Below are 144,179 nucleotides of genomic sequence, written 5' to 3'. Positions count from 1 at the left end.
TCTGTGCAGTAGCAGTTGTGGGTCTCTGCTTCTTGACTGTCCTTCCTTCTCAGTCTTTGGGTCTCTGTCCAAATATTGCTTCTTCAGAGAGGTCTTCCCTGACCACTTGAGTAAAGTGACTGCCCCAGTCAATTCACACACTAACCTAGTGATTCCATAATTTTTTTTTTATTTGCGGTACGCGGGCCTCTCACTGTTGTGGCCTCTCCCGTTGCGGAGCACGGGCTCCGGACACGCAGGCTCAGCGGCCATGGCTCACGGGCCCAGCCGCTCCGCGGCATGTGGGATCTCCCCGGACCGGGGCACGAACTCGTGCCCCCTGCATCGACAGGTGGACTCTCAACCACTGCGCCACCGGGGAAGCCCCTGATTCCATAAATATTTAACGAGTGCCTGCTAAGTGCCAGGCATTGTTCCCTGTGTTGGAACAGTGACTCAGATGAGAATTCCTGCCCACATGGAGGTTGTGTTCCAGTGGAGAGAATCAGAGATCAGATGAAATGGTACATTTTTTGTGTTAACTTGGCTAGGTCATGGTAGCCAGTGTTTGGTCAAATGCGTCTGGATGTTGCTGTGAAGGTATTTTTTTTGATGTAATTAACATTTCAGTCAGTAGACTTTGCATAAAGAGGATTGTCCCCTGCTGTGTCAGTGGCCCTTGATCAGTCAGTTGACAGCCTTAAGAGACAAGACTGAGAGGTCTCCCGAGGAAGAAGGAATTCTGCTTCCTGCCTGCCGTAAGACTAGAGACTCCAACTTCTCCTCTTTCATGGGTCTCCAGCCTGCTGGCCTGCCTTGCAGACGTAAGACTTGCCAAACACCCAATCATGTGAGCTAATTCCTTAAAGTCACTCTCTCTCTCTTTCTATGTATATCTCCTATTGGTTCTGTTTCTGTGGAGAATACTGATTAATACGATAGACAAGATAAAGAAGTAAAGTAGATTACATATACAGCAGATAGTAATAAAGAACAATAAAAAAACAATGGAGAAGAACCCATAATCTTATTTATTATTCTTCACTGTCTCATGCTGTTCTGGTTATCTTTGCTGTGTAACAAAGCACCCCAAAGTTAGTGGCATTAAACAGCAATTATTTTATTGTGCTAACACATTCTGAGGGTGAGGAATTTGGAAAGGGCACCATGGGGATGAATATCTCTACTCCAGGATGTCTTGGTCTCAGCTGGCAGGACTCGAGGTGGAAAGAGCAGAGGCTGCAAGAACCATATCCTGGGTGGCTCCTTCACTGACCTGCCTGGGGCCTAGGCTGGGCTGGTTGAGGGATGGGCTCCACTGAGACTGTTGACCCCAGCACCTTCACGTGCCTCACCTGTGAGCTGGGTGTCTCACAGCACAGGGACTGGGTTCAGGGTGGGAGTATCCAAGGGGAGTGTTTGGGCAATGAGCATTCTGAGAACTCCAGGTGGAAGAGGCTTGGTTAACTGGGCGGTTAAGGGGGGTGGGGTAAGGAAATGTGTGAAGGTGGTCAAAGGCTACAATCTTCCAGTTATAAGATGAATGAAAAAAAAAAAAAGATGAATGAGTTCTGAGCCCCTAATGTACAGCATGGTGACTATAGTTAACAATACTCTATTGCATACTTGAAAGTTGCTAAGAGGGTACACCTTAAATTTTCTCACCACAGACACACACACACACACACATAGCACACAGAAGTTAACTATGTGAGAGAATAGATGCGCTAACTAACCTTACTGTGGCAATCATTTCACCATATATGCATATATGAAATCATCACGTTGTACACCTTAAATTTATACAATGTTATATGTCAAATATATCTCAATAAAGCTGAAGAAAAAATTAAGGTGATGTTTTCAAACCATCTCACACATTCAGCACCTAACAGTTCCTAGTACACAGAAGATAAACAACGAGCATTTATTGATTGCATAAACAGAAAAGCCCAAGCCAAACAAAAGAAATATCACACTTATTCTACTACCTAGAGATAATCACTATTAAAATAATGCTTCTGCTAATTTTTTTCAACGCAGGGACTGTATACACATATGTCCTTTTTACTCAACCATCACTTCTATAAGTACCCTTAACATTATAATATTTTTCACTTAATATTAAAACTTTCCCATGTCCATAAATATTCTTCTGCACCACAATATGTCTGTGTAGTTGCACATTTTCAGAGGTACTGGACTTTACGTATTCGATCTTGTAGTATTAGGCAATTGAATATTTCCCAGTATTTTGCTGTAAGTAAATACTGCAGTAAACCTATTTGTGTGTATGTCTTTACGCATTTTTGTTAATAATTCTTTTAAGGATAAATTCCTAGGAGTAAAATTGTGGGTCAAAAGGTATATACACTTTCAAGATCTTTCACATATATTCATTCATTATGATTTTCTCATTTCTGAGAAACCGAAACTGAACAGTCAACAAAATCTTTCTTGCATGTTTTAAATTAGATTTATTTTCTTTAGAACAATAAAGCATACTTTTTTTTTTGCCTATTCTAAATGTTGATCTTTATGGCTTTTGCTTTTTTGATTTCAATAAAATCAGTAGAGCTTCTGGAAAGCAATATTAGGAGGCTTTCTAAAAATATCCATCTTTGCAAAAATGTTCAGATTTGAAAATGAAATGTGTCCCTAGTAATTGAATCCCCCTGCAAACCAATTCATCACAGTTCTATGTAGCAAAGAAAATTGCAGGGTGAGAGGCGTGACTGTAGCACATTACTTGTGCTACATGACTGCAAACTTGCTTGAACAAAAACCTGGAGCCTAGATGTACACAAAGAGACGATTCTAGTTTTTTGTTTTATGATAGTGATATGACATTTCATCTTTTAGAAACGATTGTTCTGTGAGTTTTAAGCCTCTTAGTGACCATCTTGTCTCTTTCATTGTGACACACCTTTAGTTATGTTAATGATGGGTGTTATACTGATGCATAATCTAACTTTTATAGTCTCACTACAGTTGCGGAGTAAAGAAACAGGCTATCATATCACATAACGCAGGTGTAGCTGCATTTACAATTTATCATCTACGTATAATCAAGCTCTCCCTAAGCTTGTATTGTAAGTTGTGCATGCTTAAATGTTGCACATTCTATAAACCAGTTGGTTTCATGGTACCTCATATTTAGGTTAGCCAGTGTGATGGACAACTACCTCAACCTTATCAGGAAGATGGCCTGTAAAACATACATTTATCTGTTTGTGTCTCTATCTCCCTTAGAGCAAATGCTATCAGTGGAATAAAATACTAAAGCTTCTAATTTTTAGATTAAAACTAAAGTGATTTATAGTAATTTTCTCCCCCCCCACTTTGATTGAAATATAATCAGCATATAACATTGTATTACTTTAAACTGTACAACATAATGTTTTGATACTTGTATATATTGTTAAATGATTACCACGTTGAGTTTATTCAATATCCATTACCTCATACAGTTACAATTTTTTAATCTTACAATGAGAATTTTTAAGATCTACTCTTTTAGCACTTTTCAAATATACAATACAGTATTGCAGTCATGATACTGTACATTACATCCTCAGAACTTATGTATCTGGTAAGTGGGATTTTGTACTTTTTGACCACCTTCACCCCTCCCTTCTACAACTCTGGCAACTACCAGTTTAATCTCTGTTTCTATGAATTTGGTTTCTGTAGATTCCACATAGGTGAGATCATACAGTATTTTCTTTCTCTGATTTATTTCCCTTACGATAATGTCTTCAAGGTCCATCCATGTTGTCCCAAATGGCAACATTTCCTTCTTTTTGTGACTGATTAATATTCCATTGTATATATACACACATTTTCTTTATCTATGCACCTGTTGATGGACACTTAGGTTGCTTCCATGTCTTGGCTATTGCAAGTAATGCTGCAATGAATATGGGGTGCAGATATCTCTTCAAGATGGTCTTTTTGTTTCCTTCAGATATATATTCAGAAGTGGAATTGATGGGTTATACAGTAGTTCTATTTTTATTTTGAGGAATCTCCATAGTTTTCCAAGGTGGCTGCACCAATTTACATTCTTACTACCAGTGCACAAGGGTTCCAGTTTCCCTCAAGCCTTGCCAACACTTGTTATCTCTTGTCTTTTTGATGACAGCCATTCTAACAGGCATGAGGTGATACCTCACTGTGGTTTTGATTTGCATTTTCCTGAAGATTAGTGATGTTGAATATCTTTTCATGTACCTGTTGGCCTTGTATCTGTCTTCTATGAAAAACATCTATTTAGTTCCCCTGCCCATTTTAAAATCAGATTGTTTGTATTTTTACTATTCAGTTGTATGAGTTCTTTATATATTTTGGATATTAACGTCTTATCTGATGCATTATTTGCAAATATTTTCTCCCATTCTGTAGATGTCTTTTCATTTTGTTGATGGCTTCCTTTGATGTACAGAAGCTTTTTAGTTTTAGTTTGATGTAGTCCCACCTTTTATTTTGCTTTTGCTGCCTTTGTTTTTGATGTCAAATCCAACAAATAAATTGCCAAGATTGATGTTAAAGTTGTCATTGCCTATGTTTTCTTCTAGGAACTTTATGATTTCAGGTCTTATGTTCAAGTCTTTAATCCATTTTGAGTTGACTGTTGTCTATGGTGTAAGATAGGGGTCCAGTTTCATTCTTCTGCATGTGCTGTCCAGTTTTCCCAACACCATTTATTGAAGCCATTATCCTTTCCCTATTGCATATTCTCCTTTGTCATAAATTGATTGGCCATACATGCATGGGTTTATTTCTGGGCTCTCTATTCTGTTCCACTGATCAATGTGTCTGTTTTTATGCCAATATTTACTGCTTTGATTACTATAGCTTTGTAATATAGTTTGAAATTAGGGAGTGTGATGCCTCCAGCTTTGTTCTTCTTTCTCAAGATTGCTTTAGCTATTCAAGGTCTTTGTGGTTACATACAAATTTTAGGATTGTTTTTTCATTTCTGTGAAAAATGTGATGGAATTCTGATAGGAATTACATTGAATCTATAGATTGCTTTGGGTAGTATGGGCATTTTAACAGTATTAATTCTTCCAATCCACAAGCATGGAATATCTTTCCATTTATTTGTGTTTTCTTCAATTTCCTTCACCAAAGTCTTATAGTTTTCAGTTTACAAATCTTTAACTTCTTGGTTAAATTTATACCTTGGTATTTTATTCTTTTTTGGTGCAGTTGAAAATGGGATTGTTTTCTTAATTTCTCTTGCTGATTTTTCATTGTTAGTGTCTAGAAGTGCAACTGATTTTTATATATTAATTTTGTATCCTGCAATTTTATTGAATTTATTAGTTCTAACAGTTTTTTAAGGGAGTCTTTGGTGTTTTATATATATAGGTTCATGCCATCTGCAAATAGAAACAGTTTTACTTCTGCCTTTTTTTTTTTTTTTTTTTTGCGGTACGCCTTTTTTTTTTACCACTGCTGTGGCCTCTCCCGTTGCAGAGCACAGGCTCCGGATGCGCAGGCTCAGCGGCCATGGCCCACGGGCCCAGCCACTCCGCGGCATGTGGGATCCTCCCGGACCAGGGCATGAACCCGTGCCCTCTGCATCGGCAGGAGGACTCTCAACCACTGCGCCACCAGGGAAGCCCTACTTCTGCCTTTTCGATTTGGATGCTTTTTATTTCTTTTCCTTGCTTATTGCTCTGGCTAGGACTTCCAGTACTATGTTTAATAAAAGTGGTGAGAGTGGGGATCTTTGTTCCTTGTTCCTAATCTTAGAGGAAAAGTTTTCAGCTTTTCACCATTGAGTATGACGGTATCTGTGGGCTTATCGTATATGGCCTTTATTATGTTAGTATGCTCTTTCTATACCCAGAGTGTTGAGAGTTTTTATCATGAATGGATGTTGAATTTTGTCAAATGCTTTTTCTGCATCCATTGAGAGGAATTACAGTAATTTTCTTTGGCCATGTTATAGTAGCAGCAGATTACTATCCTGTAGCAGGGTTTATGTGCAATGACATTGTCACTATTACTGATGTTAGCTTCTAATGAACAGTACTGAGATCTTTGTTAGCAGTGGTTTCCTACTATATCTTTCTAAGTTCTCGCCCATTTAACATATCCTCTTCCTATGTCAATTAAGTGACCTCCAGAATCATGAGGAATTCTTTGAAATTAGTTTGAATCTTGGTCCAGCCACAGCTTTACATCCTTGAGTATATGATGATGGGCTCAAACATTGCTTCCTCATTAGGGATACTGGCACTTTCTCCCAGTTGCTTCTCTGGGCTCTAGGAAGAAGACGAACATTTGCACCTGAAGGGGAAACACATTGAGTTTAAAAAGATAACATAAGTAACCATTTAAGATCTTTTTAAAAAAAATTTAATAAACAAATTTTTACAGATGTTAAATTAGCTCATATAAGTTCATTTAACAGATTCAGTCCACATTTTGTTTTCACTGGACCCAGAAAATTTTTGTTATACCAAGGTATTTGTACTTTGTATTAGCTAGGATTTGGGGGGCTTACATTATTCAAGAATTATGCATTTGTAACAGGAGTCCTGGTTGTGTAAGGTCAACAGGGTTCCAGAGATGTCTCAGCCCTGAAAGATAACACTGGACACTTAAGACTGTCTGTATTATTTTCTGCCATTTTTATGAGGTCCAGAAGATCCTTGATAAAGGAGTTTACCCCTGTCATTGGTGGTCTCTATCCATCACTCAGAGTTGAGATGTTGCAACTTAGGGGAAAAGTTATCAGTTTTTTACCATTGAGTATGAGGATGAAGAATTCCTGCCACCTGTGAAGAATTCCAGATATTTCCATAGTCCCCACACAAAGTCTCCGGTCCACATCAGAGTTGTCTGATTCTATTTAGAGTTTGCAGAAATTGTAAAAAATATCCCCAAGATATGTTTATTCTTAATTAAAATCCCAGGAAGAGGAGTGGCCAAGATGGTGGAGTAGGAAGACCCTGAGCTCATCTCCTCCCATGGCCACACCAAGGTTATGACTATTTACAGAGCAACTACTGATAAATAAAACCAGAAGATTAGCAGAAGAGATCTCTAACCAAAGACATAAAGAAGAAACCACAATGAGACAGGTAGGAGGGGCGGAGATGTGGTTTAGTCAAGATCCATACTCCCCCAAAGGTGACCCACAACAGAAGGATAATTACAATTGCAGAAGTTCTCCCCAGGGAGTGAGGGGTCTAAGCCCCACATCGGGTTCCACAGTCCAGGGGTCCTGCACCTGGAAGATAAGCCCTCAGAACATTCAGCTTTGAAGGCCAGTGGGGTTTATTTTCAGGAGACCTGGGGGCTGTGGGAAATAGAGACTCCACTCTTAAAGGGCGCACACAAAATCTCACGTGCTCTGAGATCCAGGGCAGAAGCAGTAATCTGAAGGGAGCCTGGGTCAGCCCCACCTGCTGATCCTGGAGAATCTCCTGGAGAGGCAGGAGGCAACTGCAGCTCACCCTGGGGACATAGACACTGGCGGCATCTATCCTGGGAAGCTGGTTCTACCATGTGGACACCGATGTCGGCAAGCACCACTTTGGAATCCTCCCTCTAGCTTACTGGCACCAAAACCTGGCCCCATACATCAGCCTTTCTGCACTAGTACTGGGAGGCCTCAGGCCAAGATACTAGCTGGGCAGAGACATAGCCCCACCCGCCAGCAGGCCTGCTGTCCTAAGCCCCCCTGAGCCCACAACTGCCCCGGGATCCAGCCCTGTCCACCAGAGACTCAGGACCTGGCTCCACCCACCAGTGAGCTGGCACCAGTCCTGGGATCCCCTGGGCCTCAGCCCTGTCCAGCAGGCTGATACCAGCACTGAGACACTTTGGACCCCTCAGCCAGCTGCCCCAGGATCCAACCCCACTCACCAACAGGCCAACACCAGATTTGGGACATCCCAGACACCACAGCCAGCTGTTTTCAGGAACTGGGCCCACCCACCAATAGTCCACCACTAGATCCGGGATCCCTGGCCTCACAACCACCCACCCCAGAACCCAGCATTAGCCCTGGGAACCCTAGGACCACACAACCCACAGCCGCATGCTCTGGCCCCAGAAACCAGCCTCTGCACAAGGCAGGACCTGGCAACCAACCAGACTGGGGGCCAGTCATGCCTACCAGACCACCCACAGTAGTCAGCCTGCAACAACAGAAAGACCCACATAGCTCACATAGGGGGCGCTCCTAGAGTATATGGCTTTGGTGACCAGAGGGTAGTGCACTGTTGAGATGCATAGAATGTCTCCTACAAAAGAGGAGACTGCCACTTCTCCAGGGTTGGGAAAAGTCAGCAACCTACCAGATACGTAGAAATTAAAAAGATCAAATTAAGATGCCAGATGAACATGCCAGAGAAACATGTTATAAACAAAGAAACAAGATAAAACCCCAGAAGAAGAACTAAGTGAAGTGGAGTAAGCAGTCTACCTGATAAAGACTTCAAGGTAATGATCATAAAGATGTTCAAAGAATTTGGGAGAAGAATGGATGAACAGAGTGAGAAGTTGGAAGCTTTTAACAATGAGTTGGAAAATATAAAGAAGAACCAAACAGAGATGAAGAATACAATCACTGAGATGAAAACTCCACGGGAAGGAATCAACAGTAGAATAGATGATACAGAGGAACGGATCAGCAAGCTGAAAAACAGAGTAGTGGAAATCACTGATGCTGAACAGAAAAAAAAATAAAAAAGAATAAAAAGAAATGAGGACAGTTTAAGAGACCTTTGGGACAATATCAAGCTCAGTAACATTCACATTATAGGGGTCCCAGAAGGAGAGGAGAGAGGGGGGTGGGCAGAGAACATTTTTGGAGATATAATAGCTGAAAACTTCCCTAACCTGGGAAAAGAAAAGACCTCCAGGTCCAGAAAGCAGAGAGAGTCCCAAACAGGATGAACCCAAAGAGGAACACACCAGAGCACACTGTAATTAAAATGGCAAAAATTAAAGAGACAATATTAAGAGCAGCAAGGGGAAAGCAACAAGTTACATACAAGGGAACTCCCATAAAGCTATCCTCTGACTTTTCAGCAGAAACTTTGGAGGTGAGAAGGGAGTGGCGCAATATATTTAAAGTGATGAAAGGCAAAAACCTATAACCAAGAATACGCTACCTGGCAAGGCTTTCATTCAGATTTGAAGGAGCGATCGAAAGTTTTACGGACAAGCAAATCTAAGAGAGTTCAGCTCCACAAAACCAGCTTTACAAGAAATGTTAGAGGGACTTCTCTATGCATAAAAGAAAGGGCCATGACTAGTAACATGAAAATTACAAGGCAAATATACAGTAAAGGTAGTAAATCGTCCACGCCCGAAGCTAGTAGGGAAGGTTAAAGACAAAAGTAGTAAAATCATCTATATCCACAAGAAGTAGTTAATGGATTCACAAAACAAAAAGATGTAAAATATGATGTCAAAAGCAGTAAATTTGGGAGGGGGTGAATAAAATGCAGGACTGTTACAATGAGTCTGAACTTAAGAGATCAGCAACTTGAAATACATAGATGATAGATGATAGATAGATAGATAGATAGATGATAGAGGTATATATTGCTAGGTACAGTGTGGGGAATATAGTCGATAGCTATGTTAATATCTTTGTATGGTGACGTATCATAACTAAACTTATCATGGTGATCATTTTGACATGTACAGAAATATCAAATCACTATGTTGTATAACAGGGACGAACATAGTGTTGTAGGTCAGTTTTACTTCAAAAACAAGCAAACAAACTCATAGAAAAAGCGATCAGATTTGTGATTACCAGAGGTGGGGGGTAGGGGTAGGAGGAATTGGATGAAGGTGGTCAAAAGGTACAAACTTCCAGTTTTAAGATAAATAAGCACAAGGGGTGTAATACACGACATGGTAAATATAATTAACACTGCCGTATTGTTATATATGAAAGTTAAGAGAGTAAATGCTGAGTTCTCATCACAAGGAAAAATATTTTTTATTTCTTTAATTTTATATGTATATGAGATGATGGTGTTCAGTAAACTTACTGTCGTAATCATTGCATGATGTATGTTAAGTCAAATCACTATGTTGTACACTTTAAACTTATACAGTGCTCTATGTCGATTATATCTTTTTTTGTGTGTGTGGTACGCGGGCCTCTCACTGTTGTGGCCTCTCCCGTTGCAGAGCACAGGCTCCGGACGCGCAGGCTCAGCGGCCATGGCTCACGGGCCCAGCCACTCCGCGGCATGTGGGATCTTCCCGGACCGGGGCACGAACCCGTGTCCCCTGCATCAACAGGCGGACTCTCAACCACTGCGCCACCAGGGAAGCCCTATGTCGATTACATCTTAACAAAACGGGAAGAAAAAAAATCCCAGGAAGTCCAGAAATGCATTGATAGCATAAGTAAACTGAAATAGAAATACTTCACTATGTCAGCTCATCAATGACGTCTTACATTTCTTTTTTCCTGCGTATTAAATGGAAAAAAGAAAACCCAGGGGTTTCTCTTAGAATATTTCCATCGAGTTGTTGTTTTCATCTTGGTGCCTGGGTTTTTTCTTCCTTGGCAGTCTTCAGCATTCTCTTGGAAGTGAAGGTACACCATAAGTCAGTTGCCAAAGCTTTATTTTTATGCCTGTTTTCTTTTGCACAGTGTAATGTATCACCAAAAAAGCTATAATTTTGACTTTAATTAAGGTGGACCTCATTGAAACCTTTTATTACGTCTTTGGTATAAGTCTGGACTCTTAGTTTGCTATTGTGCATTTATTTATTTATTTATTTTTGTGGTACGCAGACCTCTCACCGTTGCGGCGTCTCCCATTGCGGAGCACAGGCTCCGGACGTGCAGGCTCAGTGGCCATGGCCCACGGGCCCAGCTGCTCTGCGGCATGTGGGATCTTCCCGGACCGGGGCACGAACCCGTGTCCCCTGCATGGGCAGGCGGACTCTCAACCACTGCGCCACCAGGGAAGCCCCGCTATTGTGCATTTAGATTTGTTTGTATAAGCCGAAATGTGCATATTCTTTACTGATTCTCTTTTGAGATTGGTTTGTATTTTAAGTTTTATGCTTTTGACCTAAAAGTAGCATTTCACTTTCACTTTTCTTTTACTTTTGAAAAGATTTTATTGAAGTATAGTTGATTTACAGTGTTGTGTTAATTTCTACTGTACAGTGATTCCATCGTAGATATATATACATTCTTTTTCATATTCTTTTCCATTATGGTTTATCACAAGATATTGAATATAGTTCCCTGTGCTATACAGTAGGACTTTGTTGTTTATCCATTCAACATATAATAGTTTGCATCGCCTAATCCCAAACTCTCAATCCATCCTTCCCCCACCCGCCCCACCCCTTGGCAACCACAAGTCTGTTCTCTACGTCTGTGAGTCTATTTCTGTTTCGTAGATAAGTTCATTTGTGTCATATATTAGATTCCACATATAAGTGATATCATATGGTGTTTGTCTTTCTCTTTCTGACCTACTTCACTTAGTATGATAATCTCTAAGTCCATCCATGTTGCTGCAAAGGGCATTATTTCATTTTTTATGGCCGAGTATTATTCCATTGTGTATATATATGCACACACCACATCTTCTTTATCCATTCATCTGTTATCCATTCAAATGTCATCTGACATTTAGGTTGCTTCCATGTCTTGACTATTGTAAATAGTGCTGCAATTAACATTGAAATGAATATATCTTTTCAAATTATAGTTTTCTCCGTATATATTGCATTTCTTTTACTTTTCATGTCCATCTTGACACCGGAGGACTCACTTTTCTTTACTATTGTAGTCTCATCTCCTTGTTAAGGGCTAGCACATTCTTCTTGCTTGGGCACGTTGCAGAGGTCTTGGTCCAACCTCCCCTTCTGGCCAAGAGGGCAATAGTTAGGATTAAGTCACAACATAACACAGCCGGTAAAGTGCTGGTCTGAATAAGGGAACAATGCAACCATATGCTTCAGGACCTAGCCAACATGTGCTGGCAGAAGTGGAAAAAGAACACAAGGAACTGAATTCTCAGATGCTGGATGAAGGGGTGTGGAATATAAAGTTGGACAAAGGAGAGCCTATCAATTTGGGAGTACTCTCCTGCCATATAGGATCTAACAAGCTGGGCAATATATATTTTTTAATCTGACACCAAAAGCAAAAATAGATAAGTGGGTTTGCATCAAAATGAAAATCTTCTTCACAGCAAAATAAACAATCAACAAAATGAAAAGGCAACCTACAGAATAGGAGAAAATATTTGCAAACCACACATCTGATAAGGGGTTAATATCCAAAATATATAAGAAACTCATGTAACAATAGCAAAACCAGATAACTATATTGATAAATGGGCAAAGGACCTGAATAGACATTTCTCAAAAGAAGATACACAGATGGCCAACAGGTACATGAAAAGGTGCTCAACTTCACTAATCATCAGGGAAGTGCACATCAAAACCACAATGAGAAGAGACCTTCAAGATGGTGGAGAAGTAAGACATGGAGATCACCTTCTTCCCCATAAATACATCAGAAAAACATCGACATGTGGAACAACTCCTACAGAACACCTACTGAACGATGGCAGAAGACCTCAGACCTCCCAAAAAGCAAGAAACTCCCCACATACCTGGGTAGGGCAAAAGAAAAAAGAAAAAACAGAGACCAAAGAATAGGGACGGGACCTGCACCAGTGGGAGGGAGCCATGAAGAAGGAAAGGTTTCCACACACTAGGAAGCCCCTTCGCGGGTGGAGACTGCGGGTGGCGGAGGGGGAAGCTTCGGAGCCGCAGAGGAGAGCACAGCCACAGGGGTGTGGAGGACAAAGCGGAGAGATTCCCGCACAGAGGATCAGTGCCGACCGGCACTCACCAGCCCAAGAGACTTGTCTGCTCACCTGCCGGGGTGGGCGGGGGCTAGGAGCTGAGGCTCGGGCTTCGGAGGTCGGATGCCAGGGAGAGGACTGGGGTTGGCTGCGTGAACACAGCCTGAAGGGGCTAGTGCGCCACGGCTGGCTGAGAGGGAGACCGGGAAAAACTCTGGACCTGCCTAAGAGGCAAGAGACCATTGTTTCGCAGTGCACGAGGAGAGGGGATTCAGAGCACCGCCTAAAGGAGCTCCAGAGACAGGCGCGAGCCACGGCTATCAGCATGGACACCAGAGACGGGCATGAGACGCTAAGGCTGTTGCTGAGCCACCAAGAAGCCTGTGTGCGAGCACAGCTCACTCTCCACACCTCCCTTCCCGGGAACCTGTGCGGCCCGCCACTGCCAGGGTCCCGTGATCCAGGGACAACTTCCCCGGGAGAACAAACGGCGTGCCTCAGGCTGGTGCAACGTCATGCTGGCCTCTGCCGCCGCAGGCTCGCCCCACATCCATGCCCCTCCCTCCCCACGGCCTGAGTGAGCCAGAGTCCCCAAATCAGCTGCTCCTTTAACCCCGTCCTGTCTGAGCGGGGAACAGACACCCTCAGGCAACCTACATGCCGAGGTTCAGTCTAAAGCTGAACCCCAAGAGCTGTGCGAACAAAGAAGAGAAAGGGAAATCTCTCCCAGCAGCATCAACAGCAGCAGACTAAATCTCCACAATCAACTTGATGTACCCTGCATCTGTGGAATACCTGAATAGACAACGAATCATCCCAAATTGAGGCAGTGGACTTTGAGAGCAACTGTAGACTTGGGGTTTGCTTTCTGCATCTAATTTGTTTCTGGTTTTATGTTTATCTTAGATTAGTATTTACAGTTTATTATCATTGGTAGATTTGTTTATTGTTTTGGTTGCTCTCTTCCTCTTCTTTTTATATATATATATATATACATATATATTTTTTCCTTTTTCTCTTTTTGTGAGTGTGTATGTGTATGCTTCTTTGTGTGATTTTTTCTGTATAGCTTTGCTTTTACCATTTGTCCTAGAGTCCTGTCTGTCCTTTTTTTTTTTAGTATAATTTTTAGCGCTTGTTATCATTGGTGGATTTGGTTTTTGGTTTGGTTGCTCTCTTCTTTCTTTCTTTTTTAAATTACTTTTTAATTTTTTATGATTATTTTTTACTTTAATAACTTTATTTTATTTTGTTTGTTTGTTTGTTTCTTTCTCCCTTTTCTTCTGAACCATGTGGCTGACAGGGTCTTGGTGCTCCAGCCTGGTGTCCGGCCTGAGCCTTTGAGGTGGGAGAGCCGAGTTCAGAACATTGGTCCAACAGAGACCTCCCGGCTCCACGTAATATCAAACAGTGAAAGCTCGCCCAGAGATCTCCATCTCAACACCAAGACCCAGCTTCACTCAATGACCATCAATCTACAGTGCTGGACACCCTATGCCAAACAACTAGCAAGACAGGAACACTACCCCACCCATTATCAGAGAGTCTGCCTAAAATAATAATAAGGTCACAGACACCGCAAAACACACTGCCGGATGTGGTCCTGCCCACCAGAAAGACAAGATCCAGCCTCATCCACCAGAACACAGGCACTAGTCCCCTCCACCAGGAAGCCTACACAACCCACTGAACCAACCTTAGCCACTGGGGGCAGACACCAAAACAATGGGAACTACAACCCTGCAGCCTGTGAAAAGGAGACCCCAAATAAGTAAGTAAAGAAAAATGAAAAGACAGAGAAACACACAGCAGATGGGGGAGCAAGGTAAAAACCCACCAGACCAAACAAATGAAGAGGAAATAGGCAGTCTACCTGAAAAACAGTTCAGAGTAATGAGAGTAAAGATGATCCCAAATCTTGGAAATACAATGGAAAAAATACAAGAAATGTTAAAAAAGGACCTAGAAGAACTAAAGAGTAAACAAACAATGATGAACAACACAATAAAGAAATTAAAAATTCTCTAGAAGGGATCAATAGCAGAATAACTGAGGCAGAAGGACGGATAAATGAGCTGGAAGATAAAATAGTGGAAATAACAATGCAGAGAAGAATAAAGAAAAAAGAATGAAAAGAATTGAGGACAGTCTCAGAGACCTCTGGGACAACATTACACCCACCAACATTCGAATTATAGGGGTCCCAGAATAAGAAGAGAGAAAGAAAGGGGCTGAGAAAATATTTGAAGAGATTATAATTCAAAAATTCCCTAATATGGGAAAGGAAATAGTTAATCAAGTCCAGGAAGCGCAGAGAGTCCCATACAGGATAAATCCAAGGAGAAACATATCAAGATACATATTAATCAAACTATCAAAAATTAAATACAAAGAAAAAATGTTAAAAGCAGCAAGGGAAGAACAACAAATAACATACAAGGGTATCCCCATAAGGTTAACAGCTGATCTTTCAGCAGCAACTCTGCAAGCCAGAAGGGATTGGCAGGACATATTTAAAGTGATGAAGGAGAAACACCTACAACCAAGATTACTCTACCCAGCAAGGATCTCATTCAGATTTGATGGAGAAATTAAAACCTTTACAGACAAGCAAAAGCTAAGAGAATTCAGCACCACCAAACCAGCTTTACAACAAATGCTAAAGCAACTTCTCTAGGCAGGAAACACAAGAGAAGGAAAAGACCTACAATAACAAACCCAAAACAATTAAGAAAATGGGAATAGGACATACATATGGATAATTACCTTAAATGTAAATGGATTAAACGGTGCAACCAAAAGACACAGACTGGGTGAATGGATACAAAACCAAGACCCGTATACAAGAGACCCACTGTCTACAAGAGACCCACTTCAGACCTAGGGACACATACAGACTGAAAGTGAGGGGATGGAAAAAGATATCCCATGCAAATGGAAATCAGAAGAAAGCTGGAGTAGCAATTCTCATATCACACAAAATAGACTTTAAAATAAAGACTATTACAAGAGACAAAGAAGGACACTACATAATGATCAAGAGATCAATCTAAGAAGAAGATATAACAACTGTAAATATTTATGCACCCAACATAGGAGCACCTCAATTCATAAGGCAAATGCTAACAGCCATAAAAGGGGAAATTGACAATAACACAATCATAGTAGGGGACTTTAACACCCCACTTTCACCAATGGACAGATCATCCAAAATGAAAATAAATAAGGAAACATGAGCTTTAAATGATACATTAAACAAGATGGACTTAATTGATATTTATGGGACATTCCATCCAAAAACAACAGAATACACTTTCTTCTCAAGTCCTCATGGAACATTCTCCAGGATAGATCATATCTTGGGTCACAAATCAAGCCTTGGGAAATTTAAAAAAGCCTTGAAATCGTACCAAGTATCTTTTCTGACCACAATGCTATGAGGCTAGATATCAATTACAGGAAGAAATCTGTAAAAAATACAAACACATGGAGGCTAAACAATACACTACTTAATAACCAAGAGGTCACTGAAGAAATCAAAGAGGAAATCAAAAAATACCTACATACAAATGACAATGAAAACACTACGACCCAAAACCTATGGGATGCAGCAAAAGCAGTTCTAAGAGGGAAGTTTATAGCAATACAATCCTACCTCAAGGAACAAGAAACATCTCAAATAAACAACCTAACCTTACACCTAAAGGAATGAGAGAAAGAAGAACAAAAAAACCCCCCAAAGTTACCAGAAGGAAAGAAATCATAAAGATCAGATCAGAAATAAATGAAAAAGAAATGAAGGAAACAATAGCAAAGATCAATAAAACTAAAAGCTGGTTCTTTGAGAAGATAAACAAAATTGATAAACCATTAGCCAGACTCATCAAGAAAAAAAGGGAGGAGACTCAAAGCAATAGAATTAGAAATGAAAAAGAAGTAACAACTGACACTGCAGAAATACAAAGGATCATGAGAGATTACTACAAGCAACTCTATTCCAATAAAATGGACAACCTGGAAGAAATGGACAAATTCTTAGAAAAGCACAACCTTCCGAGACTGAACCAGGAAGAAACAGAAAATATAAACAAACTGATCACAAGCAATGAAATTGAAAAATCAGTGATTAAAAATTAAAAATCTTCCAACAAACAAAAGCCCAGGACCAGATGGCTTCACAGGCAAATTCTATCAGACATTTAGAGAAGAGCTAACACCTATCCTTCTCAAACTCTTCCAAATTATAGCAGAGGGAGGAACACTCCTAAACTCATTCTACAAGGCCACCATCACCCTGATACCAAAACCAGACAAAGATGTCACAAAAAAAGAAAACTACAGGCCAATATCACTGATGAACACAGATGCAAAAATCCTCAACAAAATACTAGAGAACAGAATCCAACAGCACATTAAAAGGATCATACACCATGATCAAGTGGCGTTTATACCAGGAATTCAAGGATTCTTCAACATATGCACATCAATCAATGTGATACACCATATTAACAAACTGAAGGATAAAAACCATATGATAATCTCAATAGATGCAGAGAAAGCTTTTGACGAAATTTAACACCCATTTATGATAAAAACTCTCCAGAAAGTAGGCATAGAGGGACCCTACCTCAACATAATAAAGACCATATATGACAAACCCACAGCCAACATCATTCTCAATGGTGAAAAACTGAAAGCATGTCCTCTAAGATCAGGAAGAAGACAAGGTTGCCCACTCTCACCACTATTATTCAACATAGTTTTGGAGGTCCTAGCCATGGCAATCAGAGAAGAAAAAGAAATAAACAGATTCCAATTTGGAAAAGAAGAACCAAAGCTGTCACTGTTTGCAGATGACATGATACTATACATAGAGAATCCTAAAGATACTACCAGAAAACTACTAGAGCTAATCAATGAATTTGGTAAAGTAGCAGGATACAAAATAATGCACAGAAATCTCTTGCATTCCTATACACTAAAGATGAAAACTCTGAAAGAGAAATTAAGGAAACATTCCCATTTACCACTGTAACAAAAAGAATAAAATACCTAGGAATAAACCTACCTAAGGAGACAAAAGACCTGTATGAAGAAAACTATAAGACACTGATGAAAGAAATTAAAGATGATACAAACAGATGGAGAGATATACCATGTTCTTGGATTGGAAGGATCAACATTGTGAAAATGACTATACTACCCAAAGCAATCTACAGATTCAATGCAATCCCTATCAAACTACCACTGGCATTTTTCACAGAAGTAGAACAAAAAATTTCACAATTTGTATGGAAACACAAAAGACACCGAATAGCCAAAGCAATCTTGAGAACAAAAAATGGAGCTGGAGGAATCAGGCTCCCTGACTTCAGAATATGCTACAAAGCTACAGTAATCAAGACACTATGGTACTGGCACAAAAACAGACATATAGGTCAATGGAACACGATAGAAAGCCCAGAGATAAACCCACGCACACATGGTCACCTTATCTTTGATAAAGGAGGCAAGAATATACAGTGGAGAAAAGAGAGCCTCTTCAATAAGTGGTGCTGGGAAAACTGGACAGGTACATGTAAAAGTATGAAATTAGAACACTCCCTAACACCATACACAAAAATAAGCTCAAAATGGTTTAAAGACCTAAATGTAAGGCCAGACACTATCAAACTCTTAGAGGAAAACATAGGCTGAACACTCTATGACATAAATCACAGCAAGATCCTTTTTGACCCACCTCCTGGAGAGATGGAAATAAAAACAAAAATAAACAAATGGGACCTAATGAAACTTCAAAGCTTTTGCACAGCAGAGGAAACCATAAACAAGACCAAAAGTCAACCCTCAGAATGGGAGAAAATATTTGCAAATGAAGCAACTGACAAAGGATTAATTTCCAAAATTTACAAGCAGCTCATGCAGCTCAATAACAAAAAAACAAACAACCCAATCCAAAAATGGGCAGAAGACCTAAGACATTTCTCCGAAGAAGATATACAGATTGCCAAGAAACACATGAAAGAATGCTCAACATCACTAATCATTAGAGAAATGCAAATCAAAACTACAGTGAGGTATCACCTCACACCAGTCAGAATGGCCATCATCAAAAAATCTACAAACAATAAATGCTGGAGAAGGTGTGGAGAAAAGGGGACCCTCTTGCACTATTGGTAGGAATGTAAATTGATACAGCCACTACGGAGAACAGTATGGAAGTTCCTTAAAAAACTAAAAATAGAACTACTATATGACCTAACAATCCCACTACTGGGCATGTACCGTGAGAAAATCATAATTGAAAAAGAGGCATATACCACAATGTTCATTGCAGCTCTATTTACAATAGCCAGGACATGGAAGCAACCTAAGTGTCCATCGACGATGAATGGATAAAGAAGATGTGGCACATATATACAGTGGAATATTACTCAGCCATAAAAAGAAATGAAATTGAGTTATCTGTAGTGAGGTGGATGGACCTAGAGTCTGTCATACAGAGTGAAGTAAGTCAGAAAGAGAAAGACAAATGCTGTATGCTAACGCATATATATGGAATCTAAAAAAAAACCAAAAAGGTTCTGAAGAACCTAGGGGCAGCACAGGAATAAAGACACAGATGTAGAGAATGGACTTTAGGACATGGAGAGGGGGAAGGGTAAGCTGGGATGAAGTGAGAGAGTGGCATGGACATATATACACTACCAAACATAAAATTGATAGCTAGTGGGAAGCTGCTGTATAGCACAGGGAGATCAGCTCGGTGCTTTGTGACCACCTAGAGGGGTGGGATAGGGAGGGTGGGAGGGAGGGAGATGCAAGAGGGAAGAGATATGGGAACATATGTATATGTATAGCTGATTCACTTTGTTATAAAGCAGAAACTAACACACCATTGTAAAGCAATTATACTCCAATAAAGATGTTAAAAAAAATACCACAGTGGCTTGGTAGAATGGATTTTATCATAAAGACAAAAGATAAGAAATGCTGGAGAGGGTGTGGAGAAAAGGGAGCCCTCTTGCACTCTTGGTGGGAATGTAAATTAGTGCAGCCACTGTGGAGAACAGTATGGTGGTTCCTCAAAAAGTTTAAACTAGAACTACCATATGATCCAGCACTCTCACTTGTGAATGTATATCTAAGGGAGATGAGATCAGTATCTTGAAGAGATATCTGTACTCCTATGTTCATTGCAGCAGTATTCACAATAGCCAAGGTATGGAAACAACTTAAATGCCTGTCCATGGATGAATAATAAAGAAAATGTGGTGTATAGATACAACGGAGTATTATTCAGCCATGAACAAGAAGGAAATACAGCCATTGTGACAACATGGATGAACCTGAAAGACATTATGCTAAATGCAAGAAACCAGACACAGAAAGACAAATACTGCATGCTCTCAATTACATGTGGAATCTAAAATTGTCAAACTCATAGAAATGGACAGTAGATGGGACTTCCCTGGCAGTCTAGTGGTTAAGACTCCACGCTTCCACTGCAGAGGGTGCAGGTTTGATCCCTGTTCGGGGAACTGAGATCCCGTATGCCACTAGGCACGGCCAAAAATTTAAAAAAATAAATAAAGAAATGGAGAGTAGAATGGGGCTGGGAGAAGGGGATATGGGGAGATGTTGGTCAAAGGGTACAAAGTTTCAGTTACACAAGATAAATAATTTCTGGAGACCTAATGTACAACAATGTGACTATAGTTAACAATATTCTATTGTATGGCTGAAACTTGCTAAAAGGATAGATCTTAAGTGTTCTCAAACCACGCAGATAAGAAAAGGCAACTATGTGAGGTGGATATGTTAAAGGATATGTTAATTTACTTGATTGTGGTGAATATTTTGCAATGTGTACGTGCACTATATCAAACCATCCAGTTGTATCTCTTAAATATACAAAATGTTTCATTGTCCATTAAAACTCAATAAAATTCTCAAAAACGAAGTGATTGAGGCTTCTGCCTTGCCTTCTCTTATAGACTACTGCACTGGGGGGAAGCCAACTGTCTTGTCATAAGGACAGTCAAACCATTTGGAGAAGTCCATGCGGCAAGGAACTGAGGCCTCCTGAGAACAACCAGAATGAACTTTCCCATCCATGCCTCTTGGAACTGGATCATTCAGCCCAAGTCCAGCCTTCTGTGATGGAGCATGGGCAGGGCCTGATGGCCCAAGCAAGCGATATAAGCAGGTAGCTCAGACCTCCATAACCTGCACCCTTTTTGCACCCGCAACTCTCCATCAGCTCACACTTATGGCCCTGTTTGGAAGGGCATCCCTGATGATACACTGATGGAGGAGGAAAAAGCACAAGCTTGGTTCTTGGTTGGTGTGTGAGGGTACTAGGCAAAAATACACAGTGACACTACGGCTGCCCCCAGGATCGGCCTTAAAGACAAGAATGAGGCGCATTCCTTCTAATGGGTGGCTTCGGTGGTGTACCTGGTCATCCACTGGTCTAGATGGAGAATATATGTCATCCATCTACTGTCTCTACACACGGACTCTTCAGCAGTGACAAGTGGCTTGGTCAGTTGATCAGAGGTCTGGAAGGAGAAACATGGGAAAATCATCATTAAAGGAGGTCTGAGGTAGGGGCATGTGGATGGACCTGTGACAGTAGGCACAAAGCATGAAGATGTCTCTACCCATGTCAATACTCCCCAGAAAGCCTCCACCTTGAAAGGAAGAGGCTCTGACTGACTACATCTTTTCAACCGTTCACTTTCTATCTTATTTTAAATTCATTGATTTCTAATGTATGCCCCAGACACTTTCCTTTTTTTTTTTTTTGCGGTATGTGGGCCTCTCACTGTTGTGGCCTCTCCCGTTGCGGAGCACAGGCTCTGGACGCGCAGGCTCAGTGGCCATGGCTCACGGGTCCAGCCGCTCCGCGGCATGTGGGATCTTCCCGGACCGGGGCACGAACCCGTGTTCGCTGCATCGGCAGGCGGACCCTCAACCACTGCACCACCAGGGAAGCCCCACTTTCCATTTTGACTTAAGACAGCAATGACCAAAATAGCTTCTATTTTCGTGGCACATGCATGCGTATTTGCCTCATTTTATCCAGGGGACATTCCTGGGAACTAGGAATGACAGAAAGGAGTTATTATTCCCTTTACAGGTGGAGAAAACTGATGTCAGAGATAATAAGTGCCCTGCTGAGGGTCACTAAGCCAGCGAGTGAGGAGGTTTCTTGTTTCTAGACTGGTGTTCTGTCGGTGGCTCCTTGGGCTGTGGAGGGAAAGCAGAGCTGAGTCAACCAGCAGGGGGCGCCTGAGTCTTGTTGTCTGAGTCTGGCCACTGACCGTCCAGAGCAGGCTTCTGCCATCAGCCTGCGTGAGTGCCTGACATGTGACTGGTGAGTGGGCTCAGTTCCAGAATGCCCTTCCACTCACTGACCCTCCACCTACGGGTCACATTTTAGAGTTGCCCCACTGTGTGTGCTCACTCTCCAGGTGCCACTGTAGACCTGATGATGCTGCATGGTTCTGCCCAGTCCCCAGCAAGAAATGGACAGACGTTCGCAGCTGTAAATGGAGGCCACGTATTTCAAGTCTTAGTGCTGATAATAACCTTTCCCTTCCTGCCATCCTACAAATGTGGAGCTTGTTATGGAGGTTTATCTTTGCGGCATGAATATTGATTTTTTTTTTCAATTCTTTTTTTTTTTTTTTTTGTGGTACGCGGGCCTCTCACTGCTGTGGCCTCTCCCGTTGCGGAGCACAGGCTCCGGACGCGCAGGCTCAGCGGCCATGGCTCACGGGCCCAGCCGCTCCGCGGCATGCGGGATCTTCCCAGACCGGGGCACGAACCCGTGTCCCCTGCATCGGCAGGCGGACTCTCAACCACTGCGCCACCGGGGAAGGGGAAGCCCTCAATTCTTTCTTTTTAATGTAAGCTTTCTCTAACAGAACTCAGTTTTGCTGTGTTTCTTTCTTCTGCTTTCTCATTTATTATGGTCCCCTCTTCAGCAACGGGAGAACCTGTGAATTACAAATTCATTTAATCACGACAGATTTGTATTGAGTACTTCCTGTGTGCCTGGTACCGCGCCTAGGACACTGAACAAGAAATCCCCGCCCTCATGGAGCCTCCACTCTAGGGAGGGAGACAGATAGTAAACAAAATAAATAAGGAAAATATATGATTTGTCACATGGTGTTAAGTGCCAGGAAGAAACATCAAGCAGAGAAGGGGCAGGGGGATAGGGGAAGAGGTAGCCTGGCGGACGTCTGTGCTGTAAATGAAGAGGTCAGACACAGGCTCACAGAGCGGGTGACCTCTGAGCCAAGACCCAAAGACAGCGAGGGGGCTGGCTCTGCAGATACTTGGGAGAAAGCTATTCCAGGGGATAGATAACATAAAGGGCCCACCGCAGGAGAAGTGTGGCTTCACTGGAGTGAATAGGGAGAGACAGGTCAGAGAAGTAAAGGGAGGGGGAAGGGCCTCGTAGTTCTCGGGCGTGCTCTTGGAGTTGACTGCCAAGGAGAAGTGCAGGCAAGGAGAAACGGTCCAGAGGAGTGTATGTGATGATCACTTCCTGTAAAATATTTTAACTTCCAATCCTTCTCAATAGCCTCTCTCTGGAATTTGGAGGAAGGGACCAAACCTTAGCTGTGGAATCCTAAAGCCCAGGCTCCCGTGTGGCTGTGAGGTGGGCGGTACATTTTTCTTACTGAAATAGCCATGATATCTGGCTCTTGGGGCCTGATGGAGGTTCAACCATGATAAACCTTGAGCTCCCTTGGGGGCAGCCATCAGGATCTTGTTGGAAGACATCACCTCAGTGCTGCTGGGAAGCAGTCGCAGGAGGGCAGGCTTGGTACCACCATCCAGACTCCGTGCATGGGCATATCAGGAGTTGAGATGGGGTTCCACAGGTGTTGCTGAGCTCCTACAATATGCCGGGCATGCACAGGGGTTGGGATACGGCCAACGTCCTGGCTGCATGGATCTTAAAGTCTAGAGGGAGAGAGAGACGTGCATAAACAAACGAATGTGCACCCTTCTGTCAGCTACTGACCAAATGGCACAAGGAAATATGGAGTAGAGTTTGGGGTTAGAGGATGGCAATGAGGGGACCTGGGGAGGTCTCCCTGCTCTCTGGTCCAGAGCGCAGAACCCTGAATGAAGGGAGGGACAGACCACACCAAGATCGAGGAGAAGTGTGCCATTGGCACAGAGGGAAAAGCGAGGGTAAGAGCCTTGAGGTGGAAAGGAGCTGGGTGGCTTGCAGTCGGGGCAGGAGGGAGGTACCGCTAGTGACTCTCGGGAGGCCGGATGCTGAAGGGGGAAGCAGGGGCTGCGCCAGGATAAGGCATGTGGGCATCTTTTCTGTGGTGGCGGCTCTGTTGGACAGTTTGGGGAAGGGAAGTGGTGTTGTGATAGGATTCCCATTTTTAGGGCATGGTTTGGGCTTTGCTATGGAAGCAAGGGATACCAGTTAGGAGGAGAGAGAGGATGGTAGCTTGAAGAAGGTGACGATGGTGAGAATGGCCAGCCATGGTCACATGTGGCTGTGTTGTGAAAGTAGAACCCACAGCATTTGCTGAGGGACTGGATACGAGGCTCAGGAAGGAGAGGAAGCAAAGGATGATTCTTAGATTTGGGGGTGAGTTGGGGTGCAACCCTGGAATAGGAGTGGAGCAGGGTGTGTGTGTGTGTGTGTGGTGTGTTGAGCCCAGTTTAAGTCTCAGATCCTTTCAGACAGCCTGGTGGAGAAGAAGAGGGTTTGGTCACAGGACTCTGGATTCAGGGAAGTGATCCCACCTGGAGAAAATGCATTGGCTTCCTCAGTAATAAGGGTAGTTGTGTTTGTGGAATTCTGGGGCCTTCTTGAGTGACCTCTCCCAGGGTTGTGATGCTCACGGTATTGATGGAAGGAGTGAGAGCTAAAGTTCACCGTGTGTTTCTAAGTGCCAGGTGCTAGGCTGAGTGCTTGTGTACATCATCTCATTTAAGCCTCACGCTTCCTTAATATCCCACTTTTACAGATGGAGGAGACTGAGGCACGGGGAGGTGGTGAGTCACGATTCATTTTCAGAGAAGGACATCACTGCGGGGTGTTGCACGTTCTGCTCTCCAGTGCCAGCTTAGGTTGCCTCCACACCCCCGTCTGTGACTGAGGGACCCCGCCATCCTCAGCCTTTGCACTGTGCACATTCAACAGCCGAGTGCTGTGAAAAGATACGGTGCACGTGAACTCTGGGGACAGGTGTTCAAGTCCTGCCTCTGGGATTTACTGGAAGCTTTGTTTGGGGAGAATTAACGTATAGGGTTCAGAGAATGTCTTCCAGGCAAAGTTTCTTCATGCCTGCTCTCTCTTTGCTTTGCTCTCCGTTCCTTCTCCTGTCACAAGCCAGCTTCTGCCATCCTAACCCCCTCCAGACAACTTTCATTTCCTGGTCGTGCCAGCTGATTACTTCTAATTGTCTTTGACTGCTTCCAGCTGGGTCTCCTAGCTGGCATTCTGTGGGAGCGCATAGACAGTCTCCCAGCCATATGGAAGGAGGAGATGGTGAAAGAGACGGGAAGGAGGCAGCTGGTACAAGTCAACTGAGAAAGCTTTTCACGGCTTTCCAGCCCACTGTAATTGGTAATGTTTTTTAAAGGGTTAATGCATCCGAATTAGAGAATGGCCCATCTTTGACAAGACAAACAATTATATTTGTTGATTACCCATAGGCAACGAACAATATAACTGCAAACGCTTTTAGAAAGTTATTAGAAGTGTCTTCCACCAGGACAGAGGGGATCTTGCTGTCTGGAGCAATGAAGCTCCACTCATTTGAGAATCCGTGAACGATTGCTTTCTTTTTATTTCTAAATTTATTTTTTGGCTGCATTGGGTCTTCATTGCTGTGCGTGGGCTGTCTCTGGTTGTGGCGAGCGGGGGCTACCTTTCATTGTGGTGCGTGGACTTCTTATCGCAGCGGCTTCTCTTGTTGAGGAGCATGGGCTCTAGGTGCATGGGCTTCAGTAGTTGCAGCGCGTGGGCTTCAGTAGTTGCGGTGCGTGGGCTCGGTAATTGCAGCGTGTGGACTTTAGGGCGAGCAGGCTTCAGTAGTTGTGGCTCACGGGCTCTAGAGCACAGGCTCAGTAGTTGTGGCACATGGGCTTAGTTGCTCCATGGCATGTGGGATCTTCCTGGACCAGGGAACAAACCTGTGACCTCTGCATTGGCAGGCAGATTCTTAACCACTGCACCACTAGGGAAGTCCCACGATTGCTTTCATTTATGCAAATATATATTGAATGATGACCGTGTCTCAGGGCACTGTGCTAGGTTCTCTAGGGCAAATAGAATCTCTTGTTCTCAAAAAGTCTAAAAGAGAAGAAAGATATTCACAGGAAGTAATACAGAACTTAAGAAGAATGAGTGATATAGAGTAAGAGAGAAGGACGAGCGATCAGCCTATTGCAGCTCACTGTTGTTAAACTACAGTGCCCACATGCTCTGGAACCCACACGCCACAACTACAGAGCCCACACGCCCTGGAGCCTGTGCACCACAATTAGAGAATGGAAAACACGCACACCTCAACTAGAGAGAAGCCCACGCATCACAACAAAGAGCCAGCGCTGCAATGAAAGATCCTGCATGCCTCGACAAAGATCCCGCGTGCCACAAGGAAGATCCTGCGTGCCGCAACTAAAAGACCCTATGCAGCCAAAAGAAAAAAGGTGCAGAGGGGAGGAAGCCCCATCCCGGATAAAGACAGCTGAAATGTAGTGCTCAGGGACATCCCACAGCAAGAGAAGACATATAGTTTGGAATAATTAGTAGAGAATCTTCAATGCTGGACTGGGACTTTCAACAAGATGTTTCCTACGTATCTAACATGAGGGCAGTCCATTGTTTCGTGTACTAATTTGTCCTACATAAAGGAATTTCTGGGCTTATTCCTTATTAAACAAGGCCATTTCAGAGGACAGGACCTATAGTTCAAAAACCAGTTACTAAGCCCAGGAAGGGTAAGATTTGAACTTCTCTTTGGCATCCATCCCAGCTGATGGAATTAGCAGTGAACTTGAATCAAACCCAGGCATCAGGCTTGAAAAAGAATTAATGGGCCTGGATTTTCTCTCTTCTTCACTCCTTTCCTGACCTCCACCCCGAGAGGATAATTAAAAGGAAAGAAAATCTCTATTTCATTGTAAATATCTTCCACCATTTTTGTGCCTGAATTGGCTAGCTTTTTTTTTTTTTTTTAGGCCATAAAGGTAATTTGATGAACTGTCTCTGACATTTGCCTTATTCTATAATAAAGTAATTTCTAAATTTTCATACAGAGCGAATTATCCTAAAATTTAAAGAAATTCATACTCTATTAACACATAGGCTACTAACTGGGGAAACTCTAAAACCTTTTCAGAAAGAAGATGCAGAATGGTTTTGATCCCAAAGTGAGCTCCATATTCCTCGTCCATCAGATCGTTGTTGAACATTCACTCAGTGCTGGTCATATAGCCCCCTTCTTCCGCCAGGTTACTGTCCTAAAATTTGATCATTGAATCGGAGACATTATAGCGATTTGATTGGCCTTGTGGAAATTATGGGGGTGGGGTGGGAGTAATGAAGTCCCTTAAGCACAGCAAGAAAAACATTTGAAAGTGTATTTTTAATATTGAGAAGAGGGAACAATGAGGAGACTGATGGAAAACAACCCCAGTCATAACACGTGAGTAGTCGATCATAGCATATTTAAAATTAGATCTACTTAAAACAGGCGTTCCTCTGGGTCACTTTTCACATGGGTCAGAAAGCCCCCAAGACACTGGATTAACGACTGCTGTGCACCACCTCCTCTTCCCGCCCCGCCCCTATCTCAGAGCACTGACGTGGATCATACCATAATTGTTTACAGCGGAGTCAGTAGTGAAAGGAACTTGAGGACCGAATCCTGCCTTTGAACTCTGATGCTGTAATGTCAGGGGTTAAGTATGCTTGAAACGCTGGTGCCTTTTATCTGGCTGCTCAACAGGTAGCATTTTGTAAATGCCTCCCCCTTCCTCCCCCCTCCCTGCCACGAGATTCCTCATTTTTGGTTTGAGAAGACGCTGGGGATCCTGGAGAAGATCAGAGTGGTCAGGGCAGCTGCACTTGTTTACGAGGGATGAGCAGAGTCAGGGCGCGCACAGAACAAAAGCCTCCAGGAGCAGGGAGCGCTGGTCCATCGCATCCTGCAATCACCGGCATCATTTCAATGGAAAGCAGAGAAGGTGTAAACGTACGAGCAGAGGCAGCAAATGCCCTGGTTCCTACGTTGCTGCTGCTACTAGTATTGTTGCGGCTGCTCCTCCTCCAACACAGCGTTCCCGTCTGGTGTGAGCCCGGGCAGACGCCCCGCCACCTCTCCATCCTTCCACCCATCCATCTATCCACCCATCCAGGGTCCAGAGGGTCCTACTATGTGCCACGCCCGGGGCTGCACACCGGGCACCTAACCCACAGTCCACCGGGTTCGAGAGAGCCTCCCTCCCTTCCTCCTGCCCGGGGTGGGTGCGGTTGGTAGTGGGGGATTTCTTCGCCGAAAGGTCCAGAAAGCCCGAGCCCCGAATCTAGGCGAGAGGCGCAGCCGGAGGCGGCCCGACTTGGGCGGCCCGGGAGCGCGCGTCTCCGAGGCAGCGCGAGGTCCCCCTGTCCGGCGCTCAGGTGGCTCCGCCGCCCACTCCGCTGCTCCCCTCCCAGGGCCCTCCCCTCTCCGGCGAGGGTCGAGTTTGGCTGTTGCGCGCGGGGAAGGAGGGGCTACGAGGGATTTGAAAGTGTACAGGCTGCAGAGTGGAGCTCGCATCTGTTCCCGCCGCCCGCGCCCGGATTAAATTTCTGCAAATTCAAACTGAATGGGGCTTTCTTCTGCTGCCTTCCAGAGGGCGCCTGCAGCCCGCCGCGCGCTGCTCTCGGGCGGCCGCAGCTAGGAGCCAGCGAGCCGGACACAAGCCCGTGCGGGCCAGCCCGCGGCGGCTAGGGCGGAGGCTGCCGAGGCGCCCGGGCTCCGGGACCAGGCACCCCGGCTCCGGGACCGGGCACCGGACCGCGCCACCCGCCCCCCCCGCCCGCCCCTCCGCAGCCGGCTTGTTCCCCGCGCACCCGAGCGGGGCGACTGTCACTAGCCGCCCGGACGGGACGCCGGGCAGGGTCTCGGGGTCCCGAAAGGGGCCCGGGCGACCCCCTGAAGAAGAACTTCTTGTGGGCGGGTCCCCGGTACCCTGTGGCCTGGGCGACCGCTATTGTCTGCGCGCGGCGCTCGGCGGCGGCCCGGGGCGCGGGAGCCGCGGGCCGGGCGGGGCCGGGCCCGGGGTGGCGGCGGGAGGAGCCGGGGGAGTCGCGTGGGCCGGACTAGGAGGAGGAGCCGCGCCCGTGGGAGCAGAGCCGGAGCGGCGCGGGCAGCGGGCAAGCGTGATGCCGGCGGCGGCGGGGGACGGGCTCCTGGGCGAGCCGGCGGCGCCCGGGGGCGGCGGCGGCGCCGAGGACGCGGCCAGGCCGGCGGCGGCCTGCGAGGGAAGTTTCCTGCCGGCCTGGGTGAGCGGCGTGCCCCGCGAGCGGCTCCGCGACTTCCAGCACCACAAGCGCGTGGGCAACTACCTCATAGGCAGCAGGAAGCTGGGCGAGGGCTCCTTCGCCAAGGTGCGCGAGGGGCTGCACGTGCTGACCGGAGAGAAGGTGAGCCGCCCGGGGCGCCGGCCCCTGGCCTTCGGGTTGGGGGATCGGGGAGGCAGGGGCGGCGGGGACCCTGCGGAGAGCCCTGCGCTGCGAGTCTGGCTGCGGAGCCCCGGACGGGCGCCTCCCGCTCCGTCGGCTTTTCCTCTCGGGTTGAAAGTGGGGTCGAGCCAGACGCGCGCGCAGACCCTCGCAGCCGGGATACCGGCCTTTCCCGAGGGGCGATCTGGGGTCACTTTCCCTGGGGGGCGACTGGTTTCTCCGCGAAGCCGCCCGCAGCCTTTTTTTGCTCCTCGAAGGGCGCCGCCTGGCGGACACCAGCGCGGGGGTGGGGAGGGCTGGGGTCTGGGGGACTCTGATCTCCGGGCCGGTAGGGGCGGCAGATCAGTGGAGAGGCTGGAGCCAGGAATGGAGTGCGTGGGCCCTTACGCTGAGGGTGGGAGAGCCGATTAGCCAGCCCTTGGGGGAACTTAGAGTCTGATCCGCACCCTGGGCTCTGGGTAGGAGGTGGGAGAAGGACGAGAGCCCAGGGACGTACCCGCTTGTGGGCTGCGGCAGCTAGGGGAAGTTTTGCGTGCTCACAGGAGGGTTTTCACGCGCCGCTCCTCCCTCCACCCACCCTTCCCACCCCTGCATCCCCATATCACCCCCTCCTTCCCTCCTCACTCCAGCCGCTGGGGTGGGAGCTGCAGTAAGGATCCTGCTCTGGCAGATACAGAACTACACACCGCTCTCCCCAGATTTCAGAGGTTGGGAGACGCCTTCTTATCTTCCTAGAAGAGGGGAAAGCAAAGGAGGAACCCCAGACACCTGCAAGGGTACCCCCTCCAGCCTTGTGAGACGTTAGCAGTGTGTGAACCCTTGCCAGGCAAGCCTCAGCTAGACCGAAGTTGTAACTTAGATCTGTGAGAAGAAACCCGTAATATGATGACTTACTTCTGAGGTGAGGCTCCAGCCGGGAGGCTGCCCCAGCCTGGGACTTACCCTAAGCTTGGAGCTGCTTCAGGCTGGGGTTGCCCCAAGCTCATGATCCTCTGAGACTCAAGGCTCCCCCCAGGCTGGGGCTTGCTCAGCACAGGTGGGGTAGTAGCCCCTTTTTGTGGCCCATTCACCAGGGAGGCATCAGCAGTGTGGGTGGGAGTGGGAAGCTCCAGGCCTCCTACCTGCCCTTCCACCCTCTGCCCTGGGATCCTCTGTCCGGCCTGGAAGTTCCTGGGAGTGCACTGCCGTGTGACCTCTGATTACTGGGCGAGCTGCCCTGCCCGCCAGTCCCAAGCCTCACCTGTCTGTAATCTCCCTCCTCGGTTCCCCAGTGTGTCCTGGAGCCCCTTGCATTTGAGCGCAGGTCTCCATCACCCTTGTCACTTGTCCTTTTCCTACAGCCGCTCTGGGTGGGGTGCCCTTTGTTTTGGGTAAGTGGGGTTAGAGTGAGCAGTTCTCAAAGTGCCTCTTGCTTGCATTTCCATGCATAATGGGAGTGTTCAGGATGAACTCACTGAATTGAGTAACTCTTCAAAGGAGAAGAAGAAGAAAAACAAAAACAAAACCAAAAAACTCCAAACCTCATTCTAGTCCAAAGGGAGCGCGGCACCGTTTACTCCTGGGTTCGCAGTGGGCTGGGAACTTACACATCCCGTCATGGCACAGGGATGCCCGAGGCCCCAGCTAGCTAACTACAGTGCGCTCAATTCTCCGTGCCCGGCACACGGGGGTAGAACTTTATTTTGATTCGAAATGTATAGGATTCAGTCTAGTTGTGTGTGTTTCCTCTTGAAACTTAGCAAAAAGAGACGGGGCGTTATGCTGACAGCAGAATGGGCAACGTTAGAGGCACGCTTGCTTCCCCTGCCCTGCGGCTCAGCTGCTTCGGGCTGCCTTCCCCTTTCCGGTCCGTGCTGTGGGTCCGGCTCCTCTCCGCTGCATTTTTGCTTCTTAACATCAGGCTGTTCGTTTTGGCTGCACTGCCCGCGGATGCACTCAGAGCTCAGTCCCTAGCCCGATGCTTGGGTTCTGGAGCTCAGTGCTGGGCCCGAAGGCTCACTGAAATGTGGGGAATTCCTGCCCGGATGGGGTCCGGTGAGGATTCCCCCTCACCCTTAGGTGCTAACGCCCGTTTATCTCATCTTGTCTTTCTTAAATGATGCATCTCACTTCCTCTCCACAAGGGGAGGAACAACTAATTGGATGTAAAATTATTGTGCTGGACTAATTGATTGGATCTAGTTAAGGAATGTGGTTCTTAGAGTGGAGAAGGAGGTTGAGAGATTTTTCCGATGTGCCCTACTTCAGCCCTGAGAATCAGTGCTGAGGGAATGCAGGCGTCGTGAGAAATCTGGGTTTTAGTTCACTTAATGGCCAGCTTGAAAGAAACAATGGGTGTCATTCATAGCTTTTTATCTCCCAGATCCAACACCTTAATGCTTAACTAAAAGATTTGGTTTTTGGCAGATCGTAGAGATTAAAATGTTTGTGTGTGTGTGTGTGTGTGTGTGTGTGTGTGTGTACATGATTCTGCCTGGGAAGTATTGCTGAGTTCATGAGTCCCCAGCCCCACTCATGTGCTGGATAATGTCTTACTAAGGCCAAAACAAAGGTGAAGTCAACCTCACACTATTTGCAGCCTCCAGGTCTCTTTACAAGGTGACCTATTAAGAGGGTTTTCACCCAGAGAGGGGTTACTCCTGTGAGCCAAACAAGGGGAGACCTCGAGGTGACAGGACCCAGAGGAAGGGAGGAGACGAAGTGTCCCCAGAGTGGGTGATGTGAGTGTTCCAGAAGGGCCCCTCCCTTCAATAATTCCCCCTTTGCAGAGGTGCATACTTTCTGGAGAAAGCACTTCACTTTTCTCTATTCCTTTTTTTTGGAAAGGACACAGACCACCGCGGGAGGGGAATTAAGTCATGAAGGCTGTCCTAAGAAATAAATGTATCCCCCCCACGCCATCCCCTGAGTGGAAGGATCCAGGGCAGCCCGTCCTGAGGAATCAGTTCACGAAAAATCTGCAAAGGGGGATGGAGAAAGGGAAGAAGGGGAGGTACCCCCACGCCTGCAGTTGCAGTCTCAAACTGTGCACGTTGTGTTGGGTGATTTATGCCAACAGCCAGAGTGTTGCTGGCTTAGGGTGTGTGTGTGTGTGTGTGTGTTGTGTTTTGACTTGGCGCTCGTTTCCAAAAAGCTTTGGGTGCCATCCTACATGGCTCGCTGAGAATTACCGTCTGAGTCCGTCTGACAAACGGAGCCGCTTTTTCCTGACTTTCAATCAGGCTTCAATCCTATCTTATCAAGAGGCTCCTTTTCCCACCACTGCCTGCGGGACAGTATTTTTTTTTTTTTTTTGGCCAGCCTCTCTCCGAAGTTGTTTGAAAGTCATTTGAATCTAGTGCCCTTTTACCACTGGAAAAGAAAGGATGGCTTTGGGCAAGACCTAATTTTGTCCTCCTGTAGCTTTGAGTTGCTGCCATCCTCCGTTAACGCGGCTTTGAAAATAAATCATTCACTCGATCATGTGAAACTCTTAACCCGCACGTTCTCAGTCTGTCTTTGACTAAGTTGATGATTAGACAAGGGAAAATGATCACAAAATCAGACTTTGAAAAAAAGGATTCTCAGTGGCTTTGAGACAAAGAGCAAAGTTGCTGTGCAGGAGTATTAAGTGATAACTTTGAAATGTGCAGGAAGAGGTGTGCTTGCGGCCTCGGTATCGGTCCCCAATACCTATGAAATGCACAGTCTCTGGTACATGATAGGTTATTCATTTTAAAGATGAAAAAATATAGTTGCAGAGGCTTAGAGAGAAGAGCATAGGGGTATCTCAAGTATAGAGCAGGTTCCACAGGTAGGCAAAGCTGCAACAAGGGAAAAATAGTTGAGGCCACAGTTACTTTTTTGTGTGATTAAGTCTCTCTGAGAGACAAAGTTAGGTACAGAAAATGATTGGTTGAGATGTTTACCTTGTTCTAACCCTTGGTTAAAAAAACAAACAAACCTGTTTATCACTTTCATTGGAGCTATTTTGGGGCTAAAAATAAGGGTTGCTTGCTTAGTAAGTTGCCAATAATTATGCTTCAAGCATGACAGCACCAGATACCTGGAGTGAAGGAGTTACTAAAAATACAATTTACTATGTTTTTTGGATCAGGAAATATGACTAATTTTAGAGGTGGCCTTTTGGCAGATCTGTTTTTAGCAAGTATTTCGGAAACAAACAGGTGCTAAATCCTGTATTTTTTTTTTTTTTTAAGTGCTAGAAATTTAGGGGTAATAGCTCTGAGGCTCAAGAAATGCCTAGGGAACTGGAAATTCCTATTAGTCCCCAGCAGGGATTTCTTGGCAAGCGAAAGGCATTGGGGAAAAGCACCTGCTCAGTGTGTTGCTTGTGATAAAGCAGTGCCTATAGTTTCCGAGATTGCATGCTGCAGTTCACAGGCACAATCTTTTTGAACTTCCTGCCCTGCCTCATCTTTTTGAAGTCCTTGTGAATGATGGAAATTGGCACTTTGGGCTCACTTCTCAGTGTTCATTGATACGCAGGTCCCATGGACTTCAAAGGGCGCTTTGAGTCAGCACAACAGTGCTGAATAGTGCCCACGAAGAGGACACAGCCTGACATTTTCTCTGCGGGTGTGGAGTCACCGGCACAGGCTGGGCTCAACGACAGCGGTCCGCACGCTGGTGGCTGTTCCAGTGCCGCGTGGCAGTCATCCATCCCAGGGGTTAACTTTTCCAGGAGGTGTGGGGAGTGGCAGCCGTGTCTGCCCAGAGAGAGGAGCAGACTGGGTGTCCTGTGGGAAGGTGGTTTGGACACCAAGTATCGTTTACCTCGGGATGTACGCCCCATCTCGATTATTCATGGTAACCCAGCGACCTGCTCTCTTGGTTAATTGAAACCCGTAGATAATCCCCAAGCCTTACTTTTAGCAAACTGGTGAAACCTCTTCCTCTGCTCAGCCTGGGCCCTGGCCACTTTCAAGTGCTGACCTGAATTGAATTTCATGCTCTCTGATGAAATGGTGCTGGCTGGTAGGACGACCAGCAGGAAAGGCGTGAACCACGGGACCTGAATGGTACCCGAGGAGGTAGATAATTTTACAAAGGTAGACAGAGCTATTGCCTCTCCTGTCTCCTGAACGCCAGCTCAGCGGTATAGCGCCTTGTGGCATGTTCAGGGTCTTCCATGCATTTTCTCATTAGTTGCTAGAAGCAGCCCTGGGCAGGTGAGAACCAACTCGCTGGTGTCCTTACCTTTGTTGACTACGTGGAGGTATGCCCTGAGTAGATTTTTCCTCTGACCTTCTCTTCTCTATTGCTAGGGCTGCCCTAACAAATGACCACGAACTGGGCGGCTTAAAACAACAGAAATGTATTCTTTTAGCCTTCTGGAAGCCAGCGGTCCAAAATCAAGGTGTTGGCAGAACCTCTGAAAGCTCTAGGGGAGGATCTTTCCACGCCTTTTGCAGCTTCTGGTGTTTGCTGACCATCCCCGGCATCCCTTGGCTTGTGGATGCAACACCCCAATCTCTGCCTCTGCCTTCATATGCCCTTCTTTCCCCTGTGTGTCTTCTCTGTCTCCAAATCTCCCTCTCCTTATAAGGAAGGAGGGGAATGTGGTCTTACGGTGTATACTCGGGACCAGCACCTGTGAGGGGAGGAGAGGCGAGGAGAGGGGCAAGGCAGCATGGGGCAGAGGCAGAAGTTGGGCCCCGATGCAGTCCCAGCTGAAGCCCTCTGCCCATGCCATGCTGCACTCCGGAGGTGAGAGGTCCAAGCTGGGGCTCTGCATCTTTATAGCTACTGAGGTATCCAGGTTGGGGCGAGGGGACTGAGCCTTTGTAACTTTGGACCCTGGACCCGTCATTGGGTGAGGGCTGCCCTGGGAAGGGGCGTGGCTTTGGACACTTGCTGAGGGTAGTTCCCGGGGTGAGCTCGCAGCAGAGGTCAGCAGCTGGGGAGGAAGTTCTTAGTCCAGAAAGGGAAGTGGTGCAGCGCGGCCAGGTGTCCACTGCTTACTGGGAGAGACAGGCCGGAGTCCAGGGTCTTGATCTGAGTCTAGGCCGGATCCGTAAACAAAGTGGGCAGCTTCCCGCCCTACCTTGCCCACCTGGTTATGATGCTTCTCCACCTGAAATGAGGGAACAGCCACAGTCTACTTCCTAACAGGGAGCATCCTGGGAATACTCTGGCCTCACGTTTCTTTTCACGTAGGATGCTCAGGGCTCACTGTTGGGTTTGTGGGTACCTTTGGGGTACTTTCATGTGTTCTATGTGTTTTCTCTTGAGGACTTTATGTCCACAGAGTCAGGCTAACTTGTCGACCAGCGTGTCTAATCAGAGACAGTGGGAGAGATCGTCCCTCCCCCATCACTCCTGAGCTGTGGGAAATTGGATTGTTGCCAAACAGAGTCATGATTCGGGACATTCGGGTGACAGGAAGGATTGCTCGGGAGGGAGCCATCTCTTAACACCCTCTTACCACGTCTACCTCCAGCGAACCGGCTCTTCCCTACAGCTATGCAGTTTCTAATTACTGGATTCTTTCTGGTTTTTAATCACGTGTGTGTGTGTTTTAAGATTCGTTTGGCTAAAGTCTGCAATAGGAAATACAGACACGTGGTCTTAAATGGAAAGGTTTCAAGAGGGGATGCAGTGAGAGGTAATTCTGCCTTTACCTGTGTGCCTCAGTGACGGGTTCCTCTCCCCAGAGGCAACCCCACTTCTAGTTTCCTGTGTATCCTTCCAAACATACTCTATCTGCATACAAGTGTACATACATTTGATACTCCATATGCATGCATTTGTAAAGGTATAGATATAGGGAAATATATTTTTACACTATACATGCTGTTCAGTATGTTGCTTTTTTCACTTAACAATATATCTTGAACATCCTTCCCCCAAATTACTACAGAATTGCCTTACTCTTTTCAATTACTGCATAGTATTCATCGTATGGAGGTACCATGTTTACTTAGTCATTCCTTGATAAGTATGCCAATGGACATTACTTAAGGAATTAAGCACAATTAAAGAATGGACATTTAGGTTGTATACAATTTTTTCTTATTCCCCAATAGTGCAGCAGTAAATATCTGTGCCTTTGTGTCATCTTGTAAATGTTTCAGGTATATCTGAGGGATAAATTCCTAGTCTTAGGCGAAAGGGTATGACTCTTTTTTTTTTGGCCACACTGTGCAGCTTGTGGGATCTTAGTTCCCCAACCAGGGATCGAACCTGGGTTCCTGCAGTGAAAGCTCTGAGTCCTAACCACTGGACTACGGGGGAATTCCCAAGGGTATGACTTTTAACTGTTGACGAATATTGCCAAATTGCCTGCCGAAGAGGTTGTCCTAGTTTATACTTCCATCAACCTGGTATGTGAGTTTCTTTCCACATCTTTATCAATATAAGGTACTCTCAAACTTTCTGATCTTTGCCTATCTAGTAGATTAAACATGGTATCTTTTTTATGTGTAGTTTATCATATTTGTAAGTGAATTGAACATATTTCATATGTCCAAAAACAATTTGGATTTCATTTCTGTTAATTGTTCATGTCCATTCTCCATCTTCCCTTGGGTTTTTGGTCTTCTTCTTATTGATTTATAGGCACTTTTTATATTTTAAGGCCATCAGTCCTCTTCCAGTGATATATTTTGAAGCCTCCTCCACCTTGCTTGCTCCCTGCTTATTCTTTGTCTTTGTTTCTTGGTCATCCTCACCATTGCAGAGGTTATTTCCCTGGATTCTACTAACTAGTGAGGGGCCATAAGGAGCTTTGCGGTTCCATGGACCCCTACAAATTGTATGTGTATAATTATATTTCTGGGGCAAGGATCCATGACTTCACCAGATTCTACAAGGAATTATTTACCCCCAAAATGTTAAGAGCCACTGCTTCGTTGCCCATCTGTGTCAGCAATGCTGTCTGAATGGAGGTTTGTATGTTGGGATCAGGATTTGGATCACCTTGGCGTGTTAGCACCTGTACTAACTGGGCTGAAGTTGCAGGTTACACTCGGGCTAGGCAGGTGATTCTATGACTGTGACCTTGGCTTGGCATGCCTAATTTCTGCCTTCCTGTCCCCCACCATGCCTGGGTCACAGAGAAAGGGCATGATAGAGTGTGGACAGATTTTTGGAAGACGTTGACTCTTGCTAGGACATGTTTGAATCGTGTCCCATTATTTCTTCATGGGAAAGGTGATAGATACAGTTGATGGTGGGTGGTTGAGAAGAAAGAGAAAGAGGGAGCATCGAGGGAAATGAAAACCTTTTAAGGAGCAATAGCTGCCTCTTAACTTGGACATAAAATGCACCGAGTCAAGTGTAAGCACGTGTGTAAAAATATTCCTGGAACCCTTTGGGGCTATTTTGTCCACGCTCAAAGCATTCCGGCGGGTGGTACTGGTGGAGTGAACTGGGCCTGTTTGGAGTCCTGGAGGGCAGCATGGCCTCGCTCTGATGACCCTCTCTATTGCTCCTGTCCCTTGTCACTCTCTGCCCCCTCACCCTGCTTTGTCTTTCCTCAAAGTGCTTCTCACCACCTGTATTAGTTTGCTAGGGCTGCTGTAACAAAGTACCACACACTGGGTGGCTTAAAGAGCAGAGACTTATTGCCACACAGTTTTGGAGGCCAGAGCCCAAAATCAAGGTGTTGGCAGGGTTGGTTCCTCCTGAGAGCTGTGAGGGCAGGATCTGCTCTAGGCCTCTCTCCTTGGTTTGGGGATATTTGGGGATAGCTTTCTTCTCTCTGTGTATTTTCACATTGTTTTCCTCTGTGTGTGTCTGTCTCTGTGTCCACATTTCCCCTTTTTATGAGCGCATCAGTCGTACTAGGGTCCATCCTAATGACCTCACTTGATGACCTCTGTCAAGATCATTATTGCCGAATAAGGTGAAATTCTGAGGTACTGGGGGTTAGTCTGAATGTTTGTGTCCCCTCAAAGTTCATAGGTTAAAACCTAATCCCCAATGTGACGGTATTAGGAGGTAGGGCCTTTTGGAGGTGATTAGGCCATGTGGACAGAGCCCTTATGAATGGGATTCCTGGTCTTAAAAAAGAGACCCTAGAAAGCTCTTTTGCCTGTTCTTCCATGTGAGGCTATAGCAAGAAGATGCTGTCTAGGAACCAGGAAGAGTGATCTCACCAGACGCCACATCTGCCTTGGTCTTGGACTTCCCAGCCTGCAGAACTGTGAGAAATAAATGTCTGTTATTTATAAGCTATTTGGCCTATGGTATTTGTTATAGCAGCCTGAACAGACTAAGAAAGGACTTAAACAGATGAATTGGGGGGGGCTTCATTCAATTCATACCATCACCTGACCCCATGGTATGTATTTCTGTGTTCATATGTTTATTATTTTTCTCCCCATTAGACCGTAAGCCCCATGAGGAAAGGATCACTGCTTTATGCTTGGTGGCTAGAATAGTACCTGGTACAGAGACGGTGCTCAGTCAATATTTTCTGAATGGATCAAAGAATGCTTTGATCTCCCCAGGCCATGAGGACGGTTGGGCGGAATGGTTTTGTTTTGTTTTTTTGGTTGTGCCACAGAGCTTACGGGATCTTAGTTCCTCGACCGGGGATCGAATCCGGGCTCCATCAGTGAAAGCATGGAGTCCCAACCACTGGGCCACCAGGGAATTCCTTGGCCGGGAACGGTTTGACAGCCCTGTCTCTCTCACTTCCTTGCAGCTCCTGGGTGCGCCTGTGTGAGCAGTGAGGAGATCGGACAGCTTGTTCAGCTGGCGCTCTTTGGGAAAAATCCCAGACCCAGGACAGCTGTGCCTTCTGCAGGGACTTGTTAAGGAAGTCACCTAGGTATCAGAGGGACCAGCCAGAGACAGAAAGATATCCTGCAGTGTCATGGGACTGTTAATGGACCCTCAGCTCTTTCCTGAGAAAACGTACCAACACTGCAGCAGATGGGCGACGTTGCTATTTGCAAACATACATTCCTTTGGATGTTTCCCATGGAGATATATGGAGTTTTGGATTCTGTCTCTTTAACTAAAGATTTTTTTATAAGTTTATCAGTCTCTTAGCCAAATTGCTGCCGAAACGTTTAGCAAACCTGCTTGCTTGTCTTGCCTGTTCTCTGAGCCATTTGATTCGTTCTCATCCCTTTCCTTGCGTTATCTCTGTCGTGGTTTTTTTTTTTTGAAATATAGTTGACTTACAATGTTGTGTTAGTTTCTGCTGTATAGCAAAGTGATTCAGTTTTATATATGTGTGTGTGTGTGTCTGTATATATATATGTATATATATATATATATTCCTTTTTTATATTCTTTTCCATTATGGTTTATCATAGGATATGGAATATAGTTCTCTGTGCTGCACAGTAGAACCTTGCTGTTTATCCAGCCTATATATAAAAGCTTACATCTGCTCATCCCAAACTCCCCCAACCTCCTCCCCCTTGGCAACCATCAGTCTGTTCTCTATGTCCATGATTCTGTTTCTGTTTCATAGATAGGTTCATTTGTGTCATACTTTAGATTCTACATATAAGCGATATCGTATGGTGTTTGTCTTTCTCTTTCTGACTCACTTCACTTAGTATGATAATCTCTAGTTGTATCCATGTTGCTGCAAAGGGCATGATTTCATCCTTTTTTATGGCTGAGTAGTATTCCATTATACATATGTACCACATCTTCTTTTTCTTTTTCGGCTGTGCTTTGCGGCTTGCAGGATCTTAGTTCCCTGACCAGGGATTGAACCCGGGGCCACAGCAGTGAAAAAGCCAAGTCCTAACCACTGGACTGCCAGGGAGTTCCGTGTACCACATTTTCTTTATCCATTCATGTGTCAATGGACATTTAGATTGTTTCCTTGTCTTGGCTATTGTGAATAGTGCTGCTATGAACATAGGGGTGCATGTATCTTTTTGAATTATAGTTTTGTCTGGATATATGCCCAGGAGTGGGATTGCTGGATCATATGGTAGCTCTATTTTTAGTTTTCTGAGGAACCTCCATACTGTTCTCCATAGTGGCTGTATCAATTTACATTCCCACCAGCAGTGTGGGAGGGTTCCCTTTTCTCCACACCCTCTCCAGCAAGTGTTATTTGTGGACTTTTTCATTATGGCCATTCTGGCCGGTGTGAGGTGGTGCCTCCGTAGTGTTGATTTGCATTTCTCTAATAACTAGAGATGTTGTATCTCTGTCATTTTAATCTCCTACTGAGTTTCTGTTGTCTTACATCCTGCCCCATGGCTTTTTGGTAAGGGGTCTGGCCATCCTTCTGACCCTGTTCAGATACTCTTTTTTTTTTCGGTACGCAGGCCTCTCACTGCTGGGGCCTCTCCCGTTGCGGAGCACAGGCTCCGGACGCGCAGGCCCAGCGGCCATGGCTCACGGACCCAGCCGCTCCGCGGCATGCGGGATCTTCCCGGACCGGGGCACGAACCCGCGTCCCCTGCATCGGCAGGCGGACTCTCAACCACTGCGCCACCAGGGAAGCCCTGTTCACATACTCCTGTTCCACGAATCTCTTCTCTTGGTCACGACTTGCTCTTCGCCAGAGCTCTGTGCACAGGAAGGGTGAACAGCAGTGAGGGATGCCCCCTCACATGGTGCTGGCGGACAAAGCAAGCGGAAAATGCAGCAGCCACCCACGAGGAGGCTTGCTCTCTCTGTTTCAGATGATGGGATGAAGTTCTGAATCCCAATGATTCTCTTGTCTACCTGGAGCAGAGCAGGGTGTTCGTGACCTTCTGAGTCACCAAAAACCTACAGGAGAGGATTGCGTGCTTGCTCTTTGCTTTGACCACGAGGATGTAATACTGATAACAATAGTAATAATTAACATTTACGGATCGCATACCATCTGCTAGGCCATGTCCTAGATGCTTTGCTGCAGAATAGAATTTATTCCTTACAGTGGCTTTTGTAGTAGGCAGTGTTGTCCCAGTTTTGTAGCTTAGGTTAACCAGCCGTCCGGGGTGCCCAAGAGTCTCTAAAGTCCTGCATTTGGGGAAACTCCTAAGATAACAGCAAAACCAGAGGAACCCAAGAAGACATCTCATCAGTATTTGGAATCCTACTGAGGGTTTTCAAATGAAAGTATTAAAGAGCAGTTAATCAGGTCATGAATAAGTGATGAACGTACCAAACCCCAAAGCCCAAAGCCCTGGGCGTAACTGAGATGCTTGTTGTGGACGAAGACCTCCACTCGTGGTCCTGGGTGGTGAGGGGGGCTTTTCCCACCCCTGGGCTCCAATATGTTAGGTTCACCGTGCACTCCAAGTCTCCAGTGTGGGCAGAGGTCCTGGTCTGCCATCTTTTACAAGTTCACAATGAGATGAAGAGATTGAACCTGCTCTGTGTGTGTGTGTGTGTGTGTGTGTGTGTGTGTGTGTGTGTGTGTGTATTATTAAATAAAAATCATAATACCGAGCTAAATATAAACACACGCAACTTTTCAAAGATTTTTTTGATGTGAACCATTTTGAAAGTCTTTATTGAATTTGTTACAATATTGCTTCTGTTTTATATTTTGTTTTCTTGGCCATGAGGCATGTGGGATCTTAGCTCCCCAACCAGGGATCGAGCCCACACCCCCTGCATTGGAAGGTGAAGTCTTAACCACTGGACCACCAAGGAAGTCCCCACACATAATTTTTTGGTAGCAGATTTTCTTTTTTTTTTTAATGACAAGGTATTTCACTCTTTAATTAATTAATTTATTTTTGCTGTGTTGGGTCTTCGTTGCTGTGCGAGGGCTTTCTCTAGTTGTGGCGACCGGGGGCCACTCTTCATCACGGTGCACGGGCCTCTCACTGTCGCGGCCTCTCGTTGCGGAGCGCAGGCTCCAGACGCGCAGGCTCAGTAGTGTGGCTCATGTGCCCAGTTGCTCCACTGCACATGGGCTCTTCCCAGGGCTCGAACCCGTGTCCCCTGCATTGGCAGGCAGATTCCCAACCGCTGCGCTACCAGGGAAGACCCGCTAGCAGATTTTCTTAATGAAGGAAGCGATGGGTACTAGGAGTTACCTTGAGCAGCTCTGATTAGCATTCAGTCTTAGTTTTAATACCTTTCTTTTGCGCTGGAGGGAGAAAAATCTGTATGAGGGGAGAGAGGATTTTGAATAAAGGTAAGCTGCAAATGCACGTCTTATGTAGCTCACTGAACAGTCCCTGAGAGTCTCCTTGTTAGACCACCCTCCTTCAAGAATGAACAGATTATTTATTAAAAAACAATGCAGAACACCCAGTACCTTTGCCTAGTTTATTTATGCAGACGGTTGGAGCTAGACTAGCTTTTCTAAGCCTTTGCTCTGTCCCCATTTGGGCTAAGAAGGGACGCTGGAGCCAAACAGAAGGAAGTGCCCAAGTGAAAATGAAGCTGCAAGGAAAGTGACTGTAAAGTCTGGGATCAGAATATTCTAGCTTGTTACCTGAGCCCTACTTTAGTGAAACCAAATGGATAGAGATAAGTGTTATCACTTATGTAATCTGGTCTTTCGGTGGAATTACTGCTTTGATGTAGAAGTCGAGGTTTTTAAGTGTATTCTTTATTCCAGGTTAAAAATTTAATTAGAGAAACTAGTTGATGACTCAGTTCTCAGTTGAACATTTACATTTATAATACTAATAAAAAAACTTGTTTTGAAAATACTTCTTCAGGTTTGTAAAGTGTCAGTTCCCCGGGATGACACTTTTTTTTTTTTTTTTTTTGCGGTATGCGGGCCTCTCACTGTTGTGGCCTCTCCCGTTGCGGAGCACAGGCTCCGGACGCACAGGCTCAGCGGCCATGGCTCACGGGCCCAGCCGCTCCGCGGCACGTGGGATCTTCCCGGACCGGGGCACGAACCCGTGTCCCCTGCATCGGCAGGCGGACTCTCAACCACTGCGCCACCAGGGAAACCCCGGGATGACATTTTATTCTATTAAAAACTAACATTTGTGAGCAGTGGCTGTAATTTCAAGCCCAATTTGACATAATGAAACTTGAATTTCCCTCTGGAGGGAGGGTGCTTTATGGCTGTGGTACTCCCACCCAATTCAGTACCCTGAGATGCTTCTTCCTAGATCAAAAATGAGCTTTTTGTCGTAGAAGCCATTAAATTAAAGCACCTGAGAGCACATAGACTAACAAATGGTTTCTTTCCAATAATCAGACTTGGAATAATGTGCTACAGATTTCAGCAGGGCATATTTTTAAAAATATATATGTAAATCATCTAGTATAAATCCGTGTTTTTCCTATGATCAGCTATATTTTTAAAATAAATTTTTAAAGTATTTTGGACCAAGTACTTCGTGTTTTAGAATTTTTTCAGCTAGTCTAGTCACTGGCACATTCTAGAATATTTGTGGGTTTTAATTTATCAAAAAAAATCCTGGGGTAATATTTGTTAATTGCCATGTATTTTGTTCTTGCATAGCCCCTTACTTATACTTTTTTCATTATTTTCTTTAACATCTTTATTGGAGTATAATTGCTTTACAATGGTGTGTTAGTTTCTGCTTTATAACAAAGTGAATCAGTTATACATATACATATGTTCCCATATCTCTTCCCTCTTGCGTCTCCCTCCCTCCCACCCTCCCTATCCCACCCCTCCAGGTGGTCACAAAGCACGGAGCTGATCTCCCTGTGCTATGCGGCTGCTTCCCACTAGCTATCTATTTTACGTTTGGTAGTGTATATATGTCCATGCCACTCTCTCACTTCCTCCCAGCTTACTCTTCCCTCTCCCCGTGTCCTCAAGTCCATTCTCTACGTCTGCATCTTTATTCCTATCCTGCCCCTAGGTTCTTCATAACCTTTTTTTTTTTTTTTTTAGATTCCATATATATGTGTTAGCAGACGGTATTTGTCTTTCTCTTTCTGACTTACTTCACTCTGTATGACAGACTCTAGGTCCATCCACCTCACTACAAATAACTCAATTTCATTTCTTTTTATGGCTGAAAAATATTCCATTGTATTTATGTGCCACGTCTTCTTTATCCATTCATCGTCGATGGACACTTAGGTTGCTTCCATGTCCTGGCTATTGTAAATAGAGCTGCAATGAACATTGTGGTACATGACTCTTTTTGAGTTATGGTTTGCTCAGGGTATATGCCCAGTAGTGGGATTGCTGGGTCGTATGGTAGTTCTATTTGTAATTTTTTAAGGAACCTCCATACTGTTCTCCATAGTGGCTGTATCAATTTACATTCCCACCAACAGTGCAAGAGTGTTCCCTTTTCTCCACACCTTCTCCAGCACTTATTGTTTGTAGATTTTTTGATGATGGCCATTATGACCGGTGTGGAATGATATCTCACTGTAGTTTTGATTTGCATTTCTCTAATGATTAATGATGTTGAGCATTCTTTCATGTGTCTGTTGGCATCTTCTTTGGAGAAATGTCTATTTAGGTCTTCTGCCCATTTTTGGATTGGGTTGTTTGTTTCTTTGTTATTGAGCTGCATGAGCGGCTTGTAAATTTTGGAGATTAATCCTTTGTCAGTTGCTTCATTTGCAAATATTTTCTCCCATTCTGAGGGTTGTCTTTTGGTCTTGTTTATGGTTTCCTTTGCTGTGCAAAAGCTTTGAAGTTTCATTAGGTCCCATTTGTTTATTTTTGTTTTTATTTCCGTTTCTCCAGGAGGTGGGTCAAAAAGGATCTTCCTGTGATTTATGTCATAGAGTGTTCTGCCTATGTTTTCCTCTAAGAGTTTGATAGTGTCTGGCCTTACATTTAGGTCTTTAAACCATTTTGAGCTTATTTTTGTGTATGGTGTTAGGGAGTGTTCTAATTTCATACTTTTACATGTACCTGTCCAGTTTTCCCAGCACCACTTATTGAAGAGGCTGTCTTTTCTCCACTGTATATTCTTGCCTCCTTTATCAAAGATAAGGTGACCATATGTGCGTGGGTTTGTCTCTGGGCTTTCTATCCTGTTCCATTGATCTATATTTCTGTTTTTGTGCCGGTACCATAGTGTCTTGATTACTGTAGCTTTGTAGCATATTCTGAAGTCAGGGAGCCTGATTCCTCCAACTCCATTTTTTGTTCTCAAGATTGCTTTGGCTATTCGGTATCTTTTGTGTTTCATTACAAGTTGTGAAATTTTTTGTTCTACTTCTGTGAAAAATGCCAGTGGTAGTTTGATAGGGATTGCATTGAATCTGTAGATTCCTTTGGGTAGTATAGTCATTTTCACAGTGTTGATTCTTCCAATCCAAGGACATGGTATATCTCTCCATCTATTTGTATCATCTTTAATTTCTTTCCTCAGTGTCTTATAATTTTCTGCATACAGGTCTTTTGTCTCCTTAGGTAGGTTTATTCCTAGATATTTTATTATTTTTGTTGCAATGGTAAACGGGAGTGTTTTTTTAATTTCACTTTCAGATTTTTCATCACTAGTGTATAAGAATGCCAGAGATTTCTCTGCATAAATTTTGTATCCTGCTACTTTACCAAATTCATTGATTAGCTCTAGTAGTTTTCTGGTAGCATCTTTAGGATTCTTTATGTATAGTATCATGTCATCTGCAAACAGTGACAGCTTTACTTCTTCTTTTCGGATTTGGATTCCTTTTATTTCTTTTTCTTCTCTGATTGCTGTGGCTAAAACTTCCAAAACTATGTTGAGTAAGAGTGGTGAGAGTGGGCAACCTTGTCTTGTTCCTGATCTTAGTGGGAATGGTTTCAGTTTTTCACCATTGAGGACGATGTTGGCTGTGGGTTTGTCATATATGCCCTTTATTATGTTGAGGAAAGTTCCCTCTATGCCTACTTTCTGCAGGGTTTTTATCATAAATGGGTGTTGAATTTTGTCGAAAGCTTTCTCTGCATCTATTGAGATGATCATATGGTTTTTTGCCTTCAATTTGTTAATATGGTGTATCACGTTGATTGATTTGCGTATATTGAAGAATCCTTGCATTCCTGGAATAAACCCCACTTGATCATGGTGTATGATCCTTTTAATGTGCTGTTGGATTCTGTTCTCTAGCATTTTGTTGAGGATTTTTGCATCTATGTTCATCAGTGATATTGGCCTGTAGTTATCTTTCTTTGTGACTTCTTTGTCTGGTTTTGGTATCAGGGTGATGGTGGCCTCGTCGAATGAGTTTGGGAGTGTTCCTCCCTCTGCTATATTTTGGAAGAGTTTGAGAAGGATAGGTGTTAGCTCTTCTCTAAATGTCTGATAGAATTTGCCTGTGAAGCCATCTGGTCCTGGGCTTTTGTTTGTTGGAAGATTTGTTTTTTGTAAATTAATTAATTAATTAATTTATGGCTGTGTTGTGTCTTCGTTTCTGTGTGAGGGCTTTCTGTAGTTGTGGCACGAGGGGATCACTCTTCATTGCGGTGCGCGGGCCTCTCACTATCACTGCCTTTCTCGTGGCGGAGCACAGGCTCCAGACGCGCAGGCTCAGTAATTGTGGCTGACGGGCCCAGTTGCTCCGCGGCATGTGGGATCTTCCCAGGCCAGGGCTCGAACCCGTGTCCCATGCATTGGCAGGCAGATTCGCAACCACTGCGCCACCAGGGAAGCCCTGTTGGAAGATTTTTAATCACAGTTTCAATTTCAGGGCTTGTGATTGGTCTGTTCATATTTCCATTTCTTCCTGGTTCAGTCTCAGAAGGTGGTGCATTTCTAAGAATTTGTCCATTTCTTCCAGGTTGTCCATTTTATTGGCATAGAGTTGCTTGTAGTAACCTCTCATGATCCTTTGTATTTCTGCAGTGTCGGTTGTTACTTCTCCTTTCTCATTTCTAAATCTATTGATTTGAGTCTTCTCCCTTGAGTCTGACTAATTGTTTATCAATTTTGTTTATCTTCTCAAAGAATCAGCTTTTAGTTTTATTGACCTTTGCTATTGTTTCCTTCATTTCTTTTTCATTTATTTCTGATCTGATCTTTATGATTTCTTTCCTTCTGCTAACTTTGGGGTTTTTTTGTTCTTCTTTCTCTAGTTGCTTTAGGTGCAAGGTTAGGTTGTTTATTTGAGATGCTTCCTGTTTTTTAAGGTAGGATTGTATTGCTATAAACTTCTCTCTTAGAACTGCTTTTGCTGCATCCCATAGTTTTTGGGTCGTCGTGTCTCCATTGTCATTTATTTCTAGGTTTTTTTTTGATTTCCTCTTTGATTTCTTCAGTGATCACTTCGTTATTAAGTAGTGTATTGTTTAGCCTCCATGTGTTTGTATTTTTTACAGATCTTTTCCTGTAATTGGTATCTAGTCTCATAGCGTTGTGGTCAGAAAAGATACTTGCTGCAATTTCAATTTTCTTAAATTTACCAAGTCTAGATTTGTGACCCAAGATATAATCTATCCTGGAGAATGTTCCATGAGCACTTGAGAAAAATGTGTACTGTTTTGTTTTTGGATGGAATGTCCTATAAATATCAATTAAGTCCATCTTGTTTAATGTATCATTTAAAGCTTGTGTTTCCTTACTTATTTTCATTTTGGATGATCTGTCCATTGGTAAAATGGGTTGTTAAAGTCCCCTACTATGATTGTGTTACTGTCAATTTCCCCTTTTATGGCTGTTAGTATTTGCCTTATGTATTGAGGTGCTCCTATGTTGGGTGCATAAATATTTACAATTGTTATATCTTCTACTTGGATCAATCCCTTGATCATTATGTAGTGTCCTTCTTTGTCTCTTTTAATAGTCTTTATTTTAAAGTCTATTTTCTCTGATATGAGAATTGCTACTCCAGCTTTCTTCTGATTTCCGTTTGCATGGGATATCTTTTTCCATCCCATCACTTTCAGTCTGTATGTGTCCCTAGGTCTGAAGTGGGTCTCTTGTAGACAGCATATATACGGGTCTTGTTTTTGTATCCATTCACCCAGTCTGTGTCTTTTGGTTGCAGCATTTAATCCATTTACATTTAAGGTAATTATCGATACATATGTTCCTATTCCCATTTTCTTAATTGTTTTGTTTGTTATTGTAGATCTTTTCCTTCTCTTGTGTTTCCTGCCTAGAGAAGTTGCTTTAGCATTTGTTGTAAAGCTGGTTTAGTGGTGCTGAACTCTCTCAGCTTTTGTTTGTCTGTAAAGGTTTTATTTTCTCCATCAAATCTGAATGAGATCCTTGCTGGGTAGAGTAATCTTGGTTGTAGGTTTTTCTCCTTCATCACTTTAAATATGTCCTGCCAATCCCTTCTGGCTTGCAGAGTTTCTGCTGAAAGATCAGCTGTTAACCTTATGGGGATTCCCTTGTGTGTTATTTGTTGTTTTTCCCTTGCTGCTTTTATTATGCTTTCTTTGTATTTAATTTTTGACAGTTTGATTAATATGTGTCTTGGCGTGTTTCTCCTTGGATTTATCCTGTATGGGACTCTCTGCGCTTCCTGGACTTGATTAACTATTTCCTTTCGCATATTAGGGAAGGTTTCAATTATAATCTCTTCAAATATTTTCTCAGCCCCTTTCTTTTTCTCTTCCTCTTCTCAGACCCCTATAATTCAAATGTTGGTGCGTTTAATGTTGTCCCAGAGGTCTCTGAGACTGTCCTCAGTTCTTTTCATTCTTTTTTCTTTATTCTGCTCCGCAATAGTTATTTCCACTATTTTATCTTTCAGGTCACTTATCTGTTCTTCTGCCTCAGTTATTCTGCTATTGATCCCTTCTAGAGTATTTTTAATTTCATTTATTGTGTTGTTCATCGTTGCTTGTTTCCTCTTTAGTTCTTCTAGGTCCTTGTTAAATGTTCCTTGCATTTTCTCTATTCTATTTCCAAGATTTTGGATCATATTTACTATCATTATTCTGAATTCTTTTTCAGGTAGACTGCCTATTTCCTCTTCATTTGTTAGGTCTGGTGGGTTTTTACCTTGCTCTTTCATGTGCTGTGTGCTTTTCTGTCATCTCATTTTGCTTATTTTACTGTGTTTGGGGGTCTCCTTTTTGCAGGCTGCAGGGTCGTAGTTCCCGTTGTTTTTGGTGTCTGTCCCCAGTGGCTAAGGTTGGTTCAGTGGGTTGTGTAGGCTTCCTGGTGGAGGGCACTAGTGCCTGTGTTCTGGTGGATGAGGCTGGATCTTGTCTTTCTGGTGGGCAGGTCCACGTCTGGCGGTGTGTTTTGGGGTGTCTGTGGCCTTATTATGATTTTAGGCAGCCTCTCTGCTAATGGATGGGGCTGTGTTCCTGTCTTGCTAGTTGTTTGGCATAGGGTGTCTAGCACTGTAGCTTGCTGGTCGTTGAGTGAAGCTGGGTCTTGGTGTTGAGACGGAGATCTCTGGGAGATTTTCACCGTTTGATATTACATGGAACTGGGAAGTCCCTTGTGGACCAGTGTCCTGAACTTGGCCCTCCCACCTCAGTGGCACAGCACTGACTCCTGGCTGCAGCACCAAGAGCCTTTCATGCACACGGCTCAGAATAAAAGGGAGAAAAAGTAGAAAGAAAGAAAGAGGAAAAAATAAAATAAAGTAAAATAAAATAAGTTATTAAAATAAAAAATAATTATTAAGAAAAAAATTGTAAAAAGTAAAACAAAAACAAACAAACAAAAAAAAACGGATGGACAGAACCCTAGGACAAATGGTGAAAGCAAAGCTATACAGACAAACTCTCACACAGAAGTATACACGTACACACTCACAAAAAGAGGAAAAGGGGAAAAAATATTCTATCTTGCTCTCAAAGTCCACCTCATCAATTTGGGATGATTCGTTGTCTATTCAGGTATTCCGGAGATGCAGGATACATCAAGTTGTTTGTGGAGATTTAATCTGCTGCTCCTGAGGCTGCCGGGAGAGATTTCCCTTTCTCTTCTTTGTTCTCACAGCTCCCAGTGTTCAGCTTTGGATTTGGCCTCGCCTCTGCTTGTAGGTCGCTGGAGGGAGTCTGTTCTTCGCTCAGACAGGACGGGGTTAAAGGAGCCGGTGATTCGGGGGCTCTGGCTCACTCAGGCCGGGGGGGGGGGGGAGGGGCACCGATGCGGGGCGAGCCTGCGGCGGCAGAGGCCGCTGTCACATTACACCAGCCTGAGGTGCGCCATGCGTTTCTCCCGGGGAAGTTGTCCCTGGATCACGGGACCCTGGCAGTGGCGGGCAGCACAGGCTCCCGGGAGGAGAGGTGTGGAGAGTGACCTATGCTCGCACACAGGCTTCTTGGTGGCGGCAGCACCAGCCTTAGCGTCTCATGCCCGTCTCTGGGGTCCGCGCTGTTAGCTGCAGCTCGCGCCCGTCTCTGGAGCTCCTTTAAGCGGCGCTCTGAATCCCCTCTCTTTGCGCACCAGGAAACAGAGAGCGAAGAAAAAGTCTCTTGCCTCTTCGGCAGGTCCAGACTTTTCCCGGACTCCCTCCCGGCCAGCCGTGGTGCACTAAACCCTTCAGGCTGTGTTCACGCCGCCAACCCCAGTCCTCTCCCTGCGCTCCCACCGAAGCCCGAGCCTCAGCTCCCAGCCCCGCCCGCCCTGGTGGGTGAGCACACAAGCCTCTCGGGCTGGTGAGTGCCGGTCGGCCCCGATCCTCCATGCGGGAATCTCTCCGCTTTGCCCGCCGCACACCTGTGGCTGCGCTCTCCTCCGCGGCGCCGAAGCTCCCCACCTCGGCCACCCGCAGTCTCCGCCCGTGAGGGGCCTTCCTAGTGTGTGGAAACATTTTCTTCTTTACAGCGCCCTCCCACTGGTGCATGTCTCGTCCGTATTCTTTTGTCTCTGTTTTTTCTTTTTTCTTTTGTCCTACCCAGGTACGTGGGGAGTTTCTTGCCTTTTGGGAGGTCTGAGGTCTTCTGCCAGCGTTCAGTGGGGGTTCTGTAGGAGTTGTTCCACGTGTAGATGTATTTCTGATGTATCTGTGGGGTGGAAGGTGATCTCCGCGTCCTACTCTTCCGCCATCTTCTCCTGTCTCGTATTTTCATTCTTTTTTTATTTTTATTTTTTTTGCGGTACGCGGGCCTCTCACTGTTGTGGCCTCTCCCGTTGTGGAGCACAGGCTCCAGACGCGCAGGCTCAGCGGCCATGGCTCACGGGCTTAGCCGCTCCACTGCACATGGGATCTTCCCGAACCGGGGCGTGAACCCGTGTCCGCTGCATTGGCAGGCGGACTCTCAACCACTGCGCCACCAGGGAAGCCCTATTTTCATTATTAACGCTACCACACTTGACATGTTTCATTATATACTCCCCTTCTGTTTTAGATACCTTAAAAAATATATCCTTTTTTAATCTGATTAATGAAACATAATTTTCCCCACTCGTTCCTTGTGGAAAATAAACACAAACACGAAGAAGAAATTAAAAATCACCTGTAATTATACAACCCAGCAATAATCAGTGGGTTTAGGTGTTGGGCTGGTTACATGTGATCCAGATATATATATATATATATATATATATATATATATCTATATATATATACACACACACACACACACACACACATATACATATGTGAGTATGTATATACTTTTAAAAAGCATATTTTGATAATTAGTAGAGTTTATCGTAATTTGTGTACTTGATTGAAAATGTGTTTCCTCTTATTAACAACTGGTAATGATTTTCCCCATTTTTCTTCTGTTTGTCTTGTTGATTTCCACTAACTCTTTACATATTAAGAATATTAGCTTTTTCATATGTTATGTTGCAGATATTTTCTCCCAATTGATATTTGGATTTGATTCATTTTATGGCTCCTTTTTTGGGGAGGGGGTACATAAGATTTTATATTTTGTATAGTTAAACCAATTAGTCTTTTTCCTTTAGTTTTCTCTTATTTTTTATGCTTAAGTAAACTAGAGAATTTGTTGTTGATTTTGCTTTATACATTATCAGTGAGTCTTGCCAGTGTTTCATTGTCATCTGCAGAAAAATCTTTGTGTTGAGTAGGGATTTTTGACTGAATTTTCTAGCCTGTTGCATGATTTAACTTAATGGGGTCATGTACTAAAGCACAGGCTTAGGAGCTGAAAGCCTTGGGTTCCTATGTCCTTTCTGCTGCTACCTAGTATCTGTGTGATCTTGTGCAAGGTATTTAAATCCTCTAAACTTCAGTTTTTGTATTTGTAAAATAATGATAATATCTCACGGGAATTCAATAGAAAATTGATTAAATATATATGTGTGTGTATAAAATACACATGTATGTAATATATATATATATATATATACTGTGTATTTGATGTGTATGTATGTGTATATATGGGTAAAGCACATAGTTAGCCTGAAAATGTGTTCAATATTGTGTTAGTGAACAAATGGCAGTTGGTTATCTTCCTCTGTTTTATTTTCACATTTATATTTAATCCTTAAAGATTTGTAATTAGGCTCTTTCAGATAGCGAGTTAACAGACACCCACTCAGTTCATCATGGAAGATGGAGTTTATTTTAATGATAAAGGGAAGGTGAGGAAGAAAGACTAGGGCTACATCTCTCACCTCTGCAGTCAGCACCTCCCTGAGGTCTGGAAGGCCTGCAGGACTCCCCAGGGCCCTGGATGTCTGCATTCCAAACATTCCGCTTCCCTTCCCTGCCTCTGCCTGGAGCTTCCCAGGCTCCTAGGGAATATTCTTCCATCCGGCCCACCCTCTCTGCCTTTTGTCTTCTCTGTCTCCTGGTTTTCCCTTTCTTCTCTTTCTAAGTATTATTTGGTTCCCTGACATTTTTTGAATTGGTGACATAGTGCTTGGAAGGTCTGATCCTTGAATCCATACTGCCCTGACCTTCTTGTCACCTTTTTGGCACTGAGCATCCTTTAACAGTAAAAAATCATTTTAACAGTAGAAGAAAGAGTCAATTTATAGGTGATTCCCCACGAGTTACCAGATTGGTATGGTTTAGAAAAATGTATTAGACAACTTAGTTCTCCATGTGTTTGATTTTGTAGCCAACTCTTTCCTCAACACTCAGTAAAACATTTTACTGTCTTTAGGGGTTCTGATTTCTTCTCCATTTGTGGTTTTGGGGATATGGCACTACATTTGTTAACTGGCCCTTTGCTAGAAGTCCCCATTATTTCCAGTGTGATCTAAGATCTCCTTAGAGTCCAGGATTGGATTGAGAATTTTTTATTGGATTATTATTGCCAAAATATCTGTGTTTCCATTTCCTATAGTGCCTCCCAAACTTAGCCCCCCTTCAAAGGCAACTTTATTCTTGTATTTTTTCAGCTACACTTGACTGCCAGCCATCCTATGATGTGAGAATAGACTATTGATTGTTTCCTGTTGCCTGTGGGACAGGAATGCTTCTTGAATTAGAGCTAATTTTGGAGTTTAAAGTACTCAGTGTCAACTTTTGAAGATAGCCTGTTTAAGATTGCTTTGTTACACAAGGGAAGTTCATTCAAGGCTGAGGGGAAGGGAAAGGAAGAAAGAGAAGCGAAAAGAGAAAGCAGCTGATGACTTCTTCTCCTTTTTCTGAATCATTCCCTCTACACTCATGGAGCACTCTTTCCATTTTCATATTGTCCTTTTTAAAGATTTATTTCTTAATCTAAAGCCATTTGCTAGGTGTACTGTGAGATCAGAACGTTCATGGCTGGAGAAGTTTCCCAGTTGTGGATGGTTTTTAAAGAAAGCATTACCTTTACTTGGCCGTTGGAGATGATCATGTGTTTTTTCATTCAAACATTTATTGATTTCTTTCATTATGCACAGCTGCTGGCAACTTGTATGGGCTTTTGTACAAATTAGAAAAGACATGTATGTCTAGACAGACTGGTTAGAAAAAGGTGTTGCCCTGGGCAGACTGTTTAGAAAAAGGAGTCTCCTTTGCTAGACCAGTTGGAAAAAGATGCCCCCCACGAGTGGCTGCAGCACCATGGTACCTGGCACCTCCAGGGCACATGGGTTGGCAAGTCAAGTGGAGTCTGGGTTTCTGTCCCAAACGGCCCCTCCAATGGGTGTTTGTGTGTGTGTGTGTGTGTGTGTGTGTGTGTAAGGCACCAGATGCACTGTGAATAGGCAGAAGAATCAGATCTGCCCTCAGGAAACCTGGGTTCTAGAATCAGAACCAAGCCATGAACCACAAACACAGAGCTCATGGTATTACAGTGAAAATGTTTCCTCAAACCCTACTGTATAGCACAGGGAACTATATTCAATATCTTGTGATAAACCATAATGGAAAACAATATGAAAAAGAATATATGTATAACTGAATCACTTTTCTGTACAGCAGAAATTAACACAACCTTGTAAATCAACTATACTTCAATAAGATAAAAAAAAAAAATTTCCTCAGAGAGTGACAGATGAAGAGTCCTAGGGTTTTAGGAAAACTCCAGTAAAATTCTGCAGAATCAGTCCTGGTTCCTCTCTGGAAACATCCACTGTGTTGCTTTGCTCTATAAGAGAAAGCCAAGCAAGATGAAGCATCTGGGTGAGAAATAAATTCAGTTGTGTTTGTGTTACTCACTGTCCGGAAGACATAAGACATACTCCGGCATATGTAATGTTAAGATCTTGGGGAAATGCCCTTCACTGGAGCCTCAAGGCCTGTGACCCACCCCATCTCCTGAGTCATCATTCAAGCCGATGGAGAGGCCCAGGGCTCAGACTTCCTGTGTGTTAAGAGCTGCAGCAGCTGTTCAGCTGGGGTCCCATAGACCCTGCTCTATGAGTCTGAACAGAAAAATTCCCCCAAAGCACTGATTGCACCTCAGGCCCCTCGGCACAATACCTCCCTTGGATGGGTAAATAGTGTGACCGCTTAATAAAGGGTCAGCGACAATTACATGCAAGTGGAGGGAATGAGAAGCCAGAGTCTTTGAACAGAGTTGGTTTCTGTTGTTGTTTTTTCTGGGAAAGGAACGTGATCGTTTTGGGTTTCTCCGTGTATAATCTGAGAGGATCATCCGTCTCACTGTGACAGAGGAAAATTTCAACATTAGGAAAGTATCTTTTGATTGATCACAAACAGCTGGGTGGGCCATGCCTCACTGGTGCCCGGGCATCAGCAACCTTTTCAGTATAGTTGCTCAGTGTGGCTTCTGCCCCGAAAGGGTGTGTAAGCGGGTGCTTGGTGTTTGCAGTGGTTGTGAGCCACCGTCATCTTGAGCATCCCCATAGAGAGACCCGAGTCTTGCACATCTTGGGGTTTTTGTTATGGGCTGAACTGTATCCCCCAACTCCCACCCCCTGCCCCCAAATCCCATGTTGGAGTCCTCACCGCTAGGACCTCAGAATGTGGCTGTCTTTGGAGATAGGGACTTGCAAGAGGTAATTACAGTAAAACGAGGTTGTACGGGTGGGCTCTGATCCAGTAGGACTGGTGTCTTCCTAAGAAGAGGGGATCTGAGAAACTCTGCCCTGTGTTGCTCAGCTCTCTGCCTTCCGTGGAAGCCTGCCCATCTGTGGGGCTCCCAGCTCATGTCTGGGTCCAGTATTTCTGAGCCTTGACGTTCACCCACGTGCCCCTTGGTGAATCCCCACCTGGCAGAACCATCTTATGGTTCGTGATTACTATCAAGACCAGCTTTATATTTTGGGGTTTTATTAGGGCAAAAGTCAGTGTATTGAATATGCGTTTTGCCAGCTGTCTTTCCTTCCAGACTCTGGAGGCCTCTCCTCTGTCTCTGGGTCGCCCCTTGGAGAGGCCCAGCGTTGAACTTTGCTGTGGATTGGGGTGGGCCAGGGCAGGGGTGGGGAGGAGGCTGACTAACGTTGGCCCAGCCCTGAGGGAAGTAAGGAGTTCGGCAAGTTTAGGCGAAAGGCAGTTGCTGCTGGTAAAGAGATGGATTTGAAAGTAAAGACTTTGATATCCGCAAAGCATCCCATCGGTATGCTTAAATAGTTCGCTGGGAGCCTCTGGAGGACCACCGTTTGTGAACTTACTCTCCTTTGTGGCTTAATGTCACTAACATTGATGATGGATGTTACAGGGGAAACAGTTTCAGTGATTATAAGTTATCACCGTCTTCCACTGCTCTGATAGGTATATGAGTATAATGGGGGGAAAGCTGAGTCCCGTACTTAGTGCTACAGACGACATGGCTTTAGGGCTGGCGGTGATTTGCCGATGAGCTAACCCTGCTCAGATCTTCTGTTTCCACATTCTGTATCCGTTTCCCGGGCCCGCCGAAACAAAGTACCACGAACAAGGTGGCCTAAAACAACAGAAATTCATTGTCTGACAGTTCTGGAGACGAGAAGGTCCGAAATCAAGGTGTCGGCAGGGCGAGGCTCCCTGTGACACCCGTAGGGGAGTTTTTCCTTGCCCCTCTTCCAACTTCCGGTTTGCCAGCAAGCTTTGTGTTTCTTTTTCTTTTTTTTTTCTTCTTGCGGTACGCGGGCCTCTCAGTGCTGTGGCCTCTCCCGTTGCGGAGCACAGGCTCCGGACACACAGGCTCAGCGGCCATGGCTCACGGGCCCAGCCGCTCCGCGGCATGTGGGATCTTCCCGGACCGGGACACGAACCCGTGTCCCCCGCATCGGCAGGCGGACTCCCAACCACTGCGCCACCAGGGAAGCCCTCTTTGTGTTTCTTGGTTTGTAGCCCTCTGTTTTCGCAAGGCATTCTCCTTGTGTCCCTTCTCTTCCCATGGGGACACGAGCCACCTTGGATAAGGGACCCTTCCTACCCCTGTAGGACCTCCTCTTGCCTTAACTAATTACTTCTGCAATGGCCCTGTTTCCGAAGAAGGGCCCACTCCGAGGTCCTGAGAGTTAGGATTTCAGTGTATCATTTTGAGGGGATACATTTCCACCCCAAACACATCTGTCTCCATCTGTGCCCCCCGATCGCCTTTTTGCCTTCCCTGCTTCTTCTGCTCAGAGGCTTGGTGTCCTCTCCTCCAGCTGCCTCAGCCCCTCCCGGGTTATTTACAGCTCCTGTGAGTTCCACTTCCGCGTTGCATTTTGATTTTATCACCCACTGACCAGTCTCTTGGCTGCATTCAGGTTTAGTCCTTGTTCATCCGCCCCACCCTCAGATCCTCAGGGCCAGAATCCATCCTAACCATCTAGAAACCAACTCTATGCCACGGCCCTGCTTAAAACAAAAACAAAAACAAAACCACCCTCAATTGGTTGGTTTTCTTATTCTCTACAGAGCAGATTCCAAATTCCCTCCCCTGCGTCCCGGGTTCCCAGTGTTCAGTCCCCGAGCTGTGTTCTGGTTTCTCTCCCATCAGCGTTTGTGTTCACCCAGGCCAGATGGGTTCTCTGTCCTTGGAGTATCCTTCTCGGGGGCCTGTGGCATGCCTCTGCTCCCTGCTGGTGCCACCCGAAGGCCCACCCTTCCAGCCCCGTTGAGATGCCCCTTCTTCCACGGAGCCTGCCCTGATCTGCCCGACCAGAAGCAGTTTCTCCTGCTTCTGTGTCTTCCTGCCCCTGTCACCTCTCACACTCCATGTGACGTCTTGGTCATGAGGGAGCATGTGTTAGCTTCCTCATCAATTCGTAGGACTGTTTAGGTAGAACCAGGTTTTAGTCACTCAAAATAAATACTCTTCTGTGCTTCTCCTGATGTTTCGCACATGGTGGGACTTGGCAGCTCGGGAGAACCGAGGTCTTCCTGTGGAGGCTCTGGCTGTACTTCTGAGGCTTTGTCACCGTCCAAGGGTTTCCTTCGGGCAACATGACTGCCGAGCCCTGTGTGAGACCTCAGTTAATCAGTACTGTGGAAGAAAGCTTTTATCCAAAGTCGGCCGCTGGTTTATTGTGGTTTATTTTTAACTTCCTGATGGACTGGATATGGAGTGGTTGGAAAGGATTTTTCCAGAGGTTTCAGGATGAACTGGGTGCCAGTAACCCTAGCGTCCTGGATGCATTTCCTGGGACTGTCTAACAAAGAACCACAACCTGGGTGGCTTAGAACAACAGAAACGCTTTTCTTACAGTCCTGGAGGCCAGAAGTCCAAAATGAAGCTGTCAACAGGGCCAGGCTCCTTCTGAAGGCTCTAGAAAGCATCTGTCCAGGCCTCCCCTCTAGCTCTGGTAGTTCCTTGGCTTGTGGCAGCATAACTCTGACCTTCACATGGCCTTCTCCCCATGTGCGACTGTGTCCAAACTTCCCCTTTTTATATGGATGCCAGTCATTGGATCAGGGCCTACCCTAGTGACCTCATCTTAACTAATTACATCTGCAGTGACCTTATGTCAAAGAAGGTCACATTCTGAGGTACTGGGGGCTAAGACTTCAACTTGACTGTTTTGGGGCACAGTTCAACCCATGACACCCCGTAGAGCCTGGGGTGTGTCTGCTAGGTTGACTTGGGTGAGGCAATGAAGTCTGCCAGGGCAGAGGGATGCTCCCTCAGGGGTGAAGGAGGTGAAGAGAAGGATCTGACCATTCCCATCCACCCTGTTCCCCTCTAGTCCCTGGGAAATAACTCTGGTCCATACACCTGGCTGTGGATACACTGTAAGCACTTCTCCCACGGGCAGGAATTGGTAGGCCCTCTTGGAGAGAGTTTTCGAGGTCTTCGAGTTAAGGTCCCAGCATCAGTCACATCTGTGTTTAGCTAATGTTTAAGCTTGTCACTTGTCCTTTTCGGTTCACACTGTCCCACCTGTACGATTTCTTTCTCTGTTCACCAAGTGCTGTGCTCCTGCGGGTGATTGAGCTACTGCCCGTTTGCTAAGTCAGTTCGTGTAGGATGTCTTATTAAGCAGTGGGAAGATGTAGAGATTTGGGAATTAGGCTTTTTAAGTGACTAATGTGGATAGGAAAATAAGTTGTTTTTGTTTTTCTTGGTTACATCGAATTACCTGATTTAGCTGTTTACAATAATCAAATAATCCACTGGGTAGTCTAGCTCGGGCTCCAACTCAGATCCAATGGCCCCTCTCCATGGCAAGACGAGCTTAGCTGTGGGTTGAGAGTCAAATTCAGGCTGTACCAGATCCCAGCTGGGTGACCTGTGAGCAAGTTTCTTAATCTGTGTAAAACAAGAGTTTCCCCTCTGGTAAAAAGGGGAAAAAGGGACTTCCCTGGTGGTCCATGGGTTAAGAGTCTGCGCTTCCATTGCAGCGGGCACGGGTTCCATCCCAGGTTTGGGGAACTAAGATCCCGCGTGCCATGCGGTGTGGCCAAAAAAAAAAAAAAGGGAAAATAATAGGATCTATGGGAGTTACATGAGTCAATGCATGTAAAACGTCTTGCAGAGCCTTGCTTGGCAAGTACTTAATAAACAGGACTAGTCCCAGTCTGAGCTTTCTGTGGCTTGGTGACTGTGGTCTACGCGCGTACTTTTTAATTTGTTTTCACACTATGCAGTTGACAAAGAAATGGCAGTTGCCCAAATAGCTCGTTGATTTTATGCTTACAGACAGCTCAGCTAGACAAGTTAGATCGCTAAATGGACCCCTAGCCACTTTGAATATTTGCATAGCTTCAGTTATTCAGACAGTTGCCTACATTGATTGATTGATCGAGTTATCTGGACCACAGAGACCCAATCCTAATTACAACATGATTTTTTTTTTTTTTTTTTTTTTGCGGTACGCGGGCCTCTCACTGTTGTGGCCTCTCCCGTTGCGGAGCACGGGCTCCGGACGCGCAGGCTCAGCGGCCATGGCTCACGGGCCCAGCCGCTCTGCGGCGTGTGGGATCTTCCCGGACCGGGGCACGAACCCGTGTCCCCTGCATCGGCAGGCGGACTCTCAAACACTGCGCCACCAGGGAAGCCCTACAAAATGAATTTTTAATACTATTCGCACTATGAATCTTTTCTTTATGTAATGATAAAAATATGTTGAATATAATGAGATTATCACTACTGATCCACTTTAAAAACTATGATAATGATCAAAGTATTTTTTTTTTCTTTTTGAAGGGGGAGAGGTGGGGTTTGCAACCAGTAAATTTTGTCTCCTATGAAAGACACTATTAAAATCTTTCCATCCTGATTTTGACATAGCAAAGCTCCATTAATTTCGATGGAAGAAATAGATAACTGGTACTTGGCCGAAATTCACAGTATGGGACCCAGTAGTGTAGGAAATCATCAACTGGGTAATAACTCCCATCACAGGTATACCTCCACCAAAACTTAAAAAAAAAAAATCTCAGAATTTAAAATGTATTTTCATGGTTAGTGATCCCTTTCTTTTAAGTGGGAAACATCCTTTTGAAGTCTGTGATAGTCTGTTCTCTTGAAATGATTCTTTTATTGGACTTGACTATATAAATATTTATGTTGCTGTGTGTGTATATTTCATGTTGTTTCATCAGTTACTTTTTTGCCATGAGAATAACAAAAAATGTTTCCTAGGTACTGACGATCCAGTTGAGTTGAGAAATAATTTTAATTCTTGGCCAAACAGATTAGTTTATTTAATTTTTTTTTTTTTGCGGTACGCGGGCCTCTCACTGTTGTGGCGTCTCCCACTGCGGAGCACAGGCTCCGGACGCGCAGGCTCAGCGGCCATGGCTCACGGGCCTAGCCACTCCGTGACATGTGGGATCTTCCCAGACCGGGGCACGAACCCGTGTCCCCTGCATCGGCAGGCGGACCCCCAAACACTGCACCACCAGGGAAGCTCTGAGTGGTGTCTTTAAAAGAAGAGGAGGTTAGGACACAGGCATGTACAGAGGGAGGACCACGTGAAGACTCAGGTAGAAGACAGCTATCCACAAGCCAAGGAGAGAGGCCTCACAAGAAACCAACCCTGTTGACACCTTGATCTCGGATTTCTAGCCTCTAGGACTGTGAGAAAATAAATTTCTGTTGTTGAAGCCGCCTGATCTGATGTCATTTGTTACGGCAGCCCTTGCAAGCGAATACACTGGGAGACGTTAATTAAAATGATTGAAAGAACAACCTGTATTAAAACGAAAAAAGAATCAAGTACTGGAGCATTCTGGTTTCGCCCAGGCCCTCTCCACGCAGCCTACTGCACCCTGTGCACAAGTGCCTGCGAACACTCGTACACTGCCTGCCGAACCCCTTTGTTATCAGCTTGTGAATTCCTGGCCCTTCCTAAAAGCCATTATCTGCTGTCAGTGGAAGCGGAGCTTTCAGGATTCCCAGCAAATGGAAGAGAGACCGGGAGGATTTATGGTGTCATTGCAGGAACACAAATTCTCCTTTCACACAGACTGACACCATAAATGGATGCGTATAAATCAGAGCAAGAGTGGGAAAAAGACCTAGTTTTCGCGTTCTGAAGAGCACAGGCACTGGGGCTAGGCCTGATGTTTAACGCGTGGTTTACGCGGAGAGGAAGGAAGCTTTGTGTGCGTGTGGCGCGGGGAAGCCATTGCAGACACTGATTGAGGACCTCGTGTGAAAGGGCAGCAGCCGTCCCGGGCGCTGGAGGTGGGAGGGCTGATAAAGATTCCTGTGCTCGGTGGGTGCACAACTATTCTTTTGACTTTCTTTTTCTGGAACCACCGCATTTCTCCCTCCCCCGGGCCTTTGCCCTGCCTCATTTTCTGGGGGCTGGTGAACTCTTTTCCACCTAGAGCAGTACGTCCCTCTTCTTGAAGGCTTCCATGAGACGCCCCCCTTCTGCCCCTGCAGTCCACCCTTCCTTCCTTCCTTCCTCCTTTCCTCCCTCCCTCTTTTCTTTCCTTCCTTCCATCCTTCCTTCCTCCCTCCCATCTTTCCTTCCTCCCTCCCTTCCTCCCATCCTTCCTTCTTTCCTTCCATCCTTTTTCCTTCCATCTTTCCCTCCATCCTTCCTTCCTCCCTTCCTCCCTTCCTCCCTTCCTCCCTTCCTCCCTCCCCTCCTTCCTTCCCCTCCGCATTAGCACGGTGTGATTAGAGCAGTAATATCCTTATCCCACTGTGTTGTCACCATTGTTTGCTCAGTTTTAACTCAACTAATGAACAGTCGCTATGTGCCGAGCACTTTATGCGGCGTATCCCGGCCACCACCATCACCCCCAGTTTACCGATCGACAATCTGAGGTTTACTGAGGTTAAGTTTCTTGCCTGCGACTTCTCAGTTCTGGAGATTGACCTTGGTTTGGCTCCAAAAGGTGTGATTTTATTCTCACTACAAATCTGTGTGATTGGCGTTCTCCTACACAATGTGCAGATGAAGACCAAGAAGCACCTCTTCATTCCTTTCTTCATTCGCCAGGCTTTTTTGTTGAGTTCTCTGTCTCAGGCAGACAGCGTGCTGGGTCCTGTGCTCAGAGGGTGAGTGACTTGGTCCAAGTCATGGAGCCAGGACTGCCTGTTTAACCCTGGCCACTCTCCACGTCTGCCTGTGGAACACTGGAAGTGTGCCCGGTCTGAACTGAGATGTGTCGTGAGTGTAAAATCCACATCAGACGTCAGAGACTTAGTATGAAAAAGAAAGCGTAAAACAGATTGTTAAGAATTATTCACAATATGGAAACAGATTAAATATCTGTTGGATGGGTGGACAAAGAAAGTGTGGCATCTATATAATAGAATATTATGTAATCATGAGAAAGAAGAAACTCCTGCCACTTGTGACAATATGGATAAACCTGGAGCACATTATGCTAAGTAAAATAAACCAAACACAGAAAAACAAATACTGCATGATCTCACTTATAGGGAATCTTGAAAAATCAAACCCATGGAAGCAAAGAGTAGAAAGGTGATTACCAAAGGAGGGCGTCACAGACAGCTGTTGCTTAAAGAATAAGGAGCTTCGCTTTTGCAAGATGAAAAGAGTTCTGGAGATGGGTGGTGGTGCACAACAATAGGAATGTACTTGAGGCCCCTGAATGGTATACTTAATACTGCTCGATTTAAACTACATTGAGGAATCACCTCACACTGGTCAGAATGGCCATCATCAAGAAATCTACAAACAATAAATGACGGAGAGGGTGTGGAGAAAAGGGAAGCCTCTTGCACTGTTGGTGGGAATGTAGATTGATACAACCACTATGGAGAACAGTATGGAGGTTCCTTAAAAACTAAAAAGAGAATTACCATACGACCCAGCAATCCCACTACTGGGCATATACCCTGAGAAAACCATAATTCAAAAAGAGTCATGTACCATAATGTTCATTGCAGCTCTATTTACAGTAGCCAGGACATGGAAGCAACCTAAGTGTCCATCGACAGATGAATGGATAAAGAAGATGTGGCACACATATACAATGGAATATTACTCAGCCATAAAAAGAAACAAAATTGAGTTATTTGTAGTGAGGTGGATGGACCTAGAGTCTGTCATACAGAGTGAAGTAAGTCAGAAAGAGAAAAACAAATACTGTATGCTAACACATATATATGGGATCTAAAAAAAAAAAAAGTTTCTGAAGAACCTAAGGGCAGGACAGGAATAAAGACGCAGATGTAGAGAATGGACTTGAGGACATGGGGAGGGGGAAGGGTAAACTGGGACAAAGTGAGAGAGTGGCATGGACATATACACACTACCAAATGTAAAATAGCTAGCTAGTGGGAAGCAGCCGCATAGCACAGGGAGATCAGCTCTGTGCTTTGTGACCACCTGGAGGGGTGGGATAGGGAGGGTGGGAGGGAGACTTAAGAGGGAGGAGCTATGGGGATATATGTATACATATAGCTGATTCACTTTGTTGTACAGAAGAAACTAACACAACATTGTAAAGCAACTATACTCCAATAAAGATGTTAAAAAAATAATGCTTGATTTTATATTAGGTGTCTTTTCTCAACATAAAAATAAATCATATAGAACAAACAAAAACTTCATGACTATACGTCTCACTATGACTATTATGTGAAACCCTTTAAGGAAGGAAAATGTCATTTGGCTGACAGCAGTCGGGCTAAATGAAAGTTGATAGAATGTAAGCTAGTCAAAATTTTGCTTAAAAAAAAATATGCAGAGGGGGAGGTAAGGGGGCGTGGTGGTTTGTGCTGGATCATGAAGGATTTTTAATTTCTCCTCAAGGGATCAAGTTTCTTTTAAAAGTTTCTGAGCACAGAAGATGATCATAACCATCCTTAGAAAGAAACCTCTGATGCCTCAGTGTGTAGAGAAGGAAGAAGGTGGAGACCTGAGGGAGCCCCAGGAAGCCCTTAGGAGGCTGGGCCGGCAGCAGTGGGGGTGGCGAGGAAGGAAACTTCCAGAAGAGACTTGGTGACTGGTTGCCACGGGAATTGGGGGCTGGGGGGAGAAGGGGAGGGAGTCAAGTGCTCAGCCAATAGGTGGGGATGATGATGGCCTCAGTGAGGGGAGCACAGAGAGCGATTCATTCAGAGGAGGAGCATGGCGGGTATGATCTTGGAGAGGCTGTAATGGGAGGGTTGGATGCCGGCTCTCCGTGTGGGTGTCCCGCGGGCAGCCGGGAGTTGCTGTTTCCAGCCAGTTGACATTGATGGCTGGCGAGGGGTAGTCAAGCCTAACCATCCCATTATCTTTTGGATTCCACGGATCGATTTGCTTCTAGATGATGTAATTTGTGGCTTCCTCCATATTGGCCCCGAGTTACATTCTGGGTCATTCAAAAGTGGGGCGGAGTTAGAACTGGAGCAGGAAGAGGCTCCTGGGGGGATCGGAGTTGAAGAGTATTTGAGACAAATGGACATTCAGTTTTTTAACCAATATATTTATCGATTTAATATATTTGGTACTTTCGGAGCCAGGCACTGTAGGGAATACCAAGATGAATTACCCATGGTCTCAAAAAACTTGTAATCTGTTACTGAGCTGGGGCCTTTTGAACCTTTTCCAAAACCAGGGAGGAATGATTCTAGCACTACCTGTTTTAATTCATCATTTAATTCTCATCTCCCCATAGGATTCATGAGCTGTGGTGAATTCCAACTGGGCAGGGAATTGGGGGTTACTTTTATCCTTGTGGATAATAAATACATTCTGACGACAAATGAGGCATGCATATTCTAACTAAGTAGGCGGGCTTTTGATAAGAATTCCAACAACTGCACACCTGCTGCCCTTTGGGGGCAGCCTGGCCGGTCTACATAGCTCTCTCAAAATTCTGTGCTTTGCGTTTTTCCTCCTTGCAGGAACCAGTTTCTGGTTTCCCACCCACGGGATGTTTCTAGGGTGTCAGGATGTGATTTGCTTTCTGAATCGGAGCTGGAGTCAGGGCGCAGGGAACCCCGGTGATGGTGGCTTCAGAACTTCCCAGGGTGGGTGTGGGAGGGTCTCCCAGCCCTGCACCGCGAGCTGGGTTCTGCTCACATCTGCCCAGCACTGAGTTCTGCTCTCGTCACCGAGATCAGCCCTAATGAGCTCTGTTGTTTAAACCGGGGAAAGAAACTTTCCCCCCTCATTTCCACAGAGACAGCCGGCGGGGAGCCAGGGGTCAGAGCTGTTGTGCTCTGTGACATAAATAGCAGTAATTAATGGGCCCCATAAAAGAGCTATTTGTGTGTGCTGTCCAGCATCATTTCTCTGTGAATTGGAGCTACCCTGAAATTAATTATAAAGCCAGCAGAGGATATTTTCTGCTTTCTGTTAAGTAAGTATCCTCCGCACAGGCACACTCTCTACTCCAATCCATTTACACATACACTGTTTCTACGGGAAAAAGGCGTGAAACCAATTTATTTTCAAATCTTCCCACTGGGTCACGCTAATCACCACAGTTTTCAGCCCTTTTACACCGAATTCAGCCTTGGGCTAGAGCCTCAGAGTCCTCAGTCCCTTGCTGTTTTCTTCATGGCTTTTGGGATGTCCCCTCCAGCTCACCCCTGCTCAACTCACTTCAGCCAGCATGGTCACCTAGATATTATTGTTGTAATGAGATCTACAGAGCAAGCCATCCTATCATCACTGATAACTTTCATGAAGATTCTGTATTAGTCTGCTCAGCCTGCCCTAACAAAATACCACAGCTAGGTAGCTTAAACAACAAATTTATTGTCTCACAGTTCTGGAGGCTGGAAGTCCAAGATCAAGGTGTCAGCAGGTTAGATTTCTCTTGAGGCCTCTCTCCTTGGCTTCCAGATGGCCAACTTCTTGCAGCGTCCTCGCATGGCTTTTTCTGTCTGTGAGTGGATCCCTGGTGTCTCTTCCTCTTCTTATAAGGACACCAGTCTTATTGGATCAGGGCCCCACCCTTATGTCCTCATTTAACCTTAATTACCTCTGTAAAGAGCCATCTCCAAGTAGTCACATTGCAGGTTAGGCCTTTTAACATATGAATTTGAGGGGAGACACAATTTGGTCCATAACAGGTTCTGATATAGTTAATAGAATCTTTTTCTTCCAACTGCACTTGCATTCATTCATTCATTCAAGAAATATTTATTGAATGTTGTCTATGAGCCAGAGATGATTCTGGATGCTGAAAACATGCCAGCAAAGGAGACAAAGAACTGTTTCTTCCCTTCTAGAGCTGCCATGGGTCAGGCAGATTCCACACTCAGTCAGTGAGTTCTATAGGATTTAAGAGGTGATGAACACCATGGGGACAAATAGACTGGATTGAGGGGAGGGTGAGTGCCAGGTGTGGCTGTAAATAGGTGGTCAGGGGAGCCTCTCTGAGCGGTGACGTCTCGGCAAGTCTTGGAGGTGAGGGAGAGAGTGTATGGCCAGGGCGGGAATACACCTGTCACATTCGTGGACCTATGGGAAGGCCTGCAAGTGAGCAGAGGGAATGAGAGGAGATGGGAGGGAGATGGGTGTCCAGGCGCTGTCAGGACTTTGGCTCTTTCTCTGGGAGAAATGGGGATTCTGGGTGCTTTTGGGTGGTCCTTGCCTTGGGGGAACTTTCCTGCCCCTCTAGATTAGCTGTTCTAGAGAAGGTGACAGATGGTTCAGACAAGTTTAGGAGGGAGAAAGGGCACATGGCAGGGGCACAGGCCAGAATAAGATGTTGGGGTAGGAGGGACTTAGCGGGCATGAGGGGGAAGAGTGAGGCTGCTTCTGTGGTGGACACCAGGTCCCCAGACGGCACTCTTCACCGCTGGTCATGGGTGTCCTCCAGCACCCCTTCTCCTTGGTGACTTCTCCCAGCTCTCAGCCAGACCCTCAGGAGGTAAGAAACTGCTTTCTGCAGCAGGATGGCTGGGCAGCTCCAGTCCACACGTGGTGAGCAGGGGACCACAATCCACCGCCTTTAGCTTAGCAGGGTTTCTGAATTTCTCTGTCTGCTCTGGCTCTCCCAGAGAGGGTCACCAAGGATACTGTTTGTTCCATGTCATCTAATCTGTTTTCTAGCGTGGGCATTTAGGGTACATCGTCTGGCTTCTATCCGGGGATCCACAAAGCTCACATGTAAGTGGGAAGGACCGGAGCCATCCATCCATCTTCCCTCTCCCCCACCCTCCCTTTCTCCCTTCCTCTCTCCTTAACCTGCACAATTGTTGGCTGTGTCATTGGTCCAGTACACGTTCCTTGAGCTTCTTCTCTGTTCCCGACACTGCTCGGCACAGGTCGTGGAAGGGTGAGCACTGTTTGAAGTGGCAACGGGGACTGGGGTTCTGGAAGAGTATTCTACGAAAAGGATGAGGCTTGAAGAAGGGTGATCAGCGGGGCTGATCCCCAAATCTGGGAGAATTTGATGCTGTGAAGGAGGAATGTCCTATTGGAGCCCAGTGGGAAACCAGAATAGAGTAAGGGGATTATGAGTGTTGCCATGGGGGCGGGGCTGGAGGGCGTGGGTGCAGTGCTAATTAGGCTGGTTAGGGAAGCCTCTGACGAGGTGACATCTCTCAAAAGGGGAAGGGAGTGTTTCCACGTCACAATCACGCACAAGCTGAAACCACGTCCACAGGTGGCATCACGTTTTATAACCTTAATGGTTGAAGGGAAGACTTTTGGTCTGCCTGTGTTGTAGCTTAGGAAGGGGAGGGCTCGAGCTGCCAGCTTACCCAAGGCAGGCGTAGAGATGACCCCCAGCTCACCATCCTGACCCACTGTAGCAGACTGCTGGGACCTTTTGTTCTTTTTTTTTTTTCTTTCTCTCACGTACTTGTCCTAAATGAGCCAAGCACGGTGTGGAAGCCAGGAACACAAAAGTGGAGAGGCTGGGCAAGTCCTGCCTTCCTGGAAATGACAGTGGAGGGTGTCCCACACCGTTAAGAGTGTGTGTGATGGGTGTGACAGCTGGGGAACTGCAGGGTGGCCCGAGCCAGTCTGGGATGGAGAAGCAAACTGTAATCTGAGGTTGGAGAGAGGAGTGGGAGTTGGGAGTTGGCCTGACCCAGACAGCCCTGTGTGGGAGGGAATTTCAGGCAGTGGTGGGCGGAGTTGGGAGACATCTGGGCAGGAGAGGATGGTGGTGCAGCAGGCAGCAGATGGAATGGGGGAAGAGAGGGGGTGGGGAGGTCTTAGCAGGTGGAGGTGACTGGCCCTGGTGATTAGTTAGGTGGGGGACTAGCGGTGCGCTGGGTGGAGGAAGATGCACAGCTGGGGTGCAAGGACACCTGTGGAGGGAGGTCCTTCAGGCTGAGCTGGGGAGCCCCAGGGAGGACCAGGGGGAAGTGATGGGTTTGGAGAGCCAGTGGACCACCCAAATGGGAGGTGTCCACGGGGCCGTCAGAGCTCGGGGAAGAGGCGTAAGCAAGATGGAGGTGTTGGGACTGGTCAGCATATGGACGGTCATGGGAGTCCTGGAAGTGGAGGAGACGGACTGCACATCCCTAATGTGAGGAAGGATGGGGCCTGGGGCAGTACCTTGGGAAGACTGGGCTGGGAGGAAAAGCAGGAGACAAGGAGGGAGAGTGACCTTGTGGACTGGGTGGTCAAGAGGCACCGGGGACCCTGACGAGGGGGAGTGATGGGGATGGAAGCTGGGTGGCAGGGGCTTCCTGGCTTCTCTTCCTGCACAAAACATGCAAATCCTAACAGTGGACACTTACCGAGGGCTTCCAGAAATGTTCCCGGTGCGCACCATCCTTCCTGGGTTTCCTCATTTATATCCCCAACATCTCCATGAGATAGGTACTATTATCCCCCATCCGTTTTTTTGGTTTGTTTTTTTTTTTGCAGTACGCGGGCCTCTCACTGTTGTGGCCTCTCCCGTCGCGGAGCACAGGCTCCAGACGCGCAGGCTCAGCGGCCATGGCTCATGGGCCCAGCCTCTCCGCGGCATGTGGGATCTTCCCGGACCGAGGCATGAACCTGTGTCCGCTGCACCGGCAGGCGGACTCTTAACCACTGCGCCACCAGGGAAGGGAAGCCGCCCCCCCCCCCCCCTCCGTTTTTTATAACAGTGAGGAAACTAAGGTCCAAGCTACTGGGTGGCAGAGGCAGGCTTTGAAGTCAAGGCATCCACCCTCGGAATCTGTATGTCTGGCTGCTGTGCCGTTCCACCCTCTGAACTGCTGGGGTGTGGAAAACTGGGAGAGGGCAGGAAAGGAACTATCAGATCTGACCCCAGTCCTTGGAGAATGGACGTTAGCCCTTGGTTCCTACAGTTACACTCTTCTGCATAGTAGAATTGTACGATGCTCGGGTGGCCATAACAAAAGACCACAGACTGGATGGCTTAAGTGACAGACGTTTATTTTCTCACAGTTGTGGAGGCAGGAAGTCCAAGATCAAGGTGCCAGTAGGGTTACTTCCTAGTGAGGCTTCTGTCCTTGGTTTGTAGATGGCCTTCCTCTTGCTGTGTCCTCACATGGCCTTTCCTCTGTGCATGTGTGGAGAGAGAGATCTCTGGTATCTCTTCCTTTTCTCATATGGACACCAATCCTATTAGATTAGGTCCCCACCCTTATGACCTCATTTAACCTTTTTACCTCCTAAAAGCCCTATCTCCAAATATAGTTACATTAGGGATTAAGGCTTCAACATGTGAATTTGGGGGTGGGGTGTGTGGGCGGAGACAGTTCAGCCCATGACAGATGGTCATTTTAAACCACTATAAAAAATCTGAATTATGGCCGCAAATGGGCCTGAAGATCCGTATCTCTCTCATGGTGTACTCTTGGCATGTAGAACAGTGTCACGTATATTTTAGGTGGTTAATAAATGTTTGCTGAAGACGAAAAGATTCAGTTGAGTTTAACATACAGTATTTATTAAGAAACCAAGATGTTCTGGAAAGGAAGCTCTTTTTGGCTAATTTCCATGTAAAAAGAAAATCCTGCTGATGACAGCCTTCTATTCCCTGTGCATTCTGATTATTTAAAACATCATGGTATAAACTTGCTTTAATTAAAGAAAGGCTGAACTTACACAGCATGCATTGTACGATGGGTAAAACATATATGTATATTTCTGTGATATTAAAGAGTAGTTTCTTTGATCGGTGTTTCCCTCCCTCTCCGTTGTATGGAAGATGCATCCGTTTTGCATCTGCATTTTCATTTTGGAGATCGGCTACGTGAACAACCCCTCGATGTGTTTCAGAGGAATGAATTTTAAAGGCAGTGAACGGTGATCCAGGATGAAGGGCTGAATTTTAAATCCTGTTAACTCTGATCCTACATAGACAGTCTCAACTAAGTCAATATTTAAAGAAGATGAGAGACTAGACTGATATTAAACCTCCTCCTTGGGATTTAAAAGCAACTCTATTCCAGAGAGTTCAAAACACTGAAATGAGGTTCAGGCTTCTTTTTCTTTTTTGAAATATGCCAAAGCGACAGGTCAAGGAAGTGCACATTTTCTTCTTGGCTGAATTAAGCTTAAACGCTTTTCACCCTCTACAGGTTGCCTCAGTGAAAGTAAAATGATAATAAGAATGTCAATTTCAGGCGCTCTTACTATGTGCCGGACATTGTACTGAGTGCTTTACGTACGTTATCTTAGGTACCAATTGGTTTGTGGGAGTGTGTGCCGTGACTGCAGCCATGTGATTTTGTGCATCCCGCATTCTAAGTACAATTCTATGTTGGAATTTTTCTCCTAATACGTCACAGGGGCCATTAAGCATGAATACCTTTCTGCAGCTGGCGCCTCTCCTGGAGAATTGGGATTCACACGCTTCGGTCCCTCCTCCTTCCCGTGTGGGAGGGAGTCGTGCTTCCCATCCCTGCAGAGCGCTCTGCCACCTCTTCCTTTCCTTCCTCAGGATCCTTCCTTGCAGTCACTCCTTCTTTCCTGTATCTTCTATTTCACTACCCCATAGCTGCCCTCTCCTCATCTTAGATCTACTCACTTTTTTTTTTCTTGGCCTTGGAGGGTTTCCTTTTCTTTCGTATGAGCTTAGTTATTTAAAAGTTTGCTGATTTTATCCATCATTGATAGGTATTTTTTTGGCGGGAGCCGCGGGGGGGTGGGGTGGGGTGGGAGTTGCCATACTGTGAGAAGTGCAACTTCTTTTCTTTGGTGACGTTTGGTCTTCGTTGCTGCGCGCGGGCTTTCTCCAGTTGCGTCGAGCCGGGGCTACTATTCATTGAGGGGCACGGGCTTCTCACTGCGGTGGCTTCTCTTGCTGCGGAGCACGGGCTCTAGGTGCGCAGGCTTCAGTAGCTGTGGCACGCGGGCTCAGTAGCTGTGGCTCACGGGCTCTAGAGCACAGGCTCAGTAGTTGCGGTACACGGGCTTAGTTGCTCCGCGGCATGTGGGAACTTCCCGGACCAGGGCTCGAACCCGTGTCCCCTGCATTGGCAGGTGGATTCTTAACCATTACACCACCAGGGAAGTCACAGAAGTGCAACTTCTTAATAAGAAGTTGATGAGTGATCAGTTTCAGCTGTGGTATACTGGCGCTGTGTTAATCTCTCTCTACTAAGTTCCTAGCACCTTAAGACTGCTACTTACTCGGAAATATGGGGACAATCTTTGAAAACGGCTTCCTCTGTAAAATTTCAGGAGGCTTTGCAACTTGGATCCATCGAAGGGTTGGAGTCTTCGTTTTATTGACCTTTCACAGCAAAACTTCCTGTCCCAATGTGCTCAGGATGCAACTCAGAAACTCCCCTGACACCCTCCCCTCCCCTCCCTCCCACACTTGAGGACCGGCTTGGGAGTTCCAGTGTGGCCCTGGGACTTGGGGCCTCAGTCAGTCTGTGCAGATTTAATTTTACTCTTTAAAACTCCCCTGACTAAAGCAGTTTATCTTTTCAGCTAGAGACCCATCATCACACTGGGCTCCCCCCGGGTAGAATTAGTGCCTGTAAATCTCTGATTACTGTCAGATTAAATTAGATGCCTCCCTTTGCTGATCATTGATCACTGCCTTTTCCTTAACTTCCAATTTAGTTTTTCCCTTTTCAGTTGTTACAGATGACGTTGATTAAATGGTTTTGTGTAATCAAGAACGGATTCCATTTTCAGTATTATCAATGCAGAGCTTATAAGTTTAAGGTCGCTTACAAGTAAGGGTGTTTAAAAATAGAGAGGGAGCTTTATAGAAAACCTTCTCCAGGTGAGGCTGCCTAAGGGTGCAGGGTTTTCACCGAGGGACTCTCAGAAACAGTAGAACTTGGGAACCAAGATGGCACATGATGGTGGAACAGACACCTGGTGTGTTAGTTTCCCGCCGTAATGCGTTATCACAAAACAACAGAAATTCATTCTCTCACAGTTCTGGAGGCCAGAAGTCCACAGTCGATTTCATTGGGCCAAAATCAAGGTGTCGACAGGGCTAGTGCTCCCTCTGACGGCTCTAGGGGGATCCGTCCTTTGCCTCTCCCGGCTTCTGGTGGCTGCACCATTCCTTGGCTTGTGGCTCATCCCTGCCACCTCTGCCCCATTCGCCACTTCTCTGTGTATTCGTGTGACATCTCCCACTGCCTCTATTTTATAAGGACACTTGTGATGACATTTAGGGCCCACCCAGATAATCTAGGTGAATCTCATCTCAACATCCTTCACTTTTTCCAAATAAGGTCACTTTCACCTGGTCCACAGATGGGGCCTTAACGTCTCTGGGTGGCCATTGTATAACCTACTCCAGGCAATTAAAGAGCTAAATAAATTATCCTAATAATAATTGTGTGCTCTGTTAAGAAAGGCAGATCGTTTTACTGCTGGGTTTTCAGACTACTTATTCAGAGTACCTTTGAGGATTTCACTGCCAAAGAGTGTAATTTTTAGAACATTGCAACGTAGACTCGAGCAAAGACAGAATCTGATTGTACTTTCCAGCATTCCTCTTTCTCTCCACCTCCACAAGACGATGGATACATATTTGTATGTATATATATGTATACGGATGTGTTATACATATATACACACAAAGGAGTACAGTTTTTAAAGCTTTTAGTTTCATATATACTGGACTCGTAGGCCAAACTACAGCCCGCTTCTGTGGGCTGACAGCACCAACCTCTCATGGCCCAGGGCTAGTACAGGCCCCCAGCTTGTCTGGTCCAATGGCTGATTGTCCCGTCTTAGTCATATCTTTGGTTTAAGGGCCTGAAAATCTCCATGAATATGGGTGAAGGTGGTCCAAAGATACACACTTCCGGTTATAAGTCCTGAGGATGTAATGCACAGCCTGGTGACTGCTGTACTGTATTGTATATTTGACAATATACAATATATTGTACAATATATTGTAGCCTGGTGACTACAATACTGTATTGTATATTTGAATGTTGCTAATACTGAAGATCTTGATGGTTGTCGTTACACACACACACAAATTTGTAACTGGTGATGGATGTTAACTAAACTTACTGTGGTGACCATTTCCCAATATATACATATACCAAATCCTTATGTTGTACAAACTAATACACTGTTATAGGTCAATTATATCGCAAGTTAAAAAAAGCTTAAAAAAAGACTGTTCCCCAGAAGAGATACTAGATTAAGCTGTTACAGCTATTTTTGCTTCAATGGTTAAAAAAAAAGGTTCACTGATTTGCTCAGTTAGTGACCTGTCGTTCACTCATTGTTTATAAAGTGCTGTGTGTGGTGAGGGGGGAGCAGCCCCTGTTTTAAGGGAGGGGTGGGAGCTTTAAATGGTATCGCAGACAGTGGGTGTGGTGAGAGCGTAAGGAAGGAGGGCTGAAGAGACTTCCTGGAAGGGAGGTGGGCCTGGAGTTAGCGTCTGCAGGACCAGGCAGATTTGAAGGGGTGAAGTGGGCTTGTGAGTGCAGGCTTGGAGAGTAGCAGAACGTGTGGTCTGGGCAGTGAGGAGACCCGCCCCGGGGAGCTGGGAGCCGGGGCTGGACAGTGGCGGGGCTGATGGGGAGGGAGCTTCAGGGCTGGGCTGAGGCTGTGGACCTTGCTCTGTGGGCAGCAGGGAGCCGCCGAAGAGCTTTAAGCGAGAAATCAGAGTTCCAGACCCACTGATTTCGAGTATGAATTCGAGGGGCCAGGATGAGCATCGAGAAAAAGAGGTAGCACGCTGATGTCATAGTCCAGGCTAGTGGTGGATAGACTTTTATTTCATTTTATTACAAACTTCTGTCAAGAAAATAACGTTTGAGCCCCTTGCTGCAAACATGTATCTATCTATCTATCTGTCATCTATCAATCATTTGCTGATTGATCTATATCACACCTCTGCACATTGAGTGCATTATGAAGCCGTTAAAAAATATAATTACAAAAAAGGAAATAAATAGAAATGGAAGGCCCACTGTTTTTGTCCTGCAGCCCAGTGGCTTGGTAGCCTTATATGAGAACATCCCTTGGGTTGCTGGAGTCTCACGTAGAGACAATGCGTCTGGGTGCTGCGAAACAAGGTCCTAAATGAACCCGACCTGGCATGGGAACAGAGAGGAAGGGAAAGTGAGGAAGGCAGTTAGCAGAAGTCATTGACGTGATGTCCCTGGCTGGTCACGTTAGAGAGGAGCGAAGACATAGTAAGAAAAGAAGAGGGCCAAACGGTGGTGTGTTTGAAGGCCAGGTGAGTGGATTGGTGACAGCCGTTGAAGGAAGGGAGAGTGGGGAAGGGTGCAGACTTGGGCAGAAGGGACAATCTTCCCTTCTCCTCCCTCATGCCATCGTTACTTCCATTCTCCTGTCCCTCCCTCCCCCCTTCCCTCCCTTTATAAAAAGCTGGAGGGTCCACACATGTGACATGTTGATTGTGGGGGAAGTGACCCAGGAGGGGCATCCAGTGGGCAGTTGAGATACCTCTCTGGACTTGGGGCCAAGAGGTAACCTGTACAGTGATTCACAGGGCAAGAGGTAACCATTGGACAGAGGTGGCCTGGCCTGAGGTCCTGGTACAGGGCAGAGAAAGGGTTGGGAGGAAGGGCAGGGGTGCCACATCACTGCGCGTTGCATCCCCCAGCTCCCTAAACACGCCCTAGAACTGAAGATGGGGCAGATTTGGTCGTTTCAGAAATGGAGTCATGGGGGACCCAACTTGGAGGGATGGTGGCGAGGCCGGAGAGGGAGCGGGGAGGGGCCCTTTGCTGGAGGAGAACTTGGTGTTTCACCCTGCGGAGAACCAAGTTCAACGCTGACTCTTCACGGAGGCTTCCGGACCACCGTTTGAGTTTGCTTGAGTAAATTTCATTCTCTTCCTTCATAATTGAATCTTTCGATCTTCGCTGATGTTACATCTTTCTTTTCTCCCTTGATGCTATTTCAGATAAAGTTTTTCTCCTGGTGCAGACGAGCAGCTATGTATTTTCCTAGAGTTTTGTGAATAGTCAGGGAATAAACTTTGCCTGCAGTGTCTGACAACAGCCATATTCTTGGTGTCTCCTTAGGTGGCCATAAAAGTCATCGACAAGAAGAGAGCCAAAAAAGACACCTATGTCACCAAAAACCTTCGGCGAGAGGGGCAGATCCAGCAGATGATCCGCCACCCTAACATCACCCAGCTCCTTGATATCTTAGAGACAGAAAACAGCTACTACCTGGTCATGGAGCTGTGTCCTGGGGGCAACCTGATGCACAAGATATATGAGAAGAAGCGGCTGGAGGAATCCGAAGCCCGCAGATACATCAGGCAGCTCATCTCTGCGGTGGAGCACCTGCACCGGGCCGGGGTGGTCCACAGGTAAGGGCCGCGCCATGATGCTGATCGCCAGTTCTGTGCTGAGTGGACGGCACTGCGCTCCAGCGTGCTCCAAGCAAGGTTGAATCCTTGCAGCCTGTTTTACAATTCTTCTGAAGTTTTGTTTCATGGACTTGTTTTGTGAGTCGGGTTAATGCTAACATGAGGTTAAAAGAATAATGTTTGAAGTCAGAGTTGCCTGGGTTTGCATCCTGGCTCTCTCCTTTAATTGTTGTGTGCCTCTGGGCTAGTTAGTTAACCTCTCTGAACCTCAGTTTCTTCTTCTGTAAAAGGGAATATTCGTGATACTTATCTCATGGTTGGTATAAGGGGAAATGAGTTAATATACAGAAAGAGGGACTTCCCTGGTGGTCCAGCGGTTAAAACTCCACTCTCCCAATGGAGGGGGCCTGGGTTCGATCCCTGGTCGGGGAAATAGATCCTGCATGCCGCACGGCATGGCCAAAAAAAAAAAAAAAAATTAAAGAAAAACTATATATATACGGAAAGAGCTTGGGACAGCGTTTGGTACACAGTAAGGGGCACGTTTAGTGTTGGCGGCTCTCATTATTATTATTTGCAAAGTAATGAGAACAGTTGCTCAGGTGCCTGAAAGAAGCATCAATGTTAAGATGGCGTGAGATTGTTTTTCAGCGAGCGACGGTGCTTTCATCGTATTTGCTTTACATATGGTAGTCGCTTAATAGCTGTTTCATTCAATGGCACTGAATCACCGCGTGAAGTGTGAACTTGCCCTTGAAAGTTAGGCATGTTCTCCATAAGCCAAACCAACGTTGCAGATAATTATGAAAATCAACCTTTTTTTTTTAAACAGCCTGTTCCTTCCTGAGGAGGAGCTTTGCAAGCAAACCGAGTGGAAACAGGATTCTTAGCCGTGTTGCCGTTGGTGGTGGGTGCTGACTTTAGCGCTAGACTAAATGAGGTCAATGCGATACAATAAAATAAGAAAATGAAAGCGCTCTCTTTCCCTCCCAGGAAAGCGTTGACTTCACCGATAAATGCGTACTTCTTCCTTCACGGAGTCATAATTCACAGCTACTCCGGGTTGTTGAGAAAACTTAGGGCTCACGTTTGATTCTCATTTACAAAAGCAAGAGCAAGGAATTATATATATGTGCACACACATACGTTTAAAAGTTTTTGTATTGAGATACAACTCACATACCATAAAAGCCACCATTTTAAAGTGTACAAGTCAGTCATTTTCAGTATATTCACAGAGTTGTGCAACTATCACCACTGTCTAATTTTACAATATTTCCATCGCCCCGAACGAGAAACCCTGTACCCATTGGCAGTCGCCCCCCCCCCCCATTCCCAGCCCTCCCAGCAGCCCCCGGTAATAAGCACCAATCTGCTTTCTGTCTCTATGAACTTGCCTATTCTGGACGTTTCATATAAATGGAAACAATATATGGTCTTTTATAAGTGGCTTCTTTCACTTAACTTAACCAATGGGACTGGCACCGGGGGATGCTCTACCTTGGGTGCCTGAATCTGGGACACTGTGGGGAGGTCCCGGGCTCAGGGGCAGAGGGGTGGCACTGGGGGGAGGGAGCCAGCCTTGGCCAGACCCCATTCAGGCACATCCTTTTCTCACTAAGGTAAGAAAACCTCTCCTTGTACATATTTTTAGTCACACACATTGTCACGAAATCACGATTCATTAGAACTCTTGGAGTTTCGATCAGCAAGGAAGGGAACATTCAGAAATTTTAAGTGAATAACGCTATTTTTGGCTCTTTCCAACAATACCCTTGTGTAACCTGCCGTGTCAGAGCTCTGCCGTTATTAGGAAAATGATGGTCGTAAGTGCTTCTGCTTCTGTCTTTGGTGACTAAGATGACAAAGGCAGAAACCTCAGGAATGAATCAGCTTGGGTTACCCACTCAGCTGGTCACGGCAGAAGACAGAACCCGGGGAAGAGCTTTCCAAGAGACTCAAGGTGTTATTACAAGGGTTTCGTGCTGTCAGAAATCAGATGTGCACCGAGCTTGGAGCTTTGAGGACAACAAAGGGAAAGCCAGCAAAGGCTGTGCATCGCTCGCTGGTCCCTCCCACAGGAAATTCTCAACAACCATTTTAAAGTAATTTTAACAAAATCCAATCCCTCTCAGTGCAATTACTGTCAGAATGTCAAAGGAATGAATTTAATAATGTTTTGATAGCAAAGACGGTGTGCTTTTTCTGTCTCCAATATCCAGCGTTCTACTTCCCCCCTCCCTGGAAATATATTCATCAGCCAATAGTGGCAAAGGCTCAGATCTTTTAAAGTTAGGGAAGATTGGAAATACAGGTGTTGTTTCGGAGCAGTTCTTTATTTTCTTCTCTAGAAATCATGTTAATGAGTGTCACCTGTGCACACATGGGCACAGGTGATCAGGTGGTTGAGACAGCACAGGAAAATGTTTGTTTAGAATATATTCATGGGTGGCTGTACCTGGACTGTCTTGATTTTGAAAGGTTCTATACGCCTCATTTTTAGCAGCCGTAATCTGGCTGGTATCCTATATGCTGTAGCCTTTTTCAGTGGTGGAGAATCTTCTCCTTTATGCTATGGAGGTGGAGTGAATTTCATAATTTATTTTGAGGTTAGATTTTTCAAATGAGTAAGAGAGTTTAGATAGCATTTCAGAGATGTCCTGGAGTCCCTGGCGGGAAGAGTTGTGAGCAAACAGATTGGATCTTCCGAAAGGATTTAGGATGAATTTTGGTGGCTACATTATATGATTTAAAGGGCTTTTGGTCATGTGTTAGAGGATGCTCTAAAAAGCACAGCTCCTGATGAGGCTGGTCCTATATCGTCATGTCATCATCAACTTAATGCCTAGCAGAGCCCTCATTTCCTGTGAAATTAAATCTAAATATTTAATTCTCTCTCCAGAACCATTTAAATATCATTTAAAGGAAGCAAATCTTTAAAAATCTTGTAACTATTGCAAGTAGAAGGGAAAAAAGGAAACTGAACGTCTATAAAGCAGATTTCCTTAGCCGGCAGAGAACTTCATTTAAAACTGGACCTGCCATAGCTTCTGTGTCTTCTACAACAGGGTTGTCGTTCACTTTTGCAAAGTTAGAATATGGTCTTAACTTCTTCATTACACCATTTGAGGATTGCCTGAGATGCTTTCGGTTTAAAATCTAATGAGGGTTTCTTTTCTTTTTTTCGTTTTCTCTTCTGGGCTCACCCAGCAGGGTGCCCAAATCTGATGATTTTCCTATTGTACGAAGAACGTTGACTCTTCACATCCATCATCAAGAATACTGATTCTGAGAGATTCCTCTCTTCATTCAAAATAACAAAGTCCAATCAAACTGTACAGAAAAAACATACCTGGGTAACACAGTACCGCCATCCCCTAAGCAGGAAGAGACAAGCCATAGGGGCCCGAGGACCGGGAGAGAGACACAGACGATCAAAGTGAACGGGAGCCTGTGTGTCAGCACGGCTGCTCCCAGAGCCGTGTCTTTATTCACTCATCAGTATTGGGGAAGGACCTTCTGCACTTGGGAGGACTATGGGGCAAGAGAGGGGAGTCTTCTTTGTTCTTAGGGGCCTGACAAGAAGCAAGCCCGTCCTGTACTGGTGGGGGGTTTTAAGAAGTTGTTTTAACTTTTAAGTTTCCTTGGAGAGGGGAGAGAGGACAAGGCACACGAGAAGGGAGCGACTTCTGCTCATATCGGGGGCTGTTGGAGATACCAGGGCCTGAGCACATATCTGGAGGTGCTGGTTATATAGATCAGAGGTTTTTTGTTTAATTGAGTTTGAAAAAACGTGACAACTTTGTGGACTGGGTTGCATGGTGGTCGGCCATGTGGATTTTAAAGCCAGACCGCCTGCGTCCACGTGCGGGGTCTACCACTTAAAAGCTGCACTGTGGCTGGACTTCCCTGGTGGCGTGATGGTTGAGAATCCGCCTGCCAATGCAGGGGACACGGGTTTGAGCCCTGGTCCAGGAAGATCCCACATGCCACAGAGCAACTAAGCCCATGCGCCACAACTACTGAGCCTGTGCTCTAGAGCCTGTGAGCCACAGCTACTGAGCCTGCGTGCCACAACTACTGAAGCCCACGAGCCACAACTACTGAAGCCCGCGTGTCTAGAGACCATGCTCCGCAACAAGAGAAGCCACCGCAATGAGAAACCTGCGCATCACAACGAAGAGTAGCCCCTGCTCGCCGCAACTAGAGAAAGCCCGCACACAGCAACAAAGACCCAATGCAGCCAAAAATAATAAATAAATAAAATAAATAAATTTATGAGGGAAAAAAAAAGCTGCACTGGGCAAATCACTTAGGCTTTTTTGCCTCGCCTTCCAGAGCTACACAGCAGGTATAAGGGATTATCCACTTCATGTTGTTGTTGTGAGGATTAAATGAGTCAGTTCATGTAAAATGCTTAACACCGAGACCCTTAGGAAGTACTGAGTACGTTTTTGCCGTAACTACCACTGAGTCCACCTCATTCACTTTATCCACCGAGGCTGAGTTCTGTGTGCTCAAGGCCTCACAACTGTTCTCTGCTTGTACTGCCCTTGCAATCTTTGGATGAATCGTATTCATCCTTCGGGTCCCAGCTAGGAAGCTCACGTCCTCCAGGATGCCCTCCAGGCTAGGACCCCTGGTCATAGATTCCCCGGCACCTTCTACTTTGATTTCCAAACACTTTTCACAAGATAACTGGCTTGCTTGCTATCTGTCTTCTGCATAGGCCACCATATAGCCCAGCGCCCAGCCCAGTACTCACACAGAGAGACTTTGTTGGATAAATGAAGGGAAACTGAACGGATACAGTTAGTGTCAGAGTTAGCACTGGGATGGAAGCTTTTGGTCACCCATTCGTGTTCTTTCTGGAATATTCCATATTCTCCCTGGAATTTTAAGGGAGTTTCTTCATTGACTTCATACCAATTTGTTTATTTTTCAGGTCACAATTTGTAGAGTGGCATCTTTTTAGTGAATGACCAGCTCTTTCATTTTATAAACAGAATTTGTTTCCGGAGCATCGTAGGAACTCAATAAAGGTTTCATTTTGAATAAATAAATCAGGTACATGCTTAACAAATTGTTCTTATGTTTTACCAAATTGCCCATCTTGTAAATAAATCAAAGATTAAAAAATCATTTGGTTTTAATACAGTGCTTCTGAAGATAAAACCTAATCAAAAACGAAAACAGAAACACCTCTTGTTCACGGCAAAATGCTTATTGCCTTGGGGAATTATGTGCTTTTCTGGAATGCTTTATTCTTAGCTTATGACTGAAATCCATCTTGTGGCCATCTCCACAGGTACAGCATTCTCCCCCAGACCTAATCCTCTGTGGGTTTGGTCCAGGCTCCCCACCTCCTGCCCGGGCCCCTTCTCTCTGACCTTTCCTTTGAGGGCTCATGCCCCCCAGTACTGTTTGCTTATCACCAAGTGAACCACTTAAGTCTTTCCTGGAGTCTCCCCATTCACTTTGTCTTAGAACCTTTAACTTCATATCCTCCCCTGGCCACACCAGCCTCTCACCTCTTACCTATTAGTGGTTACTCAGCTGAGAGTGGCCCATTTTCTCATTTCCGCCGTGAATGGCCCTGCCAGGTGGCCCTTCTCATGACGCCATTTTCCAAAGAAGAATCAGATGCCCAGAGAGTTTATGTAACTTGCCCAGGGCGGCTCAGCGGGTCAGTGAGAGAGACCCAGCCTCCAGAGCCCGTCTCCTTCCCTCCCCAGGCTCTCGTGTTGGACCAGGCCCTGCTCAGCCCCTCCACCCTGGGCCTTCACCAGCTCTTTCCCAGCTCCCCCATGTCTCCCTCTGTCCTCTTCTCCCTTCCCTGGAAGCCTGGCAGCCTCCAGTTTATGCCCCTCAGTTCCTCACTTTCATCTTGGGTCTCAGCCCTGAGTGGCCCCTGGAGGCTCTCGAGTTTCCCACCCCTCAGTTTAGGCCCGGGGTCTGTTAGAGGCCCGACCTTCCACCCTCACTGCATGGCCAGGTGAGGCCCAGGGGAGGAACTCTTCCTTCATTCCCATCCCGGTATTCTGGAAGCGTGTGTGTGCAGGTGCACACAGACACGTACACTCGCACACACGTGGGTGGGCGTGCAACACATATTCACACACATGCAGTCTCATACGAGTACCCATGCACGGATGTGTGCTTTTCCCGTAAGCACGCACACCCACATTCCCGCTCTGCAGCGTCCTGGCGGTCCTGGCCCTCCCCTCCCCCATGGCGCCCCAGGACCCTGTGTTTGTTATGGCAACAAGGCCCTCCCCTCCACCCCTCAGTCTGGGAGGGCAGAGTTCCTTGTGGCCAGTCTCCAAATCTTAGAGATTATCATCTTTAAAGAAATGCAAGGAACCTCTGGGTGGGTGGGCGGGCAGGGGGAGGGGTGCTTGGTAGCCTGTGGGTGAACCTTTAATTATTAGCTGCGGCCTGTTCGAGCTTGTTCTTTTGAAATAACCTAGAACAAAGGGCTGGTGATTAGGGCTGTCCCCTTGGGCCTTCTCTCAGTCTCTGGAAAGATGCCTACCCACCCCCACTCCCCACCCCCAAACACTGTTTGGTCTGCCGAGGGCCGCCATGATGAGTCCCACTGGGCATTTTCCCTGGAACTGCCCAGTTACTAGAGACGGGTCCAGAAGCATCTGAGCCTGCACTCTGGGCTTGGCTGCCTCGTGCTTTGCCAAAGGCCACTTCACTGGCTACTCTCCTTTGTTCCTAAGACACACCATTGCCACTCCTGTCCCCTAGCACTGTCCTAGTCAGTGGATCCTCCACATGTGCCCCATCCCCTTTCTTGCTTGTCCTGACTCCTCTTGGAAGCCCCTTTGGCCAAGGAAAAGCTATTTCCTGTCCATCCAGGGACCATTTTCTTTCCTTCCCTTTGGCTTTCAGTTGCAAGTTCACACCACCTCAAGTTTGCCAGACACAGAGAGGAACTTCTCACACTGCAGGACGGGAGGAAGAGCCCTCCACTTCTCTCTCGTCTCCACGAAGTGCTAAATCCGATCAAGGACCATAAATATGAAATTGAGCATTACCCCATCATCAAGTGCAGACCAGTCAGCTGTCAGAACCTTCCTTCCCATCTGACAGATCTGACACTTAACACAGACAAATATTTTGCTTTCGGGATGGAGCTAAAAACCATGCTTTTCACATGGACTATGGGGGAGGTTTTCTGGATTATAGAGGCCTGCCAGTGTGTGCGTGCGTGTGTGTGTGTGTGTGTGTGTGTGTGTGTGTGTTTCTGTGTATTACATATTTAAGGTACATTGTGATACACTAACACTAAAACCTGTGAATAAGTTCATCCTTCTTTTATTACTCATGTAGTTATCTTTCAGTTTTTGGCCTTTGGGGTCATATGTTGAGTAGCTGGGCAGAGGGTCTGAGTGGCCCACTGTGCTGAATGGATTCATAATTAACTTCAGGTGGTAAGGATGCTCCACAGTGAACATCCTGAATGAGGTACTTGGTGGTAGCCATAGCATTCCTAGTACTGATCTCCTAGGAAGGGAGAAAATATCCAAGAGCTACTTAAAAAATTAGTAGATTTTTTTTTTTTTTTTTTTTTGCGGTACGCGGGCCTCTCACTGTTGTGGCCTCTCCCGTTGCGGAGCACAGGCTCTGGACGCGCAGGTTCAGCGGCCATGACTCATGGGCCCAGCCGCTCCACGGCATGTGGAATCTTCCTGGACTGGGGCACGAACCCGCAACCCCTGCATCGGCAGGTGGACTCTCAACCACTGCGCCACCAGGGAAGCCCTAGATTTTCTTTTTAAAAGCAGTTTTAGGTTTACAGAAAAATTGTGCAGAACTGCCGAGTTCCCACCTCCCTTCCACATTGTTTTCCCAATTATTAGTGTCTTATGATAGTGTAGGATATTGGTTACAATTGGTGAACCAATATTGATACATTCTTATTAACTAACATCCGCAGTTTACATTAGGGTTCATTAGGGTACATAGTACATTAGGATACTCTTTGTGTTATACATTCTATGGGTTTTGACAAATGCATGATGTCAGGTAGCCACCATTATAGTATACAGAATAATTTTACCACCCTAAAAAATTGTGTTCAACCTATTCATTCTAGCCCTCCTCCTGCAACCTCTGGCAACCAGTGATTTTTTTCACTGTCTATAGTTTTGTCTTTTCCAGAATTTGGAATCATACAGTATGTAGTATGTTCATACTACTTTCTTTCATTTAAAAACATGCATTTAGGGTTCCTCCATGGCTTGATAACTCATTTCTTCTTACGGCTGAATAATATTCCATTGCCTGAGATGTCCCCCAATTTGTTTATCCATTCACCTACTGAAGGATATCTTGGTTGCTTCCAAGTTTTGACAATTACGAATGAAGCTGCTGTAAACATTCGTGTCCATAAGTTTTCAACACGTTTGGGTAAATACCTAGGCTAAAACGACTTTTTAAAATATGATTTTAGACCCTTTTTTCCTAAAGAGTCAGAAGGAAAGTCTTCTTCTCCTTTTTCTATTTAAATCTCCAAAGACAAAGCAGGAGGTGGAAATAAAGCCAAAAGAGGTTGAATGTTCCCTTCATTTGGGTAGATTAAGTACATTGATCTGGGCAGATACTGATGTAGCTACCTTTCCATTAACTAGTCATGGAGGCAGTTAGATTGGTTATCACTGAAATCCTTGACCAAAGGGTATGGGTAAACAAGCCATTAACCAAGTTTGTTCTGAGCATTTTTCCTAGGGGTTGGGGTGGGTGGCTATGGGATGCAATGGGTGAAAAGAAAAACTGATTTCATTTTTCTCATTTTGCCTAATAATTACATTTTAATGCCTTCTCCCCTGGTTATATGACATTTTCCCGGTTTTAAAAGTGGGCTTTTTTTTTCTTCTACATTTTTCTCGTTTTAGCCTTCTATTTATATCATTCTTCTAATCGCTGTGGTTGTTCTCTGGGCTTTTGTGGCCCCAGAATTATCCAGCTTAGTCTTATTACTCTCGACAGTTGCATTCTTTTCCCTCGCCTCTTTAAGCCGTTTTTCTTTATAGTATTTGTTCTGAACCAAATATCTCCTTTAATGCCCCAGTGTGGCTTCCATGCTTCCCCGGGAAAGAGGTTTAATTTTGCTGGAAACAAACTGTGGCTCTCCTTTAGATTAAAATAATGCTGCTGCTTTATAATCAGTTTTCGCAGAATCACAGTTTGGGCTATTGCTGGCACACTGTTTTTCTGAGTCTGTGCAAGTGGCTGGGAATTACCGTATTTGCTTGAATATAAGGGTGCTGTCTTCTGTCCCCATCCTCTTCAGGAAAGAGGACGTGCCTTACAGAGTGCTTGCAAAGTCTCTGACAGTATGGGGGCACAATCTCCATTTCTTTATTTTCAACAACAAAGGACCAGTTAACCTTGACCTGACTCACTGAGGACTTTGGGAACTCTAGAAGTCGCCTGAGGAAACCAACAGAAGGGGAGGCATTTTGCGTGGCTTTAATAATAACTTCTAAAGAGAGATGACTCACAATTGTGATAGTTTGTGAGACCACTCTAAAATCGATTCACTCAGCAGATAATTTATAGAGATTTTAAATGGGCTCTTGTTATTTAAATGACTTGGGATAATATTTCCGGCAAGCGCGCGTCACAGACAGATTCGAAAAGTGCTTTATCTCAAATATCCAATCAACTTAAAGATCATCTTACACTGGAAACAGCGGGCGATGATTCTGCTGAATCACCTGAAGCAGGATTCATCCTGCCCCTGCCTGCCACACGTTTGAATGAAATTGTGTCGTAAAATGTGAGGGTGTGGGAACAATATTTCTACAATTAATTATGTTAAGATGGTAGTATATGCTCTTAACTAGGAAGGTGCCGCTTCGTAGGTCAATAGTATAAATAGTCATTTGATAATTTCATTGCATTTCTAAAATTTATATATTTGTGTTTTCCAAAAACCCTTCTGAGGGGCAGGGTCCTCCGACTGGGAAAGTGTGGAGGAACATCTTGCACTGGGGGTCACCCTGCATTTGGACATATGTGACATCTTTTAAAGCCTGGCACAGTTTTCCAAGTGTATCGTTTCATTTGAATTGAAGTGTAGGTATACAGTTCTTCCCGTTGCTGGTGCATGCGGATTAGAGACTATCGATTTACCTTCCCCAGCTGCCAGGTTCAACGCAATCTCCCTTATTCAAGTGTCCAGCCTTAAGGCTACCGGCCACCTTCCAATTTTGAAATCCACTGGTCACTGTTTAGAGCCCACCTTTTTCTGCACTTGACTCCTTAACTCTTCTCGTCTTGAAATGCTGCCCTTTTGTCGTCCTGTGCCAATACTTCCCCGACTCTTCCTTCCCAGCCCGCTCTGAATGTCGGTGTTCCTACCAGCATGTCGTCCTTGGTCTTTTCACCCTCATTCTCTACCCTCTCCCTGGGCATCTCATGTCCTTTCCAGGCTCAGCTTCTACCCATACTGAGGTTGAAAATTGATAGTCTGTAGGCTGGATCTTGCCTGCAAGGTTGGCCCACGCACTGTGATTGTTATTGTTGTTTTAAATGTGAATTTGTTGCCAACATTTAAAAAACTGGGATCGAATCTAGATTTCTGGCTTCTCTTGGGAAGCAGGATGAGGTGGCAGTGCTGAGACCAAGCTGTGAGACACTGTCCCCGTTAAATGGGACACTTTTGCTCTCCTGGCTACCACAGTCCTAGCAACTGCTGCTCCCCTTGCCTCTGCACTTTGAAGAAGTGCTATCAGTTGCCATTTTTGTTTATCATGACCACACTATTCTAGTTCTAACAATAGCGATAAGAGGACAAAAATAATCCTATTGGCCATGTCTCTTTTCAGAAGTGGGAAAATAAAAGCTGGACCAAGGATGCTGTGTTTCAAAACGATGGAAGAGATCATTTTGTGTGTGTACAGAAGGGAAGAATATTCTTACATATTTAATGTTCATGGTGTGTCTGAATTGACAGGCTGCAACTTAAGAGGCTCAAGTATAAAGAGGTTTATACTTTTGCCTGTGTTTTTTCCTTCTGAAATCCCAAATGATCTCTTTGGTAATGTAGATTCATCGGTATTTGCTGAGTATGGAATGTGCAAAGGTACTGGGGCATAGTGGTAAGCAAGGCAGACGTGTTTCCTGCCTTCAAGGGGCTTACAGTCAGCTTGTACAGATACCACAGGCCCCTCACACTCAGCATGACCCTGGGTGCATTTCTCCCTCCCACCTTCTGAATCATCTCAGTGTCCATGATCAAAGTCACCCATCTGATTAGCAATCTTCATTCCATCTGCAAACTTAATTTCCTTTGGTCATGTAACGTTAACACATCCTTGGGCATAATACCAAGGATTAGGACCCTGACATCTTTGGGGTCTACTTTTCTACGCACCATAATAGCTGATTGCTAAATCGATTAATGTATTATCACTTGCCAATTTGTGGATTGGGCTCCAAGCATGGAGGTTGTAGGACCGATAATTATGTTAGCTTTCCATTTTTTTTTTAAAAAACTGTTTCCCTGAATCTTCCTTACTCTGGTGGGTTTTGCTCACCGTCTCACAAACACGTGGCCACATTTGTATTTCCCTGACTGTTCCAACAGTGCCTGCCTTGAGTGATGCTTCCACTGTCTCCCGGTCTTAATAACTTCCAAGTTTCAGCTTTGGTCCCATTTCTTTTGGAAGCTTATTGGTTCTGCCCTTCCTGCTCCCCATCTTATCTGAAATCCTTTAGCTTTTTCAGTCTGCAGCAATTACTTATATCATGTTTTATAAATATTTACTTATTGATTGTGTGAGTTTTGGCAGAAAGCCTTATGGGTTGGTTCAAAGTGGCTCTAAAGCAGTTTGTTTCCCTTCAGAAGCAAAATGTCATTCCACTGTTTCAAGTGCTTATCTGAAATGTTGTGTGGTTTTGTTTATTTCAGAGACTTGAAGATAGAAAACTTGCTGCTAGATGAAGACAATAATATCAAGCTGATTGGTATGACTTTTTTTTTAAAGCAAGATTATCCTTTAAGTGCTGTGTTATCAATTCTCAGTTATTTGTTTCTGACTTTGAAAATTATCGTGATCTATCTCTAATCCCCAGACAATACTTCCAGTTCACCTCCTTTTACCTGCAACATTTAACAATGGTTTTGAAAAAGAAAATTAATTTGAATAATTTAGACATAAAACATGTTCTTAGGATTCTTCAAACTTCTGCTTCTCTGTTAAGTCAGACGGAGCTGAACTTTTATAGGGGTTCTTTTTATCTGAATTCACGAGAACGCGTCTTAAAAATAGTGGAAAATAGTTTGGTTCAGAAATGCCGCCCTTAGCTTGGCCATGCCTTATTTTACTTTTCAGTGAATGTAGAGGCACTGAAATAAGGGGGAATGTGACCTACCTTCTCATTTGAATATCTTTAGCCAAGCCCTGTAGTACACTGATGGTCGTGCAAAGAGAAATCCCCACAGAGGGACCCTTTAGAGATCTGTCCCAATCGGAAGGAGGGTCCAGGATGGAGTGAATCATAATTGGTTCACAAGTCAGTGTCCAGAAGAGAATTCACTCCATGGCTTATTCTCTAGAATTTCTGCTTTTGTTTGCCTGTCTTGTTGCTCTTGGCAAAATCTCAGGGCATCATTTTTCCACCCAGATTTTAGCATCATCTTTTATTCCTTTCTTTCTTTTCCCACCTCAAGTGCAAGTAATTTCTTCCACCTCAATGGCTTGAAAAAACTTTATATTAGAAGAAAAGAGAAGGATCAATAGAACTTTGTGAATTTTTTTTTTTTTTTTTTTTTTTTTTTGCGGTACGCGGGCCTCTCACTGTTGTGGCCTCTTCCGTTGCAGAGCACAAGCTCCAGACGCGCAGGCTCAGCAGCCATGGCTCACGGGCCCAGCCGCTCCGTGGCATGTGGAATCTTCCCGGACCAGGGCACGAACCCCTGTCCCCTGCATCTGCAGGCGGACTCTCAACCACTGCGCCACCAGGGAAGCCCAAACTTTGTGAATTTTAACTTTTGTACCCAAGAAGGAAATTTTGTTTGTCAAATACTGAAAACCGTCTCAAGACTTTCTAAAACATATCATTCAAGTGACCAGTTATATTCTTTGGGAGTCCAGCTGGCTTCCAACCCAGTAACAGTCAAGAGGCTGCAAGGGACTCCAGACCCCTTGGCTGCGCGATTAGGCACCACTGACAGGTGTTGTTAAATACACCCATTATTAGCAGATTAACAATTAAGAGGAAACCAGTTTTTTTCCCCAAAGATTTTATAGGAGGTATTGTTAAAAGATTCCTGGATGATTCAAAGAATTTTTTTTAAATCAGATTGTTTTACTACTGCATTTGAGTTGTCCTGAGGGCCAAATGCAGCAGCGCTAAACAAGGCAGACATTGAAATGCCTGCAGGATGTCTTTCTGGTCCTGGTTTCCAGGATCTGCGGCATTAAACAAAGGCATGTCCTGGTGAGGGACGGAGGAAAGGAGATTGTTTTTTAGGTTCCCTGGCAGGGTGACCTGGAACTTGTCTTTGGCAAGTGTGTAGGTGACAGTCACAGAGTTGCCCTAAAGCTGCAGAGATTGTAAGAGAACAGGTTGTGTGAAGGCTGGATGTCCATGACCGTACGAGTAAGAATAATTCACTTCCCCTGCGCACCGTCTATACTGAGGCTGGTAATTCCAGCAAAGAGCAGGCCACCGGCAGGGGGTCTCCCTACCCACCCAGCATCCCCTACACTGTTTCTTCCCTTCACTTTGCCTCCCTGTCTGCCCCTGTGCTTGCTTTCCCTTCTCTCTCTTCAAAGAGAGATAGCCCTAGACGACCATTTGTGAGAGTATACAGTGTTGAAAAGCACAGATCTTTTCGTTGCTGAGAAGATCCTCGAAGAACCAATCTCTGTCCACAGCAGATGCATTTAACAAGTAGCTCACAGATTGGCTGCATAATAAACCCTCTTAGAGGAGACCTGTACAAATAAGATGAAGACAGGATGGACCTAAATTAGAGCCCACAGTTGCCTTGGGATGAGAGGTGGACCCTTTGGATACCAGGGACCATTTTACTCAGTCATCATCTCCCAGCTTGACAAATGCTGGATTGGTACCCACGCAGGGATTTCAGCTCATCCAGACAAAATGGGCCATGTCAGAAACTGGAATTCCCAAAATGGCTGGAAAAGAGGCTCTGATAATTAGATGTCCCTTTGTTAGAACTTTTCACTTGGCGCCTACTTCTCTCACGATCCGCTAAAACCAAACTCCTAATGGAAGGAGACATTATGCCATCCCAGAGGGCAGCTGGGAATTGCGTTTTGTTTAGCAGAATCTGTGTTTCCTCATTTTTTTCATAAAGAGAAGGCCGAAGGAGGGGAGGGAAGATGCTGGAGGCAAGGAAGGCCCAGTGTCTTGTGGGTTTTCTTGCCCCTGGGTTGGGCAATTTGGATCAAATGTCTCTACAACTGTCCTTTTGCAACTTGAAAGTCCTTTGAACCTTTTCTTCAAAGGAATTACCTAGTTGTTTATTCAAAGGTTGATTATAGCTATTACCATTTTCTCTTAATAGTTTCTCTTTGAAATAATCTGATTTAAATAAATTTACTTAAGCCATGTAAGCCATGTTTCAAGTTAACTAGAATTAGCTGGAATGAGATTTGATTTAATCAGGATCCTTCCCCCGCACCCCCTTTAAAAAAAAAAAAAGCAGTTTGATGTTTTTAGTTTAGTATAATCTTAAAATGTATCAGCCACAACTTAAAACGGTTTTGCACTTCAGTTTTCCAAAACAGCGTTCATTTGGACGACGTCTTTTCAAATTCATTGTGTAGCTCCCAGAAAATTGAGTGATAATTGGCTTATGCGTTTACCAAATCTAATTGAGGCAGACCCATGTGACATTACTGGGAGGCCAACTTCTCCCTAGTTTCACAATTCTAATTATAGGCATATGTGTAAAATTTTAATAATTACAGTTATGAATGTGAAACATATTAGTTATTTCTCTACAATATATTTTAAATTAAACCCTTTCGACTAGGTCAACATAAGTCACTTAAATGTAGATTTTATCTTCTACATTCCCCAGATCCTCTTCTTATTTATCTTCTTGAAACTTAAGGCAAGACGCTGTGTGCACAAGCTTGCCTGGGAGCACAGGGGGTGATCTGGTCTCTTATCTCCCCTCCGCTGCCCTCTTTTAAGATCAAGCACTTTGTTGTAGACCCCAAGTCAGGAGGTGAGGGAGTAATTGAAGGAGTTGTGGGTTTTTTTGTTTTTTTGTGTTTTTTTTTGCGGTACGCGGGCCTCTCACTGTTGTGGCCTCTCCTGTCGTGGAGCACAGGCTCCGGACGCGCAGGCTCAGCGGCCATGGCTCACGGGCCCAGCCGCTCCGCGGCATGTGGGATCTTCCCAGACCGGGGCACGAACCCACGTTCCCTACATCCGCAGGCGGACTCTCAACCACTGCACAGTTAATGGAACCCCACGGAGATTCGAAAGGGAGGCTTTTAGTTTAGGGGCTCTTAGGAGATTGGGCCTCTAACATGACTGTTAAAGAAATATTCCTTGAAATGTTGGCCCGGTTAATATGATGTGTATTCCATGGCGCTGCCTCTCCGTCTTACCAGAGTGGGTGATCTTCACACACTGATTGCTTCCTTAAATTTCCTTTGGGAATTTTAAACGCCATTCAGTTTAAAGCTCAATATGATTTTTCTACTTGTGATGCCCCCACTTCTCCTACTTCAGTGATACTACAGGGTGGGACCTGAGAGCAGGGCCCTCAGATCCTTTTGAACAGAGATCTCCTGCTAATCCAGGAGAGCCGTGGAGCCCCGGAAGGGCCTTTTTGGGCAGGTTACGTGCGGCCTGCTATTGCAGGCTGGGCCGATGGGAAAAGAAATCGGGGCCTTTTGTCCCCCTATTTGTCAGGGTGGGAGTGGAAGAGTAGAGAGCAGAGGAAGAGAGGAGGAGGGAGATTAAGAGGAAGGAATAAAATCATATTTTAAAAAACTCTCCCAAACAAAGGAAGAGTCAAGTATGTGAACAGGCAGCATTCCTGGTTGGTTTCCTCACCCCAGTTTTGGTTCTGATTCTTCATTCGAATCTTGAGCTGAAGAGTTTGGGTGATCTTCAGAGCCTTGATGTGTTTTCAGAGCTCTGCTTGGATGGGGTTCTATTTATTTATTTTTAACATTTTATTTATTTATTTTTGGCTGCTTTGGGTCTTCGTTGCTGCACGCGGGCTTTTTCAAGTTGCGGCGAGCAGGGGCTACTCTTCATTGCCGTGTGGACCTCTCATCGTGGTGGCTTCTCGTGTTGCGGAGCACGGGCTCTAGGCACGCAGGCTTCAGTAGTTGTGGCATACGGGCTCAGTAGTTGTGGCTCGCGGGCTCTAGACTGCAGGCTCAGTGGTTGTGACGCATGGGCTTAGCTGCTCCGCGGCATGTGGGATCTTCCTGGACCAGGGCTCGAACCCACGTGCCCGGCATTGGCAGGCGGATTCCTAACCACTGAGCCACCAGGGAAGTCCTGGGGTTCTGTTCAGAAGCGCTCTTTCCTTATACGGCTTACACCAGCGACTGTGGGGAGAAGTTTTGGTGGTGCATCTTTATCCGTGGTGTGTGAGTAGCTTCGCGGACTCATAGCACAGACCCACCCTGTGTCTCTCCTTTCCTGAGCTTTTCCGCAGCTTTCACGAGAGCCATGGCTTTGCAGGTGGAGACGTGTTAGCCTCAAGGAGAAAACAGTCAACGAAATTAGATGTATATCTTGCCAGCTGAGAAAGTGCGAGGGTTTTGTTCCCGATGTGGAGCCTGTCTCTGACCACAGCCCCTTTCTGACTGAGCCCCTAGGGCTGAGCCTTCTGTTTGGGGACCAGAACCATAATATTTACATTGAAGTTCAAAGGAGGAGCCATGCTCTTAATTCTTCAATCAATGAAGATGGAGGAAAGATATCAGATGAGCACCTAACACTAACAGCCCTCTAATGACCTGTCAGTTACAGGATCTGTAAGATCAAAAGTAAACACAGCACAAAAGGCACAATGGACACAGTATGGCTTTAGATGCCCTGGGCGCTTCTTTCTTCTTCCCCCCGGCCTTAATCATCCAGGACCAAAGCAATGCTAGGAGGTCATTTAGTCTAGTTCTCATTGCTATCTTTCTGGCGTTATTTTTCCGGCCAACGCTCAGCGTTGTCTAAATTGTTGGGTGTATTTTTCCCCCCTCGTCAAATCACCATATGTTGCCTCATGCATTAGGAGCATTTTTAAGAGACTTGCATGAAATGAAAGAATTCAGCCAAAAAAGTCAGCTCTAACTGGTGGGATCGCATGTCACCTGGGGTGACACCAACACCAGCCAGAGAAAATCAATCTTCCTTCGGCTTTTTCCCACTTGGCCACTTGGAAGCCAGCAGGCTGACTCCAAGGACTTCTGCTCGTTTTCTCCTTCTGCCTTTAGTCCTAGAAAGCAAGCCTGTCTTTTTTTCTGGATGACTCATTTCCAAGATTTGATGAAAATATGTTTTGGTTCAACATACTTTTTAGCTCTCGCTGGATTTGACTGTGAGGCCTGATAGAAAATGTTTCCAGTTCAGCAAGGGAACTTTTGTCTTGAGACCCATACCCAGAGGTTACGGTTCACAGCTGCTGGGTTTCCTTTTGGATGTGAAATGATGTGTTAGCCCGAGAGAATGTTTCCTTTCCTGCTGCTTCCCCCAACCCTCCCCCCTTTTTCATTTCCATGGTTTTCTAATTCAGGGCTGGTTTTGTCCTCCCCTCTTTGCAGACTTTGGTTTGAGCAACTGTGCCGGGATCCTGGGCCACTCCGACCCGTTCAGCACACAGTGTGGCAGCCCCGCGTACGCCGCGCCCGAACTCCTTGCCAGGAAGAAATACGGCCCCAAAATCGATGTCTGGTCCATGTGAGTTATTGAGCTTCTAAGACTGAATGCGCCCTCCTGCTGTCTCCGCTGTTCCCTTCTTATGAAATAACCTTTGAGTATTTGATGAGCATGAATTATAATTATAGGCTCTGGGATATATATGCAGTGATTCTTTGGGGTCCTGATTTCCACCTCTGTTCTTTCTGTCTTTTCTCCACCAACTGCCCGAAAGGCCTTTATCAAAATTCATTAACGTGCCGGAAGGGAAGAAAACAGAGGCGTGCCCTCGCCGAGATCACGTTCTGGTTTCACGGGTCACTCATATCCTTCCCCTGCTTGGAGTCTCCCAAAGCTTTTCACCAGCATCAGCGTAAATCCCAGCCTTGCTGCCTGGCCCCAGACCTCATGGGTCTGCCCACCTCTCCTGCCTCTGCACCTATCACCCCACCCTCTACTCACGGTTCTTCACACATGTCAGCTTCTGTTTTGTCTTCCCCACCTCTGGGCTTTGCACTCGCTATTTCTTTTCTTGTATTGAAGTAGAGCTGGCGTATAATATCGTATTAGTTTCGGGTGTACAACACAGTGGTTCGACATTTATGTATATTACACACTGGTCACCACAATAGGTCTAGCAACCATCTGTCACTGTACAAAGTTATTGCCGTATTATTGACTATATTCCCTATGCTGTAGGTTACATCTCAGTAACTTATTTATTTTATAACCGGAAGTTTGTGCCTCTTAATCCCCTTCACCTATTTTGCTCAAGCCCCCCCCATCCCCCTCCCCCCGGGCCAGCACTCGCTGTTGGTTTTGCCTGGAATGCCATTTCCCAGCTCTTTGAATGGCCCATCCACTCCCACATTCCGGTGTTAGTCCAGTGTCACCACTGCAGAGTCCATCTCTTGTTCCGGGGATGCCAGCACCTGGCACAGAGCCTGGGCTGGAGAGGGTTGGAGGGAGGGAAGAAGGAAGGTAGGAAAGAAGGAACGAAGGAAGCTAACTGTCCCCTTTGCTCCTCAGGACAACCTGTGAGGCCGGCTCTTACCCTCTTTTACACAGACAGGAGGGCAGCTCTGTAGTTAGAGTGGCCCAGAGCCACCCAGCCTGTAGGTGTGGGAGCTGCGCTTTGCACTCAGGGCTCTTCACGCCTCAGCCTGAGCTCCCGGTTCCTTCCCTCTCTCCAGAGGATGTGTGAAGGCTGCAGGTAGAGAGGGTGCCGTGTGCTGCTGACTTGCTGGGGGCCACTGGGGTAGGGGGGAGTGGCAGAAGGAAGCAGAGGCAGAGGATACCTTCTCTTTGAGGTGCGCTGGGTGGTGTGACTGGCAATGCTAATCCCAGACTCTTTTTATACTGTGCCCAGACGGGCCTCAGAATCCTTCTCAACACAGCCCTCCAGGCAGCCAACACCAATGGATCAGAGTCAATACACAGGTGAAATCCATTCTTGGTGTCATAAGTGTCTGGTACATAATCTGCCCTTAATAAGTATTTACTTATTAATGGGTGACTATGAAAGTTTGAGTCTATAATCATTCTCTCTGCTTAACAGTTAGGGTACGTATTTAGGCTAAATGGAAAGCTTTCAGAGGGATGATCTGTGTACCAAAAAAAAAAAAAAATGTGGAGAATGGGGAGTCTGAAAGACCAGGGGTTCAGGGGTGTCACGTAACTGTGGTGACAGGCAGTGGGGTGGGCGACATAGTGATCAAAGGGAAAGAGAGGTTGGAGAAGAGGTGACAGTTTGCTCTTGAGGTCCTGCTCTAGAGGGGACTGGATAATACAGTGTCGTCCCTGGTTGTCATGGTGATGAAGCTCAGCCTGTGTGAGAGGGACCCTTTCTGGCCCACGACTAACAAAGCAGGCACCTCCGCAAAGTCTAGAACTGCTGGTAGAAGGAAGGAAGGAAGGAAGGCAGGAAGGCAGGAAGGAAGAAGCCAGTGGATTGTCAGAGCTGTAGGAGAGCGCCTGGCCTTATAACCAGCCTGGGGTCACTCGTCCCCTTGTGCTAACACTAAGATGGGGACAAATCATTTATCCTGTGTGGGGAAATACAAAGGAAAATGAAAAGCACAGGCTGCAAAAGACAGCACCATCTGAGGGTCAGTATTAAGCTCGGACTTTGTTCCTACTTCTTCTTCTGAGTCCCTTGACGTGGGAAAGGAATCCACATTTAGTGACCACAGATGCTCCACTTCTTAGTTTTGGGGCCCCATGATTAAAATAAAGGGACTTGGGACTTCTCTGGGGGCACAGTGGTTGAGAATCTGCCTGCCAATGCAGGGGACACGGGTTCGAGCCCTGGTCCAGGAAGATCCCACATTCCGCGGAGCAACTAAGCCCGTGCACCACAACTGCTGAGCCTGAGCTCTAGAGCCCATGAGCCACAGCTACTGAGCCCGCGAGCCACAACTACTGAGCCCACGTGCCACAACTACTGAAGCCCGCATGCCTAGAGCCTGTGTTCCGCAACAAGAGAAGCCACCACAATAAGAAGCCTACGCACCGCAGTGAAGAGTAGCCCATGCTCGCCGCAACTAGAGAAAGCCCGCGCGCAGCAACGAAGACCCAACGCAACCAAAGATAAATAAATTAAAAAATAAATAAATAAAATAAAGTAAAGGGACATGGTCCATTGCCACCTGCTGTGTCGCCATCCATCCAGTGATTCTACCCAGAAGTAATGGTGGCCTCGGAGGAGGGCAGGTAAAGGGGAAGCTGCAGGAGGAATGGAGATGACCCAAGACCAGGATGCCCGGACTCTCGCCTCCCGCCTCCACCCTGGCTGCTGGCCTGGTAGGGCTGTGTCTGGGGCAGCTGGACACTTCTTTGCTAACCTCCACTTAATCGCATTTTTTTCCAGAAGATGATGTGCAGCTGCAAGTCTCCTGAAAGCTCTAATAGGGCCAGTATTCTTAGTCATGATACCATCAAGTAATGTATGTCAAAGCCTTTGATAAACGGTTAGACACTTTACAGACACTGGGCTTCAGCTGATCACGGCAAAGCTCTGGAGGCCCGTGTGGGATGCGTCCAGGTAGACCAGAAACCGCAGCCCCTTGAGTCCCTGTTCTGGTGCCCTGAGGTGGGGAGTTGAGGTGGAGTAAATTCTTACCCTTGCTCAGCTACAAAGGGTCATGTTTTATTCCTTCTTAGAAACAAGGTTTCCCCAGAGCAGCTCTGTGTTAGCTGACACTCTGGAACATTCCCTAGGGGATGAGACCACATGACCCACACCTAATTCACAGGGATGGTATAAACTCGGCCCTTTTTAGAAGCTGTTGATAAAGCTTGAAAAACAAAAGGAAGCTATGTGAGCCCTATATTGGCTTACTAGAGATTTGTTCATTCAGCAGATATTTGTGGAGTCAGGCCCTGTGCCGAGTTCTGAGTGCACAATGGTCCGTCCTGCTCCTGTAATGATCACTGTTAACCCTCACATACCTCCCGCCGAGTGACGAGCAGCGTTCCAAGGGCTCTGCGAATTTTAGCTCATCTCGTCTGCCTCACAGCGCTTCAAGGGAACGCTTTGTTGTCCCACTTTACAGATGAGGACACTGAGGCATGAAGAGCTGAAGGCACTTGCCCAGATAACACACACAGCTTGTGTGCGATCAAGCCAAGATGGACCGAGGGGGTTTGACTCTGGAGTCTGCCTTTCATCGTCACCCTCTACTGTTTCTACTATGTTGTACTTCCTCTTGTAGGATTTACAGACTAGTGGGGCAGACGGACAATTTTTTAAAAAGCTGTAAACTCAGTGTGGTAATGGCTGTGGAAGAAGTGGGCGGGATGCAGGGAACAAGGCTGGGGGTGGCCTCTTGAGAAGACCTCAAAGCCAAATCCTAAGTATGAGAAGAATTAGCTATGGGAAGAAGAAGGTGTGGGAGAAGGCTGTAGGCAGACAGAACAGGATGTGTGAAGGCTGTAGAGTGGGAAGGGGTGGGAAGGGGTTTGAATTTTGCGCTAAAGGTAGTGAGAGACTATTGGACAATTATAAGCAGGTGGGTAACAAAAAGTTATGGATTGACTTGTGTCCCTCCAGAAAAAGGTATGTTGGAGTCCTAAACCCCAGGACCTCAGAATATGACCTTACTTAGAGATTGGGTCTTTAATGAGCTAAATGAGGTCATTAGGATGGGCTGTAGTCCAATATGATTGTGTCCTCACATAAAGGGGAAATTTGGACACAGAGAGAAGACTATGTGACAATGAAAGCAGGGATCAGGGTGATGGATCTAGAAGCCAAGGAACCCCAGATGGCCAGCAGACCACCAGAGGCTCAGGGAGCAGCAAGGAACAGATGCTCATTCACTGCCCTCAGGAGACACCAACACTGCCACCACCTTCATCACAGACTCTGCGCCTCCAGAATTGTGAGATTTCCTTTGTTTAAGCTCTGCAATCTCAGGAAAGGTGAAAGGTGAGTAAAAACTCACCACTCCAGATCCCAAGAGCCATTCTCCTTCCCAGTGAATCAAGTGCGCTAATTGACAAGTGAAACGGACTAGCTGAAGTCTTGGTCACCCCTCACAGCCCCCCAGCAGAGGTCACCAAAAGGTCAGACCATATACCGAAGTCTCAGTCCTTGCTGTTCCCCGTACATTATTGGCTGCATGAAAACCAGAAACAAAAGAAAACCACCAACATGTAGAATTTCATTCACATAATGGTGGGAGAGTCCCTAGAGCAAGAGAGGACAAGCCTTGGTGCAGAAGCACTTTTCAAGATGCCTCTGTGTTACCTTTTCTCATGTCTCTTTGGGCAAAGCCCAGAGTCAAGAGGAGAGAGAGATTCCACCCCCTGATGGGGGAGTAGCAAGGAATTTGTGGCCTTTGTCTTTTTTTGTTTGTGTGTTTTGCAATTGAACATACTTATCTACTCCTATGGACAAGTGTGTTCCCCCCCAAATTCATATTTTGTAGCCGTAACCCCCAGTGTGATGGTATTTGGAAGTGGAACCTTTGGCAGGTCATGAGGGTGGAGCCTTCATGATGGCATTGGTGTTCTTTTAAGAAGAACTTGCTTACTCCCTGACGTGTGAGGACACGGGGAGAAGGTGGCTGTCTACAAGCCAGGAAAAGAGACCTCCCCGGAACCTGGCCACGTTGGCACCCTGATCCAGACTTCCAGCCTCCAGAACTGTGAGAAAATAAATTTCTGGTGGTTAAACTACCCTGTCGGTGGTATTTTGTTATGGCAGCCCAAGCTGACCAAGATACCTGCTTATAGGTGACCTAGAAGTCTCACCTGAAAACAAATAGAGCATGTCAGGAGGCACGGTGCTGAGAACAAATGAGGATGCCCAGCTGGGTTAAATTCAAGAAGGCATCAGAGGAGCCTTTAATCTGCTCCTGAGGGATGACATGGAGTTTGCCAGATGGAGAAAAGGAGGGGAAACTTTCCAGGCAGAGGGAACAGCCTGTTCAAAGGCGGGAAGTTGTGAAAAGTCTGATTCCTCTTGCTCTTAATCTTGGAGAAAACAAAACTTCAGAACCTTCCTTGAGAGATTAATTTTCCACTGCTTTGGGATGTTTGTGTCTGAGACACTGGTTAGGTTTCTGTTTGGTGCCCACGACTTTGCTGGCGGCATTGGAAATGGAAAACCCAAAGAGAATTTAATTTTAAAGGCTGTTTAAAAAGAGAGTGAAAGTGGGACCAATTTTCTCCCTGGGTCAGACACCAGTATTATAAAACATCCCTTTTATTGTTCTGAAAAAATAAAATGAAGAGTTTGCTTCCGAAATCAAAGCAAACTCCCATCTCCAGAGGTTTTTTTTGGACCTTGACAGAGGGATGGGGCCTTTCTTCAAGACTTCTGACACTGACTCAGGGAGAAAACCAGCTTGTCATTCAAGGAAAGCTTGGGAAAGAAAGCTCTTCCCCACAAATGGGGCCCCCAGGATCCTCCTCCTCTAGTGAATCAGGAATTAACAATGGAAATGGAAAAAGACGTGTGCCATCTTGGGGGACTCCCGTTATTTTCAATGGTCATTGTTTTTGTATTTGAACTATATATGAATACCTTTTTTTTTCTTTTTTTTTTTTGCCGTACGCGGGCCTCTCACTGTTGTGGCCTCTCCCGTTGCGGAGCACAGGCTCCGGACGCGCAGGCTCAGCGGCCATGGCTCACGGGCCCAGCCGCTCGGCGGCACGTGGGATCCTCCCAGACCGGGGCACGATCCCGTGTCCCCTGCATCGGCAAGCGGACTCTCAACCACTGTGCCACCAGGGAAGCCCTATGAATACCTTTAAGATCATTCGCTTCTTTCCTTTAACCCCTGTGAATGAAATATCTATATCTCTATCTCCAGTGAATTTTGAAATTTCAGACACAAATATTAAATACCCATTCTGGTGCAGTGAACTTTTTTTATGGCAACTGACTTTTCCTCAGAGTGGCATATATGCTAATTAAAAAAACCCTTTAATGCAGATGTACTTTTGAAATGAAAAGAATCCAAATTAACTTAATTTTCAAAATATTACAATGCTCTTGGGAGAACTTCCGTGAATCTCTAAGGGTAGGGAAAACAGAAAGTGAGAGTTCTATCCCCAAAACATTGAGAATGCAACATTTTTTCACCAAAGTTGCTCTTTGCTTTCGTGGGGGCATCTGAGGTGAGGGAAGCATTTTTGTGAAGACCTGGTACTTAGTAGAGTGTCCTGCACGATACACCCAGACCACCTTCCCAGGCTCAGTGAGTCTGTTTTCACTTTGTGGGAAATCTCTGTTCCAGTGCTGTCTCTTTGGGTAGACAAGTTGGCCGAGGGGTGTCATCTTGTTCCCAGCCCTACTATCCCCATATAGACCTAAGCATTCAGGAGGGACAGCGGGAGAATTTGTTCCAGTCCTCAGACTCTGTTTTGTAAAAGTACTGCCAGACACCATCAGCTACTTCCAGGGCTCAAATCTGGAAGGATAGCGTTTTCTCTTCATTCAGGCCCCCTTAAAATGAAAGATGGCAGGAGAAGCAGGCAGAAAGAGGAGCCTGATGGCTTCTTTTGGGTAGTTTAGAGCCTTTGACTTTTAAAAGAGAAGGTTTCTTTAGCTTTTGAGCTTTTTCAGTTATAAAATACAAGACTTTTTTGTTTTTGTAGCCAGCACGTGCATTTAAAATAGAAGAGGAAAAGGAAAAGTGTGTGTGTGTGGGGGGGTGGAAGCCTTAAAATCCACAAGAAAATGATTTCTTGCTGAACACAGACCATTGAATGGAGCAGTTGTGAACTTTGAGATTTACCAAATGGATGGATCTGTTCCTGCTCTGTTTTTAAGACCTTAAATCAGAAGTTGTACTGAAAACTGATACTGAAAGATGGAAGGCTATTGATTTTAAGTGGAGAGTTTTAATTTTTCCAAGGCAGTTTCTTTCTTGAAGAATCACACAGAAGCAAGGTGTGTCAGCTGAAGGTTCTCTCAGCTTCACTCTGGTATAAACTGGGCTGCCCACCGGCCCTGTGAGAACCCGTATCCACACCCTCCCCTGACACCATAGCTCTGCCAATTGCTTTGTCCCTTGTGTCTTGTTAAAGTTGCTGGCTGACTTCTCCAGGGAGCTGCGACTCTATGTCTTTCCTTTCGGAGATGCCAGGTGATACCCCAACTTTTCCTCCAGGGAATATTTTTGTGTTTCGGATTAATATCAGGACCACCATTTGGCTCTTGATTTAATCCCAAAGATTCCACATTTACATTTCCTGGGGCCCCTTCCTCTCTTCTTCCAGCTGCCCTTCAGTGGCACTTTTTCCTTCTTTCTTGACATCACAGAATTCCACCTGGCCAGCCTCTCTGGATTTGCTTCCATCCTTATTTCTTTCTGCTTGGAAAACCCTGAATTGTATGTGCTTGCTGCCCTCCTTCATCCCAGCATCTCATTACTTTCTTTCTTTAAAACTACCTGTGGTTCTTGGGGGCCCCATGTCTGCTATGGAGAAGCTAGAAAGCCCATGGGCCGTGTTTCAAAAGACACATCAGGAAATTCTGAGCATGTTTTGAAACTCCTACTAATTCTATGGGATTACAGAGGTTTATAAACCGCATTCCACATTTTCCCCTTGGTATTCTCACATCCTTCTGAAATGTCAAAGGGACTGGATTTCTCTTTATCCAGATATTAAACGTGTATGAAAACTCTAGGGGAGGGGAATTAAGATGCTCAGTCTGGTTTCCCTTTTCAAATCTGCTGAGGCTGTAGGACTATTAATGTACGTTTCTATTATTATTTGGCAATAAGGTACAAATATAATGGGAGCTTTTTATCTCTCGTTTTTAAAAGTTTTGTGATGAAATGACAGGTCACATTTATCAAGCAGTAAACTTATGCCAGGCACAGCATTCAGCACTTTCTGTGGCTTAGTTCATTTGACCCTTATACAGCCTGAAATGTAGGTACTATTATTATCCACGTTTTATAGATGAGAGATGCTGGATGAGAGAGCTGGGTCTTCTTTACAGATTTGTGACTGTTTTTTGTTGATGATAAACTCCTCCAAGAGAAATGGAAACCTGGAGTGAGTTTGGTGAAATAATCAGGTAGAATTACTATAAAAACCACTTGCTCGATCCTGGTCTGACCACAGAGTTCACGGGCACCATTTTTAAGACAAGCATCTGCTACCTTTATCTGTGGTCACCGCCAGATCGTGGAGAGGGGCAGCGACTGGAGGAGATTTTTTTTTTTTTTTTTTTTTTTGGGGCTGCTTTGGGTCTTTGTTGCTGTGCGCGGGCTTTTCTAGATGTGGTGAGCGGGGCTACTCTTTGTTGTGGTGCACGGGCTTCTCATTGCGGTGGCTTCTTTTGTTGCGGAGCATGGACTCTAGGCGCGCGGGCTTCAGTAGTTGTGGCACGCGGCCTCAGTAGTTGTGGCTCGCAGGCTCTAGAATGCAGGCTCTGTAGTTGTGGCACACAGGCTTAGTTGCTCCGCAGCATGTGGGATCTTCCCGGACCAGAGCTCGAACCCGTGTGCCCTGCATTGGCAGGCGGATTCTTAACCACTGCGCCACCAGGGAAGCCCTGGAGGAGATTTCTGTCATCTTTTGCAGCCAGGGGTGACAAGGAGACAAGCGGTTTGACGTCTTAAGAACTCCTTGAAGGAAGAAAGTTCATAAAGCTTTTAGAGTCAGTTCTCTGACCCCATATCACACTCACCAAACTTCTTCAGTTGGATCCCCGTCCCATTACCATAACATGCTACCTTATGTAGCATTCTGCACTATTTCAGGCACCCCACCTGTCACAGGATGCTCTGTGTCCCTAAAGATAAAGGGAAATAGAAACGGTCATAGGGCGATATTCGTCAAACTTCAGTATCGTTCACTCTTCTTATAACCCCGCGTGTTGACTCGTGATTTTTATTTAAGTTTTACTTATTGTGCTTGCATGTAAAATTAAACTCCTTTTGGGCTTCCCCGGTGGCGCAGTGGTTGAGAGTCCGCCTGCCGATGCAGGGGACATGGGTTCGTGCCCCGGTCCAGGAAGATCCCACATGCCGCGGAGCGGCTGGGCCCGTGAGCCATGGCCGCTGAGCGTGCGCGTCCGGAGCCTGTGCTCCACAACGGGAGAGGCCACAACAGTGAGAGGACCGCGTACCGAAAAAAAAAAAAAAAAAAAAATTAAACTCCTTTTATTTAGGGTCCTGTAGAAATGAAAAACCAAAACTCATTTACAAGTTAAATCTAACCAAGACTAAAAGAACCCCCAAATATTCAAATGAGCAACATTCACTAAATGCTAAGGCTCCTGTGGGTGGGAGCTGAATTGCTGTACGCGGTCTGAGTGTGGCTCTCACCGCTGGGCACAGGCTTTCTGAGCTGCTCAGTCCCAGCTTGTGATCACTGCACTCACTCACCACTTTTCACTCTTTGAGTGGCTTTTAACCTTGGGTGTGCACGGGAAGCACGTGGGGGGCGGGTGCCCACCCCCAGAGTTTCAAACTCAGTAGGTCTGGCGCGGGGCCCCAGAATTTGCATTTCTAACAAGTTCCCAGGTGATGCCTCGGCTGCTGGCCTGAGGACCACGCTTCGGGAACCACCACACTCTTCAGGTAATCAGGAGGCTTTCTTTCCCACAGATATAAGCACAGAGACATCACTGACAAATTAAGTCCACCTCGGCTCCGTTCTCATTGGCCTATGATAATAAAGGTGATATATGTTAGCACACACCTTAATAAAAGTGTGTGTTGGTAAACACAAACGCAAAAGCAGGCACTGCAGTCAAGTGTGTACAGTTGGAGGGTGACTGGGTTACATGGCGGCTGGCCCATGTCCCTGGTTGGGCTTTGTCAAATGTTTTAGTATTGTCACCACAAGAAAAGCAAAAGTAGGACTGCTGAGCCCCTGAAGTTGTGTCCCTGGGCCTCAGTTTGAGAATCACTGTATGGGTTGGGTACCGTAAAACACCTGTGGGAAAAATGATACTGTTTAAGTACCAGGCTGTTCAGCTTTAGGTGTGAGTGTCAGAGCCAGGATTAAGGCACACAGAGGTGAGCGGGGACAGGATTGACTGGTCGTGTCCCACAGCCAACCGGTAGAAGTTGTAGCCTTTGGCCTTCGTATCTGAAGCCCCTCCCCATGCATTGCCCTGAATGGCCCGAGCTGCCTTACGGAGGTTGGAAGCTGTTTGAGGTTCTTCAGGGGTCTCCAGCAACAACCTCGTGGAGTGTCTCATGGGGTTTCCATCCATAAGAGCCGTGTGTCCAAGACCCCTTTGATGCAAAAACGATAAAATTTGGAGGCCCTCTTAGTTCTCCCCTCTCATCAGTCTCCAAGCGTCCTCCAAGCAAGGATGGTTGGCTCTGCCTCAAACAGACCCACAATGCAGCACTGCATCCCAGTTTCTCAGACAGGTTACATGCCCTAACACCCCTTCCCTCTGCCCCCAAACTGGCTCTCCTCCCAGCTTCCTGTCTTCTATCACGCTCACCACCACCATCCGGCTTTCCATGTTTGCATCTTGCGTCCCCTTCAGACGTCTCTATTGCTGATTTGCCTTTCTCTTTCCACTGCACGCCATCCCTCCCCTTCAGACTTTAATAACAACATGACACAGTCTCCTGCTCATTCTGAGCCCCCATCCACTTAATGCCAGGTGACTACTCCCCACATTATCTGGCCATAGAAGGTTTATTCACCCAACATCTATGCTTGTCCTGGGAAACGTGTTCCACTGAGCACACACAGGAAAACGCTGCTCTAAACGGCTCTGCATGTGCTTTGTTCATTCTTGTCCCCATTTCTTGGTCTACACAGTGTTTCCTCATATCCAGCCGGCCAAGACAGATAAGCTCACACACATATACTTACCCCTGAGAGGCCTCCCATCTTCACGTACTTATTATAGTCCTCTGTCGCCCTTAATTCCACTCCTCTGGTGTCAAGGGCAGCAGAGTTCAGCATTTTCGTACCCCCTCTGCACTCGCTATTGGAAAGAACTGTGCTTGTTTATTTGTTGACTTGCTGGCTGTCAGCCTTCACCCAATTCTAAGTCCAAGATGGCGGCTCCTTGTCTGGCTCCCCACCCGCCCCAGAGCCAGCATCTATTCCACTGCCTGGGGCAGAGAGCCGACCTGCAAGCATCTGTGGAATGAATGTTGACGTATCAGTCTCCCTAACTCGACTGCGAGTTACAGAGCAGGAGCCGGGTCTTGGCATATGCCTGCAATTCGAGAATGATCTCTAGCTGGAGCCTGTGGGCTCTGTACCTGTCCTTCTCCAGAGCGCTGTGATTCAGAGGCGCCTTGGTGGAATCGGGCCCCAAGGGTCTTCATTTCAGTCCGTCTCATTGGATTTGTTTTGACTGGAGATCCTGTTGCCTCTTTTTAAAACATTCCCTTGGGCTCTTTTGAACACTTCAGACCTCTTGGCAGGCAAGGCATTTCATCCCCATCAGGAAATCTCATCAAAATGATATTAGGATTTCACATCAGGAAAATAAAAATCCTCCAAGAGATGTTGCTGCTCTCTAGCTTGGCTTTGGATAGAAGTATAGTTAAGCCCGTTCGGAAGGTATTCTGACCACATCTGAGATACTGGTCCAGAGCTGGGTGGCCGAATCTCTCAATAAACAATAAGATAGAGAATAAAAGTGGGAAAGAGACTTCCTTTCCCCTCCCCACCCCCAAAGGCATTTCTCCAGGGTCAGGCCAAAACAGAACTCAAGGGAAGAGCAGAACACCAGTGCGGGCTCTGAGACTTCTGTCTCAAAGGGCTGAGTGGTAGCCAGGCACGCCGGCTATGCCGTGACTTGACCTCCTGGGCAGGGTCTTGCTGTGTAGTTTTTGGTCTGGCCTCCTGCAGGATCCACCTTTTAAACTGTACTTGGAAAACCACATCACGGCAGACCTACTTTTATTCGAGGTTCCTATTTATATGAGGTCCCCCAGGTATTTTTCACATCATTTGGTCTGGACTTCCTTCCAGAAGGAAGGGACATAGTTTCCCCTCCTTACTGGGATAGCTCTTGAAGCTCTTTATTTATTAATTTTTAATTTAATTTTATATTGGAGTATGGTTGATTTACAATACTGTGTTAGTTTCAGGTGTACAGCAAAGTGATTCAGTTATACATATATCCATTCTTTTTCTCATCCTTTTCCCATAATAGGCTATTACAGAATATTGAGTAGCGTTCCCTGTGCTATACAGTAGGTCCTTGTTGTTTATCAATTTTATATATAGTAGTGTGTATCTGTTAACCCCAAACTCCTAATTTATCCCCCCGTTCCCCTTTTGGTAACCGTAAGTTTCTATGTCTGTGAATCTGTTTCTGTTTTGTAAATAAGTTCATTTGTATCATGTTGAAGCTCTTTAACCTCTTCTGATTGCCTGTGCAAATCGTCAGAGTTGTGCTTTCACCCACACCTTTCACATTTGCTGTTGCAGAGAAGAGCTGAGTGTTCTAGAAAATGACCAGGAAGGAGCACCGCGGTGGACATGAAAGTGGCAGGACTGCAGCTTCCCCAAGCCCATGTCCTCTTTGTCCTCCTCTCCCCGGGGTCTTCTTCTGGTCTCATGCTCTGGTGTCTCTCTTTTCAGAGGTGTGAACATGTATGCCATGCTGACCGGGACCCTGCCTTTCACGGTGGAGCCTTTTAGCCTGAGGGCTTTGTACCAGAAGATGGTGGACAAGGAAATGAACCCCCTTCCCACCCAGCTCTCCACAGGTAATGCACCTGCCACTCCGATTCAGGGTCCAGGGCTGCACTCTGACCACTGGAAGCAGTGTTTGTTTTGCAGCACTGGAGTTAGGACGACCCTCTGATTGTACTCGGTCTCTTCCTAGTATTAAAGCTAAGTCGCAAAATATGGTTGGGTTTCCCATCCCTAAGGAGGCACTCTCCTCAATCCTTTCTTTTTCCGTTGTAATTCTGAACCCCTAACTTCCTCCTTCTGCACAAAATACACATATCAAAAGGATCGTATAGTCTCCCTTGGAAAAATACTTTCAGGCTGGCTTGTTTTAAAACTCACCATATTATAATGTTGACTTTGAAAAGAATTGAACATCACGTTTCTGTTGTGTCTTCCTTAGTCAAGTCACTGTAAAGAAATATTAGTTTCATTCAACTTTGGTCTGGGATTTGTTTAGCAATGTGAGTTTTTGAGCCTGTTCAGGAGCTTTTAAATATATATAGGTTTGGTTACTTGATTAAACTGAATCATCAGGTGTGTTTGGAAAGTACACTCAACTTTACCTGGTTCACGTTTCAGTAAACAGTTCGTATTAAGGTTTGGTTTCAGATCCAGCAGATTAGTACAGTTTGTTCTTTGGTTTGTTTCACAATTCACTTCAAGTTCCTGGCCTTGGCTTGGCCTCGACATTCATTTAATTGGCTCCTTAGAATAAACTCAGCTTCACTAAGATCAGGCCTGTGGCCAAGAAAGAAAAAAGGAGTAATTATTTAATTTCAATGTATGAAACATGGTTAAAATATAGCATTTTTGTTTGACTGCTATCAGGTATTTTCTTCTTGAGTTTATAAAGCATCCATGAGGCTGACCCGGAATTTAATGCTTGCCAAATGGCACCCAAGATGAAATGCATTCCTATAGGTAATTATCTAATTCGGTTCATACTTTCACCTCTGCTGGGGAGGTTCGAATCTCTGGAGGCTGAAAGCAAAGCAGGCATTACGTACTTAGAAAGATGAGTTACACGGTTCTGTCGTTGTAAAAGAAATAGTTCTGTACCAAGAGCCATAACTCCTGGAGTTAGAAAATGTGAAAAATGTTGATTGAATTGTTATCTTTATGTTTTAGAGCTTTCGGAAATGTTGAAAGTGCTGCAATGAAAGCACATTCGTTCATTCCTTCCATATTTCACATTCATTCACTTATTCCATGAATATGTCCTGGGCATCAACTCTGTGCTAGGAATGCTCTAGGCACCAGGAGAATAAAACAGTCTCTACCCTTATAGAGCATACCTATCAGCAGGGGAGGCAAAAAAATAACATATAAACAAACACGTGTGATGTTTAATAGTTTAAATGCTCTAAAGAAAATAAGATAAACCAGGATAAGGGGATAGAGAATAAAGATAGGTTTTTGTTGTTGTTGTTTTTTAACCAATTACAATTTTTAAACACCTTTTTGTTGTGGTGTAATTGTGGATTCACATGCAGCAGTGAGAAATCATACAGCGAGATATGTTTACCCTTCACCCAGTTTCCCCCATTGGTAGGATCTTAAGTAACTGTAGTTTAATATCACCACCAGGACCTTGTTAGAATCCACTGAGCTTATTGAGATATGCCTGCACCTGTGTGTGTTGGTGTGTATTTAGTTCTATGCAGTTTCATCACACGTGCAGAGTCATGTGACAGTACACAGTCAAGGTAGGGAACAGTCCCAGGACCAGGATTCCTTATCCTACCCTTCTTTAGCGACAGCCACCTCCCTGCCTCCTGATTAACCCCTGGCAACCACTAACATGTTCTCCAACTCTATCATGTGTCCTTTCAAAAATGCTGTATATTTATATATATATCACTTTTTGTCACTCAGCATAATTCCTTTGGGACCCATCCAAGTTGTTGCATGTATCAATCCTTTGTACCTTTTTCTTGCTGAGTAGTAGTCCATGGTATAGATATACCATAGTGTAAATATTCACCCATTGAAGGACAACTGGTTGCTTCCAGTCTCCAGCTACTATGAATAAATATTCTGTCAACATTCATGTACAGGTTTTTGTGTGAACATGTTTTCATTTCTCTGAGATGAATGCCTAGGAGTGAAATCGCTGGGTTGTATAGTAAGCACATGTTTGGTTTGTAAGGAACTGTTAACACTCCTGTTCTGAGTGGCTGTACCACTTGGCATTCTCTCTAGCAATGTGTGAGTGATCCAGTTTCTCTGCATCCTTGCCAGCATCTGATACTCTCACTACTTTTTATTTTAGCCATTCTGATAGGGTCTAATGATACCTCATTGTGGTAACAAAAAAGATTTAATGTTTATAAATAAATTCAGTCTTTCAAGGTAGTCTCTTTAAGAGTTATATTGTCATAAGTACTGCCATCTTTCAGAGTGATTCTGAAGTTCCTCTTATGATTCAGAGCCTGTTTTGTCTTAAGTGGCCCAATACAAAGAACAATAGGAGGTTGTTTGTATCCTCATGCCTGGAAAAGGCAGACAGTGTTCACTTTGAATCCCAGTGAGACCCTAAAGAGCTGGAGCTGCTTCTCACTGTATTAGTCAGGATAGCCCAGGTTATGCTGCAGTAACAAACAGCCCCCAGATCTCGGTGGCATAAGACAGCAAAGATTCTCTTTTTTTTTTTTTTTTGGTCACGCCATGTCGCATGCGGGATCTTAGCTCCCCGACCAGGGATTGAACCCGTGCCCCCTGCATTGGAAGCACAGAGTCCTAACCACTGGACCACCAGGGAATTCAACAAAGATTCATTTCTCATTCCTGCTTTATGCCTGTGGAGAGTTGGATCAAAGGTCAAAGGGTTCTGCTCATTTTAGTTAGTCAGGGTCCCAGACCAATGGGGCAGCCACCATTTCAAATGTATCTGATGCGTGCAGAGGGAAAGAGAAATCTAGAAGGTCTCTTGTCAGCAGTGAAATCTTCCACCAACATTCCACTCATAACTCCTAACTTTCTAAAACATGTCACATGGCTTCACCCAGCTAAAGGAACTGAGGAAGGGCAACCCTACCATATATCTGGAAGGCAGAAAGCCAGAAATATCCGTTGACCAAACAGCATTATCAGTGTGAGCCACAGGCTGTAGGAGGAGGAGTGGGGGCGGGGGGTGGTCAGTGGCCCCTGCCATCATCACTGAGGAGGGTTGGGCAGCAGGGCAAGGAAAGGTAGAGTAAGAGCACGAGGAAATCAGTCTCATTACTTCTGAACCAAACTTGTTTTTACCCCAGTACTATTATCTGGCCTTAGCAGTCTAGGCTCTAAGTGTCTTCTGATTGTGACAATTAAATTTACCCTTAAAGAAGTAAAAGTTGCACCCCTGAAAATGTTAAAAAATAAAAAATCCAAAGGAAATTCCACAGAAGAAAAATTAGAAATGTTCCCAGCAATGTCAGCATCCCTGGAGTTGGTGTCCAAGCTCACGTGGCTCCTGCGCTGGGCAGACAGTTTTGACTTTGGCCTTAAGCTTTGTGTGTGCTTGTTAAAGGTCTTCACATTCCTCCAGGATGCTGTGGTCTTGACCGGTCAGACATGAACAAGCATGAAGTGCATTTCTATACCTGATTTTACAATGAAGGAATGTGGACATTGCCCTCCCCCTTTTATTCTTTTGCCATTGGGATATGTGTATATCTACTCAACTTGGGCTTTAACCCTTTGTGCCAGGTACAAAACATAGCGTTGGCACATAGTAGTTGCTCAGGGAATCTAAGTCTCTGGCACTTGTGTTAAAGTGTGTGGTCTGGGAAGGCAGCCCATAGATTCATTTGACTACTCAGATATGGGATCTGGCTCCATGCGGTAGGGCCCAGAGCTGTGCCCCAGCTGCTGAGGAAGCTCAGGTCATCTTCTTTACAGAGGGAATGACTTCAGTTTGGGGGATCAGCCACTGCCCTTCCATCAGCCCCCTGCTTCTCCAACCCTTTGTTCTCTGCACCCCGAGTTTACCACTTCTCCCTTCCACCGTGCCTGGCCCACCTTCATTTGTGATACTGTATGATACTGCCTTGTTTACATCCCAGAATACAAGCTTACAGTAACAGGAGTAGCTGTCATTTACTGAATGGCCATTGGTAAGTGCTTTTCATAGCACCTCCTGTTCTCAAAACAACTCTGTAAGGTAAGTTCTATTATTCCCAATTTATTAAGGAGGAAACTGAGTCTCGGTGAGGTCATATAGCTTCTCTGGTTTTTCATTTGCATCTGCTTGACCCCCAAACCTGAACTTCCCTACTATACTGGGTTGCTTCCCTATCTTTCTTTATGTTATTCAGTATAAGATGCCTCCACTCCCCTCCCCATCCCAGATTTGGTGGTTTTATCTGTTGTCCTCATGTTTTGAGTAATATCAAAATGGAAACATCCGAATTGAGGATATGCCATTTTATTGTGTCTCACTAACACATCTTTATTAATTTGATGATTCTATCATTCATCCTTTTTTTGAGAATATTTATTTGGTTGCGCTGGGTCTCAGTTGCGGCAGGCGGGCTCCTTAGTTGTGGCTCACCAGCTCCTTCGTTGCGGCACGTGGGCTCCTTAGTTGCAGCATGCGAACTCTTAGGTGTGGCATGCATGTGGGATCTAGTTCCCTGACCAGGGATCAAACCCGGGCCCCCTGCATTGGGAGCATGGAGTCTTAACCACTGTGCCACCAGGGAAGTCCCCTGTCATTCATGTTTGTGATGATCTTTCCACGTCTGTTGTATAATAGCACTCTTTTTTTTGGATTAAGTTGGAAAAATTTTTGCCATATTTGAGCTGAAAAAGAGCACAGTGTTATTGCCCTTGTGAGTCTGTTCTGCACGCTTTTGAAGAATTGCCTCTCTTCTCCACCATGTACTTTGAAAGCTTAAGCTGTTGGGATCTTGCCAATTCTGGCTTCTAGACAGTTCCTCTTTCTGCTTGTTGGTGCTTGTACATCACAGAGTTGTGAATGCCCTTCATGGTTTTCACATTTACCTTTTCATCACTACACCTCAATGATGGCACCTAGAATATATTCCAGACACTCAGTTAAGATCTAGAGGGTTTTGCACCATGAAGTCACTGAAGTGATGCTGAAGGTGGGGTGTTAGCATTTGTGAGGGTTGAGCCAAAGCCAGTTAAGATTGCTGAGATGGCAACAGGCACATGAAAAGTTGCTCAACATCGCTCATTTTTAGAGAAATGCAAATCAAAACTACAATGACATATCACCTCACACTGGTCAGAATGGCCACCATCAAAAAACCTACAAATAATTAATGCTGGAGAGGGTGTGGAGAAAAAGGAACCCTCCTACATTGTTGGTGGGAATGTAAATTGGTGCAGCCACTATGGAGAACAGTATGGAGGTTTCTTAAAAAACTAAAATAGAACTACCATATGATCCAGCAATCCCACTCCTGGGCATATATCTGGAGAAAACTCTACTTGGAAAAGATATGTGCACCCCAATGTTTACAGCAGCACTATTTACAATAGCCAAGACATGGAAGCACCCTAAATGTCCAGCAACAGATGAATGGATAAAGAAGATGTAGTATATATGTACAATGGAATATTACTCAGCCATAAAAAAGAGAATGAAATAATGCCATTTGCAGCAATTTGGATGGAGCTAGAGATTGTCATAAGTGAAGTTAGTCAGACAGAGAAAAACAAATATAGGATATCACTTACATATGGAATCTAAAAAAAATGATTTAAATGAACTTATTTGCAAAAAAGAAATAGACTCACAGGCAGAGGAAACAAACTTATGGTTACCAAAGGGGAAGGGCAGTGGTGGGGGGAGATAAATTTGGAATTTGGGATTAACAGTTACATAGTACTATATAAAATAGGTAAACAACAAGGCCCTACTGTATAGCACAGGGAATTATATTGAGTACCTTGTATATAACCTATAATGAAAAAGAGTCTGAAAAAGAATACATATATTTTTATATATGTGTGTGTGTGTGTGTGTGTGTGTATACACACACACACACACACACACACACACACACACACACATACATATATATGAAAAAAAAGATTTCTGAGACGCCTCAACTGTCCAATAATTGTTGTTGCTGCTTACTCCTGGGAGGTGATGAGGAAGGAGCTTCAGGTGTGGGAGACCCCAGCTGTCGTCCCATGGACGGTACTGGAGCAAAATGTTTGATGGCTTCGTCTGTCTCCTGCGGCTATTTCCCTAGGCACAGTGTCAGGAGCTCACACAAGCCAGTCCAGACTTTGGAAAAGCTGAAGCTCATGGAGGTGACAGGTTTTGCACTGGAGGAGTGCGTACCTTCTGTGACATGGAGCACAGACAGGGAGTGCGCCCCGTGTGGGCCATCCCTACGCTTGAGCCCGAGTGGAGACCCCAAGCGCTAGCTTAGAAGACGGGCTGGGACTCATGGCTGTGCCCCCCATGGCTTTCCAGGACAGTGGAGAGTATTTTAATCCCTTTTGCTCTTGAGTCATAGGGATATTCAAGACCCTAACACAAACTTCAAAGAGCTCTAAGCATGTTTTCTAAGTCCTTTTTGGATAGTAAGGCAATATTTGTGATGTCCACAGAAAGAAAATTCACCAGTAGAGATCTGAACTAAAATTACTTGTGCTCATCAGCAATTTGTGAAGGCGCAGAGCGCTTGTTCTGAAAATAGAACAAAAACACACATCCAGTCTGTTCTTAGCTCTGTTCTTAGCTTAGTTAATCATACTCTGAGAAAGCCTGGGTTGCTGTTCAGGTCCTTTGAGGGTAAGCAACAGAGATGTCTGTAAAAGAAACATCATTTACTGAATAACCTCCCCGTTTCAACTCATTTAGCTCACATCTTTTTTTCTTTGACCAATAGATGCCCCGATAAAGCAAATAGAAATGACCTTACAATATAGGGGAGGTGAGAGAAGGGAGATAGAGGTTCCAACAAGAGGATCCCCTCTTTTGAAGCCCCACTTGCTTTTCAGAGCATTGAAGAACATTTTAGAAAAGTTTTATTTGGAGACCCAGCTATAAAACTTAGAATAGTTAATGTGCCTCATTGACTGTTCTCGCATCTACGCATGTATTTTTACCCACAACGTTCTCAAAGGGAAATGACCTTCTGGTGACCTCATCAACTGTGTGGGAACCCACCTGGAGAGGTTACCTGGGGTCCTGAACTGGCAAAGGCTATTTCTTTGGGGTTGATTCTGGCATCAGAGTTAGCTCCTCTTTTGATGGCTTCATTTTTACCCCGCAAAAGATGGTTGACAGTAACACCCATCATTCTGTAAAGGACAGTTTTTGAAATGACAGCTAAAGCCTGTGAGAAAGTGAGAATTTTTATGACTTATCACCGAAAACTTAGATTATCTTAGAAAACTGAAAAATAGCTTTGGAGAGAAGACAGAAAAGTTTGGTGACCAAGCAAATTAAGATTATTTTCCGGAATCTATTACTTGGTATATTGGAAATTGGATATCATGTACAAAGCTACATAAAAGAGTATTTTTTTTCTCTTGCAAGGATAATATCACAATGCTTCATACAATGAGTATAAATAAGAAAATATCCTGGTCCCAAAGCTCAAGCAAGACAGACCATCTTCATTTTGAAGGAATCCCTGGCATTCCTTGTCCATAGGAAGACCTGCATATTCTGCTGAACAATTTTGGAGCCTGTGACCTTCATGTGCATTATAAACGTATTTTCCCATGTTGTGTACTTGTCTCCACTGTTATAATCTTAAAGGATGCATGTATGGCACAGGGAACTATACTCAGTATTTTGTAATAACCTATAAAGAGAAAAGAATTTGTATATATATAATATATAAATATATAATTATATTATATATATAATAATATATATATATTCCTCAAAACCTACCTTGAGATCAAGCATTGTCTTTTTACTTTCTTTCCTCCCTCTTTGGCTCACCTTTAGCAGTGGGCCAGAGAAAAAAACCACAGCGGTGGACCATGAGACCACAGGTGGTTTGGGGAAGTACAGGATGTGGGGAGACCCGTACTGGTTCGTGCTCTACCGTGTTCCAGGTGCACCTCTTGGACAGATATCTTAAACTCTTGGCTTATGACTCCCAGAGATCCAGAAAATAGATCAGCAGTGGCTCGGGAGGTGTGGTGGGTCCCCTGCCCTGGGTCTTCCTTCAGCCTGTAACACGTGCGTGTTCTCTGCTGAATGTCTTTGCAGGAGCCGTGAACTTCCTGCGTTCTCTCCTGGAACCAGATCCTGTGAAGAGGCCCAATATCCAGCAGGCACTGGCGAATCGCTGGCTTAATGAGAATTACATGGGCAAAGCGCCATGCAATGTCACCTATCCCAACAGGTAATCAAGTGCACACAGAGGGACTCCTCCTCGGGCAAGATGGGGCCTGTCTTACGAGCCCCTGAATAGTTCTGGACAGGAAGCTTCACGTGATTCAAGCAAAGGCCACGTCTTCTCTTGGCCGCCCTTCCCCACTGCACACACAAGAGGAAGTGAAGGCGGGGCCGGCCCGTGTGGCTGTGCAGAGTGCGCCCTGCAGGGGGCGCCCGGCGGAGGGCGTGCGGGCTCTGAAATCAGGCCGCACTCCCGTTATCAAACCTGCTCCCGAGGGCGTGCGTTTTTCCAGAGCAGCACCTCTTTCTAATTCACACCAAGGGACCGTGTAGACTAGCTATGACCTGAGTGAGTGTGTGTGTGTCTGTGTGTGTCTGTTTGAGTGTGTGTGTGTGTGTGTGTGTGTGTGTGTGTGTGTTCCACTCAAGAGCTCTCCTGTCGGCATCGGCCGGAATCCAGTGGAATCGCCTCTCTCCCTTTTCAAACCATCCCCCGGGCTCCTCTTCTGCCACTTCTTTGCTCCGATGTTTGTTTCAGCCCTAAGTCTCCTGCCCTGAAATGTTGGGGGCAGAAAGAAAAGTCAAGAGCTGGAGTCCTTTGCTTCGGGCCGTGTCTCCCTGTGCCATTTCTGTGAGGAGGAATCTTTAGGGAAGCTTACAGGCAGGAGTCCACAGGAGTCCTCAGGTATCACTGAGGGACACCTCATGATGGCCCACGTGTCCCCATGCGCGGGTGTCGAGTACAGATCTGAAAGCAGGTACAGGAAAACATTCCCTTGTACTTTTCCCTACTCATCTGACATATTGTTAACTAGCCCGAGTGGAGGAATGAGGACCCTCCCCTTGGTGACTTTAGAGCCAACGTGAGGACCTATGGGTCCAATACCTCCCAGGACTGGGACCTACCTTGAGTCCCTTCTTTCTTCAGACCTGGAGTGGCCTGCACATTCTAGATCTGAAGCTCAGATGAAGACAAGAGAACCACTGATGAAGTGGGACAGGTAGAGCACTGACAGGGCAGGGAAGAGGTGTCTTCTGTGATCATATCTTCAAAATGCCCAGGAAGGTCTGGAAACATCCACCAAGACTTATGAAAGTTGCAGCACTGACTTCTCCAAGTGAGATGGGCAGGCAGAGCTCCGTCTTGGGGAGGAAGTTCTAGAAGAACTTCAGGGGGTGTGGGTGGACGGTGCTGGACCCGCCTCCTGGCTACTGGGCCACATTTGCACTCACCATGGCCATAGATAGCTGTCATCTACAATTCTAGCATTTGACTTGTGGGAGGTAATGTAAACAAAGTCTAGGTTACTTAGGTTACCAAGGGAACCTGGAAATAGACTGCTGGTTTCCAGTGCTGGCTCGGTTTGAGCTAGTACCTGAAATAGACACCGGGAATATTAGCCCAGCGTGAGACGGAAAGCAAAGCCGAGGCGCCATGCCCCGTCACCAGGGCTCATGCTGCCTGGGACGCCCAGGTGTGCTCTCTGTAAAGGAGGAGGCGCCGGTGGCAGCCAAATGGGTCATTAGCCTAATGTAATCACGGTCTAAATGAGCAGAATCAATCCACTCGATGCAGCAGCTGTTAAAGGAAGTGAAGCCGCTGTTAAAAATACAGTCCCCCCCTCCTTGCTGACCACATCTTCATTCACAAAGATTCAGGCCCAGGCATCTCATTTTGTAGCTTATAAACAGGCTTTTGTAGATTAAAACTTCAATTCTAGTAACCTATACTGGCTTTGCCAGATGGGTCATTTCTGCATTTGGACTTGGTCGAAAGCAATGCAGGCTGCACATGATCTAGTTGGGTAGATTGTAAAACTGGTTAAGAGCTTGTATATTAAGGAAAACAGCAGCTGAATATCTTCTGTTTAGGTAAGGTTCGTTACGCATTTTATACTAGAGGCAAATCGATGTCCAGTTTTTAAGTAATGGAACCAGAAATCGCAACTATTGGAAAAGACACGAGTTATTTACAGTCTTTATTGTGAAAAATATATAATGCAAAAAAAAATGTGCTTCTGATGATTAGTTTTCTGGTTTTACCAGCACACAGATAAAGGGAATAAGAATATGTGACCAGGGAAAGGAATATTTTCTTTATAAAGTCTATCTTATAGTTTCCCAACATTCATAGCCCCAGATTTAATTATTTTAGACGTTGTCAATGTTTTACTTCCGGGAAAGAGAGAAAACAAAGGTCCTGTGTTTTATATCACTCTTCTTTAAAGCCTTCTGTTAATTTGTTTGGGCCTCCAAGTTGATATCCCCATGAGGCAAGAGGAAAATGTCTTTAAATGTAAACTCTTTATAATAAATGTTCATGCCAGTTAGTCACAGATGTTTGCTGTGTGCCAGGCTCCCCTCCCTGTTCTGGGAGCAGACATTTTTTTTTAGAGCCGACCCTGGATACCTCCTTCCTGTCCTGCCTGGGCCTGGACACTCTCCCACACCTCCAGTTAGCTCTGGAGATGAGTGGGAGGGAAAGCAGGTCATTGGTTCACAGGACGGAATTAGACCAAAGTGGAATAAAATGCAAATTTACTCAAAATTATACCTAGTGTTCTGGAACATGTTTTACCATTGTCTATATCATCAAAACTTGGAGAGATACGTTTGTTCTCTACATCTGTGTCTCAATTTCTGCCCTGCAAACCAGTTCATCTGTACCATTTTTCTAGGTTACACATATATGCGTTAATATACGGTATTTGTTTCTCTCTTTCTGAGTTACTTCACTCTGTATGACAGTCTCTAGATTCAGCCGCATCTCTACAAATGACCCAATTTCATTTCCTTTTATGGCTGAGTAATATTCCATTGTATATATGTGCCACATCTTCTTCATCCACCAATGGGGGAAAGCGGTGGGGGGGAGGGGTTGGTGGTGGGATGAACTGGGAGATTGGGATTGACATATATACACTAATATGTATAAAATGGATAACTAATAAGAACCTGCTGTATAAAAAATAAATAAAATTTAAAAAAGAAAGAAACTTGGAGAGATAACACAGGTTCAACAACTGATACAAGAGAGCACTAAATATATGCATTGCTTATTGAAAATGTTTAAAATATTACTCTCAGTCAAGAGCCAGTCCACAGTCTATGCTGGGCAGAGTTCACCTGATTCGGAAGACACGGGTACAAACGGCAGAGACGGGGTGTCTCCCCCTCCTCATTTTCTTCCTCTCTCCTCCACCCCCAGCCCCACCCTGGTGGCATCCCACACCCAGAGCACCCTCCCTTCCAGGGCCTGCTCCTGGTAGGGGGTGGGGCCATCCGTGTGTAGCTGTGGGTGATTGGCCAGGGGTGGGGGGGAGGGTCAAAAAACTCATGATCTGATTGGCTGGAAGGTGAGGCCGTGAGGCTGTGGTCTGGTTGGCCAATGTCAGTGATCTCATTGGCCAGGAGTGAGGTCAAGCAGCAGTGGTGTCATTGACCTAGGGCAGGGCTGCTGGCACGCGGTTGTTACCAGATAGTTTCAAACAGTTGTGCTTTCTGTGTTAAGTGCTTGTGTCAATCTTCACGTAATTGTATCCTTTTTAAACAAACGTTTTTATTTTTAACCATTAATCATACCAACCATACTCCAACCTGCTTTCTAGAATTTGTGATTTCGTAGCCAACAGGAGTGAGGAAAGCAGATTTTGTGGTTTCTTGGGCACCTTTTCTTTGGACGGCACTTAGCCAAATAGAGGGAGAGCTGACCTAGGTTGCAATGGTCAAGAGACCTAGGTCTGCCCTTGCTGCCCCTACTAACGGGCCTGTGAACCTGGCAAGTCGGTTTCCTCTTCTGCACCATTATGGGGTTATACTGTGTGGTTTTTCCTACTGTTATGGTTCTGAGGTTCCACCAGAAATGTCTTCAGACTCTTTGGTGGTGGTTACAGAGCTCTCTAGCCAGATGTGCTCGCCTTCTGCTCACAGAGTACTGTATTTGCATCTCTCTTAAGGACTGTAGCACGTTCTCTCTGATGACACACCTCCACTACCAACACACATACTCTGTATGCCCCTCAGCCTGTTTTTGTGTTCTCCATATCTGCCACTTCTTGCCTGTGTGTCCCTGGGCAAGTTACTTCCCTGTTGTGGCCCTCAGCTTCTCCATCTGTAAAATGGGGATAATAATGGTACCTACTCAGAAGACTGTCATGAAGAATAAATGAATTTATTTTCTCTCTTCCCCACTGGAATGTAAACTCCCTGAGGCAGGGACTTGTTGAATAAATGAATGAATGAATGAGTGGTTAAATGAATGCCTAGCGTTCATTTCTTTGGCATTTTATCCCAAGGAGTTTATCTTCATAATACTCCTGTGTAGAAGCTTTAACCTGTCCTCTGAGAGCACTTTACTTTACAGCTGAGCCCCAAATCCCCTATTTGTGAACTGTGAACTCACATTGTTCCTTCAAACACGCTCTGGGCTGTCTCCTGAACACCCTCCTTTCCCAACTCAGCTTCCACCCAACCTAAGTGTGGGCCCCACCCCATCTCCAATAAATACATTTTAAGGAAAACATGTCAAATTGTAAAGAAATTTGGGACAACTGGGGAAATTTGAATATATTCTAGATATCAGAGAATATTAAGAGATTACTAACAGTTTGTTGGGTTGTTGATGGTATTGTGGTTCTACGGAGATGTCCTTGGTTTTTAAAGATGCATGTCGAGGTGTTTAGGAAAGAAGATGTCATGATGTTTGTGATTTAAAATACTTTAGGAAAGAAAGGAAGGGAGGGAGAGATGGAGGAAGGAAGGAAGAAAGAAAGCCAAAGTGTTAACAACTGGTTCAACCAGGAACTGGGTACACACATAAGCTATTAGACTATTCCCTTTACTTTTCTGAATATGTAACTTTTCATAATAAAAAGTCAAGTGAGGGCTTCCCTGGTGGCGCAGTGGTTGAGAGTCCGCCTGCCGATGCAGGGGACACGGGTTCGTGCCCCAGTCCGGGAAGGTCCCACATGCCGCGGAGCGGCTGGGCCCGTGAGCCGTGGCCCCTGAGCCTGCGTGTCCGGAGCCTGTGCTCCGCAACGGGAGAGGCCACAACAGTGAGAGGCCCGTGTACCGCAAAAAAAATAAAGTCAAGTGAATGAATGAGTGAATGAATGGACTGATTGTTCATGAGGGGGCGTGTGTGTGTGTTGTGCGGGGGGGGGGGGGGCGATTTCTGTGCTGTCATGTTTGTGAGCATCGCTAAGGAGGCCCTGGAGCCTCTCAGCGACAGTGGAGAGGTGACTGGTTCTCTGTCCCTCCGCCCCCCAGGATTTCCCTGGAAGACCTGAGCCCGAGTGTGGTGCTGCACATGACGGAGAAGCTGGGCTACAAGAACAGCGACGTGATCAACACCGTGCTCTCCAACCGCGCCTGCCACATCCTTGCCATCTACTTCCTCTTAAACAAGAAGCTCGAGCGCTATTTGTCAGGGGTGAGTGGAGCCCCGCCGTGGTTTTCTCTGCTCTCTGTGGAAAAACGAGCTCTGACACTTGAAGTGTTTCCCAGTTACTGACACTTGATCTGAGCTGTTAATTGAAACTAATGTGAGGCTGAGTTTCCTGAAGGTGGGATACAATAGTGGCAAAACCTGCTTCTCAGGGAGCACTTTTTATCTGAGGTGTTTTAAAAATATTCTCCCACAGAGTTAAGCTCTGGGCAGACTCGTGAGAGATTCAAGCCTCTGTTCCTTTCAGCTTCTTGTTGCCTTTTTGGCTCTGTTTCTCTTTTCTCCTTGGGGTCCCCACTTAGATGCACTGGGGCTTGTGTAATCATAAAAGTTGGGGAGCAGAGCCCCTCAAGCATTCGCCTCTAAAGCATGGTAGACGAGAAAGCCACTATTTACATTTACTTCTCTAGAAAACAAAAGTGAAACCTTGGCCCCTTCACTCAGTCTGGGCATCAGATAGTCCAGGTGTCGCGTGTGTTGAAGATGAAGGAGGTAGAGCTGGGAGCCTGTTTTGGACCATGGTACCCTCATGCTTTGGTCACCTTCATCCTTCCGCCTCATGAAGTTCATACATGCCTGGATGAGGGAATTTACATGCTTCAGTATGTAGTTTTGACTAAATCAACTCTTTCCAAATGGACAATGGTTAAAAAAGAATTCTGCAAAGAAAACTGGATCCCAGGCAGTATGGATTCTGCATATCACTTCTTCTGTTTCTCCTACTCAGAATGGTGAGGACTGACCAGATCTAACAGGAAGTCAGCCAGAGAAACCTGGAATTGTCAGGAAGCCCATCTGAAATTTGATTTCATACCCATTCCTGAAGGATGACCTTCACCTTGCCTGTATGGCGCCTTGAGATCAGGTTGTATGGGGTCATCACTGTTAGGAAGACGTTTAGAATCCAGAGCGTAAAGAGGAACTTCTAGAGTTTTCCGTACTATTTAAAGTCATGTGATAGCCCGATATCACACAACATTCCACTAAACAATAGGCTTACAAACCTTTTATGAGGTTTTTACATTAAAGCTAAAGGTGAAAATTCACCAATAGTTGGGGAAATGCTGTTCTCCCTGATGAGGGAGAAAATGACCAAAATCATGCCCAGAAGACAGCATGATCAGAATGTGTCTCTCATTAGCAAATGGATTGGGGAGACATCTAGAAAACATTGCCGAATAGATGAAGAAGCTTGACGGGAGAGTTGTTAAACAACGGAACAAAAGTACAGATGTTTCGAAGCGGATTCAGCTTAGGGTATTTCCTAGATTTGGCTTCAACAGGAAATGATCCACAGAACACCTTTTTTTTTGGTGAGCCACCAAAGGAATGATGTACATGAGAAGAAACATTATAGTAAAAGGCATTTAAAAATAAGAGCAATGTTTTATGGGGGAAAAAAACGTGCTCCAGAAGCAGTGATGGGACAAAACTTCGGAAGGGAACAGATATGCAGCTGGATTTCAGAGCCCGTGTCGTGGTCACGGGAAAGCTACTGCAGAAGAGAAGTGGAGTTCAGAAAGACTGGACCTTTGATACATAGTATGTTATTTATATCATTTTATTGTGTGATAGGAGGGATTAGGAAATTCTCTCACACCAGAGGACAGAGGTCCTCTGTTCACCTATGATGATGAGCTTAAAAGACATGTTAGACTTGAAGCCATTTCTCATTTCTCTTTTATAAGAAGACCATATGTCCTATATTTCTTTCTTATCTTATCCTTTTAAATTCCTATTTTATTGTCTATTTTATAATGTACACGATATGTTAGTACAGTACATGCTTATAATTTATAAATAAATGTGCACATATTGTAGATGCCTGCTAACAACTTTTTTCACTCATATGGGCTCAAGGTCACACCATTTAGGAACCACCATGCTAGGGACAAGTAGTTCTCAAGTAGAAGGAACAGAGGAGGGTCACACGCTGATTTTCTTTTTGAAATGATGAATGTTGTTCAAAAATTCGTTTTAAAAAATGTTTCCATGAAACTGACTCTAAAGTGTATGATTTCACGTATTTAAAGGATGACATTGCTACTTTGCTGAGTGAGCTAGCAGATTCAAACATTCTTCTTTTGGAAGAACCAGTTTTCTGGATACTGATCAATAAGATAGAGGGGCTTTTGTTTTTAAAATAGTTTCTTTCCTTATTTAAATTATATTTTTTATTTTTGTCTGTGTTGGGTCTTCGTTGCTACGCACGGGCTTTCTCTAGTTCCAGCGAGCAGGGGCTACTCTTCGTTGCGGTGTGAGGGCTTCTCTTATCGCGGAACACGGGCTCTAGGCATGCGGGCTTCAGAATTTGTGGCACGCAGGCTCAGTAGTTGTGGCTCACGGGCTCTAGAGCGCAGGCTCAGTCGTTGTGGTGCACGGGCTTAGTTGCTCCGCGGCACGTGGGATCTTCCCAGACCAGGGCTCAAACCCGCGTCCCCTGCATTGGCAGGCGGATTCCTAACCACTGCACCACCAGGGAAGCCCTAGTTTCTTTCTTATGTCTACCTCCACATCTACAGATGCAAACTTTGGTTACTCACACTCTTAATCACACGGCTCATTCCAAGTAAGAGACATTTGTGTGAAGCTCTTAGGGTATGTCTTGCCTTCTCTGGCTGTCTTGCCATCTGCTGTGTTTGCCCAGCATCAGGGTTACAAATGGTGCAGTGTTGCAAAGCTCTGTGGTTTTGTTTCCTGAGAAGTTCCTGGAAACTCAACTAACTTAGTTCTAACTAGAGAAGGTTCTTTCTTATTTTATTGTCTGTTTCACACTTAAACCTTAAATCATAGGACATAGCTGGTGTGAGAACCACTGTCTAGGTGGGTGGCTGCTTTTAAGAATGAATTATTCCCCACAGACAGCCATAGCTGGTCCACTCAGTAATTTCCACACAAGGCTAATTTAATTGCACCTGTGCACTGTGCCAGTTATGAATATCATTAACCAATTACTAACAACCGTGTATAATTTTGAAAGCAAAACTAGTGAACTAAAAAGTAAAATATTGTATTGGGCGATTGGGATTGACATGTATACACTGATGTGTACAAAATGGATGACTAATAACCTGCAAAAAAAAAAAAAAGTAAAATATTGTAACTTAATTATTTGCCATTTCTCCCCTTATCCCTTGATTCTTGTTTCCTCTTTCTAAAACCTAGAAGCGTGGATTTTAATTTGGAGAGCCTGTAAAGGCATTTTGTGAATATTCGTTGGCTGAAAAATTAATCAGTCATTTAATTTCACCTGTCGCCAGAGAGGATTGCACCTAAACAGTGCCCCTAGATCATCTTAGGTGTGGTTACCTGTCTTCTTCTTTAAGCTATATTATGAATTGCTGTGACATTTATCGGGGCGGGGGGCAGGAACTAGGGCTTTTTTTTTTTTAATTGAAGTATAGTTGATGTATAGTGTTGTGTTAGTTTCAGGTATACAGCAAAGTGATTCAGTTATACATATATATATATATATATATATATATATATTCTTTTTCAGATTATTTTCCATTATAGGTTATTACAAGATATTAAATCTAGCTCCCTGTGCTGCACAGTAGGTCCTTGTTATTTATCCATTTTTCATGTCTTAGAGTGGTCTTCATCGCACCGATGAAAGGACTGAGGCCCGGCAAGGAGCAGTGATGTGCCCAGGGTCACCTGGCCCTTTCCTGGCAGAGCCAGGAACAGAAGTAGGTCACCTGATGCTGGGTGCCGAGCTCTCCCCACACTTCGTCCTTGGATGAGGCTTTGCACTGCAATTAAGTGCCTTGCCAACCCCTTTCTGCCTTTTCTCAGCCAAGCGCTGGTTTAAAAATTAATGAATGCTTAATGGACATTTCTATTTCCTGTGAGTTAAGCCAGCCTTTTTTTCTCTTCTCCTCTGGTAGAAATCCGACATCCAGGACAGCGTCTGTTACAAGACCCAGCTCTACCAGATAGAAAAGTGCAGGCCCACCAAGGAGCCCTATGAGGTGAGTGGCCCCCAGAGCAAACCCCAGGATCTCTTAGGAAGAGTGGATTTCCATTCCGGGGGGAAGCGGGGAAAGGAAACCCATGATTGTAGACACAGAAGTAGCCAAAGACAAATACTGACTTAACTGAGCCTTTGAGACATGGTTTACAGCGGGGCCACCATCGTTCAGTCTCTAGACTGTGGTTCTCAGCTGTGGCCACATAGTGGAATCCCTGAGGAGCATTTTAACATCTGGATGCCCAGGCCGTACCTCAGACTGATTCCATCGATCCATTCTCGATCTCCAACGAGATCGGGGGTCAGTAATTTTTAAAGCTCCCTGGATGGTTCCCAGTGGAATCCGCTGTCAGATCTCCAAGAGGTTAAAAACAAGGTGCTGAAAAATATAAGTGCATGTAACACTTGGCATCAGGAGAACAAAGTACAGTGACGAACAGGAAAAAGTATCTGGAACAGTCCTTTCCAGTCAGCTGTCCCTGCTGACTTGACGCTACCTGGAACGTACCTGAGAGAAAATACCAAGATGCTTTGATTTCAGAGTAAAAACTGGTATCATATCGCCCCAAATTTGGACCCCAAATACATGCTTGTTAAGAGACTGTGCCTGGGAACTCGAGATCCAAGGCCTGGAGCACAGGATAAGGGTCCCGCCACCAGGACTCCTCATTTGCTGTTTTGTGCAGTGGGGCCCGCCTGTCTTCTCTGCATTTCCGTGGAATATGGAACGAGCCGGGCTGCGCTCCACGGCGGCAGCAGAAAGCAAGTGGGACACGGCCCAGGCCAGCCCAGTGACGCCGGTGACGGGGCTGCTGAACTGCCGGCACCACGTGTGAATGCGGCCACCCCTGAGCATCGAGGCGGGGGTCGGCTGGGGTAGCTGCAGGAGGAGGGCGGGGCTGGTCAATCTACACAGCCTGGGGGATGGTACCATTTAAGGAGGCAGAGAAAAAGAGACGCTGATGACAGAGAAGCCAGCGAAGATAACGGGGCAGCCGGAGACCCAGGAGGGAGGGATGCCAGGGAGGACATGGGAAAGGTCAAGTATAAAGCAGCCAGTGGTGACAGCTGAGCGGTTTCTCGTCCTGGAGGAGGTGGAGAAGGCAGAAAGGAGATTGCGTGGATTGGGGGAGTGAGGACCGTGAACAGAGATCTCTCCGTCGCTGCCGCTGGCGGTGAAGAGGGGCTAGGGAGCAGGCGGGCTGGGAGGCAGAGGAAGGAACTCCAGTGATGGGGGGGGAGGGCATGCATTCAGAGCAGCCAGGGTGGGCCCTGGCCTTGACCCCAGGCTGCAGGCCTCCTTCCTCTGCGACTAGCTGTGAGGCACCAGCATGCTGAGGACGGAGATAAGCTTTTGGAGGGGCAGCAGGGGGGTGCGGACTGGGGCTGGGCGGGGAGCATGGCTTCTAGGGCTGGGAGAGGGAGAGCAGAGATGGTGTAGGGCCAGACTCCCCTGAGCTCCACACCCCTCCGGCCAGTTGCTTACTGAACCTTCTGTGGCGTGAATGAAGGTGTCTCAAATCCAGCAGGCCTGGAACCAACCCCACCTCTCCTCGCCCATCTCCCCCCACCCCTGGCCCCTATTTTCTGTCTGCAAATGGCATCCCCACCCTCAGTACAGGGCAGAAACCTGGAAGACCTTTGTATTCCTTTCCCTCACCCCGAGAGCCAGTCTGTCGCCAAGTTCTGCTGGTTTGACTCCTGAAACTCTCCAACCCCTCCACTCTCCATCCGACCCATCCTCGCCACCATCACCTCTTGCGTGGACCTCAGCTGCAGCCTCCTTCCTAACTGGTCCCGCTCCTTCCCCGTGACTACCTGGCGCTCCGTCCACACACCGGCCAGAGCGAGCGATTCACACTCAAATCAGACCGTGTCACTTCCCCGCTTGAAACCTTCAAAGGCTTCCTTAACCTGGAAGGCAAACTCTGTGACGTGGCCACCACGCCGCGGATTGAACTGGCTTTGCCAGCAACTCCAGCCTTGTCTCCCAGGCCCCGCACACAGCCCTGCTTCTTGCTTCATGCTCAGTCCTGTGGGCCTTGAGACTCTGTGCTCTCTTGGCTGCCAGGGCTGGCCACACCCTGTTCTCTCTTCCAGAATGTTCTCCCCACCCCTCTCTGCTGAGTTAATGTGTATCTTCAGCTCCCACTTCAGCTCACGTCCTCGTGGACCCCTGCCGTCCTCTGACCTCTGCCATTGGGTTGCATCCCTCCAGTACACACGGTCACACACGTTCTGCTTCCTGGGGCTTGTCGCATTGGCAGGGTTCTGTTTGTTCAGGGATTATTTGATTATCATGTCTTCCCCACTCCGGACTGTGAGTTCCTTAAGAGCAGGGACGGTGTCACTTTTGCTCCTCACGGTGTCCCTAGAGCCTACACAATGCCTGGCACCCAGTAGAGGCTCAATAAATATTTGCTAGATGAACAGACGAAATAATCAAGTGGACCTTGGCTCTAGTCTCAGAAAATAGAATTGGGCCAGCATCTGGGGAAGGTCGAACCTTCCAGGTGGGACACCTAGCTTGATTAAAGTAGGGGACCCCCTGCACCATAGCGTGCAAGTCGAATTATCATCACCTGATGGCCATGCCCTGTGGCAGGGAGGGACCTCTTACAGTCACTTGCAGGGAGGGTGGGCACCTCGGCTGGGGTGAATTCACTGTTAGGCTCCCCTGCCTCTTGGTTTGACTGTTTAGGGCCTCAGGTAATAACACAAACTTAGACGTACCGCATGCAGCTATGTGTGTGCCTAGGCAGCTCTAAGCCACGTGGCTGACGCCCATGTCCTTGGTTGCCCTAGTACCCTGCCCTGCTTGTGTGTTAAGTGTCAGAACCGCGATGGGAAAGGGGCCTCTTTTTTTCATCCAGATTATTATTCTCAGCTGATTATTTCATTTGGCCCGGAAAACACATAGTAAGCATTTTAAAACATTTGTCGAAATATTTAATGGTTAGGGTTTCAATAGGAACGCTAATGGGAAGACAGCATTTCAATTTTCTGTGATCCACTTGTTTTCTCCAAACTGCAGCGATCCTTGTGCTAATTAAATTACAGGCTCTGACTAGATGATGCAACTCCTCTCTCTGTTGGAACCTAGAAAGTGGAATGGGGCCAGTTAGAAAAAGTGGTGAGAAAGTCTGAAAGAAGCCAGATTTTCCAGGTAAAGCCCACTCAGAGCCTCTGTGGGGTTCTTCCCAGTTACCATCAGCTGGTCCAGGAGGAGAAGCGGCCAAGTGGCAGGGGCGGGAGGTGTTGTGAGCAGGAACCGTGGAATGAAGTTCAAGGTTGTACACAAGCCGGCTGGGGAGCGGCTCCGCGGCCGTGTCCGGGCACTGAGGGCACGTGATGGTCTCTTCTTCTCGATCCTGGTTCTTTTTCTCCAAGGAGACGGAGGAGCTGAATTAAGTGGAAAGAGCTTCCCTCTTGGGACTACAGTGCCGTCATTTTATGACTTTACCACTTTCTTCCCCTCTTCTTCCTGTAACAGGCAGAGATTATGTCTGGAAAAGCGGGACACTTGTCTCACCTTAGGCATGTGCCCCAGAGATTCCTTTTCCTAAGACAGAGGCCCTGGGGGACCATGGGGGTCGTCGCAGAGCAGTCATCATCTCTAAACTGGCTTATTAAAGCTGTGGAGAGCCAGGAGCCAAGTTTGTTTAGTCTTGAAGAATAATGCTAATTTGTAGCAAAATGTAAGTTAGGACTGGAGGGCTTCTCTGGAGTGTCAAAGTAACACTGCAGTTTTGGAAGAAAAGTTGTGCAGGGGTGTGGAGGGACTGTATTCGTTTGCTAGGGCCGCCATAACCAAGTCGCACAAACTGAGTGGCTTAAACAACAGAAGTGTATTGTCTCCCAGTTCTGGAGGCCAGAAACCCAAGGTCGAGGTGTCTGCAGGATTGGTTCCCTCCGAGGGTTGTGAGGGAGAATCTTTCACGCCTCCTAGCTTCTGGTGGCTCCTGGCAATCTCTGGCATTCTTTAGCTTGTAAAAACATCACCTCGATCTCCGCTTTCATCTTCACATGGCGTTCTGTGTGTGTGTGTGTGTGTGTGTGTGTGTGTGTGTGTGTGTGACCAATTTCCCCCTTTCTATTAGAATACCAGTGACATTGCACTAGAACGCACCCTGATGACCTCATCTTAACTTACTTACTTCTGTCAAGGTAACACCAACACTCCTTCTTCTCAAAGGCAAAGGAGAGCAAACTTTCATACTCCCCCCTCCCCCAAGCTTCAAAGAGGATGTGATGGGCCTGTCCTGACCCTGTCTTCAAGTAAGGCCACATTCTGAGGTCTGGGGGGTTAGGACTCCAACATATCAATGTGGGGGGAATAAAATTAAACCCATAACGGGGACTGTAAGTTTAAAGGTAAAATATTACAATGATTTTTCTTTGTGTCATTTTAAAATCTGTACAAATTTTTTTTTTCTTTTTTTTTGCGGTACGCGGGCCTCTCACTGTTGTGGCCTCTCCCGTTGCGGAGCACAGGCTCCGGACGCGCAGGCTCAGAGGCCATGGCTCACGGGCCCAGCCGCTCCGCGGCATGTGGGATCCTCCCGGACCGGGGCACGAACCCGTGTACCCTGCATCGGCAGGCGGACTCTCAACCACTGTGCCACCAGGGAAGCCCGTGTACAAATTTTTAAAATCAAGTATGGAATCAGGTCAAGCTGAATTGTTAGCAATCAGAACAGTGGTTACCTTTGGGGACAGGGAGAGGATGCTGGGAACGAGGGACTTCCAGGTGCCGGCTGGGTTCTGTGTCTTGATCAGGGTGCCATTGCGATGTGGTTTTGCTGTTTGAGGCAACATATTGAACTCCTTACTCATCGTCAGAGCACCCTTGTGTTATGTGTCCTAGACTTTAATAAAAATGTTGCCTAGAAAATCTATCCAGGGCAGGCGTTAGGACATCTGCTGCCTGCTTCCACGACAGTTTGGCTTCTCGTCTATAAACTTTGAAATGGAGAATCCTCAACCGGAGCTGCAAGTGGGAGGGGGTAGAGCTTAGGAAATAAACAGCAAGTGAAGCTTCTTGAATTGTTGAAAAATGCTGCTTTTTACAGGCCTCCCTGGGCACCTGGACAAGAGACCTCGAATTTCACGCTGTGCAGGTAAGAACTTGGGGGGTTATGTTGGATTACTCAGAGTTCTCCAGAGAAACAGAACCAATAGTGTGTGTGTGTGTGTGTGTGTGTGTGTGTGTGTGTGTGTGTGTGTGTGTGATGCTTGGACACCCAGGGAAGGGCTGATGTTTCAGCTTCATCCCCATGTCTCCTGGAGGCAGAATCCCTTCTTCCTCAGGACACCTCAGTCTTTTTCTCTTAAGGCCTTTAACTGATTACACGAGGCCCACCCAGACTGTAGAGGCTAATCTGCTTTACTCAAAGCCTACCAATGTAAATGTCAGTCACGTCTACCATATACCTTCACCGTAGCACCTAGACTGGTGTTTGACTAGACACGGGGTACCCTGGCCTAGCCAACTTGACACATGAAAGTAACCATCACCTATGACCCTGAAGGTTGGCAGATCTCTGCCCAGGGCTCTGGACCTTGCACACCTCCATCCTGTCCTGAATTCCACCATGCAGAATCCTGTTGTAAGTGGATTTGTCAGAATCCCTCAGATCAGATCAGTGCTGTCTATGCGTAGTTGACCATTTTTTTTATTGTCTTGCTAAAACTACACTCTTGGCTATGCGTTCGTGTTTCTACCTGTAAAGAAGTGGGGTTTGGCGCAGTGGTTGAGAATCTGACTGCCAATGCAGGGGACACAGGTTCGAGCCCTGGTCTAGGAAGATCCCACATACCGCGGAGCAACTAGGCCCGTGAGCCACAATTACTGAGCCTGCGTGTCTGGAGCCTGTGCTCCGCAACAAGAGAGGCCGTGATAGTGAGAGGCCCGTGCGCTGCGATGAAGAGTGGTCCCCGCTCGCCGCAACTAGAGAAAGCCCTCACACAGAAACGAAGACCCAACACAGCCAAAAATAAATAAATAAATAGATTAATTAATTAATGAGGACATACTTATTCAACATCATCCTCTATTTAAAAAAAAAAAAGAAGTGGGGTTTACAACAGTCCAGGGCTTCCCGGCTCAGTGGCCTAATTTATGAACCAAGCCCTCTTTTTTCTCAACTCAGTTGGTTGTTTCCTATGGCGAAATCAGGCCTCTGTGGCTTTCCCTTATGGGATGGGCCGCAAGGAGCCAAAATCATCCAGCAGACAACACCTGGGCCCCTGGGCCATCCCAGGTGTCCACGATCCGCACCTGGTTCTGTTGTTCCAAACATCCAGGTGAGGTTGTCTCATCATCAAGGGGACACCAGGCTCCAGAAAGCCCAAGCTGAGTGGACTTGAAGGCTCCTCAAAGAGGACAGCTGTAGCTCGCCCCCAGTCCCCTGGCCCCTCCGCTGTGCCATCACTGACACCCTGTGGTCAGTTCTGCACCGCGTGAGGGGCAGGTGGCCCGGCTGGGCAGCACTTCCTCCTGCAGCCTCGGGGGTGCGGGGCTGAGGGGGTGGGCCCAGGAGGCGTGGCCGCATCTGTCCTTGTTGAATGAATGCCTTTGCCTTTCAGACAGTGAAGCAGGCGAGATGTGGGGTTCATTTATATAACCGAAGAGCTTAGGAAGGACCCGCCCTTTTGGTTATAGATGGGGAGGCCCGTCCCTCAAGGGGAAATGACTTGCTGAAGGTCACCTGGCCATACCTTCAGGAGCAAAACGGGAAAGGCAGGGGGAGGGCTTCGGCTCTTTGGAGCCAGGAGCCTGGAGTCGCAGGGAAGAGTCTAAGGGGACCCGCGCCCTGGAGCTCAGATCTCAGAAGCTGAGGACTGGCTCCCCCATACCCCCCGGCCCGGCTGCCGAGCCTGCAGACACCTCCCTCCCGTAGCCCAGTGGATCCTCACTCACTGGTTTCTCCCTCTCCTCCATCAAACAATCCACGACATCCAAAGAGTCTTGGGTAGATAATCCTTTAAGGGGTCACATTTTCAAAGTGTCCAGCTTTGTAAATGTCCACGCACATGTGTGGTTGAAAGAAAACAAGAAGCTGTTTTGTGCGGGGTTTGCTTGTGGCCTCCTCTTGGATCTGCCTTGGGGGTGCGGACCGGGCGTGAGGGGGCAGAGAAGACCCCTGAAGCTTCAGCTCCACGGCCCAACCTTCGGCGCACGCGGGGGAGGGGCGCACCGCCCTCCCGTGAGAATCAAAGGGAAACCAAAGAGACCCGAAGGCAGCCAGCGTTGCTGGGTGGGGTGCGCAGGAATGGGTGCAGGCATGTCAAAGGGGGAGCGTAATTAGTCCTCCTGAAGATCTGTTTCTGTTACATAAGGCAATTTAGCGTCCTGCTCCCTGGGAAATCTCTTTTGGAGAAAATAGGCCATGCAAATGAAAAGGTAGAATTGGATAATCAGTTGCATCTGTAACCTGTGTTTGGAAGGCATGAGGATGGCTGCTTGTAAACAAACTTGTTTCCTGGGGGCTGGTGACCCTTCCACCGGGACTGACTGACCCAGCGGGTTATCCCGATGAACTCTATCTGGGTGGTGATATTGGGCCCCCGAAAGTTTGCATCTGGAACCTTTAGCTTTGAGAACCCACGGAGAGTTAGAAAAGGGCTGAGCCGGACCCAGGAAGCCGTCGTCAGGAAGCCGTCTGAGCGTAGGGAACGCAGGGCAGCCCAGAGGAAGGCGTGCTCATCATTCTTAAAAAAATCCTTAAAAAGGGGCTGGGGGCGGGGGCAGGGGGGGACTCCAGTTTCGTTTTTTCTTCCAAATACTCTTGTTTTACAATGTATCACGAAAGCGTGTTTGATTTCTTTTTTCCTGTTTAAGGTGTTATCAGGTAGAACTTATGAGTTTTCTCATAAAAACAGAGATAGAACAGAGCAAAAGGATGGAATTCTGCCAGACTTTTCAGGACAGGCCCTTTGATTTTTGGGGGAGGCTGGGGAGCATGAAAGCTCACTCTCCTTTGCCGTAGAGACGGGGGCCTGTTGGTGTTTGATAGAAATGGGGAGAGGGGGGCAGTGGAGAATTGTGTTTAGCCTTGGCCTGGAGCAGATGCCCCCTTCCCCCCTCCGTAGTGTCCTGCCCACGGCCTCCTCTGTAGCATTCCAGATGCCGACCCGGAGCCCTGGGACTACAGCGTGGTCCCTGATCCTGCAGTTGCTGTGCCCAGCCTTTCTCTATGCCACTGGAAACGCCTGGCCCTGCCCCAGGCTTCTGGAGGGCAGTGTGGAGTCAAGGGTTAAGAACACCGACTTTCACGGAGGACTGTGAACAACTGAGTTGCCGTCCGGCTCCTGGATGAATTCTTTTTTTTTTTTTTAATTGAAGTATAGTTGATTTACGATGTTGTGCCAGTCTCTGCCTTACAGGAATGTGACTCAGTTATACACATGTAGACATTCTTTTCTTTTTCTTTTATAAATTTAGTTATTTATTTATTTTATTTTTGTCTGTGTTGGGTCCTCGCTGCGGTGCGCAGGTTTCTCATTGTGGTGGCTTCTCCCATTGCGAAGCACGGGCTCTAGGCGTGTGGGCTTCAGTAGTTGTGGCACACAGGCTCTAGAGCACAGGCTCAGCAGCTGTGGTGCACGGGCCCAGTTGCTCCACAGCATGTGGGATCCTCCCGGACCAGGGCTCGAACCCGTGTCCCCTGCATTGGCAGGCGGATTCTTAACCACTGCACCACCAGGGAAGCCTGACATTCTTTTTTTAAATATTCTTTTCCATTATGGTGTATCACAGGATATTGAATCTATTTTTGTGTCCTATACAGTAGGACCTTGTTGTTTACCCGTTCTAAATGTAATAGTTTGCACCTGCCAGCCCCAAATCCCAGGCCATCCCTCTCCCTCCCCACCTCCCACCCCCGCCTCGGCAACCACCGGTCTGATCTCTACGTCCGTGAGTCTGTTTCTGTTTCGTAGGGAGGTTCATTTGTGCCATATTTTAGATTCTACATATAAGTGATATCATATGCTATCTGTCTTTCTCTTTCTGACTCACTTCACTTAGTATGATCATCTCTAGGTGCCTCCACGTTGCTGCAAATGGCACGGTTCGTTCTTTTTTATGGCTGAGTAGTATTCCGTTGCATATATGGACCACATCTTCTTTATCCATTCCTCTGTCAGATATTTAGGTCGTCTCCATGTCTTGGCTATTGTGCATAGTGCTGCTATGAACATAGGGGTGCATGTCTCTTTCTGAATTATAGTTTTGTCTGGGTATATTCTGAGAGAATTCTTCACCACTGCAGGCTCCTCTGCAAGAGGGGATAACAGTATTTGCCTCATCCTGGGTCGTGCTCTTAGAATAGGGTCTTGCATTCCAGGCATCCTCAGTAAAGGTGGCAGTGGCTGCCCAGAAGCTGGGGAGGGTGTTTGCAGAAGTTTCACCTCTGCTTTCATCCCACTTCACTCCTCCCCAGGTGCAAGGCGTAAGCCCCGGGGAGCTATCGTCCTCATGGTGACGCTCAAGGCGGTGCTGGGCATCCCCACTTTCCATCTCTTCCCAGTCGTTCTTTCCCACTCAAAACCTGGACATAATGAACCCCAGTTCGTAAAGGCTCTGAAAATCCTCATTAGAAAAGGCTACCTGAGTGCAAGGGGATGTTTCCTTGAGAAGCTTTTCAACAACATCAATGAAAAATAGATGAGCTCTCTTGAATTGCAAATGCTCTTAAGGTTTTAAGGCAAGAAATGTGAAAATCGGTCTCTTTTTCCCCCCCTCCCTTGTGGTGAGGTCCAGTTTCAGTTGCCTGTTTAACAGTAAACATCAAACGTAATCTTTAGGGCCAGAAAAAAGCTTCCTCTTCGCAGCATCACCCTTCCCAGAAGCTTGAACCCAATTAATTTTAATTCAGTTCCGTTTCCACTGGCTTTTTTGTTTTTGCTTTTTAATATTTCAATAACTATTTATTAAGCTTTCTCTCTGTGCCTGGCTTCATGCCCGAGGCTGTGGGGTGGAAGATATATAAAACAGTCAAATTCACTCCTAGCAGAGGGATTATAATTGAGTTAAATAAAGGCAAGACTGACAGCACAAGTGGTTGCATCGTGCCGATTTAAGTACGCAAGTAAGAGCCCGCGTGCCCAGAGCGGGTAAAGGGGTCAGAAGCTCACCTAGACGGGCTCAGGGCTCCGTGGGCTGCTCGTCCACCTCCTGGCTTGACTGAACACACAAGCACTGAGGAAGCAGTTGCGTTGCCTTTGTAGAACTGCCTTTGCAAAACCACTACTGTGGGCAGAATCGTAGGGCTCTGCTATAAATAAGGCAGCAGGTTTCCGGGAGTCCTCATCTGCTTTGCCTGTTTGTTCAGCTTGTTCTAGAATAATGGACTGCCCAGGGATGACCTTGCCCTTGTTGGAACACATCAAGACGGCATAAGGCAGGGACCTGGGGACCACCGAAGGCTGCTGTGGCCCAGGCGGAGGGAGGGAGGTTCCCTGGAGCATCCACTGGGCCTCAGCGCTTCCATTGTTCAACACGTAGCTGAGAGCCTAGCGTTTTGGAAAACTGGCGTTTCTTAACTCTATTCGATAACTCTTCAGAGAGGGACTCCATTGTGTATTCTTGTGTGTGTCTGAGTACCTATGTTGCTTCTGATTGGAAGGATAAAAAGCCCAAAGAACAAGAGAAAAGAGGGGATTTTCTTCATCGGCCGTTTTCCAAGAAGTTGGATAAGAGCCTGCCATCGCACAAACAGCCCTCAGCCTCGCTCATCACGCAGATTCAGAGCACCAGGGCCCTGCTGAAGGACCGGAAGGCCGCCAAGCCTGGCTTCCCCGACAAAGGTGGGTCGGCTGGGGGGGCTCTCCAGGCCATTTGTGTTCAGCTGCGTGGCCGCTGTGTACCCCATGCTGGTGGCTGTGTAGGCCCCTGGGACAGACACACCTCTCGTGCCCGTGGGAAAGCAGGATTAATGCGTGCAAGGCAACCTGAGAATAAGCAAGTCCAGACTGCCTGGTGTTGTCCACCGGTGTGGGCAGGATTTGAGGAAGCAGAGATGGGGTGCACGGGATTGTGGGAGCAGAGATCAGGGTGTAAGGTATTACGGGAGTAGAGATCAGGATGAAGGAGCAGAGATCGGAGGAATGGTTTTGCAGGAGCAGATAGGGTGCGTGGCATTGCGGGAGCAGAGCTTGGGGTGCATGGTATCATGGAGCCAGGAATGGGTGTTCAGTACTGGATGGGCAGAGATCTTGGCGCGGGAGCCGTGATGGGGGCGTGCTCTTGTGGGAGCCTTCACCAGAAAAGTGCACCCTGAGAGGCAGTGATGTGGGCTTTGGGGTGGAGGTAGGGTGCTCAAACCCAGCTCTATAGTTGGTTGCGGCCCAAGTTCCCTCCCCTCTGAGGATCTTAATTGGTTCCCTCACTTGTGAGGAAATCTACCCATCAGAGCTATCGGGTGGCTCGAATGAGATCCGCGTGTGGGCTACTCTGCCTCGTTCATCAGCCAGCACGTGAGATAACTGATCGATACGGGTCTCCTTCCTCTGGGGCAAGCATCCAGCGATGCAGAAGGGAGGCTTAACACACACTGAGAGCCGGGAGGCGGGCACAGGGAGCCGGGGAGCATCCTGAGGCCAACTGGGGGGTAGGGGAGAGGTTCTCCTTACAGACGGCGGATGGGAGAGATTGTGGAGTCCGGTCTTCGATCTCTCTGTTTTAAATACGAAGAGACTGAGGTTCCAGGAGGGCCCTGGCTGTCTGAGATCAACCAGTGGTTCCCTGGGCAAGCAGGAAATTATCAGAGAGATTCAAACAGCACCAAGCAGCGCGGTCCATTTGGCTCTGAGACCAGTTCTCACCCAGAGGAGAACACCTCCATTTAGTTCAGTTTCATTCTGCAGGTTTCAGGAAGGTAGGGACCCCACTGGAGGGACTGTGCTTGTCCCTCCTTGGGGGATCCTCCTTTCTGGCTTGGGAACAGGCAGCAAATCCCGTTAGGACCCTTGGCAGTGGCGTCCTGTGGATTCCCCAAGGAAAATCTAGGTCAGGGCTGCATATTTGGGGGTAACTTTGCAGCCCCAGAGATGGAGTGCGTTTCTTGATACTTTTCTGGACCAACTGTCCTCTGTTTCTTTGCATTTTCCTGGGATTTGAGAGCCTGTTGCTGAGAAGCACCCCGGAGCCTATATAATTGCTAGCACTGACCACTCACTGTGTGGTAGGCAGTGTTTCAACTCTTGCCTCAACCCAGGGAAATCATTCTCGCCCCCATTTCTAGAGATGAGGAAATAGCCCAGAGAGTTGTCCAAAGTCAGAGAGCTGGTGAGTGACGGCACCCAGATTTCCAACCATGCAACCTGGCTCTAGAAGTTTCTCTCCTGACCAGTGTAGCCTACTGCCTGCCGGGCAGGATGGGATGAAGACGAGCCGGCAGTCACGCTCGAGGGTCGGGGCTGGTGACTATGCCCTTCTTGCAGGGACAATGCAGTGTCAGGCTGTATGCCCCGGGGCTGACTCTGAGCTGGGGATCAGTAGGGCCAGTGTGAGGGGCGTCCTCCCAGGATTTGCACCTCTGGGAAGTGAAGGAAGCAGGACGGCACGGAGGGAGAAGCCGGGCTACAAGTTGGGAGCACGCAGCCATTTCGGAGGGACAGGGACCTCACATGCCAGCTGGAACACTGGAGACGTTAGCCATCGATGAAATTTTCCTTCTCTCTGCCAGTGAATCTCGGGCATCTGTGCTGGCCCGAGGAGGAGGTTTATTTCAGGAGCTGTGTATTTATTTGTGTAAGGTGAAGAGGATTCCCAGTGCCCTGGGCTGTCCCCGAAATCACTGCCGGGGGCGGCAGCTTGCTCCTGCCTCTGAGCCCCGACGGGGCCTATAAAATATGATGGTAGGAAAAGGCAGCTAAGACAGGGCCTGTTCCACAGGAACTTGGCTTTACTTCCCTCACCTCCAAACTCGTGGAGGTTTTCCCTTTCTTTTCTGGCAGAGTCTGCAAACCTGGATTCTAGTCTGTGCCAACTTGAAATGGAAACCGTGGGGGTCAGCTGGTTGCCTTAAATATACAGAGGAAGGGTGTTTCACCCCTGTTCAGAATTAGGTGAGGCTCCGGTGAGACCAAAAAACACGAGGGAGCCTTAAAAAGGAAGGGAGTTCTGACCCGTGCTATGCTGACACGGAGGAACCTTGCGGACATCGTGCTCAGTGAAACAAGGCGCTCACAAAAGGACAAATACTGTGTATTCCACTTATACAAGGGACGTAGAGTAGTCAGATTCATAGACCGGTTGCCCCTGGCAACCACTGTTAGATTTGCAAGGTGAAGTGTTCTATTTCACAGCAGTGTGGATGTACTGAACACTACTGAACTGTACACTTAAAAGTGGTTAAGTAATAAATAAACACTTTAAAATTCATGTTATGTAATTTTTACCATCTTTTTTTTTTAAAAAGTCACGAGGGAAACCCTCCTTCCAGCTTTGATTATCTGAGGACCAAATTTGCAAGTCCTCAGAGAGCTGGTATCCGTGTGCTTCCCCAGTTTTGTGGTCGTTCTGTTGAGCCGTGGACCTTGTCATTCAAAGGCTCTTCGGCAGGGTCCGGAATTTTAAGCAACCGACAGGAGAACAGATGTTAAGCTGGAGCCATGAGGCAAATCAGAATCCAGGAGGCCTCCCATCACCAGCCTTCTGTCTCCTCCATTCTAGGAAGACCGTCTGATTCCCCATGGGGAGGATGGGATGCTGAGCACACTCACTTCATGGTTCCATCTGACCTCCCTGGATAACACACTGTCTCAGTGGAGCTGGAGGTCAGAGCAGGCGGGAGTGGGCCATTGGCACTGTTCGTGCGGCCGTCTTCATGTTTCCTTTGCTTTCTTGGTGTGCAGATTCCTTCGGCTGCCGCAATATTTTTCGCAAAACCTCGGACTCCAATTGCGTGGCTTCCTCCTCCATGGAGTTCATCCCTGTGCCACCCCCCAGGACACCCAGGATTGTCAAGAAACCAGAGGCCCCTCAGCAGGGGCCTGGGAGCGCTGGCATCCCTGCCAAGGAAGACCCCCCGATGCTGGATATGGTGCGCTCCTTTGAGTCTGTGGATCGTGATGACCAGACGGAACTGCTGTCCCCGTCCCATCACTATAGGATTCTGAGCTCCCCTGGAGGCCTGGCTCGAGGGAATCCCGGTGAGCGGACGCTCTCTCCCGTCCTGCTGCCCGGAAGCCCGTCACCTCTCCAAACCCCTTTGCACCCCACTCTGGTCTCCTTTGCCCACGAAGATAAGAACAGCCCCCCCAAAGAGGAGGGCATGTGTCCCCCAGCCCCGGGGCCCGGCAACAGCACCACACAGCCCCTGGGGAGCCCGAACTGTGTGAAAAGCCGAGGCAGGTTCCCCATGATGGGCATCGGACAGATGTTAAGGAAGCGGCATCAGAGCCTGCAGCCCTCTGCAGACAGGCCCCTGGAGGCCAGCATGCCCCCGCTGCAGCCCCTGGCCCCCGTGAGCCTCTCCTTCGACGTGGCTGACGGGGTCAAAGGCCAGTGTTAACCTGGGCAAGCAGTGGGGTTCTTGGCATTTCTAAGGAAAGCAATGGAGCAGCTCCATACATCTGTCAGGGCATGAAGACTCAAAGGCCTCTCACAGAGCATCCTTCACGGTCTCACCTCCTCCTGACATGCGATGTCCCCACAGCTGAAACCCACAGACCCAAGAGCCCGTACAGCCCAGTCCCGAGTAGGGCCCCCTGGAGATGCTGGGATCCCCCAGGAGGGTTGCCTGCCCGTGCATCCAGCTCCAGTCATGCACGGCCTCCTTCCTCCCACCCACTCACGAACGCTCCACCCACCTCCCTCAACTGCGCTGGGGGTGAGAAGCCAGCATCGGGCTCTGGGCCACTCAGATGACAGACCCTTCTGAGCTGTTTCTCCACTTCGTGCTCTGTGTGCGCCTCTCAACGGACTGTCCTCTTTTCAGCAGTCAGATGGCGGCGTCACGAACTGGTTCACCCAGGCACGGTTTCCCCTCTTTTCATAGAGGTGGATCCCTGCAGGGGTGGCAAGAGTTGGCGACCTGGAGCGCCCAGTCCCATGAACCCCTGGGGAGGACAGGCAGGAACCTCCGAAACCAGCACCGTCCCCTCTGAGCAAAAAGGGGCATCTGGTCAAAGACCGATCCGAACAGTGGGGATGCCAGTGAAAGGAAAGGGCCGATGGGGACAAGCGAGGTCTTGACAGATTTCTTTTCTCTTTTGGTTGAAACTTGCTAATGGTTGAATTCTCTTCTCCGAAGATGACTTTTCTTTATGTGATGTCATTAGACCGAAACAACATGATTTTTAAAAACCTGGATGGAGAGATGAGAATTGATTTCACCAAACTCCTGTTCTCACGGGAGGATAAGCATGGAGGGCATCGAAGCTCACCCGGGTGATGTTTTGAGCGGCTGGTGGCCTACGCTGGCCTGCAGCAGGGGCGAGATCATAGCCGGCCGTGTGTTCTTCCCATCGGATCAACAGAGCCCTGATCCTGCTGGAAAGTGTAACACATAGTTGGAAAGAGAGAAGAGAATTGAGGTTGGAGATGGAGGTACTCGGAAGGCGCCATTAGCTCTGTGCAATGCGGTTTTCAAGCTGCTGAAGGAAACAGGCGTGATTTAGAATTCAGCCAGTGTGCCGTGGGCTGTGAGAGGCTCGTCTGGAGGGCATCACGTTCAAAATACAGTATCGTATCTTCTTTGAGGACAGCAGCGTTCCTCACGCAGGCTTTGAGTCCATGTTCTGTTTTCACACCTTTTGCCGAGGATGGAACCAAAGATGCATCTCTGGGTCTGTGTCTGTGCCGTCCCTCTGTACGTGTTCTGTGGACCCCAGCGTTGTCTGACCGTGTGTAGCTTGGAGCCCCCCGGGGGCTGTCTCCACTGGGGTCTGGGCCCTGGCACTTGGCGGGGACCCCTTGGTGGTGAGCAGAACTGGCAAAAGAAGAAGAATCAGCACAGGTTGGATAGAGGTCAGTTCGGAGACAGGTTACACTGCAGCCTGGAGTCTTCAACTGTTGGCTGGTGCAGGTGCGGCCAGAAACCACTAATGTGGCCACCCCAGGGCTAGTCCTCCCAGCCCACTGATCCCGAACAGAGGCCACAGCCTTTGAGCATTTGCAAAGCCTGCCTTCCCTTCCACCGGCAGCCAGCCTGTGCCAGAGAGGAGTGGGGATGGTCCTTCATTTCTTCTCATTCAGCACTGGTGACCTTCTTCCGCCCCAAACGTCTCTGAGCAAGGAGACAGTGGATACCTGGCTGTCCCCAGAAGCCACTGCCGTGGCCCGTCTTGGCTGACCTTGACAAGACCTGGAGCTGCTGCTTCCCCCTTGATGGGCTCGCCCCAGCCCTAGGGCTAGGGAGTAAGCCAGGCTCCCCGCCGTCGGTGGCACTCCTTTGGATGGCTGCAGACTGGGTTGCGGAACTTTCCGTTGAAAATAGAGCTTTTTAAGTCGAGAGAAGAAAAGCATCTGAAAAAGTCCCTCTCTCCATTTGACATGAAGTGTTTGGTTTTTGATCGCCGAAGAAGCCTTTTTGAAGATGGTTTCCAGCTGCAAGTGCCGACTCTGCAGGCTTGCAGGCTACGTGCCTGTGAACTTGGTCTCGCTCTTTATGTCTCTCTCTTGTGTTTTACTTGCCTCGAGAACATGAGCATTTCTGTGTCGCTGTTAGCTTGCTGGGACGTGTTCCCCGATCCTCGTATGCTTCCAGAGCAGCTGCAGGCTCTCCTACAACTGACCAAATGCATCGCCACTGGCAACTTGAACTGTGAACTCAGGTTTCTTCCAAACCCAGTGAGAGGTGAGGGGGGAGTGAGGAAGGGGGGAAACTGTATTTTGTGTGTGTGAGCACCTGACAAATCTATGGAATCGAGTGAGAGAAGAAATGTTAATTCTTTATTATTTTATTATATTTATATGGAGACCTTGATTATCCCTTTGGTAGGTACAAAGCGTGTTGTCTCTTTGACCCATGACTGTCTCTCAGTAGTAGTCTGCACCTGTGAGCTGAGTCAGCCTATAGTTACTGCCGGAAGTGACAACTATCTTCGTGTGACATCCGGGAGGAAAAGTCGGCTTTCGTTGTACCATCTGGTCATAAGTAAGGACTGTATTTGTGTCACCATTATTAAATATATGTACTTTTATAACGACTGTGAAATACACTTTTCCCTCACTATGGCTGCTTCATTTATTGGCTAATATAGCTTAAAACTAAGAGCACGTTGCAAAATAGTGGTATCATCTTCTACGTAAAGTTCTTGGCCCAGGGACTGACAGGATACAAGAGGGAATCAAGGTGTGGGTATCTGAGGGCATTTTTGGCTTCGTTTCACTTGCCACAGGGTGTCTGCCAACATCTATCTGCCTGATGTCCGGCAGATGGCAGTTCAAGACGAATCAGCATTTTTCTGTTTTGGGGGCGGGGGTATCAGGATCTTCCTTGTAGACTCTGAAAATGGCACATGAAGAATGCCATCTGTGAACATTACCTCTAGCTTTTGTCCTTGTTTGAGGGTTGGGGGAAGAGGAGTGGTGAGTAGAATGGAAGGGGGGTCCAGACGGGGTGTTCGGATTGGCCCAGTTCTGACTTCTTTCATAACTGTTCACAAAACATTTTTCGTATCTACAGACTTGCTTAAGCCCTGTGTCCCCCTTGCAGTGTGGCTCCCCTGTATGGTGCAGCATGGTAGACAGTGAGAGGCCCACAGTTTCCACTATGCAAAGCTCGCTCTGAAGTTTGATGGGGTGGGGATGGGGGAGGCAAGAAGGTGTGTCTAGTTTTGATGATGATGTTTTCTTTTAGGAATCAGAACAATGTAGAACAGAAGGGACCTGAGATCATGGGGTTCAACCCAAGCTTTTTTGAAGAAGAGAAAACTGGGACCCCAAATGGTTTAAGGACTCTCCAGGGTCCCTGAGTGGGTCTGGGGGGCAGGGCACCTTCCTCAAAGAACACAGAGAAATCAGAGAGCATGGCCACCGTGGGCAGCGGGGAAAGTCAACAGCAGATCGGGCTGTGCTTACAGCATGTATCTTTGGGGTTTCCACGTGGGCCAGGTCTTTGCTGTTTTAAGTTGTTCTCAAAATTGTGCAGCCTCTTGAGATCCTGAGCATCACACGCTTTCTGTCTACCATCAACTCTTTTTTTTTTTAAACTCTTTATTTTATACGGGAGTACAGTTGATTAACGATGTTGTGTTTCAGGTGTACAGCAAAGTGATTCAGTTATAGAGATCCTGAGCATCACACGCTTTCCGTCTACCATCAACTCTTTTTTTTTTAAACTCTTTGTTTTATACAGGAGTACAGTTGATTAACGATGTTGTGTTTCAGGTGTACAGCAAAGTGATTCAGTTATAGAGCTCCTGAGCATCACACGCCTTCCGTCTACCATCAACTCTTTTTTTTTTAACTTTATTTTATACAGGAGTACATTTGATTAACGATGTTGTGTTTCAGGTGTACAGCAAAGTGATTCAGTTATACATACACATGTATCTATTGTTTTTCAAATTCTTTTCCCATTTAGGTAGTTACATAATATTGAGCAGAGTTCCCTGTGCTATACAGGAGGTCCTCGTTGGTTATCTATTTTAAATACAGCAGTGTGTACATGTCAACCCCAAACTCCCTAACCCTCTCCCCTCCCTTTCCCCCCAGTAGCCGTAAGTTCGTTCTCTAAATCTGTGAGTCTGTTTCTGCTTTGTAAATAAGTTCATTTTGTCATTTTATTTTAGATTCCACATATAAGTGATATCATACCATATTTCTCTTTCTCTTACTTCACTCAGTATGGCAACTCTTGAAGCCGGACAAAAACTCTTTCATTCTCAACAGATCTCCCAAGTAAGCAGCCACCCTGGATAGCCTCGTTATCTATGTTAGCTGTTAAAAGGCTACTGGGTTTTACTAGATTAAGTCAATAAAATACTTTCTATATAGCCATGTCATAACGTGAGACCAGTTCAGAAAGAATGTGAGACTGATATTTTTAGGGGGTCTGGAAGCCTCTCGATTTTTGTATTTGTTTTCTTTGTAAGACCCTCGAAGTGTTACAGGCACAGTTAGAATAATGCAGAGCAGTACTGGTTCAATTTAATGTCATCACTTTTCAATGAAAGGAGCATATTTCCTGAGTGTACTATTTGTGGCAGGTTTTTTTTTTTTTTTTTTTTGGTCAAGGGTGCTTTTCAGACACCTGGTTCCAAACACAAATGGCGTCTGTATTTGCACTTCGTTTCTGTGGACCTGTTTTCAGGACACACACTTATCTCTGAGAGCTGATGTCTGTGGC

At 46.2% G+C, this 144,179-nt stretch overlaps 1 protein-coding gene across 1 annotated transcript; it reads left to right on the top strand.

Moving 5' to 3' along the window:
* The first annotated feature begins 27,479 nt into the window (after positions 1–27,479).
* HUNK (hormonally up-regulated Neu-associated kinase) lies at positions 27,480–140,137 on the top strand. Its single transcript, XM_060010045.1, has 12 exons — positions 27,480–27,517; positions 28,707–29,499; positions 75,827–76,119; positions 88,049–88,104; positions 93,903–94,038; positions 107,038–107,165; positions 115,328–115,463; positions 120,725–120,887; positions 124,793–124,876; positions 129,948–129,995; positions 135,507–135,687; positions 138,739–140,137. The coding sequence occupies exons 1-12, from the start codon at positions 27,480–27,482 to the stop codon at positions 139,395–139,397; spliced, it is 2,715 nt and encodes a 904-aa protein (XP_059866028.1). The 3' UTR covers positions 139,398–140,137.
* The last annotated feature ends 4,042 nt before the right edge of the window (positions 140,138–144,179 follow it).

The sequence above is a fragment of the Delphinus delphis genome, chromosome 4 (assembly GCF_949987515.2).
Source record: "Delphinus delphis chromosome 4, mDelDel1.2, whole genome shotgun sequence".
Classification (NCBI taxonomy): domain Eukaryota; kingdom Metazoa; phylum Chordata; class Mammalia; order Artiodactyla; family Delphinidae; genus Delphinus; species Delphinus delphis.
Note: the sequence above shows the minus strand (reverse complement) of the source record. Positions and strands in the feature narration are given on the sequence as shown.

Excerpts from the sequence above, each read along its gene's own strand:
- HUNK (XM_060010045.1), top strand. The coding sequence starts at position 27,480 with ATGAGGAGACTGATGGAAAACAACCCCAGTCATAACAC. Across the intron at positions 88,105-93,902 it reads CAATAATATCAAGCTGATTG|ACTTTGGTTTGAGCAACTGT; the intron begins GTATGACTTTTT and ends CCCTCTTTGCAG. Across the intron at positions 94,039-107,037 it reads AAAATCGATGTCTGGTCCAT|AGGTGTGAACATGTATGCCA; the intron begins GTGAGTTATTGA and ends CTCTCTTTTCAG.